Source organism: Canis lupus, chromosome 12 (genome assembly GCF_011100685.1).
Source record: "Canis lupus familiaris isolate Mischka breed German Shepherd chromosome 12, alternate assembly UU_Cfam_GSD_1.0, whole genome shotgun sequence".
Taxonomy (NCBI): Eukaryota; Metazoa; Chordata; class Mammalia; order Carnivora; family Canidae; genus Canis; species Canis lupus.
In genome coordinates this window covers 6215021-6330953 of record NC_049233.1, presented here as the reverse complement: position 1 = coordinate 6330953, position 115933 = coordinate 6215021, and the positions used below count along the sequence as shown (strand labels likewise).

Below are 115933 nucleotides of genomic sequence, written 5' to 3'. Positions count from 1 at the left end.
CAGGTCATGATCCCAGAGTCCCGGGATTGAGCCCTGTGTTGGGCTCCCTGCTCAGTGGGGAGTCTACTTCTCCCTCTCCCCTTGTGCTCTCTCTCTCGCTTTTGTTCTTCCAAGTAAATAAATAAAATATTATTTGAGAGAAAGAGAGAGAGCAAGAGAGGGAAAGAGCAAAGGGAGAGGGAGAGCGAATCCTCAAGCAGACTCCCTGCAGAGCTTGGAGACAGATGCGGGACTTAATCCCACGACTCTGAGATCACAACCTGAGCCGGAATCAAGAGTCAGACGCTAACCTGACTGAGCCACCCAGGCCCCTCTTTTTCAACTTTAAAAAAAATATATTTTATTTATTTATTTGAGAGAGAGAGAACAAGTAGGAAGGGCAGAGAGAGAATCTCAAGCAGACTCCATGCTGAGCAGGGAGCTGGAGCTTGTCTCAGGGCTCGTTCCCAGGACCCTGAGATCATCACCTGATCTGAAAACTAGAAGTCAGATGCTTACCTGATTGCACCACCCAGGTGCCCCGAGAAGCTAATTTTATAGATACATCACTATTTCTTGTCACCACATTTTAAAATCTTTGTTCTGTGTATGCCAAACCTCTTATCTTATAATATGCTCTCTATATTTGTATTTTTTTTCTTAAATTTTCATTTATTTATGATAGTCACAGAGGGGGGCCGGGCAGAGGGAGAAGCAGGCTCCATGCACCGGGAGCCCGACGTGGGATTCGATCCCGGGTCTCCAGGATCGCGCCCTGGGCCAAAGGCAGGTGCCAAACCGCTGCGCCACCCAGGGATCCCTGCTCTCTGTATTTGATTAGAAGACTTCCACACTTTTATTGGAATTTTTTATTTTTACTTTTTTGGATTTTTTTAAAGATTTTATTTATTTATTCATGAGAGACACACACACACACACACACACAGAGGCAGAGACACAGGCAGAGGGAGAAGCAGGCTCCATGCGGGGAGCCTGATGTGGGACTTGATCCCAGGTCTCCAGGATCATGCCCTGAGCCGAAAGGAGGCGCTCAACCACTGAGCCACCCAGGCATCCCTTTTTGGGATTTTTTAAAAAAAGATTTTATTTATTTGAGCGAGAGAGAGAAAGAGATGGGATGCCTGGGTGGCTCAGTAGTTGAGCATCTGCCTCCAATTCAGGTCATGATTCTGGCTTCCCAGGATCGAGTCCCATGTCGGGCTCCCTGCGTGGAGCCTGCTTCTCCCTCTGCCTGTGTCTCTGTCTCTCTCTGTGTCTCTCATGAATAAACAAAATAAAATCTTTAAAAAGAGAGGGAGAGAGAGAGAGAGCATGCAGAGGGAGGGGCAGAGGGAGAGAGAAAAACAGACTCCCTGATGCGAAGGGAACAGGATACAGGACTCGATGCCAGGACCCCGTGATCATGACATGGGTGGAAGGCAGACAGACACTCAACCGACTGAGCTAGTCAGGTGCCCCTGGAATTTTAAAAAAGTTTTATTTATTTAAGTAATCTCTACACCGAACTTGGGGCTCAAACTCACGACCCTGAGATCAAGAGTCATACACTCTTCTGACTGAGCCAGCCAAGCACCCTGGAATTTCTAATATAAATGCTGAAATGAGCCAAGTCAAAATCAACCCCATGGCACACCACCACTGAGTTTCCTCTACATTGATCTGCATTCCTTGGGTTGAAAGCAATGAGGTTAGCCCTCCATTTTTTTTTTTTAAGATTTTATTTATTTATTCATGATAGACACAGAGAGAGAGGCAGAGACACAGGCAGAGGGAGAAGCAGGCTCCATGCAGGGAGTCTGACGTGGGACTCGATCCTGGGACTCCAGGATCACGCCCTGGGCCAAAGGCAGGTGCTTAAACCTCAGGGCCACCCAGGCTGCCCAGCCCTCCATTTTTTAGTGTGACAGCTAATATGCTGGCTAATGTAGAAACTGTCAGAGGAGTGAAGGTTGAGAGTAAAAGTAGAGCACCAGCTGTGGAAAATAGAATGGCAATTCCTCAAAAATTAGACATAGAATTACCATATGATCCAACAATCCCACTCCTGAGTATGTATCCAATAAATTGAAAGCAGGGAATCAAACAGAATTGCACACCCATGCTCATAGTGACATTTTCACAATAGCCAAAAGGTGGGAGCAGCCCAAGTGTCTATTGATGGATGAATGGATAATGAAAATGTGGTCTATATATACGATGAAATATTATTCATCATTAAAAATGAAGTTCTGACACTTGCTACAACATGGACGAGCCCTGAAGACATTATGTTGAATGACATAAGCCTGACACAAAAGGACAAATATTATACAATTCCACCTGTATGAGGTATGTGGAGTAGACAAATGGATGGGTGGTGGTGATGGTTGCACAGCACTGTGAGTGTACTTTATGCCACAGAACCATATACTTGAAAATGGTTAAAATGGTCAAATTTGTGTTGTGTGTATTTTACCACAAGTAACAAACAAATGGAGCAGCAGGCTGTTGAGTGGTGGGAAAGGCCTGGCCCATAGGCCAGATGGACAGCTGAGTCAGGATGAGCTGGAGAGTAGGTTGGCCCTGTCAGAACCAAGAGGAGATGGAAGAGGAGACTCAGCCTGCCCTGGTGAGCCTTAAAATCCAGGCTGAGAAGCTAGGATTTGAGATCCTCACTGAGTCACTCCTTGGGGTTTAGCCCTTGTCTCTTTGGAATGAACAATTTCCTGGGAGTGGGGTAGCTCAGGAGCTTGATAGCTAGCTTATTATGTTAGTGAGGATAGGTTTGCTAGTTGGCCATTAGTCGTGGGCTTATGGTCAGAATGAGGACAGGTGGCACAGCACACTGCCTGGCAAAGTCTGGAGGAGGAAGGTTAGAAAGACCCCTCATTGTCCCAGGAGCCTCATAACTCTGGACTCATGATTTCTCCATTCACTGTCTACATGCCTGTAAGTGTTCTATGCCTCAGTTTCCTCATCTATAAACTGGGGATAATAGTGACCTTGTATAACGGGGATAAAATAAAAAATGTACATGCTAAGTGTTTGTCACTTTTCTATTCCACTCTCCCTGCCAAGGCGGAAGCCTGACCTACTAGGATGCTGTTTCAGGTGAAGTAGGCAGAGCAAAGCCCAGGGTAGGTGAAATTTCTTTTCTTTCTTTCTTTCTTTCTTTCTTTCTTTCTTTCTTTCTTTCTTTCTTTCTTTCTTTCTTTCTTCTTTCTTTCTTTCTTTCTTTCTTTTTTAAATCTGAGGAAAACTACAGATTTTTTTTTGTTAAGATTTTATTTATTTATTAGAGACACACAGAGAGACAGGGAGACAGGCAGAGGGAGAAGCAGGCTCCATGCAGGGCTCCTGATGCGGGACTCCATCCCGGGTTTCCAGGATCACGCCCCGTGCTGAAGGCGGCGCTAAACCGCTGAGCCACCTGGGCTGCCCTGAAATTTCTTTAAATAAAAAGGGGGTGGAGGTGCCTGGCTGGCTCAGTCAGTAAAGCATGCAACTCTTGCTCTTGGCATTGTGAGTTCAAGCCCTACCTTGGGCTTAGAGCTAAGAAAGAAAGAGGAAGGGAGGGAGGGAGGGAGGGAGGGAGGGAAAAAGGAAGAGAGGAAGGAAGGAAGGAGGGAAGGAAGGAAGGAAGGAAGGAAGGAAGGAAGGAAGGAAGGAAGGAAGGAAGGGAGGGAGGGAGCGGGACACTACAGGGGAGAGGAGGAGGGCAAGGGAGGGGAAGAGGGGAGGTGGGGAGAGGGGAGGACAGGGGAGAGGAGAGGAGGCATGTGGGTGGCTCAGTCAATTAAGCATCTGCTTTCAGCTCGGGTCATGATCCCAGGGTCCTTGGATCCAGTCCCACGTTGGGCTCCCTGCTCAGCAGGGAGTCTGCTTCTCCCTCTGCCCCTCCCACTGCTCGTGCTCTCTCTCTCTCTCTCTCCCTGTCAAATAAATAAAATCTTAAAAAAAAAGAAGGAAGGAAGAGAAAGATGACGTGGGAGGGAGGTAGACAAGGCCAGCAGAACCATAACCTCCTGTGTAGGTGTTGGAGGAGAGGGAGAGCAGAGGGGCTGGAGACGTTCAGTCCCTCTGTTGATATATTTTCCCCTTTGTACTCCCTTAGGAGGTTTTCAGAGAACACCTATTGTGTTACTTTCCAAGCTGCATTAGAATCCTGAGCTGAATGCTGTCATAGACTTTGAGGTGACCCAATACATCTGGATTCCATTTGCAAAATGTCAATCTCATTTAGGGGCTCAACAAATACTCCCAGTGATTATTCTGGAAGAAGACAGACCCAGCAGCTGGGTATCTCTGAGAAGTAGACAGAACACTTTCCTGAGATACCAGGATGCTAGGCTAGGTTATAGGAGTGTCAGGCTCCCAAGCTGTCTCTCTCCAGAGAGCTGCACTGTCCACTACAGTAGCCACGAATCACATATAATATTTACATTTTAAATTTTTATTTATTTATTTAATCTAAAAAATTTTTTTTTATTACAAGAGACAGCTGGGTGGGGAGCAGCAGAGGAAGAGGGAGAGAGAGAGAGAATCTTAAGTCTTAAGCAGACTCTTAAGTCTGAGCACTGAACATGGAGCCCCATGGGGGGCTCAATCTTATGACCTAAGACCATGACCTGAGTAAAACCAAGAGTCGGTTGCTTAACTGACCTGTGCACCCAGGTGCCCCTAAAAAAATTCTTTTTAGGCACCTGAGTGGTTCAGTTGTTTAAGTGGCCAACTCTTGGGTTCAGCTCAGATCATGATCTCAGGTTGTGGGATTGAGACCCAAGTTGGGTTCCTTGCTGGGCATGGAGTCTGCTTAAGATTCTCTTTCTCTTCCTCTGCCCCTCTCCCCGCTTGTGTTCTCTCTCTCTCTCTTCCTGAAATAAATAAATTTTTAAAAAGATTTTATTTATTTATTAGAGAGAGAGAGAGAGAGAGACAGGCAGAGGGAGAAGCAGGCTGAAACAATTTTTTAAAAAAATTCAGTTCCTGGGCAGCCCAGGTGGCTCAGCGGTTTAGTGCTGCCTTCAGCCCAGGGCCTGATCCTGGAGACCAGGAATCGAGTCCCATGTCAGGCTCCCTGTGTGGAGCCTGCTTCTCTCTCTGCCTGTGTCTCTGCCTCTCTCTCTCTCTCTCTCTCTCTCTGTGTGTGTCTCTCATGAATAAATAAATAAAATCTTTAAAAAAAAATTCAGTTCCTAAGTTGTATTTAGCCACACATTGAGTGCTGTTTCAATAGCCACATGTAGCTGGTGGCTATCAAATTGGACAACGGAGATACAGAATATATCTGTCAGCAGACTCTTCTATTGGACAGCGGTGCTCCAGGAAGATGAGGGGAAAGCCCAAGTAGGTCAGTTTGTTTATACCCTGACTCGTTCCTGAAAGGATCAGAGGCTGCTGAGGACAGCCCTAGGCCATCAGACTGAGGCCAACAGACCAGTGCCCTCTGGACAGAGATGGGAGGGTTGGCGTATGGGCTGAACTCTGTCCTGAGTGGAGCTTGAGCTGCAGCCTCCTGGGGCCCAGATAGGAAGTGGGAGGGAAGGTGGAGGTGGGCATGCAGTGGGAGTGAGTGTCAAAGGTCAAGGCCGTGAGCACTCAGATATTGAGCAATGAGCCAGCTACGGGAAAGGAGCTACAGGAAAGAAGCTCATTCCTCTCAGCAATACATGCTTATCAGACCTGTTTAATCAAGGAGTCCCCTGTGCCCTTCTGTTCTTAAATACAAATTCCAAATTCCAGCTAATCAGATGCAATTAAAGGATATTGTTGGTTGGGTGCGAGTTCTGACTTGCCGCACTGTGGGTAGGATGCCAGGCCTGGATCTGTGCTCACATCCCCCCCCCCCCCCCCGCCGCCCCCCCACTCCACCCCCCACCCCCACCCCCTACCCCACCCCCAGTGTTTGAGCAGCTATGCTGGAGGGAGCAGGGCTGGGAGATGTCCTCCCAGTGGGTGATGTAAGTGGAGAGGATCTCACCCAAGCGAGCCAGGCCCTGAGTGCTTGCCTGTGGTACTTTAAAAAAAAAAATTTTTTTTTTAAAGATTTTATTTATTTACTCATGAGAGACACAGTCAGAGGGAGAAGCAGGCTCCATGCAGGGAGCCTGATGTGGGACTCAATCCCAGGACTCCAGGATCATACCCTGGGTTGAAGGCGGCGCTTCAGCTAAACCGCTGAGCCACCTGGGCTGCCCCAAAAGATTTTATTTACTTATTCATGAGAGCCACAGAGAGGGAGGCAAAGACAAAGGCAAAGGGAGAAGCAGGCTTCTTGCAGGGGGCCCAATGCGGAACTCCATCCCTGGACCTGGGATCAGGCCCTGAGCCTAAGGCAGACGCTTTAACTGCTGAGCTACCCAGGCGTTCGCCTGCAGTACTTTGAAAGCCAAGACACGCTCTGGGGATGAGTTCTTTTTGAGAGGACATCAGAGTTTTTTTTTAAACTGTTTACTAAATTTGACTTTTGTGTTAAATTCGTTTCTTGGGATTAAAGACAAGCCAAACATAAATTAAGATATTTTGGGGCTCCTGGATGGCTCACTCAGTTGAGCGTCTGCCTTTGGCTCAGGTCATGGTCCCGGGGTCCTGGGATCAAGCCCTGCATCGGGCTCCCTGCTCAGCAGGGAGTCTACTTCTCCCTCTCCCACTCCCCCTCCTTGTACTCTCTTTCTCTCTCAAATAAATAAAATATGTAAAAAAAAAAAATGACTTGAAGTTTTGCTAGGAATTCAAAAACATCATAGGATGGGGTGTTGTGCCAAGGGTAGCAGTTTATTGCTTAATTTGAGATAATCCCATCATCTTTATTTTTACTTTTATTTTGAGGTATAATAGTACAGTAGAGTGCAATAAACTTTACTGTTTAATGTACAGCTTGGTGAGGGTTTTTTTTTAAGATTTTATTTATTTATTCATGAGAGACACATAGAGAGAGTCAGAGACACAGGCAGAGGGAGAAGCAGGCTCCCTGTGGGAAGCCCAATGCAGGACTCGATCTCAGGACCCTGGGATCACGACCTGAGCCTAAGGCAGACTCTCAACCACTGAGCCACTCAGGTGCCCTAGCTTGGTGAATTTTTACATATGCATATACCTGTGTAATCCCCGCCCAGATCAGGGTACAGAACATTTCCAGCATGCTTGAAGGTTCCCTCATGCTCCCGCCTGGTCCATTTTCCTCCCCAGAGATAATTGCTGTTCTGATGTCTACCACTGTCAGTTTGCTTTGCCTGTTCTTGAACTTTATATAAATGGGATCATACCCTATCTGTGCTCTGTGACTGGCTCCTTTTACTCGTAAGCCCATGAAGTGTTTCAGGGAAAGCTTTGTAAAACCAGACCCATAATCCTTTACCTGAAACATTTGGAGTCAGAAAGGTTTCAGGATTCAGAATCTGTCATAGTTTATGGAATCCTGGGTGACTCAGCAGTTGAGCGTCTGCCTTCGGTCCAGGGCGGGATCCTGGGGTCCCAGGATCGAGTCCCGCATGGGGCTCCCTATATGGAGCTTGCTTCTCCCTCTGCCTTTGTCTCTGCCTCTCTCTCTCTCTGTGTGTCTCTCATGAATAAATAAAACCTTAAAAAAAAAAAAAAAGAATCTGTCATAGTTTAGAAAGGGGCCACCGTGGGTTCGCTTACCCTGTGTGCTGTGAAATAGCCCTGGCAGGGTGTGGGGCGGCACCTGGTAAGCACAGAAACAGTGCTGAGCAAAGTCCACGAATGTTCACACACTAAGTGGTGAGAATCAAGGCTGCTGTAAATAGCCTCACATTAATTGAGGTTCATTTTGCTGCCAAATGAGTTCATGTCAGGTCAGGCTTTGTAGTAAAATGCCTTATGACAAAAATGGCTTTATCATACACCTTTCAGCGGTTTGGGGATTTTGAAACAGAGAGTCAGGGATAGCGGACCTGGTAGTTCACGACAAGCCATCAGCCCGTGGGAGGCAAACTTACTGGGTAGCATGAGGTTCTAGTCCTGGTAGAGGGTTTCAGAAAGCAGCCACCTCCACTGGAAAGAGTCCAACCTCGGTCTGCCAGGACCGGCTCTCTCAGCCAGGCCTCTGAGGCAATCCACGCATGAGCTGCTGACACTGGAGGGAGAATCTTTGCCATGTGCCTGGGCCTTTGGGTATCTTCCTGGGATACTCATCTTTGCTTAGATTTTCAAAAGAAATCTGCTATTCACGTAAGGTTAATTGCCGGTTGGAGAGTGCCCTTGAGGATCCCAGCCGAGCTTGGAGCCTCTCAGCTTCGACCCTGGATTTCCAAGGGACAAGAGTCTGATGACAGATTCTCCGCGACTGTCAGGGCAGGGAGGGCAGGGACAAACAGGGCAGAGGTTTAGGTGTGGAGGACAAGCAGGAAGGGGGAAAGTTGCAGTTAAGATTAGGATGATGGGGGGCAGCCCGGGTGGTTCAGTGGTTTAGCGCCGCCCCAGCCCAGGGTGATCCTGGAGATCGGGGACCGAGTCCCATGACAGGCTCCCTGCATTGAGCCTGCTTCTCCCTCTGCCTGTCTCTGCCTCTCCCTCTCTCTCTCTCTCTCTCTCATGAATAAATAAAGAAAATCTTAAAAGAAAAAAAAAAGATTAGGATGATGGTGGGGGGATTGGGCATGGACAGGAAGACAATACACACAGACCCCTGTGCCGGGTTGAGCCCAGGACAGACTCTCCTAGGGGCTGGGGATTATGTCTTCCCTTCAGGAGCCTGTGCAGGGCACCTATTTTATTTTGTGCCTAGTGCCAGGGACACAAAGATGCATAAGACCTGTTCCACACTGTGGGGCCTGTGGGGGGCCATAGCCATCCTCTCTGATGAGTTCCCCGTTCACGTCTGCCCCCTTCCTCCTCTCCACCAAAGAAACACACACCAGGAGTGACCTTACCTTGCTGGCCGCAGGCTCCAGTCCTTTCAGAGTCTATCCCCCACCTCCCATCAAAACACCCAAGTCCTGTGTCCCATGTCAATAAAGCCCGATGTAAAGGAAGGAAGGCCTTCTTTGCTGACAGCAGCTTGCTGGTGTGAAGGTGATGTGTTGATCGGAGGCGTGGAGTGGGGTCGCTGGGGCCTGGTTCTGCTCCACCACATAGCTATGTGACCTGGTCGCCTGCCCAGAGTCTTAGTCTCCTCATCTGTGGAATAAACTTACAGAGTAGTAGACTTCTCCCTACCTCACAGAGTGTTGTGAGGACCAAGTGAAATAATAGGGAGGAAGATGTCAATGGCAACGCTTGCACACATCTGGACTGTGCTTCCATCATGCCTACTGTATGCCTACTGTATGCCCAAACAAGGAGCCTGCATCCAACACTGTAAGTAACCACTTCATTCCACCTGTTAGGCACCCAGGGATGCACCAGGGCTACATAGCCCTATGGGTGACCCAGTAAAAGGTTCTCTGCACCCCAAATATGGCTTTACTCTGTGGTTGCAACAGTTCTTTGGAAAATAGTAGTTGCTGACAGATGTTTGTTACAGTGTTACTTATAATAGTCCAATAAAAGTTATTTTTCACTGTAATCTCCAAGGCCCAGTGAGTGCTCAAGAAATACATAAGTTAAAGACTTGCAGACCCCACTCCTCACATTCTCCAATGCTCCCTTTTGTGGTAGAGGGGTAAGCCCCTTTGCTGTCCTGAACGAGCTGGGTAAGGATTTGGAACAAGAGCCACAGGGACCCTGGAACCTGAGAGTTAAAAATGATCTCTTACGTGGGCAACAGTCCTATTTCTTGGAATGTTCCTGTGTGATGAAGGGGGAGCACGAGGATGGCCACTGCAGAATTATTTGGAATAGCATAAATTGAAAACAACCTTAAAGCCCACCCACTGAGGGATGCTGTGGACACATGCAATTGGCTTCCATGCAGCCAGATGAAGAATGTTACAGAACAGCATTTCCTACATGATGTTCCACAGACCCAAGCCTCAAGAGGATCCCTGAAGGGATTTCATAGTGAAATCTTCTTAGGAAATGCCAGTCTCCTCTTGATGATTCAGAATGCACATTACTAAATTAAAGACTAAGAAATCTTCCAGGAAGGAAGCCCATTTAAGTTGGCGTAAGTCAGTATAGCCCAAACAGGTGGGGAAGGAGTCTCCTATTAACAGCAAAATCGTTCTGGGGTTCTGCGGGACGAGTTTGGGAAACGCTGGGATAGTAGCCTCGCCTGCAAAGAGCTGAGTGAAAAATACAGGTTCTGAGAGTCTCCTGCGGCATGATTGAGACTAACAAACCTAGGTACCTATTAGTATTTGAAAAAAGTCCAGCAGGACGCTCCTCAGAACTTTAATGGTAGTTGGAGTGGTGGAAGACAGGTGATTTTTATCTTTTTGTTGTTGCTGTTGTTTTCATCTTTTAGCTTATTTGGGGTTTACAAACTGCCTTTCATTACTGTGCATAACTTTCATAATTAGAAAAGAGAGAGAGAGAGAGAGAGAAAAGAAAAAAAGAAAAAGAAAAAGAAAGAAAAAGAAAAAGAAAAAGAAAAAGAAAAAGAAAAAAAAGAAGGCGCCTGGTGGGGCTCAGTGGTTGAGCATCTGCCTTTGGCTCAGGGCGTGATCCCGGGGTCCTGGGATCGAGTCCCGCATCGGGCTCCTGCAGGGAGTCTCCTTCTCCCTCTGCCTGTGTCTCTGCCTCTCCCTCTGTGACTTTCATTAATAAATAAATAAAATCTTAGAAAGAAAGAAAAGGAAGAAAGAAGAGAGAAAAGCCAGCCGGGGATCCTGGGCGCGGCCGGCGCGTCGCGGGCCCGCAGCTCCCAGCTGCCCGAGGCCAGGCCTGCTCAGGCGGGGGCCACCCCGGCTCGCGCTCCAGCGGGAATCCTTCCCGGCGCATTCCTCCCGCCGCGGCCGCTGCAGCCCGACCCACCCCCCCGCCCCCGGGGGCCGCCCTCTCCTCGGGTAGCCGCCACCCGCCCGGCCGCACATCTGGACCTCGTTAGGGGCCGCCGCACCAAAGCCGGCACATCTGGCCGCCCGCAGGCGAGGCTCGCGGCGGGGCAGCGGAGGGGAAGGGGCACGTCAGGACAGGGCCGCCCGGCGCGCTCCCGGGCATCTGGAAGCCCCGGGCGGTGCCCCGCCAGCCAGGCCGGCCCGGGCCTCCGCCAGCCGCCAGAGGGGCGCCCTCCCTGGCCGCGGGGACCCCCAGAGCAGAGGCGGGGCCTCCGGGCCCCCTGCGCGGTGGGCTCGCGCGCGCGCCCAGGGAGGCCTGCCGGGTGGGGAGCAGAGGGGAGCGCGCGGCCCGCTGCCGGAGGAGGGATGCGCAGGAGCGCTCCGGGGCCGAGCCTTGGGGGGCGGGTTGGGAGGCAGGGTCTTCCACGTTAGGACGGAGAAAAATTCCCGTTTGAAAAGAGCAAAGAAGGAGACGCAATGAGGCCTGTTGGAAACTGCGTCCCCACTGCCTTTTCCTTGCGCTGGGACAGGACCAGGTCCCTGGCTCTACCCTGAGGTGCCATCATTTGTCCTCTTTGGCCTGCTAATCTTTTTTTTTTTTTAAGATTTTATTTTATTTATTCATGAAAGACACAGAGAGAGAGAAGAGAGGCAGAGACACAGGCAGAGGGAGAAGCAGGCTCCATGCAGGGAGCCCAATGTGGGACTCGATCCCAGGACCCCGGGATCACGCCCTGAACCCAAGGCAGCCGCTCAATCACTGAGCCACCCAGCCTGTTAATGTAAGGCTTTAGCAGCCCTGCCGCTTCTTGCCCTGAGACAGCAGCAGATGCTTTCCAGATCTTTTACAAAGTAAGGCCAAGATAAAACAGCCAGTCAGTGAAAGGGAAAGCCCATCAGCTCAGCCCCTGTGCCTCCTCCCCTTTCTCCGGGCCTTAGAGAAAGTTCTGGCTCCCACCTGGATGGTCCCTGTTATCACTGGGACGTCTGGGTTCCCCTGCCTCTGCTCCTCATCTCCCCACCTCCTCTCCACCCACCGGCCCCTCCCCATCACAGTAAGTGGCTTACCAGTGGTCCACCCACACTAGTGTCCTTGGGAAAACTCTCAGGGAGATCTAATGGTGCCGGTTGTTCACGCAGAAGCCAAGGAGTACAGCAGGAACCTCAGAGGCTTCTAACCGAGCAGACAGGGCTCCAAATCCCACTGCTTAGCCCCCTGAACACGGGTTTCCTCATCTATGAGGACAATATCTCTTAGAGAACTCTTTTCAGCTCTGCAATAGAAATACAATAGTAGGGACACCTGGGTGGCTCAGCGGTTTGGTGCCTGCCTTCCGCCCAGGGCGCGATCCTGGGGTCCCGGGATCGGGTCCCACATCGGGCTCCCTGCATGGAGCCTGCTTCTCCCTCTGCCTGTGTCTCTGCCTCCCTCCCTCTCTGTGTCTCTCACAAATAAATTAAAAAAAAAATCTTAAAAAAAAAAGAAATACAATAATATTGGGGCAACTGGGTGGCTCAGTCGGTTAAGCATCTGCCTTTGGCTCAGGTCATGGTCTCAGGGTCCTGGGATCGAGCCCCATGTTGGCAGGCTCCCTGCTCATTGAGGAATCTGCTTCTCCTTCTGCCCTTCCACCTATGTTTCCCTACCCTGTTCATGCTTTCTCCTCTCTCTTTCAAATAAATAAATAAAAAATTTTAAAAGAAATACAATAATATTATATATTTCTCCAAGAGTAATTACATATTTAATTGGGGGAGTATTTTACACTTTTCATTTTGGAATCATTTTAGATTTGTCGAAAAGTTGCCAAGATTGTACAGAGTTTCAGTAAACCCTTCACCCAGCTTCTCCTAAGTTTAACATCTTGCATAACCAAAGGTACAATTGCCAAAACTAAGAAATTAACATTGGCACAATACTATCAATTAAACAACAAACTTTATTCAGATTTTGCTGTTTTTTTTCCAAAACATATGTAATTTAAAATGCTCTACTAGACACATTTTTTTTTTAAAGGTAAGCTCTACACCCAAAGTGGGGCTTCAACTCATGAGAGCAAGATCAAGAGTCTGGCTCTACCGACTGAGCCAGCCATGTGCCCCAACTGGCCACATTTTAAGAGTAAAATGAAAACAGGTAAAATGAATTTAATATCTTTTATTTACCCAATATACCCCAATATTGTCATATAAGCATTCTTCAATATAAAAAATATTATTGAGGCATTCAACAAAATTTTTATATTCAATTTTTGAAATCTGTGGATTTTACATCCACTAGCACATCTCAATTTGGACACTATATTTTCATTGGAAATATTTGATCTAGGGGTGCCTGGTGGCTCAGTCAGCTGAGCGTCAGGCTCTTGTTTCAGCTCAGTTCAGGATCTTAGGGTTGTGAGATTGAGCACCACATCAGGCTCTGTGCTCAGTGGGGAGTCCACTTGGGGTTCTCTCTCCTTCTGTCCCTTCCCCCTACTCTTTCTCTCTCAAATTATTAATCTTAAAAAAAAAAGGAAACATTTGGGGCACCTGGGTGGCTCAGCAGTTGAGTGTCTGCCTTTGGCTCAGGTTGTGATCCTGGGCTCCTAGGATCTAGTCCCACATCAGACTCCCCAGAGGGAGCCTGCTTCTCCCTCTGCCTATGTCTCTGCCTCTCTCTGTGTGTCTCTCACAAATAAATAAATAAAATCTTTAAAAAAATATTTTCCTGAGGGCACCTGGTAGCTCAATCAGTTAAGCATCCTACTCTTTATCTCAGCTCAGGTCTTGATCTCAGGGTCGTGAGTTCAAGCCCCGTGTTGGGTTCCATGCTAGGCGTGGAGCCTACTTTAAAAATGTAGTTCTTCTGTTGCTCTAGCCACTTTTCAAGTGCTCAGTAGCCATGTATGGCTAGTGGCTATGATATCAGCTCAGATTTAAAGGATTAAATGCGGTACTGAGTGAAGAACGGTGCCTAGCACATAGTGTGCATGCATTAAGTGGCAACTATTATTAAAGCCTAGAGTTGCTGCTGGTAAAATGCAATCTCTAATCATGTTATCAAGACTTTTGTGCCCATTGACTGCCACATGTTATAGAAAGAAGAGAAGGAAGATATTGTTGTGGAAAGAGAAAATGAGGAGGAGGGACTAGACAAGGGGACCCCATGTTCTTTAGCTTCTCCACATGCCGTGCATGTGGGTGGGCCCCTTCACCTTCTCTTGCCTTCAGTGTCCGGGCAGTCATCAGAGCAGGAACTGGTACCTCTGTTCACAGGCGAGACAACCAAGAGTCTGAGAGTTGAAGCAAGGGGGCGGCAAGAACCTTGAGTTCCCATTCAGCCACTGTTTGCCATATTCTCTGATCTAGGGGCTTGTTTTCCTCCCTGGGGCTCAGTTTCCCCAAGTGGGTTAGGGGAAATTGGTTTGGTTACTAGGTCTATCAGAACATTTTAGAATTATTCAAATCAGGGTCATTTGGCCGGCCCTCACTTCTCAGAAACGTCTGCGATGCTGATTTGGAAATAAGCAAAATAGATAAGAGAGAAAGAGGACTTACTTTTTAATTCACATGTAGTTTGTAATATTTGTGTCCACAGGTTGGGACACCCTCTCCCAGTCTCGGGGTGCCTAGGAAACCTAATTAATTATGGAATTATGGAGCGCCGCTTGTGCTAATATAGAATCAGGGCTGAGGGAGTTAGGTGTCTCAGGGGATATTTATAACGAGCTGTGGCAGTCTGGTGAGTCACTGCTCTGCTCTCCAAGAGGACACACCTGCCTCCCAGGAGGGGAGGGTATTGCTCACTGGTCAGGTCCCCTTCCCTGGGGAAGGGCCCGAGACACGCACACACACTGTTGGGGGAACACTCCCCTTTCCCTGGGCTCCCCTGGAACACTGATCAATACAATCCATCCCCTTCCTGCATTTTAGCAGAATTTCCCAACAGCCTCCCACTTCCCAGACTGGGGCGGTGATGTCCGTCATCGATGATGCTACAGACCCACTGTCCCCTGGGAACATCTCACTGCAGAGGGACTCCTTCTGGGAAGGGTTTCTATGGTCAAGCCCAGCTGTGCAGCCAGACTCTTGAGCAGCTTCGATCCAGGGCTAGTTCTTCCGGGATGCAGAGAAACAAAGGCCAGAGAAGGGAACATCAAGCCTCTTCTCTGTGCCAAGTCCTGGGCAGCACACTTGGCATCCCTTAGCTCACTATAGTGTCACAATAAGCTCTGTGACATTTTACACACTTTACAGCCAGAGAAACTGAGACTCAGGGAAAAGCAGCTAGGAGGGAGCACAGAAATAGAAAGTGCTAGAGCCAGGATTCCAGCACAGGCCTGTCTAACTCCAAAGGTCTTATTTTTACAAGATCATCTCAAGCTATCCTACTGAGGTACAAAACACTTTCATATCCATCTCTCTCTCTCTCTCTCCATCTCTCTCTCTCTCTATCTATCTTACATAATCCTCAAAATATTGAGGGCAGGGCCAAATAGAGAAAGAGGAATAACTTCCAAAATGATTTTTTTATGGCAAAAAAAATCATAAATCCAGAAGAAGGAGAAAAATAAAACAGGGGGTAAAAAACACCATAGAACAGATGGAACCAATAGAAAGTACAGAGTAGATATAATCCCAAATACATTTATCTTACATTAAGTATAAATGGACTAATGTTCCCCCAAAAAGATAAAGATCATCAGAATGGAGAGAGAACAAACTGTCTGGGGCTTACAAGAGATACACTCAAAACATCATAAAGATTCAGTAAAGTTGAGGGAACCAAAGTCTGAAGTCCCTGAGGCTGCATGTAGGAGATGATCCCTCTCTTAGATCTCAGCCCTCTGACTTGTCCCTTTCTTTGCCTTGGTGACCATGGTCCTGTGAGCATGTGATTAAATGGCAGACATTCAGGCATCAGCATTAGATGAACAAACCATGTGACTCTGGGCTTTCTTAGGTGATCTGAGCCTCAGTGTCCTCCTCTGAAAAATGGAACAATAATTCATACCTAATAAGGCTGCTGTAAGAGCCAGAGACAACTTATTCTGGCACCGGGCACACAGTGGAACTCTTACTATGTTTATTTTTTGTTTATATTATAATTTTGTGTATCTATGTAATTGATAAGACTCTATGGGCTGTCCCTGACAGTCTGATAGAATATCAAAATCTTTTCTCTGTGTGTTTTTGGTAGGGGCGGAGCATGGTGGGATCTTCCTTCTAGGCTGGGAAATTTGAGTGAGGTCAAGAGGTAATTCCAGGATGCCCTCTTCCTGTTTGTTTGCAAGTCTGACTAATCTGTTGCTCTGTCTTCGATTAGGTCACACTCTTGCTCAGATCCTAACCTTGACAATTTCCTACAGTCCATGTGTCAGGGTCCCTTCTGTCTCCAAAGCACCTGATGGGTTGCTTTCTGCCCTCTCCTCCCCCCTGCAGGCAGACAACTGCTTGGTCTTCCCTGCACCCTGCTTTAAGACTGGCAGGCTCTCTCTACGGTCCCTACCAGGGCCTCCCCTCCTCCTTTATCATCCAGGTTCACACTCCCTTTTCTGCAGTTCTGAAATCTGAAAGCTTTAAAAACCATACTTAAAAAAAATAAGCCTGATATAAACTGATTTGGCTGCAAATCTGGTCTGCCTGCCATGAGGTTATTTAAAGTCTTTATTATGTCTCTTACTGCTCATACATTTCACCACAGCAACTTTGCTGTGTTTAATTGAGGGTGCTGCCCCGGACCCTGCTGGGGTGTTATGTAGCGTCAGCATACGCACCACGTGACCCTTCTGAAATCTGGAAAGCTCTGAAAACCCACACGTGCCTGAACCCAGGGCTTCAGATGGAGGGCTATGAATAATGACAGCCTGAGTGCCACCCCCTCCCGCCCCCCGCCCCCGCCGTGTGGGTGCTTTAGGTACTTACCACTCATCCTGGTCACAACCTTAAAGTGAGCAGTTGCCCTCCATTTCACAAATGAAGATACTGAGGTCCAAGGTTACAGAGCAGCCAAAGTGGCCAGACCAAGTCCTTCGGAGTGCCCAGCCTCCCCCACTTTCTCCTTATCTAGTTCCTCTTCTTTCCCGGGGAGTGCCCCGCCCCCACCCCCATCGCTCCCTCTTCTCTGTCCTTTGGATGCTTCTGGGACTTCTGTATACAATAGTGCCAAATTTTGTTTGTTCACTTGGCAGTATTCATCGAGAGCTTCTCACACCCTCATGTGCACACAAAATCTTAAGATGCTGGTTGGTTCTGGTTCTGATTTAACAGGTCTGGGTGTGGTATTGTGCATTTCTCACAAGCTCCCAGTTGCTGTTGGACCCCACTTTGAGGAGTAAGGGGCTAGGGGACAGGTGAGGATACAGAGCTGAGTAAGACTCCATCCCTGCTCTCATTGCGTTCATGTACGAGAGCTCTATATGAACCCGATAGGGACATCAGATGGGTGGATACTATTATTATCCTCATTTGACAGATGAGGAAATGAGCACAGAAGGGTTAAGTAATTTGTCCAAGGTTACACAGCTTAGGAGGGACAGAGCCAGGCTTTGAACCTGGTGAATCTGGCTCCAGACTTCACGCTGTTAACTACTACACATGACACACGTTGGAGAGATGGACCCTCTCAGTGCACGGTGATGAGTCAATCATTGAGGGCAGGACTGGCAATGCCAGAGCTCCGAGCGAGGACTGGGTTCCTTCTTGGCACATGGTGAACTTTCAGGGTAACTGGGACTCTTCCCTTTAAAAAATATTTTTAAAAGATTTTATTTTTCAGCAATCTCTTTTTTTTTTTTTTCAGCAATCTCTATACCCAATGTGGGGCTTGAACTCACAACCCTGAGACCAAGAGTCATGTGCTTCACTGACTGAGCCAGCCAGGCACCCTCAAACCATTCTCTTTAGAAGCTCTTTCTGGGGCACCTGCATGGCTCAGTTGGTGAAGCATCTGTCTTATACTCAAGTCATGATCTCAGGGTCCTGGGATCAAGCCCTGCATCAGGCTCCCTGCTCAGCAGGGAATCTTCTTCTCCCTCTCCCTCTGTCTGCAGCTTCCTCTGCTTGCACTTTCTCTCTCTGTCAAATAAATAAAATCTTAAAAAAAAAAGGCTCTTACTGAAATGGATTGTGCATCTTCCTGCTGTCATAATTTAACCTTGTCTCGAATAACTAAAGGCCATGATTATGATTACTGATGTGACTATTCTAAAACCTCCATTCTCAAACCATTAGCTTTTAGTTTCTCATTGCTGTTCCTACGCTTGTTTCCAATAAACTTGGGCGGAGAATCCAAGTGACCAGTCTTGTTAGAATTCTGTGTAAAGTAAGGGTATATAGGCCTGGAGTGAGACATAAGCAGTTATTTTGGGTTTTTTAAAAGGCAAACATGCTTTAGCTTTTGTGCATGGAATTTTATGAGATTCCGTTTGGTTACTGATTTACATATTTTTGCTTATTTCCTGGTTCCTAGATGTGTTTTTTTTTTAATATTTATTTATTCATGAGAGATACAGAGAGAGAGGTAGAGACATAGGCAGAGGGAGAAGCAGGCTCCACGCCGGGAGCCCGATGCGGGACTTGATCCCAGGACTCCAGGATCATGTCCTGAGCCCAAGGCAGACGCTCAACCACTGAGCCACCCAAGCGTCCCTCCTAGATGTGTTTTTGAGAGTCAAGGGGACTGGATAAGCATCCTGTATATCTGATTTTCAAATTGGAATGTAATCAGACTCCCAGGGGAATTTTTCAAAGCTGCCTGGAGGCCCATTTTGTACTCTCAGGTGACTGTGGACTCTATGTTTTGAAAAATTGCGTTTGGAACCATTGGCACTTATCAAGCACTTAGTGTATCCTCCGTGCACTGGGCACTATGGATGAGAAAACCTGTGAGCCCAGTCCTCATGCCATACAACATCGAGATGAGTAGACACGTTGAAACATGTGAAGTCAACTGAGGCTTGTTCACTTTCCAGCAGAGAGGGATAGTGACAGTGGTACAGCAGCATCTGAGGACGTGGGTGGGGAGGGGAGGAGATGCCCCTTGATGTGGTGTGAACGGCTTGATTGTGGAGTCAGCAAACCTGGCTGTGAGCTGCCAGCAGGTTCGTATCCCCTCTGAAGGTCAGTGTCCACATCTGTGAAATGGGGATAAGCTGCTCTGGCTCCCAGGGTGGTTGTGACGACAGGATGTCTGGGAAGGCACCATGCCAAGGGTGTGCAGTGAGACGCTTGCAGGCTGCAGAGAACTCAGACCCGCTGTGCTCGCTTCCAGGAGGAGGCTGCACGGTGAAGCTGTGCGGGAAGGTAGGAAGCCCAGACCGCGGGCTCCTCACACAGAGTAGCCCTCTGGAGCCCGGGGTGCTCCTTCTGGAGTCCTTGGATGCTCATACCCAGTATGGTGATGGCCTCCCTCCACCTCATGTCTTCTGCTGCCTCCTGGCTCCCACCCCCTGGCTCCTGTCCCCCGCCCTCTCCTGGAGTCGCCCTCAGCTCCTGCCCACCTACTGGTCCTCTGGTTTGCGAGCAGCCCCGTGAGGGCCCGCGTGGAAGCCACCGTGCAGGTGCAGTCCGGGAGGGCTCCCCGGGCCTGTGAACCTGCTCGGCGCCAGCCAGACGCGGCCGGGGTGTGGGCGCCGCGCTGTGGGGCTGCGCGCTGTCCTCGGGGACCCGAGCCTTTGTAGAAGGAGGCCAGCGCGAAGGCATTCAGCCGGCCGGCGACCGGCGACCGGCGGGGCCAGCCCAGGGGCGCTGCGCGTCGAGCGATCTGGGGGAGGCTGTGATGCCCTCGGCCTCCGCGTGCTGCAGGGTTGGGGGCGGGGGTGACACTCTTCGTCTGCCCCAGACGCTGGCTTTGCCGCGTGTGCTCCCTGAGCCCGTGACTGAGACCTGCTCGCACTTCTCCGCGAGGACGTTCACTGCAGCACTGGCCATAGTAAAGTTCCAACCAGCTTGTAGGTCCGGCGTGGGAGGACGAGCGACCTGAACCGTGTTTGGGTACATTTATGTGACAGCACGCACGTATACAGCGAGAGTTGTAGGATCAAAGAATATTTAATGGCATGAAAAAATAGTTATTTTGTTAAAAAGGTTTTTTAAAAATTTATTTATTCATGAGAGACACCCAGAGAGAGGTAGAGACACAGGCCGAGGGAGAAGCAGGCTCCCTGCAGGGAGCCCGATGTGGGCCCAGGACCAAGACCGAGGCCAAAGGCAGCCGCTCAACCACTGGGTCATCCAGGTGCCCTAAAATATATTTTTTTAAATGCCAATTTGGTCTTATTTGTATGTGTGTATGCAAATGTGTTTGTGTCCATCTATCTATATATACATAATCTACGTAGAAAAAAACTAAATTGTTATAGGAAAAATGTTAGTAGTGCTTATTTTTGGAGTGATATGGCACATTCTGTTTTGTTTTCTTAGTTATGCTCTTCTCTTTTTTCTACATTTTCCACAACAAATGTGTTATTTTATAATCAGGAAAAGAAAACTATCATTTAAAAAAAAACAAAACCCTAAACTGTGTCTTCAAAGGGGAAGAAAAAACTTACAATGCATTGTCTATTCCACACTTTTAAAAGATTCATAGTTTCCCTGAGGGAGTTGTATTTTCAAGGAAAATGCAGTTTTCCATTAAAGTTACAATATTCTGATGGTGGAATTTCCAGTGTCAGTGACCTAAAAGGTGTTTGGAGGACAGCAAAGCCTCCTGGTTGCCTTGAAGTCAAATCCCAGAGGCCTCCTCTTCTGGATTTCCTCCCAGGGAAGTTGTAAGGGTGGCTGGAGGTCAGGGAGGTAGAGGCATCCAGAGTGGACAGAGCCAGGACACTTCCTAGGCAGGGCACCTTGTGACCAACATTAGAATAAAATGGACGTTTATGTCATCATTGACAACAGTGACCGTGTCTTTGCTTCCCTTCCTGGGAAAATCCCTCTCTCCAAAGGGAAGAGAAGAGGAGAGAGAGGGAGCCTCAACAAAGTCTATCAAGCTGCCACCACTGATGACCTCAGGTATGTGGGGGAGGGGACAGTAGGAGGAAGAAGAGGGCATTTTTGAGGGGGGAGGGGCAGAGGGAGAGAAAGAATCTCAAGCAGACTCCCCACTGAGCTCAGAGACCTCCACCGGGGCTTGATCTCACCACCCTGAGATCATGACTTGAGCCGATACCAAGAGTCAGACACTCAACCGACTGCCCCACCCAGGTGCCTTGAGGGCATTTGCTTTTTAACTTTTGTCCTTTATAACAGTTTTAAAAAAAATTAAAAAATAAAAAAAATAAAAAGAGCATTGCAGGTAATTTTTATTTTGTTCATATGTGGTGGGTTTTTTTGGTAGTCCCCCAATTTTTTTTTTTTAATCATGAACACAAGATACTTTTGTAAGGGTGGGGGGAAATTGTCATAATGAAAGGACCAAACAGATGTGGTTGGCCACAGGGAGGCCATCCTGCTGCCCCCACCTGCAGGCTGCTGACTGCCCTCACTGGAGGGCTGGAATCCTTGGGCTGGCAGCTGCTCACACTTGGCAAGAGGGTGCAAAATAGAGCAGAGAACAAGCAGTGTTGGTCCTCTGCTCCCTCCAGCCCCTCTGAGCAAATCTCTGACCTCTGGGTGGTAGGCCCGGTAGTCTCCTATCAATATGATAGCCTTAGCTACCTCCCCAGGCTTGACCTCCTTTGTGCCTCCCTGCCCCGTGCCAGCTGCCTGGCCTCCCTGCTTAGCTGGACTCTGGCCTGACCCCTTCTGACCGGCCCTTTCCTGGGGCTGGGAATGCCCCGGCCTTTCACTCACTGGCACATGGTACTTGGCTGAGCACTGATGTTACAACTGCAATCTCAAGAAAGGCACATCCAGCCTTCACATGGGCCGTCCAGAGTTTATTTGGCCTTGGAAGTCAAGGCCCACTCTGGCTTAGCAGGTGAGGGTAGCACAAGATAAACAGAGAACCCCGAGTGAGATGGGGTGCCTGGCCCTAACTTTACGAGGCCGCCTGCAAAAGCATCATGGATTTGGAGGTCCTAAGACACCTGTCAAGTCATTGCCTCCCATAATTGCAATCCCAGCTGTGGGACCTCGAACATGCCCCTCTGAGCTGTGCTTCCCTCCTCTGTAAAAAAGAGATGATAAGGATCTCTTTAACCCCAGATACTGTCAGGAGCAAAGAGGTTAACGTTTGTGAAAATGCTTTGTGAGCTAAAGGGCTTACATCGTATTTTCTATGACGACCCATTCTGGCACTTTGAGAAGTTTAAAAAACTCAGCTATTTCTCAAGTGTTTGTTACCCACTAACTGTGCGTGCCCAGTACTTGACTCACTCCCCCTAACCGGTCAAGAAACAGGAGAAGATCCATGCTGCTTGTCAACAAGGCACTTCTTATCAACTTGGGGAAATGGAATACTCACGTTAAAGGTCTGTTTTCTTTCAGTGACTGGCAGCTTGAATCCGTGGTAGTGAGCATGGGGCAGCGGAACCTCAATTTGGAGGTAGACAAACCTGAGTAAATGGGGCTCTTTGCCTCAGTAAATTCCAAGAGACTGTGGATAAGTCTGTTTCTTTCACTGGGCCACAACTTTCCAGGTGATGAAAAAGAAATAGCAATGCCTGCCACATGAAGTCGTGGTGAGGACTAAAATAATGCATAGAAAAGTGCCTAGCGGGGTCAGTATTATAAATATCTGCAGAGTGAGGAAATTAACAAGGTTCCCCTTGCTTTTAATTTATTTTTATAAACATTACTTATTTTTAAAGATTTATTTATTTATTTGAGGGAGACAGAGTGTGTTCAGGGTGGGGGGAAGGGCAGAGGGGGAGAGAGAGAGAGAGACAGAGAGAGAGAGAGAAGCTCAAGCAGAATCCCTGCTGAGTGCAGAGCCCAACCCGGGGCTCAATCTCACGACCTTGAGACCACAACCTGAGTGGAAGCCAATAGTCAGGTGCTCAACGGACTGAGCCACCCAGGCAACCCTAACTTATTTTTATTTAGGGTAAAAATAAATATGTATTTAGCATCTTCACAATTTTTAAGTATCCAGTTCAGGAGTGTTAAGTATATTCACATTATTGTGCAATAAATCTCTAGAACTTTTTTATCTTGCAAAACTGAAACTCTATGTCCATTAAACAACGATTCCCCATTTCCCCTCCTCCCCCCAGCCCCTGCTAACCACCATTCTACTTTCTGTTTCTCTGAACATGACCACTTTAGATCCCTTCTGTAAGCAGAATCATGTAATATTTGTCTCTTCATGTCTGGCTTATTTCACTTAGCATAATGTCCTCAAGGTTGTAGCAGGTGACAGGATTTCCTTCCTTTGGAGGGCTAGGTAATATTCCATTGTATGGATGGACCACCTTTGGTTTATCCATTCATCCTTGATGGACGTTTGGGTTACCTCAACCTCTTGGTGGAACTGTGGATAACACTGCAATGAACATGGGTATGCAAATATCTCTTTGAGACCCTGCTTTCAATTCCTTTAAATAGATATCTAGAAGTAGGATTGCTGGATCAAATGGTACTTCCGTCTTTTTATTGTCTGAGGACCCTCCAGACTGTTGTCCCTAGTGGTTGTACCATTTCACAATCCCACCAACGGTGCACGCTGGTTCCAGTCTCCACATCCTTGCCAATGCTTGTTACTTTCTCTTTTCTTTTTTTTAAGAGTGGCCATCCTAATGGGTGAGAGTAAACAGGCTCTTTTTTTGTAAAACTATTATAATTTCTTCTCACTGCTCCAGCAGTGAGACTATTGAGTCTGGTTACATGACTGACCCAGTATTTGGCCAAGGGAGTGTGCTTTCTTTGCAATCGTTGGAGTACCAAGCAAAGTTAGGTAGCCACACCGGTGCTTTTGACCTGCTGAGAATTGTCAGCTGTGGCCTGTGGCTGGAGAAATGCACACATGAGCTGTTAAGGCAGGCCAAGTCTGCCACTATCTTTGCTTTGATTCAAAAGATGCCCCAGAGGAAACAAGGTCCTCTCAATGGGGCCAGATCCCCTCATGCAGCCCCGTCACCCTTTTCAGTGGCCTGTCGTTGATGTTATCTTACTCCTGACATCTGTCCCAAGGTTACCTTTGGTGAAGGAATTGTTGTTGACAAATTCAAAGCCAGGACAGTTTGGCCCTGTTGAAGGAGCTTTGTAGAGCCTCGAGGCATGACTGAGGGCCAAAGAGGCGGCCTGTATTGGGGTGCTGCATAGCTCGAGGAGGACTCCATGCTTGGGAAGCTGGATGGAAAGCTCAGGTGCTGCCCAGAAGAGACAAGAGAAAATTCCAGATTGGGGGGCGAGGCCTGCAAAAAGAGAACATAAGCTGGATGTGCAATTGAGTGGAGCCAGTGGTATCTCCTAAAAAGAGATGGTGTGCGCAGTGGTCAGTGCATGGCTTGTAAAGTGAGTTAAGATTTGGGTTCAGGGATCCCTGGGTGGTGCAGCGGTTTGGTGCCTGCCTTTGGCCCAGGACGCGATCCTGGAGACCCGGGATCGAATCCCATGTTGGGCTCCCGGTGCATGGAGCCTGCTTCTCCCTCTCCCTCTCTCTGCCTCTGCCTCTCTCTCTCTCTCTCTCTCTCTGTGTGTGACTATCATAAATAAAAAATAAATAAATAAAATAAAAAAAAAGCAAAAACAAAATAAAACAATAACAACAAAAAACTTAAAAAAAAAAAAAAGATTTGGGTTCAAACGCGACCAGCTCCACCAGTTACTCAACGTGTGGTCCCAGGCAAATTATAGAACTTCTTTGAGTCTGTTTCCTTATCTTCAAAATGGGATTATTTTTTAAAAAGCAGTGGCGGCATGTAGGGGTTGGGGTGTGCCTGGCCGGCTCAGTAGGTAGAGCGTGTGACTCTTGAACTCGGGGTTGGGTGCAAGGGATTACTTTTTTTAAAAAGGGAAACAAAAGTGCAACCTCAATGAGATGTTGTGAGACCAGTATTGTTTATCAAATGGCTACTATTTATCAAGCACCCTTTGGGTTCTAGTGGCTTTGTCAAGCACCTTCTAAACACACAGTATGAGACAGTGGTCAAGAGTGTAGGTTCTGGGGTTTGACAGGTTTTGGCCAAAAGCCCAGATCTGCTATTAACTGTGGGACCAGAGATGAGACTGTTTACTTCTCTGGGCCTCAGTCTACTCATCTTTAAAACGGGGATGATAAGTGGCAATGATAATGCCTGTCTCTCCAGGTTAACATAGGCATCGGGGAGGTATCACCCAGAGCTGGGTACCCAGTGCAGGTGCTTTCATTCAACATGTTCATGACATGCCTACTGTGTGCTGGCGCTGTGCTGGGGACAGGTGATCAAGGACGGATTAGACACAACTCTGCCTTCAGGAAGTTATACTTCAATGGACAAGACAGACAAGAAAACAGCTCATTTCAACACTGATCTGGAGTGGGCAGGATCGGACGAGTGCTCTCCACTAAGGCAGTCTTGAAGCGGCCTTTGCAAGGAGCTTTTACATACAGTAAAGACGTTTCTGATCAAAGCTTGGCAGAGCTGATGGAGAGGGGACATTGCTTCCAGCCCCCTCTTGATGCCTCCTGTTTTTCCGGACTCCTGTTGGAGTTTTGGGCGTGGGAGGAGCCCTTCATTCTTTTTTGTCAGTTGTATCTTTCCAGTATAAATGGGAGGAGTGTGATGGAGCATCCCGAGGCTTTTTTGAAAATCATCCTGGTGTCTATTCCAAGCTGGAGAAGAGGTTCACTAGAACTTGCTGGAGAGTTAGCATTCTGGAATGAAGATGCCATCAGAGTGAGAGCAGCAGGAGTGGGCTGTGGTGCTGGAAAACTGTTGGCCCAGTGTCTGGGGGTCAGGAGAGAGGGCAGTCGTCTTGCCCAAAGGGCCTCCCAAGAGACCCACCACTGATTGCTTGGTACCCTTGTTTTCCCTGGAAGAGTATCCTGCCTCCCGACTGGCTGAGAGCTGGCTCATCAGCTCGTGGCTACAGAGCACCTTTCACCCACCTCCTGGCTTCCAGCACATGCACCCTGCCTGTGGGGCACCAGGTTCATGTGTTTTCAAGTTGACAGCCTCCTGACCCCAGATGCAAACCAGAGGATTTGGACACATGAGCCTGATACGGTGTCAGTGGCGAGACAGTCTCTTGTCAACCTAGACAGAGGAAGAGAGAAGAGGAGCTGGGATGCCCCCCCACCCCCGCCCCACCAGGCCCAGCTGAGCCCAAAGGGGCCGGAGACTGGCCTGGGAGTGTCACTAACCCCAGCAGCCAGGCCAACCCTTCTCCCCCTCGTTGAGAGGGAGGCTCCAGGAATCAGCCAGCCTGGTTTCTCCTCCTCCACCAGGCCTGTCACCGTTTCCACACACAGCAGTGTCTGTGGGGGTGGAGGCTTTTTCCAGACATGTATTTAAGTGAGGAGAGAAAACAAGGCGAGTCACCCAGGATTTGCCAAGTCAGTAGGCAGGAACGCAACCCGAGAAGCCAAAAATAAGACACCGGTGAGGGTCACCCTGCTGTCCCGAGCTGCAGACGGTTCACGGCCCGTGCCGAACAGTCTATAATCACACTTTTGTTTGAGGCCCCTGATCCCAAGGCATCGGTCTCCTGGTTGGAAGGTAGTAGAGCCCTGATTGTGGGCAGTGAGTAATGGTGACTCAGGAAAATTCACAAGGACACAGGGAACATCCCCGAAGTCATCTGGGGACATGCCCTGGTTCCCCCTGCCGGTCAGGGAGCCAGGAGTACTGGTCCCCATTGTAAAGGAGGAATTTCTAAAGTTTTCTCTGGAACTTTGGCAGAATTCTATGGGATCTTTCAGAGGAAGTATCAGACTTTGGGTGTTTTTCTGGGGGAAATTACTAAAAAATTTTCATCTTTACATCTATTTGTGAATTCTCTTTACTCTGATGGAGCATTTGTTACTGCTACAAACAGTACTCCAGAAAGCAAATTATGGCAGTAATAATAATAGCTAACATTTATTTAGCTCTTATGACATGCCAGGCCCTGGTCTCTCCATGTTTTTTTGCATTCTATCATACCTAAGGCTTCATCAGTCTTCTGATAAACCCTTATGGATGTACTACTAAATAATGCTGCCAATTAGGGGCAGCTGGCTGGCTTGGTTGGTGGAGCGTGTAATTCTTGGTCTCTGGGTTGTGAGTTTGGGCGTCACACTGGATGTAGAGATTACTTTTAAAAAAGTCTTTTTTTTTTTTTAAAGGTTTTTTTAAATTTATTTAATCGAGAGAGAGAGAGAGACAGAGATAGAGGCAGAGACACAGGCAGAGGAAGAAGCAGGCTCCATGCAGGGAGCCTGACGGGGGACTCGATCCCGAGCCTCCAGGATCACGCCCTGGGCTGTAGGCGGCGCTAAACCGCTGAGCCACCTGGGCTGCCCTAAAATAAAGTCTTAAAAAAAAAAAAAAAAAAAAAAAAAAAGAATGCTGGCAATTAATCCATGGCATGTCATTGATTTTAAAATTCACCCTGATTCCAGAAATGTTATAACAGGAATCTTAGGATCAATGAAATCCAATAACTAATTCTCAGTTGCCTTCCTTGCTTTACAGATGGGTTAACTGAGGAACAGAGAGGTTGAGTCAACTTGCTCCAATGTCACATAGCAAGTATATGGTGGAAATGAGATTTCCAGAGTCAGGTTCATAACCCCTGTGATATATTGCATCTGCGGAAGTAATATCTGTCCATGGGCCGATAGAGGGAAGGACACAAAAAGAGAGGGGAAAAAGAGGACCCTGCCCTCTACTCCTTCCTCATCACTGCCCGGGTCAGTGCTGATGTCTCCTTTAAAAACTTCTTCTAGATCTTGCTCCTCCTCTCATTCTCCACAGCTAGCATCCTGGCTTTGTCCTTCCTCACCTCTCTCTTGCTCCTGCTTGGACTATTGCAGTAGCCTGTAAGCTGCCATCCTCCTCCAACTCCTCCCACCCCCAACACAAACTGAGTCAGTGTCATCTTCCAAAAATGTGAATCTGTTCTTGTCACTCTATTCCAAAACGTCTAAGGGATCCAGATCCTGGTTTGCATTTGTTCATTCACTCTTCTGTTTCATCACCTACTCTGTTGGGCTCAGAGGATATAAAGGTGAGCAAACCCCAGTATGGTCCACGGCCTTGGAGAAGCAAGATCTCTCAGTGGTCAGATATGACCCAGTGTGAAAATGTGCTGGGCCCATGGGAGGCACATCTACTCTGGGTCTCAGGGACCAGTTGGTGGAGGATGAGTGGGAGTTCACCAGGCAAAGGATGGCAAGGATTCCCAGGGAGAGAGAACAGCATGTGCAAAGGCCCAGAGGTGAGAGAGAGGTTGTAGCAGAGTGTCAGATGGGCTATGTTCCAGATTAATCTAGAAAGACAGGTTTTTGAGGTGGACAGCTGGGCAAGGCTGGCCTCCCCTTTCTTTTTTGGCCTCTACTCCCTTTTCTTCCTTTCCCCACAATATCCCTCTGCAGGGATAAATGCCTATTTATTTCCCAAACAGACATCTCCCTCTTCACACATCCTCCACAGGCAGCAACCCTCAGCTCAGCAAACTCATCCTTCTAGACCTTTCCCAGTGAAAATACTTCTGACCTTTCACTTAGCTCTCTGAGCTCAGAGTTCTGAGCCAGGCAGGAGAAGCCTGGGGAGTTGGTCTTGGGTTCGACTGGCAGGGGGGTGAGGGTGGGGGGTTGGAGCATTTTTACAGCATTCAGTTGAGTAAAAGCTGAAGTTCTTATAAAGGCCTACAAAACCCTGCACAGTCTAAACCAGTGCTTCCCTCTGACCTCATCTTCCACTGCTCTCCCCTTGGCCAACTGCTTCAGCAACACTGGTCTCTCTGCTGTTCTTTCAGTAGGCCCCCCACCCCCACATTCCTACCACAGGTCCTTTGCACTTGCTGTTCTGGTATACCTTTCTTATCTTCACCTTCATCTGATTTTGCTAGAATATCATCACCTTCTCAGAGAAGTCCCCCAGGACCCCTTATGTAAAACTGCAACCTCTATTTCACACTCTTCCTTGCTTCTTCTTCTCCCTAGAACTCACCATCTTCAAGAGCTTGTGTGATTCACTTATTTATTTGTTTACTGTCTGTCTTTCCCCACAAGACTGTGGATTCCAGGAGGGTCAAGGATTTGGGTCTGTCTGGTTCACTCCATATCCCCAGCACCCAGCACCCTGTCTGGCATACAGTAGGTGCTCAATTAATGTCTGACGGTTGAATGAGTAAATTCTGAGCTCTGTGTGACAGGCAGGCTCTGCCCCAGGTGCCATGGAGGACAGCGGCCGGAAGGAACAAGGTCTCTGCCCTTGCGAGGACGCTGGCCGAGCTGGTTCTGGCGGGCAGTGGGACAGGTCCCTGACAGCCAGGTGAGTCCTAGGTGAATCACCGCTAATGAGATGGTGAGGGCCACGCCAAGCTGCTTCCCACACGGGCGGCCGACAGGTCACTGCCTGTCGCCAGGAAACTCCTCAGTAAGGATTGAACAGGACCCTGGGCTGGGGCTGGAGGAAGTGCCCGCCTCCCCTTGAGACCCCACCCATTCCTGAGGACTGAGTCGGCTCACCTGGGCTCCCCCGCCCCTAGGCCTTGGCCAGACGCTAGTTTGTTAAACTCGGCTCCAAGATTTCCTTCCTAAAAGGAGTTTCGGTCCTTGCGTCCCACACTCCTCCTGGGCAGGGCCTGTTGGTCGGCTAGCCCTGTCTGGGTCACTGCGCCTGCCGAGGGAAGGCAGCTGGGCCTGGCTGGATCCCCCTGGGCAGCCAGGAAGAGTCAACCGACCAACTGCCCAGAATTTATCATGGGTGTAGACGGGATCCATGGGGCTTGACTGGAGTGTGTGAAGTGAAGTGGTCTTCATGGCCATATCCCACCCGCCCCACAGCAGGGCATCGGTTTCCATGAGCCTCCATCTCCTCATCTGCAAAGTGGGCAAAGCCTCCTGCCCCGTGGGCAGCTGCAGGGCCAGGATGAGATCATGGGTAGACAGAGCGAGGAATGCAGGTGTGTAGCCAGGCCTCCGCCCCGCAGCCCAGAAGATGTGGCTGGTGTGGCAGATGTCTGCGGCCAGAGCTGGCCAGGCCGCGTCGCAGAATGAAACGGCCTGTCCATGAGTCCCTCCCTCCCTTCCTCTCAGGTCAGGGTCCTGGGGCCCCTGCAGGCCCTCCTGCCCCAGAACCCAAGAGCCTCACCCCAGCCTTCTGTCCAGGTCTGAAATCCCCACCCTTGTTCATTCACTTCACAGTAACGCATCCAGAGATTTCAACAAAAGCATTTGTCGCTCAGTTATCAGATGTCCAGGGGGCACGGCTCAGCTGCTAGGCACGGTGCCTGGTGGGTGGGTGCAAAGAAGGGGGCACACAGTGAGGGGTCGGGCTGGTCCATACCATACACCGTGTGTGCAAACGCCAGCAGGGCTCTCATACACGCACGTCTCCACGGAGGGGTCCGCGGGTGCTCAGAGAAGGGAGGGTGCTGAGGGTGGGTGTTGGCAGCCCCTCGGAGGAGGGGCAGGGCCGCCTTATGCTTTGCTGACTGCATTTGTCATTTATCCTTACCACAGCCCTGTGATGCTGGCAGCACGGGCACCATCCTGCCCATTTCACGGATGACAAAACCCAGGTCCAAAGAGGGGAAGTGACTTGCCCAAGGCCTCAGTGATGGTGAGTGGCAAGGGCTCATCTGGAATTCCAGTCTCCCAAGTCATGTACAGAGGTCTCTCACGCCCCGTCTTCAATTTCTTCCTCTTCTCACGTATTCGTTTGTGCCATACACACTACACAGGTACTTACCATGTGCTGGGCACTGTCCACAAGCTGGCGACGGAGAGGCAGCAAGAAACAGTCTAGAGGAGAAAACACTCACGTACACACATAGTGAAGGCTTTCATTGAGTCCTCCATTCAGCATGTTTACTGAGTACCCGTGATGCACGCCTGCATTACTCCAGGAGCTGGGGATGTAGAGTGAACAAAATAGGCAAGGAATACTGCCCTCGTGGAAGTTTCCTTCCCATAGGAAAGCAGATAATAAGCAAGTGAGAGGATACTCCTGAAGGAATATGACACAGGGTCAGGGGACAAAGGGTGGCCAGAGCACTATTTGAGACTGCATGGTCAGGAAGGCCTTTTGAAAATAGGTCAGATTTGCTTGTGGTTGTTTTTTGAGATGACATTTGAGCAGAGGAACCCTGAGGTTATCTGAGAAAATACTCCAGGCAGAGAGAACAGCAAGTGCAAAGGTCCTGAGGCAGGAGTGTGCATGGGGGTGTTCTGAGAAGCATCAGGAAGCCAAGTAGATAAGGGAGGGAGTGATAGGAAGTAAGGTCAGGGAGGTCGTGGGAGCGAGGGGGGCATAGATCTTTAAAAGGCCTTTATAGGTCATAGTGAAGTCTTTGCTTTTATGCCCAGTGAGACAGGAGCCACTGGGGGTTTTGAGCTGAGGATTGACGTGGTCTGGGCTAGGTTTTATTTTGTTATTTTGTTATTTTTTACAGATTTTACTTATTTACTCATGAGAGACACAGAGAGAGAGGCAGAGACTCAGGCAGAGGGAAAAGCAGGCTCCCCAAGGGGAGCCTGATATGGGACTCCATCCCAGGATCCCAGGATCACGACCTGAGCCAAAGGCAGTCACTCAACCACTGAGCCACCCAGATGTCCCTTGGGCTGGGTTTTAAAAAGATCTCTTTGGCTGCTGTGGAAAAGAGACTCTAATGAGGCAAGAGGTAGGGGTGGGCAGGGAGACTGTGACGGGCTACTGAGATCATCCAGGCAGAGATGGACCAGGTTGGTAGCAGTGGAGCAAGGAGAAACAGTCACATTCAGAATGTTCTAAAAGTAGTTCTAACAGGGATGCCTGGGTGGCTCAGCTGGTTAATCCTCCAACTCTTGATTTCAACTCAGGTCATGATCTCAGGATCCTGAGGTGGGCCATTGGGCTCTGCACTCAGCTGGGAGTAGGCCTGATATTCTCTCTTCCTCTCCCTTTGCCCCTCCTCCGTTCCTGCTCCCCCGTTCCTGCACCTGTCCTCGCTCTATAACAAATAAATCTTAAAAAAATTAAAAAGTAAAAGTGGTCCCAACAGCCCCTGCAGGCAGACTGGACGTGAGGTACAAAAGCAAGGACTCAGCAGCAACCTTGGCTCTAAGAGCAGGAGGGCAGCTCTGCCCAGGCTCTGCTTCCCTGCTCTGTCGTTTGAAATGTAAGTCGAAGCTGCCATCATCTTCCCGTCTAATGTGGGACTGTCAACCTGCACAAGAGGCCTTTTTTGTTTGTTCGTTTTTAAAGATTTTATTGATTTATTTGACAGAGAGAGAGAGCACAAGCAGGGCGGGGGGGGGGGGTGGGTACAGGAGGGGGAGAAGCAGGCTCCCTGCTGAGCAGAGAGCCCTGGGCGGCTCCATCCCAGGACCCGGGATCATGACCTGAGCCCAAGGCAGACCCTTAACCCACTGAGCCACCCAGGCGCCCCTGCACAATCATTTAGGAAGCACTTTATCCATAAGTGTCAAGAGCCTTAAAACTTTTCATGCTCAAAATAAACAAATAGAGTTCTAAAAATGAAACTTTTCATGCTCTTTGACCCCAGCAAGTCCCTTTCTAAGAAATGCCCCCTGGCGAAGTTGACCTGAAACACAGGCAGCATTTGATGCCTCAAGACCTCTACTTAGACTGTTCCACTGTCCTTAAATTCATGTTTCCTGAGCGTTTCAATGGCAAAGGACAAGACGTCTGCTACAATGTCAAGTGGATGCCGTATTGCGCATGAGACTCGAGGAAGCGGAGAAGAAATCAGAAATCGGTTGACAGTGATTATCTCTGAGTTGAGTGGATCTTGGATTGCTGTTTACATTTCTTCTTTACACTTTTCTGCATTGTGTTGATGCTCTAAGATGGACGTGCGTCGCCTTTGTGATAATTTGATTTAAAAAGCAGTATTAAAAAAAGAGCAAGGAGATGTGGATTCTCAGAAACTGAGGAAGCACAGCAGCGGCCAAGCCAGGAACAGAGAACCAACCGACCGACCCATCCCTTCCAGGGAGAAGAGACAGCAGCCACGTGGAGCTGGCCGACCTGGTGTCCGGCAGCCTTCCCCCCTTCCCCCCTCACCTCCTCCAGGGCGGTTGTTCAGACCTGGAGGAAGGAACAGAACCAGGTCCAGAGCCCCCCACCCCAATGTCAGTGTTACCTGCCCCCCTACCTCCTCCCTCAGGCCCCTGCAGCCCTCAGATTTTGCTGCTGCTCCTCTGCTTCCATTACATCTCACCAGAGGCCTGATGCTTCCATCCTTGGTGTGTCTCCCCTGACTGCCTCTGAGCATCCTGTATCCAGCAGTTCTCAAAGTGTGGTCCCCAGATGGCAGCAGACCATTAGCCATTGAAATTCACGGGACCCACCCTAGACCCACTGAATCTGAGCCTCTGGAAGAAGCACCCAAGCAATCTGTGTTTTAACAGCTTCCCAGGGTTAGTTTGAGAACTGTGTGGCCTTATGGTACAATCTCGCCGTGGCCCATGTTTGACACTGATTATGTCACTTTACAAATTGGCATGATTCCCACCTAGCAAAGAAATGAATTAGGAGAGGGTCGGGGACATGCTCAGGGTCACACAGCCAGCCAGAGGCTGAGCAGGAACTTTGAGCCCGTGCTTTTGTTTTAACCTTTATGCTTTGCCATTGGCTGGGACTTCAGGCTCTCCTGTGAGGTCCAGCTTGGCACTGGGTGGACCGAGTGCCAGGGACCTGGGTTGAACTGGAGTTTGGGCACTATGGTGTCAGGGCCCTGGCTGCTCAGCGGAAGACCAGACTGGCTCCCCACGCCACCCAGGCCGCCCTGGGCCCCCTAAGGGAGGCTGCTGGGCTTGCCTGCTGAGGCCCCTGGGCCGCGACAGCCAGAGCCGGTCAGGGGTGGACCGACGCCGCAGAGGAAGGACGCAGCGCCACCTGCTGGCCCGGGGCACGTCATCGGTGACGCTGGCATGTAAACACGGGGACCCAGACACACATCTCAGGGACACCATGACGGATGTGCACGTGCCTCCTCCCACTGCACGTGGGCATCCACATCCACACGTGGATGTCTGGGCCTGTGGGCACGTGGGTCTCTCAGCCACCCGGCCTAGCAGATAGCACTAAATCCACTCATTTATTCATTTATTTCCTCACGAAATGTTCGCTGAGACACGCCAAGCCCACAGTCGCTGTCGCTCAGGATCCCACAGCCTGGGTGATGGTTAAGAGACCAGAAATCATGAGGTGACGTGGATGAGGGTCCTGAGAGTGGTGCGCCCGGTGAGGTCATGAGGGCAGCCTGCAGCCCACCTGAGCTGGACTGGGGGCAGAGAAGACTTCCCTAGGAAATCCCTGCCCTGCTAGGTCTCGTGTGAATGGGAGATGGCTGGGTGAAGGAGGCAGAGGCTCATCAGATCAACGCTCAGAGGAGAAGCTGCAGAGGAGAGCTGGGCCCCTTGGCAAAGGGTCTGATGCACGGGCCACGGAGCCTGGACTCTGTCCTCCAAACAATGGGAAGCCACGCAAGGATTTCAGCACGGGTACTAGGCCACATTCTGGGGCCATATCATTCTGACACATTCCTACGAAAGCCTGGGACCTGGAGGTGTCTTGGCTTCTTCTGGGGCAGGGCCCAGGATGTGATCGATGCCTGTGTACTGTTTCTTGTTGCTACAGCAGCTGCCCTTGGTAGGTCAGAGAGGGGGAGAGGCACCCCAGTCCCCAGAGAGAAGCCTGCGTCCCATCTAGAAATGAATGAAGCAAACAGAAGCCACTGTTAACTCAATGTCGGGTAGATGCCCTTTCTTCACTCACTAGGCCGTCGGAGATAGCACAATGGGTGTGGCCTATTCCAGAATGTGGCTCCCTGTGCCCACTGGGTACCCCCAGTGTCCTTCCTGGAGAGTCAGTCTGAGGAGTGGGGACTAGATGGATGAGTTTTGACAGGTGGTGAATGTAGTGGGGGATCTAGAGCACAGACCCAAGGGTGATTTGGCTAAAAGACTGGGGAAGGGGCAGGCAGAGGGAAGGGAACCTGGCAGCTGAGAGGGAGGGGAGCAAGAAGACCCCTAGGAGGAGGTGGCAGGTGGTGCTGGGAGCAAATGCTGGCAGCTCCTCAACTCTGCTCAAGAGCCCAGCTAAAGGGCACGACTTTGTCAATGGCCGGTTCTTCACCAGCCTGGCCCCCGGCCTGGCCTCCGGCCTGTGGTTTTCCTCAGTAGAGAAACAGTGGCAGCTTCCGAGAAACCCCACCAAGACTTTCCTGTCAGGGCAACTCCAAGTTCCTCTTACTGAGGAAGGGGAAGTGGTGGAGTTTCTCCTCAGGCCTTTCAGTTTCTTTCTAAGAAGCCGGAGTGTCCCAACCCTAAGGCCCTTGGCAGAGCCACATGTTAAAGGGGGAGACCTTTTGACTTCAGGGGCTTTCCCACCTCAGTTCCAACCAAAGCATGTTTTGTTGGGGCCCGGTGTCAGAAGTTCCAGAAGAGGAAAGCGAGGACGTGTGTTTTGCGAGCCCTTTCCCATGGCCCCTCCTTTCTTCCTCTCCAGGGACACAACCCCAAGCCCAACTCCCCACTCCCCACTGACAGGCACAAAAATGTGACCTGCCTTCCCTCAGCAACACCAGGCTAGGAAACTTATTTCTTCAAGCCTCAAAGCCAACCTCTTCTGAGTCTTGCTTCCTCAGGGCTCTGCTGGGCAACTGAAAACGTCACCTGAATGAAGAACCAACAGGTGTCTTCAGCTCAATGCCCATTCTGGTCCAAGGGGGACGTGCCCATTTAGTAGGCCCAAAGCTTCCTGAGGACAAAGCGTGGGAGCCCAGAGAACTGAGAGCAGCCTTCTGAGGAAGACCCACTGGCTTGGGGGTAAAGTAAAAAGCCCTGACATTATTCAGACAATAGCCACCATTGATGGTGAGCGCTCACTGTGTGCCAAGCATTTTGCATTAATTTCCTCCTGTATAACTCACAGTGACCTCCCCCATGAAGATACAATCGTGATCCCTGAAGTCAAGCCACCCGCCCAGCTCACAGCCCACAAGCCCATCTTCCCAGAAGACCTGTTCTCAGAAGGGTGGGAAGGAAGACCATCAGACCCTCAGAGGAGCTGGCTGGGAACGTCTGACTGCGGTATCCCGAAGATTCTCACAGCAACGTGTGCCTCTCTGAGAGGCGAAGAGCAAGCAATGAGGTTGACGCTGCCTTCCCAGAGCCGGCAGGGCCGGGGCTGTCCCCAGGGTGGTAGGAACTCCTGTGGCCCTCTCATTTTCCTCTCATGGGTATCGTTCTTTGCCAGCACATATGTTATGGGGACAGTGGGGGGACTCCCCCAAACTGTGATGCTGTTCGTTCCAAAACATTTGCCTGGAGGCCTGCTGCTGCATGACTCACAGGCTGTTGAGGTGGCAAGAAAATCCACAGCTGCTGGTCGGAAGGGCCTGACCCAAATGAAAACGGAGGCTCAGAGGGTGGCCAGGTGTAGTAAATAAAAACACAGGATGCCCAGTTAAATTTGATTCTCAGATAAACAACAGTGTTTGGGATATCTTTATACTAAAAAAAATTGTTGTTGTTGTTTATTTAGCTAGGCATCCTGTTTTGTATCTGGCAGTCCTAGATACTCAGCACCTGGGGCACCCCAACCCCCACCTTCCCCAAGGTTCCAGTGGGGCTCTGCTGAGAGAGAGAGACAGAGACAGAGACAGAGACAGCTGGGAGAAAACCACTGGCCTGGGATGAAAGCAAACCAGGGATTTGTAAAGGTTACAGAAAGGTAGACACACTCAGCTTCTAGGGTTCCTCCTGAGTAATCTTCAAGATCTCAGTCTCAACCTAGGGCAGAGCTCTGTGTTCAAATTCCACAAAAATGCAAGGGTGGTCCCGAAGAAGTCTCTCCTTTCTCTGGGCACCAGTTTTCCCATCTCTAATAGGGGGAGATTTGAGTCTATGGTGGCTGAGGACTTCCTAGCCCTTGGCTTTTCCAGTCCAGGGGGAAATCTGGAAGCAAGGGAAGGTGCGAGCTCACCAAGAAACAAGTTTTAGGAGGAGGAAGAGGCCAGCTCTGTTCAGAAAATGGTGCATCCCTCTAACTCTACAGCTTCAAAAGAGGATCAAGGCATTGCAACCGAACATTGGGTGCTCAGGGGGCTCCTCTTGGATCAGGCACACCCAATGCATGCTGGACCTTCTTGGAAAGGGCCCTAGGACACACCACAGCTGTGTCCATTGCTGTGGCTCCCCAGGACCAGCCAACTTTCCAAGCATCCACGGAAATACTTGAGCCACAGTGGGGATTGCTACTAGCTCCAAAATTAGGAAAGCATATTATAAAGATGAAATGATTAAATGCCTACAAAATGTTAACTAGACAATTGCAACTTGGCTTCTATAGTTTATGCAAATTATTGGTGATGTGGCACGTGGGTGTATTTGAATACATTTGAGGGACGTGGCCTTTGAAAGTAAGAATGCCCAAGACCTTCACTATTTTTTTTTTTTTTAAGATTTATTTATCTATTTTAGAGAGAGAGAGAGAGAGCAAGTGAGCAGCAGAAGGATCAGAGAGAGAGGGAAAGAAGCAGACAGGAGTCTTGAGTGCAGAGCCCAACGTGGGGCTGTATCTCATGACCCTGAGATCATGAGCTGAGCTGAAATCAAGAGTCAGATGCTTAGCCCCACTGAGCCACCCAGGAGGCCTAAGAACACCCAGGGCTTTAAGGCCCACAGAGGGCAGTTCCTGGAATGTGGTGACAGCAAGTTCCCTCCAGACCAGCAACAGTATTCCAGGATCTGACGGTGATGTGGGGTGAACGTTAGCAGCCAGCCTCTCTGGGGTTAGGGAAGTGGGCAGGTCCAGGAAGGCTCCCTCTGGGAGGACGGTCAGGGTCCCAAAATGGTCCCTGGAGGGGGGACTGGCAAGATTGTGCAGGGGCCTCAGGGCTGCAGCCTTGGCAGGCAACTGGAGGCCATATCCCGAGCCCTCAGGCTGGATGGATGCCAGGATTATTTCTCAGCCTCCACCTGCTGGAAAGGCCAGCGATGCTAATGCACAGCCCGCAGTGGTGGCCCCTAAGTGGTTAGGAGTGCCCCAATAACCACCACCAGCTCCATACCTCAGAGCTACTAGCAGGTGATCATAGCCTTCACTATGGACAATGGGCATTTTCTCAATCTTAAGTAAAAGTGTGTATCTAGGATACTTGGTGTATTAGTTTGCTAGAGCCGCCATAACAAAGTACTGCCACCAGGGTGGTTTAAACAACAGAAATTAATTTTCTTACTGTCCCGGAGGCTAGAAGTCATGGATCAAGGTGTTAGCAGAGCTGGTTTCTTCTGAGGCCTCTCTTCTCTTCCTGGATCTTCATACAGTCCTCCCTGTGTGTCCGTCTATGTCATCTCCTCTTCTTCTAAGTATACCTGTCATATTGGATTGGGGCCCACCCATATGGCCTCATTTTACCTTAATTACCTCCTTATTTATTTATTTTTAAAATATTTTATTTATTTTAATTTTTGTAGATTTTTTGTTTATTTATTTAGAGCATGTGAGCAGATGAGAGGCAGAGGGAGACAGAGAGAGAATCTCTAGCAGACTCCTCGTTGAGTGCAGAGCCTGACTCCAAGCTGGACCTCATGACACTGAGATCAGGACCTGAGCCAAAATCAGACATTTAACCGACAGAGCCACCCAAGCACCTTTAAGATTTTATTGTATTTAAAGTATTTTATTTATTTATTCATGAGAGACACACAGAGAGGGGCAGAGACACAGGCAGAGGGAGAAGCAGGCTCCATGCAGGGAGCCCGATGTGGGACTCAATCCCGAGACCTTGGGATCATGACCTGAGCTGAAGGAAGACTTTCAACCACTGACCACCCAGGTGCCCCTAAGATTTTAAGTAATCTCTCTACCTAACATGGGGCTCAAACTCACAACCCCAAGATCAAGAGTCACACGCTTCACTGACTGAGCCAGCCAGGCACCCCCTTAATTCCCTCTTTAGAGATCTATTTTCAGGGATCCCTGGGTGGTGCAGCGGTTTGGCGTCTGCCTTTGGCCCAGGGCGTGATCCTGGAGACCTGGGATCGAATCCCACATCAGGCTCCCAGTGCATGGAGCCTGCTTCTCCCTCTGCCTGAGTCTCTGCCTCTCTCTCTCTGTGACTATCATAAATAAAAATTAAAATAAAATTCATTAGTTTAAAAAAAATAGAGATCTATTTTCAAATATAGTCATATTTTGAGGCACTGAGGGGTTAGAACTTCAAATATTTCAAATAATTCAAATATTTGGGGGGGGGGGGAGAGACACAATTCAGTCCATAACACTCGATTTTTAACCTACAGATGGAAAACAGTATGTTGACTTTGGAAATGGAAGTTGGACACTCATCCCAAGATCCCTCCTCAATGATGACCACCACCATTCTCTAGAAATTCTTGAGGCTCCCCTGCCTACCAGTGTTGATCAGGGGTATTCTGGGGACATAGCTCCCACCGGCCAGTGGACGAGGAGGACGTCAATGTTGTGACCAAAATGCTAGGACTTCTTAGCAGAGTGGGCTTCTCTCTCTACTCAGTGATGGTCTAGTGATCTTTGCTCTTTAAGAACTGTCCTTGGGATCCCTGGGTGGCGCAGCGGTTTAGCGCCTGCCTTTGGCCCAGGGCGCGATCCTGGAGACCCAGGATCAAATCCCACGTCGGGCTCCCGGTGCATGGAGCCTGCTTCTCCCTCTGCCTGTGTCTCTGCCTCTCTCTCTCTCTGTGACTATCATAAATAAATAAAAATTTATAAAAAAAAAAAAAAAAAAAAAAAAAAAGAACTGTCCTTAAAAAAAAAAAAAAAAAGAACTGTCCTTGTTAGGGGCACCTAGAGTGGTTCATCAGTTAAGCATCTGCCTTTGGCTCAGGTCATAATCCCAGGGTCCTAGGATGGAGCCCTACATTGGGCTCCCTGCTGAGCAGGGAGTCTGCTTCTCCCTCTCCCTGTGCTTTCTCCCTATCTTGCTCTTTCTCAAATAAATAAATAAAGTCTTAAAAAAAAAAAAGAATAGTCTTCTTTAAAAACAAAGTTTCTAATTCTCTACCCAGAGCTGCTATTTATAGAATCATCCATGAATCTTAAAAAAAAAGAAAAGAAAAAGAGAGAGACACATATAAACTTTTAGCCTTTGTGCTTTTACAAATGTGGCACATGTTTATTGTTGAAAACACAGATGAAACATGAGAAAACAAAATTAACAAGATTCAGACCTCCCAGAGATAATCATTGTTAACATTTTGTTTTATCTCTCTGCACCTATTCATGTGTCTTGATCTCATCTCCATCTACCTTCATATAGTTAAATTTAAAGATAAGATTAAAAAAAAAAGATGAAGCCATATTATTTCATAACTTCTTGACAATTAGTATATCATGATCCCTTCATTGGGCACTGAGTTGTACTCTCTGGCACCGTTTTTTGTTTTTTTTGTTTTTGTTTGTTGTTGTTGTTGTTGTTGCTTGTTTTTTAAGATTTTATTTATTTATTCATGAGAGACACAGAGAGAGAGAGAGAGAGGCAGAGACACAGGCAGAGGGAGAAGCAGGGCCCATGCAGGGAGCCCGATGTGGGACTCGATTCGGGGGTTCCAGGACCACGCCCTGGGCGGAAGGCAGGTGCTAAACCGCTGAGCCCCCCAGGGATCCCCATCTGGCACCGTTTTTGATGGTAGCAGATTATGAGAGTGGCATAAGCTCTTCAGCAAACTTCTTACTTATTGCTGAATACTTGGGTGGTTTACCATTGAAGTTTATTTATTTATTCAAGCAACCTCAACACCCTACATGGAGCTGGAACTCATGACCTCAAGATCAAGAGCCACATGCTCCTCTGGTTGAGCCAGCCAGGTGACCCACCATTTTCACAATATTAAATGAAGTGGTGAGAACATCATTGTAGCTACATCTTTGCCATAATTTAAATTCCTAGAAGTGAAATTTCTGAGTCGAGACAGCCCGGGTGGCTCACTGGTTTAGCGCCGCCTTCAGCCCAGGGTGTGAACCTGGAGTCTCAGGATCGAATCCCCGTCGGGCTCCCTGCATGGAGCCTGCTTTTCCCTCTGCCTGTGTCTCTGCCTCTCTCTGTGTGTGTCTCTCATGAATAAATAAATAAAATCTTAAAAAAAAATAAATTAAAAAAAATAAAAAAATAAATTTCTGAGTCAAAGAGAAAGGATGATTTAAAATTTTTAAACTGGGATCCCTGGGTGGCGCAGCGGTTTGGCGCCTGCCTTTGGCCCAGGGCGTGATCCTGGAGACCCGGGATCGAATCCCACGTCAGGCTCCCGGTGCATGGAGCCTGCTTCTCCCTCTGCCTGTGTCTCTGCCTCTCTCTCTCTCTCTCTGTATGACTATCATAAATAAATTTAAAAAAAAAAAATTTAAAATTTTTAAACTTTATTTTTGAATATATTCACAAGGTTCAAAATGTCAAAGGCATCTCCCTGCCTCCTTTCTCAAGTCACCCAGCTCCTCTCCAACCCAAGACAATCACTATTATCAAGGTCTTATGTTCTCCCCAGAGATATTTTGCATGTATATACATTTTACATATATATTTATATATACACACACCTATATATATAATATGTATATGTATATATACACACACAAGTGTAAAATACAGGTGTATTTTCGGGGCGCTTAGGTGGCTCAGGTGGCTAAGCATCTCCTTTTGGCTTAGGTCATAATCCCACAGTCCTGGAATCCAGTCCTGTGTGGGGCTCCCTGCTCAGTGGGGAGCCTGCTTCTCCCTTTCCCTCTGCCTCTCACCACCCCCGCTTGTGCTCTCTCTTGCTCACTCTCAAATAAATAAATAAAATCTTTTAAAAAACACAGATGGGACAGATGGGGATCCCTGGGTAGCGCAGTGGTTTGGCGCCTGCCTTTGGCCCAGGGCGCGATCCTGGGGACCCGGGATGGAATCCCACATCGGGCTCCCGGTGCGTGGAGACTGCTTCTCCCTCTGCCTGTGTCTCTGCCTCTTTCTCTCTCTCTCTCTCTCTGTGACTATCATAAATAAATAAAAATTTAAAAAATTAAAAAAAAACAGATGTATTTTCCATAAATATGCTACATACCTATCTATACATATATCTAGATACATAATTTTTTTCACAAATGGTAACATTTTCTATATATTATATTGCACTTTGCATTTTTCACCTAATGAATCATCTTGGAGAACTTTCCATGTCAGTACATACAGAGCTTCCTCATTTTTTCAGCAGCATTTCATTATAGGCATGTACTATACTATATTTAAATAGTCCCTTATAGATGGACATGTAGGATGTGTATTAATTATATATGGCTCTATGCCAAATTACTCCAAAACACAGTGACAAAAAAAAAAAAAAAAACCAATAAAAATTTATTTTTTTTTAGGTTTTCTGTTGATTAGGAATTTGAGAAGGAATGAGCTGGATGATTCTCACACGGGGTCTCTCATGAGGCTGCAGTCAGATGCTGGGGCTGCTGTCATCTGAAGACTCAACTGGGATGGGAGGATCTACTGCTAAGGTTACTCACTCAGGTAACTGGCAAGGTGGTGCTGGATGAAGGCTAGCAGCTTCAGTTCCTCTCTACATGGACCTTTGTAAGGAGCTGCATGTGTGTCCTCCTGACAAGGAGGCTGACTTTTCAATGTGAGTTTATCTAAGAAGCCTAGATGGAAGCTACAATGCCTTTTATAACCTAGCCTTGGAAGTCACACACCTTCATTTCCACTAGATTCTACTGGTCGTAGCAACTATGTAGATTTGTATTCAAGGGGAGGGAGTAGACCCTGCCCTTCAGTAGAGGAGTGCTAACATCACATTGTAAAAAGAGCATGAAAAAAAAATAAAAATAAATAAAAATAAAAAGAGCATGAGAGATGGGATATATCAGTGCTCCATCTTTATTTATTTTTAAAAGATTTTATTTATTCATTTATTTGAGAGAGAGCAGGGAGGAGGAGCAGAGGGACAGGGAGAGCATCTCCAGCAGACTTTACATTGAGCTGGAGCCTGATGCAGGGCCTGATCCCACAACCCTGAGATCATGACCTGAGCCAAAACCAAGAGTCCAATGCTTAACTGACTGAGCCACCCAGGCACTGCTAAAGATTTTATTTACTCATTAGAGAGAGAGAGAGAGAGAGCAAGAGCACGAGCCAGGGGAGGAGGGGAGAGGTAGAGGGAGAGGGAGAGGGAGAAGCAGGCTCCCCACTGAGCAGGGAGCCCAACATGGGGCTTGATTCCAGAACCCCAATATCATGACCTGAGCCAAAGGCAGATGCTTAACCACCTGAGCCACCCAGGCACTCCTGTGCTTCCACCTTTAGAAAATGTAAGCTACCACATACCATTTCCAATATTTAGCTATTATGTAAAAATGATGGTAACTACATTTTAAAGACCTTAATATGTATTAAAGACTTCCTTGTAGAAAGGTGTGCCAATTTAGACTCCTGCCAGCCAGTGGTGTTTGAGAAAGTCCATTTCTCTACATCCTTACTACAACTAAATTTATCTTTTAAAAAGCTTTGCTGGGAAAAAAAAATAAAAATAAATAAAAATAAAATAAAAAAATAAAAAAAAAATAAAATAAAAAAATAAAAAGCTTTGCTGGGCAGCCCGGGTGGCTCAGAGGTTTAGTGCCACCTTTGGCCCAGGGCGTGGTCCAGGAGACCCAGGATCGAGTCCCACATCGGGCTCCCTGCGTGGAGCCTGCTTCTCTCTCTGCCTGTGTCTCTGTGTGTGTCTCTCTCTCTCCTTGTGTGTCTCTCATGAATAAATAAATTAAATCTTAAAAAAAATAAAATATAAAAAAATAAAAGGCTTGGCCAACCTGATACACAAGAAATGGTATCCCATTGTTATAAAAAAATTCCTACCAAGAAAGTGGAAGACCTAAATTTGAGTATCACTGTTTGTTGGGGCTGCCAGAACAAAATACCACAAACTGGGTTGCTTAAACAACATAAATTTATTTTCTCCTATTTCTGGAGCCTGGGATTCCATGATCAAAGTGACAGCAGGGCTGGATTTCTCTTGAGGCCTCCCTCCTTGACTTGCAGACAGTCACCTTCTCGCTATGTCCTCCATGGCCTATTGTGTGCGTGTGTGTATCCCTGGTGTCTCTTCCTCTTTTTATAAGTTCTATGAGATTGGGGCTCACTCTTATGACCTCATTTAATTTTAATTACCTCTTTTAGAGGCCCTGTCTCCAATTATAGTTACATGCGGGGGTGGCTAGGATTTCAACCTATGAATTTGGGTCCATAATAATATCTCTACTGACTTGCTGAATAATCCTGGGACAGTCATATAATCTGCCTGTGCCTCAGTTTCTTCATGTGTTTAATGAAGATATGCCACATCCCCTCTCTCTCTTCTTCACTGGATTGTCATGACATTGAATTACATGTGAAAGCGTTCGGAGAATATAATTATTAACACATAGGATATTTGTAATTCTAGGTCTCACCATTCTGAGTTTGTCTAACATGAGAGATCCCTGGTAGACTTACGTAGTGAACATATGGGGTAAAGGGATGTGTAAGTTATCTGTTGCTGTGTAACAAACCATCCCCAAACATAATGACTTAAAACAATGATCTATTATTTCTTGCAGGTCTGTGAGTTGGCTAGGTGGTTCCTCTGCTGGTCTTATTCACGTAGCTTCAGTCTGCTGACTGCTCAGCTCACGTGGGTGGTTAGAACAGCTGGGATGCCTAGCCTTTCTCTCCATGGGGTCGTCTATTATTATTATTATTATTATTATTACTATTATTTAGATTTTATTTATTTATTCATGAGATAAACACACACAGAGAAAGAGACAGAGACACAGGCAGAAGGAGAAGTAGGCTCCCTGCAGGGAGCCTGATGTGGGACTCGATCCCAGGATCCCAGGATCATGCCCTGAGCCAAAGGCAGACACTCAACCATTGAGCCACCCAGGTGTCTCCATAGGGTCTTTTATGCTGGGCTTCTTCACATGGTGATAGAAACATTTGGCAAGAGAGAAAGCAAGACACTCGCCTCAGAGGCTGTACAATGTCACTCCTGCCACATCCTATTGGTCAAAGCAAAGTCGCAAGGCCAACCCTGATTCAAGGGTAGGTGAAGTGGATTCCACCAGTGGAAGCAGAAGCAGTAAAGTCCAGTGGCAAAGGGGCATGGGCACGGGGTGGGGCTAATTCTGTTGGGGGCTGCTACTGTAACAATGCTCTACAAAGCCCATGTGCTGGGTGGGCACACTCCACACATGCACTTAGAGACCAACAAACTTTGTCCTCACTCTTGGCAACAAGCTGGTGCCTGCCAACTTGTTCCTAACTCAGCCACGCCAGCTCTGAAGCTCTGCCTATTGGCTGAGTCTTTGGCTTGGGGCCCTATTTATGCTCTTTGGCCTCACTGATGCATCTGAAGACTTTGATTTGGATTATCTTCTAGACTTCCCGCTCCTGACTGCGCCCTACTCTGCTTCCTGGAACTCACAGCCCAGCCCATTCCCTCAGCTGCCCTCTGGCAGGGCTGACCTGCCCTCCCCTCTAGGGAGGTTCGCACACCACCAGTGGATCCTCTTGACCAATTTCCCAGGAAAACTATTTAATGCATCTAAAAGCACAAAATATTTCTTTTCCCTTTAATTCAACCCAACCTAATAAGCTCCAGTAATTCAGACCTTTGAGAAATTCCACAGTTTACACTCCAAACTTTAGTCACTTTTTTGGGGGGCGGGAGAGGGTCTCTCACAACGTATCCTTTAGAACTCATAAGTTACTGAGAATCTAAACTCATGATATTGTTATTGAAAAGGGCTATGAAGGAAAAGCTGATACCAATAAGATAGAACCTCCCAGGATGGTTTATAGGGTGGGCTATGAAAAGTGACATGAATTGCATTTGCCTAATTGAATCGTATTTTTTGATGTAGTGGCAGGACTTGCTGCCTAAGGACCCTCAGAGGGTTGTAAGACAGAGCAAAGAAATATTTGGTAATAAAAATTTGGATTTTTATATAAACCCAATTTTTGTAAGGGGCAGTCTTTTTGTAAAGATATTAATTTGCTAATTATTAAAATGATTCTAATGTTTTAAGATATTAAGTAAGGAAACAAACGTGCACAACAATTGTATAGTCAAGTACTTTTTGTATAAAAAGGAGAGAATATATATACAATATAACACAGTATAACATAACTTTATGTATTTTTGTGTGGGTGCACCTGTCTCTTTTCTTTGGAAGTATCCTTAAGAAACCAGCTATATTGACTCTCTGGAGAAAAAAAAAAGGATGTCTGACAACAGGATGGGAGGGAGATTTTTCATCTTATCCTTTGTCCCTTTTGAATTTTGTGCCAAAAATAAGTCAATACTGTGGGAGCAGGTATTGCCTGGGGTTGGGGGGGCATGAGGGAGCCCTCCAGGGTGCTGGAAGTGTTCTGGCTCTTGGTCTGAGTGGTAGTGATGTAGGTGAACACATGTAGAAACTCATCAATCTGTACACTTAAGATTGGTGCACTTTGTTGTAAGTTATATTTCCAAGAAAGTGATGTCTTTTCACAAAAAATATTAAATATATTTAAAAAAATTTTAAAAGACAAATACAATCAGACCAGGATTTATTGCCTTGTTCCATAAAAGTAGATGTATTTCTGGAAAGCTTCCATACACCAATTTCTAGAAAATGAAACATCATTTCCAATTGGTTCCTCCTATGATGTCTAAGATGTGTTTGTGGACTTAATTCCAGTGCTGGTCTTGCTCTGAGCATTAGAAGCCTGCTAGGGTGGGGTGCCTCGGTGGCTCAGTCAATTGAGCATCTGCCTTGGGCTCAGGTCACGGTCTCAGGGTCCTGGGATCGAGCCCCACATTGGGCTCCCTGCTCAGCAGGGAGTCTGCTTCTCCCTCTCCCTCCATCCCTTCCCCTGCTCGTGCTCTTTATCTTTCTCTCAAATAAATAAATAAAATATATTTTTTAAAAAAGCCCATTAGCGTGAACCCTTCACCTGTTGAGTCTGTGTTCCATGGCAGTGGGAGAAAGGGACATGTGGTGAGTCTCCCTGAAAAGCTTGGGAAATAAGAACCCAATAGAGAAGAGAGGAAGAGAAGTCACGCTTCCCAAGGCCTCCATGTCTTGGAAGGAGCCTCTTGGGCACCACACAGCTGAGGCAGGGGACCCTCCTGAAAGGCCAGAGAAAATGAAAATTGGGAAACAGAACTATATGCTAATCATCCACTCATGTACTCAGCACTTTTTTCTTTTGAAGCCCTTTAACACCCACTATATCCTTTGACCCCAAAATAAGCCTATGAATGGATGGGGCACGTGCTGGTCATCCTGCTTGATGAATGAGGAAGGAAGCTGGGGCCTCTAGACTGAAGTCACAAGGGAGTAACAGAACCCAGACTCCACACCATGGTTTTTGTTTTTTGTTTTTTGTTTTTAAGATTTTATTGGTTTATTTGAAGGAGAAAGAGAGATAGTGTGCACTGTGGGGAGGGTGCAGAGGCAGAGGGCGAATCAGACTCCCCACTGAGGGTGCAGAGGCAGAGGGCGAATCAGACTCCCCACTGAGCCCCTACATGGGGCTCCATCCCAGGACCCCAGGAACATGATCTGAGCCACCCAGGTGCCCCCTCAACACCATGTTTTAAAATTCTCAGTCTGATGTGCTTACTTCTGCTTCCCAGTGAGGTCACAGAGTGTGGACGGGCAGCTCTGATTCTCAACTGTGCAACGTGGGGCAAGTTGCTGAATCTCTGTGCCTCCTTCTTCTCATCTTTATGATGGAGCTGGTGTGAGGATTACATGAGTTGATACATGGAAAGCACATAGTAAGTGCTCTTTACAAGGTAGTTCTCTTGGGGTGCCTGGGTGGCTCAGCCAGTTAAGTGTCTGACTTTAGCTCAGGTCCTGATCTCAGGGTCCTGGGTTCGAGCCCTGGTGTGGGGCTCCCAGCTCAGTGGGGAGCCTGCTTCTCCCTCTGCTTCTGCCCCTCCCCCTGTTGTGTGCATTCTCTCTCTTAAATAAATAAAATCTTAAAAAAAAAAAAGTTAGCTCTCTTGGGCTCCTGGGTGGCTCAGTCAATTGAGCTTCTGGCTTTTGGTTTCAGGTCAGGTCATGATCTCAGGGTCATGGGATCGAGCCCCATGTGGGGCTCCTCACTCAGTAAGAAGTCTACCCGGCCCATTCCGCTCTGTCTCTCCCCCACTGCTTGTGCTTGCTCTCTCTTTATCATAAACAAACAAACGAACGAACAAATAAAATCTTCCCAAAAAGGTTAGCTCTTATTTTTATTCTCAAAGAGGGTCATGAGGAGAATGACAAAGGTGAGAAAGAAGAGAATCATGGAAGGAAGAGAGTGAGGGAAAAAACTCAGAGGTAGAATGGCACCAGCACGCCAGTGCACAGTTCACATAGTGAGAGCGGGAAAGAGGGTGGCCAGGAAGAGGCCAGGGTCAGGCCAGGAGCGCCATTAGGAAAGTGCCTTCACCCCCACCTTGGCCTTCAACCTGCAGAAGTTCACAGTTTGCATAGGCCCAAGGCCAGCTGGCAGCTGGCCCAGGACAGAGTGTGAGGCCAGGCAGGGGAGAAAACAGGGATTGGACATCTGGGCCACCCTTGAGTGTTGTGAGCTCAAGACATGGAAACGTGGGCTGGGGGTGGCTTCAGTAAATCTTCTCTGGATGCCGGACAGGGTGTCCAATGGTAAAAAGGAACCACCAGCTCTTTGTTGGGGGCTGAGGGGGAAGAGGGACTGATCTGCCAATTTCCATGGTGCCAATACGCCCACCGTGACCAGTTTCAAAAACAACCAGGGTCCTGAGGTCCAGCCATGGGAGAGGGAGGCAGCAGTAAGGAAGAGCCCATAATCAGAGTTAGGGGCCCCTCATCCTGGTCCCTGAGAGAGTCCACAGAAGTGCGACATGACCTGGCACATGCCATTTCACCTCTTTGACCTCCAGTCACCCCAATGGAAGAAAAATAGCACCCGCATGTTGGTGGCCTGACAGTGCTAGTGTGAATCCAGGCCAGAGGCTATTTTTTGAGCACTTGGTATGTGCCAAGTTCTGGGTGAATAAAAGAAGGTCAGCACTGGGGAAGGGCAAGCCTGAAGGTTCTAGGACCGAAGCAGTGTGGCCACAGCCAGGATAAGTAAGGACAGTGACTGCCTTGCCATATCTGAGCCATACAATTCATTCCAATAGTCCCTAGAACTTTACCAAGGATGGACTATGTGTGGGCCGGAGGCTGGGAAACATGCATGATGAACAGGAGGCCAAGTCCCTGCCCTCCAGGAACTTATATTTTTAGCCGTGGAGATAGATACTAGTCTCACTGCAAACTAGATAAAGCAGTAGAGTGGTGGTATGATGGTGAGAGTGAAGCAGCGTCAAGGGACAAAGTGGCAAGGGGCTCTGGGCACAGCAGGTGGACAGGGAGCTGTCTTTAGGGCAGGCATCTGAGTGAAGTAGGGAGCTGTGCCAGGCAGATATCTGGGGGAAGGGCATCCAGGACAGGAGATTTCTCCTGGTAGACTGTGGGAGGGAGGCATCAGATGGACTTCAAATCGTGATGCCACTGGAGGCTTGGGACCAGGACCCTGGAGCCTCGGGGGTGGGGGATGGGAATGTTGGGGGATTGGGGTGGGTTCAAATCGCAAAGAACTTCTTTGATGGCTGTTTGGAGTAGGACCACCGGGGGACACGTGTGGGAGGAGGGAGCTCAGGTTTTGTAATCCCCCCAGAGAGGTGGTGGCTTGGACTAGAGTGGTGGTGTGTGACGGGTATGACATGTGAGGAGGGGCTCCATTGAGAGTAGGAAGGTAGAAGCAACCAGACTTGCTGCTGGACTTTCCAGGTATTTAGCTACATAAAGAACAAAGCTTGCAACAACTCCCAGCTGTTGAGCTTTTCCTGTGAGCCAGGAGTTTCCCTGCTCTATCTCCTTCGGTTTTCACACCAAATCTCCAAGAGGGCATTACTCAATTTAATTGCCATAAATAAAGGGAAGCTCATTTATTTAGAGAGTTGAGTGATGTGCCTTAAATTCCACAGCAAGCCCACAGCAGAGCTGGAATTTGAGCCTTTCAGGTCCTCATGCATCCCCTTCCCATTGTATCAGCTGCTCCTGGGACTTAGGAAGAATTAGGATACTTCCTGGCAAGTAGTAGGTACTCAAATGATTATGAGTTTGCCAAATATTTACTATTAATGGCTCTTAGTTTTTTACATTCATAAATTCACCCCCAGATTTATTGAGGTATAATTGACAAATAAAAATTATATAGATGAAAGGTGTACAATACGGGGCACCTGGCTGGCTCAGTCAGTGGAGCATGAGACTCTTGATCATGGGGTCGTGAGTTCAAGCCCCACATTGAAGAAGAGCTTACTTAAAAAAATATAAATGTGTAAAACATATTTTTGATACTTTCATTAACTTTAAAAAGATTATAAGCACTACACCCCCCCCAGAATGGCTGAAATTAAAAACAAAACAACCCCCCGAGGGTGCCAAATGCTAGGAAGAGTGCGAGCAAGGGGAGCCCTCATCATTGGTGACGGGAATGAGAAATGGTCCAGCCACCCTGGAAGACAGGTTGGCAGTTTCTGAGAAAGTTAATCATATGCTTACCATGTGGCCCAGTGATCCAATTATAGATATTTACCCTAGAGAAATGAAAATATATGCTCACACAAACACCTGAGCATGAATGTATATAGCTTCTAGCAGCGTTATTCCTAATTGCTGGAACAACTGGAAATAACCCAAATGTCCTGCAGCTGGTAAACAGATAAAGTGTAAGGTGAGTACGAGTCAGCAATGAAAAGGAATGAACTGCTGATCCATGCTGCAACAGGAATGGGTCTCAGATATATAGTTCTGAAAAGAAGCCAGACTCAAAAGGTTGCATACCACTTGGTGTGGTCTATGTGTCCTCCTGAAAAAGACAAAACTATAGGTCAGTGGTTGCCAGGGACTGGGGGCAGGCGGAGGGGTGACTCCAAAGGACAACTTGGGGGGTTGGAGCTGTTCTGTGTTCATTGTGGTGGTGGTTACGTGACTGTACTTTTGTTAAAACTCATAAAACTGTACGATGAAGGGCAGCCCCGGTGGCGCAGCGGTTTAGCACCGCCTGCAGCCCAGGGCGTAATCCTGGAGACCCCGGATCGAGTCCCACGTCAGGCTCTCTGTGTGGTGCCTGCTTCTCCCTCTGCCTGTGTCTCTGCCTCTCTCTCTCTCTGTCTCTATGAATAAATAAAATAAAATATTTAAAAAAAACTGTACGATGAAGGGTGGATTTTACTGTATGTAAATTATACCTCAATAAACTTAACTCATTCAGCGCCCACAGTAAGGCCACTTCCCACACCTTCACTCAGCCTAACCGGCACCCCGCACCAGCCCGACCTTCCTCCCCCACCATCCCTTAGGGATCAGAGTCAGAGCTCACAGGCTCAAGAGCTGGTCCTGCCTTTTCTGAGTGGGCTGTCCATCAGAATCACCAGCAAGCGTTAAAATTCTGATGCTCAGCCCTAGCCAAACTCAGGGGTTCTTATTTGGGCTTGGGGTGCAGCCTGGGCACTGGTGGTGTTTTGAAAGTTTCCCAAGTGATTTTAATTACCTAGACACTGAGCTCTCTTAGAGCAGGGACTATGATTTTTTTCACCTTTATATCCCTGGATCCTCCATAAATACATACATTGTAGTGCAAGGAGGCAGACAGCGCAGTGACAAAGAGCTGATGGCTGTGAATGTCTCTAATAATCACATGTAACCGCCACCGGGCTGAGTGCGGGACATGTATTCATTCAGTTGACACCCCAGTCCCTAGAGAGGTAAGGCCACAGTTACCCTCCTTTGACAGGTGAGGAAACCTCTTTACAGAGTAGTGAAGTCTTGCCCAAGACCACGTAGCCCGTAAGTGGAGGCGACCGCGACCTACTAACCTTTGGGAGATACTGCCCCCTAGTGCCAGCTGGGGCCAGACTTTGGAATCAGATGGGCCTGGGTTTGAATGTGAATTCATTCGCGATTTACAGGCCCAGGTGTGTGTGTGTGTGGGGGGGGGGGGGGGGGGGGGCGGCGGGGCACGACGACATGGATAAGTTTTTTAGTCTTGCCCGGTTTCACCTTCCTCCTCTACAAAACGTGGTCACTTGAAATGATGTCAAAAGGCTGTTGTGGAATGAAATGAGATGATGGGCGCCAAGTGCTCACAGCATAATACAGTAATAACACTAGCGCTGATGAATACAGCAAGAAATGAATGAATGAGGGGTGCCTGGGTGGCTCAGTCAGTTAAGCATCTGGCTTCAGCTCAGGTCACGATCTCAGGGTCCTGGGATCGAGCCCGTGTTGGGATTCCCGATCAGTGAGGAGTCTGTTTCTCCCTCTTTCTCTGCCCCTCCACCCCCTGCTCATGCCCACCCCCCACTGCCCAGCTTGTGCTTTCTCTCCCACTCGTGCCCTCTCTCTCTGTCAAATAAATAAACAAAATCTTAAAAAGAAAAGAGATGACTGAAGGTATGTGTGCATGCCTGCACGCCACTGTCAGAGCCCTGGGGTGCTGGCAGCAGGGCCAGCTCCCTGTGTCTGTGGAGGGGAGAGCGAGGCGAGGCCATCCAGCTGACTCAAGGTCCACTCGGCCATCCAGGGATGCCCCCACCCTGGCATCTGCCCGCCTCCCCTCCTCCCTCTGAGCTCCTCCTCCAGGGTGGGGTGCATGAGCACCAAGCCACCAGACTACTAGGGGAGCCTCCAGCCTTTAGCAGGTAGGGACCTTTAAGAGAAGTTCAAAGCCCTTAGAGTCCTTACTGCTGATGGCCAGAGCCCAGGATGCACAGTGTCAGTGAGCGAGTGAGTCTGGGTTGAAGAACTGCCAGCAGAGGTCAGGGGCTCCCCTAGGTCACACTGGGCCATGTGAGCTCCCAGGAGAAGGTCCTGGAGGATGGTACCCTCTCAGTGTCTGTGGCTTTCCGGTGGGAACCCGAGTTCTGGTAAATGCAGACCCTCCCCTTCCCTCTGGTCGCTACACGTTTCTGTGTCTCCACACCCATCCATGGAATAACAAGTGACCCCAGTCCCACTGGGTGCTTCCAGGGAGTGTGTCCCCACAGCCACTGGGGCTCACAGCCTCTGGGCTCTAGCACTGACGTCTTAGCAACCCTGCTCCATAGAGAAGGGGGTTAGAACAGGTGAGTCTTCCTTTGTTCCTTCCTTTACTTTTCCCCTTAACATGGGAAAGTGCTTTTGTTCTTGGGGTTGTAGAAGTAATATAGGATAATGAAAAAAAAAAAGTCAAATACCACAGAAGCATCTAAAGAAGAAAGCAAACCAATCGCTCCTAAAGTATGTTGGGTAGCCCCGGAGATGGTGCAGATATAACATATCTTCATCCAGGCAGGACTCGAACATTCCACTGCACAGTGGTTTGAAATGCTGCCCCTTCCACCCTGTGTTGTGTGACCACAAACAAGTTACTCAACCAACGATGCCTCGGTTTCCTCATCTGCAGAATGAGAATCCAAATACAGTATCTACTTCTAATATTTTTAAGAATCAAATGATAGGGTGCCTGGGTGGCTCAGTCGGCTAAGTGTCTGCATTTGGTTCAGGTCATGATCTCAGGATCCTGGGATCGAGTCCTGTATCGGGCTCCCTGCTCAGCGGGGAGCCTGCTTCTCCCTCTGCCTCTGCCTCTGCTCCCTGCTTGTGCTCTCTCCCTCTCAAATCAATCAATCAAATCTTAAAAAAGAAAAAAAAGAATCCATTGAAATACTCTCCTCCGAGGCCTTTTACAGTGCTTAACACACAGTGAGTACTTAGAAGTGTTAGCTCCTGGGCACCCGGATGGCTCAGTCAGTTAAATGTCTGACTTGGCTCAGGTCAGGATCTCAGGGTCCTGGGATCAAGTCCTGCATCGGGCTCCCTGCTCAGCGGGGAGTCTGCTTTTCCCTGTCCCCCAGCTCATGCTCTCACCCTCAATCCCTCTAAAATAAATAATATCTTTTTTAAAAAAAATGAAGTGTTAGCTCCTTCTGCAGTTATTCCTCTTTTAAAGCCTTTCGGCCGTCTTCCCAAGGCAGCACGTTAAGATTTAAGCCTTCTTGTCCAACAGCCGCACGGTTCCCCCTGCATAGACGCAGCAGTTTGTCTGTGAGTCCCTCTGGGTGGGTATAAGTTTACAGGTCTAGGTCTCCTCATTTGGATGGATATTTATGTAGTTCTCAACTTGGGGAAACTATTGTAAATGATGTCCAGGAGTCTTGTCACACTGGCTTGTCTGTCTCCTTGGGAGAAATTCTCAGAATGGAAACCATAAGTCAAAAGGTTAGCATGCTGCGTGGGCAAGTTCAGAATTCTGGGGTGTGCACAGTAAAAAATGTTAGGAGGTGCAGGACTTGGTACTTGGGCCTCTTCCTTCCATTTCACGCACACTTTGAACTCCATCTCCGGGATGCCAGCTCCACACTTACATCACCAGCCCAGGTCTGGTGCCTGGGCTCAGATGCCCGACTACTTACTGGATATGGCCATGAGTGGGCGCCTCAGCTATCACTTGTCCACGTCAGAGATCTGATGTGTCGCAGCTCACCGACCTGCCCCTTCCAGAGCTTTCCCATCTCGATCAGCCGCAGCTTCATCCTCCACACTTTCGGGTCAGTGGCCTTGCTCAGTGTCACCTTTGGCTCCTTCTTCCCCTCTCACCACATTCACTCTGTAAGGGAATCTCTGCTCTACCTTCAGAATAAATCCAGAATCCAGTCCCTTCTCGTCGTCTCTCTCACCTGGGTTGCCTCCAACAGCCTCAAAACTGCTTCCACCCTCAGCCCATCCATCTAACACAACAAGCAGCAGAGAGTCTGTCAAAACAAATCAGATGCCCCCGCATCAGGCCCTGCCAGCAACTCTCCATCTCACTTGGCTCTTGCCAGGCCCTTGCATCTGCCTCCTCTGACCCCACCCTTAGTTTAGCGATTATCTGATGTCTTCTCCTCTTATCTCCTTCCTGCCCACTGTGTTCCAGCCACACTGATCTCCTCACAGTTCTCTGCATGTGCCAGGTAGGTTCCTACCTCTGGACCTTTGCACTTGCTGTTTCCTCTGCCCAGAGTGCTCTTTTCTCCCATATCTGTGTAGCTCCCTTCCTTACTTCTTTCCTTAAGGTTGTTTTTCAAACATCAACCTCTCAGTGAGGACTTCCTTAATTTTCCTTTAAAAATAGACACACACACACACACACACCATTCTTCTGTTTCCTTTCTTGTTCTTTCCTTCCTCTAGGGTGACCAAGTATATAGCTATTCTGGTTTTCCTGGAACTGAGGGGTTTCCTGGTATTTGGGAACTTTCAGTGGGTTTTTTAAAGTTTTATTTATTTAAGTGATCTTTACACCCAACATGGGGCTTGAACTCATGACCCTGAGATTAAGAGTAGGATGCTCCACCGACTGAGCCAGCCAAGCACCCCTAAGAACTTTCAGTTTTAAAACTAGGAAAGTCTGGGATGATTTGTCACCTGATTTAAGCATTTATCACATCTGATAGGCTCTACATTTTATGTATTTATGTATTTATTTTTTTTTAATTTAAAGATTTATTTATTTATTCATTCAGAGAGAGCGAAGAGAGAGGCAGAGACACAGGCAGAGGGAGAAGCAGGCTCCCTGCAGGAAGCCCAACATGGGACTCGATCCTGGGTCTCCAAGATCACACCCCGGGCTGCAGGCGGCGCTAAACCGCTGCGCCAAACCCCACCGGGGCTGCCCCATTTTATGTATTTATTTTGCTGTATAAGAATATAAACTCCATGAAGGCAGACATTTTTATTTGTCTCATTCACTGCTGTACATCCCCAGTACAGGAACTGCATTTGGCTCCTAGAAGAAGCTCAACAAATATTTGTTGAAAGTAGGGACGAAGTCCTGGCCAGCCTGGTTCCAGAGAGATGGTGCCACTGAGGTTGGTTTTCTTGGGCTTTTTAAAATACCCTAGAGCAGGGAGGTAGTCTCAGGTTGGGAGCCCGCAAATCACTAGGCCTGGAATGGAGCAAAGATCTATGACTTGTCCAGTTTGTCTTCTTCTTCTTTTTTTTTTTTTTTAAGATTTATTTATTTATTAGAGAGAGAGAGAGTGCACGGGGAGGCGCAGAGGGAGAGAGAAATGTTGGCAGACTCCTTGCTGAGCTCAGAGCCCAACTCGGGCCAATCCCACGGCCCTGAGATCAGGACCTGAGCCTAACACCCAACCGCTCAACCAATGGCACCACCCAGAGCACTCCCTCCCCTACCCTCCTTTTGCCTTCTTTAAGGGCAGAGCCCGGCTGTGGCTGGCTGGCCTGATGGAAAGCCATCCCCCAGTGGGCCCTTAGGGAAAAGCAGCCTCACCCAGGAGCCTAGGGCCAGACCGCCTGTTCCTGCCCTTCCTTCCTCTTCCGACCCCTCCATACTCCTTTTTAAATTTTATCTTATTTATTCATTCACAAGAGACACAGGGAGGCAGAGAGGCAGAGAGGCAGAGGGACAGAGGGAGAAGCAGGTTCCCCGCAAGGCGCCCGATGTGGGACTTGATCCCAGGACCCCGGGATCATGACCTGAGCCAAAGGCAAATGCTCAACCGCTGACCCACCCAGGTGCCCCATACTCCTTTTCCCTCTTTCCCACTCTCCTCCCCTCTTTGCCTGCCCTATTGCACTGCTGCCTGATGAAAACAGCTTTGACGTAGCTCAGCACCCACCAGCTGTAGGACCTTGAGCCAATGACTGACTAAACCCTCTTTAGGATTCAATGTCCTCATCTAGAAAATGGGGATTATAACTCCTGAGGGTGAAATGAGATACTCCATATGACACACCCAGCACAGTACCTGGTTCAGTAGATGTTTGTTATTTATCATTCTGATTACTATCATGCCTGGCACTTGACAGGTACTCAACCATTGCTGGTTTGCTTGCTCTCTTTTTCATCTGGGTAGCCCAAGCTGAACATGAGACTCAGGATGGTACTCCTAAAACATTCCTGTGCCTCCCTCATCCCAGACTAATGAAATCAGACATCTTTGTAATGGATATGGACATTGGTACTTTAAATTTTTTTAAATTTTATTTTAAATTTTATTTTCTAATTTATTCATGAGAGACATACACACAGAGAGAGAGAGAGAGAGAGAGAGAAACAAACACAGGCAGAGGGAGAAGCAGGCTCCCCACAGGAAGCCTGATGTGGGACTCGATCCGAGGACCCCAGGATCACACCCTGAGCCAAAGGCAGATGCTCAACCACTGAGCCACCCAGGTGCTCCTTATTTTTAATTTTTGAAGATTTGTTTATTTGACGAGAGAGAGAGAGAGAGAGTATGCATGCACAAGGAGGGGGAGAAGCAGAGAGAGAGGGAGAAGCAGGTGCCCCACTGAGCAGGGAGCCAGACACAGGGCTCGATCCCAGGATCCCAGGATCATGACCCGAGCTGAAGGCAGAGGCTTAACTGAGCCACCCGGGCACCCTTTAGTTTATTTTTATATTTATTTTTTTTTTTTTAGAGCTCCTCAGGTGATGCTAATGTACAGCTCAGGCAGAGAACCATACTGGTGACCAACAGTCCTGGGTTATCTGGGACATTCCAGATGTTAGTACTATAAGTCCTAAGTCCCAGGAACCCCCTCAGCCCTGGGCAAACAGAGATGCTTGGTCACCCGTCCCCAAAGGAACAAACACGCACTTTCTGAATCCTAGATCAAGACACACAGTCTGGGTGCCAATGACTAGAAATTGGTTGTTTGTTTTAGTTTATTTTTTTAAGTAATCTCTACACTCAACATGGGGCTCAAACTTATGACTCTGGGATCAAAAGTCGCATGCTCTACAGAGTCATCCAGGTGCCCCTGGAAATTGGTTATCTGAGAGCTCAGGCTGGCGTGGTGGATCACAGAGGCTGCAGGTCAGCCCGTGCCAGGAGCCTGGCTCTTAAGGGGAGAGTGGCCGGCTGTGGGTCAGTCAGACAGGTCTCCATCCTTGGGCCCCCTGGGGCTCCAGCCACTGGCCGCCCGCTCCATGGCCTTCACCCAGCGGTCCCTCAGCTCCTCAGTTTCAGCCTTGAAGGTGTAAAGCTGCCCTGACTGTTGCAGCTGGAAGACCCGGGGATCTGCCTGGGTCCCAGCAGTCACCTGGTAGCCCAGCAGGGGGATGGAGGTGTGAGCCCGCATGTCCTGGGGGGGAGGAAAAAGAAAAGGATAAAAGGAAAGCCATGGGCCACTGTCTTTCTGTTCAGCGCCACCACCTCGGACAGCCAATTTGAAGTAAAAGCCATATACCCACTTCTCACTCCCCCAAACACCCACGAAGCAGGGTGGACTGGTAAGAGAGCACCAAGGAAGGGGAGGACTGGTTGCCTGCTGGGTACAGCTGTTGTGACCTGGAGTCCGGGCCCAGCTCTGCAAGCCACTAACCCTCTGCCTTGGAGGGAACCACGGACTCCCTGGGTCTCAGTTTCCTTCTCTGGCATTTGGAGCCAATACTACTCACCCCCATACACACACATATTGCGAGAGGGCCAGGGTCTGGGAGGCAGGTGATGGCATTACCTGAGGGGCAGCGTAGACATAGAGGACCAGGGGGTCATCCCGGGGGATCACACACCAGCCCCGGGGGCTGCTCTTGCCCCATTTGTCCCCAACCAGCTGAAGGAAGCTGCACATCAGGCTCTGCTCAGACCCTGTCATGGACCCTTTCTAAAAACCAGAGAGAGAGAGAGAGAGAGAGAGAGAGACTGTCGGGTAACACAGCACCCAGTGTGCTTCAGACACTACTGGACTGGGGGCTTGACAATCACTATTTCTAATCCTTGTGGCAACCCCACAAGGAGGAGCTAATTGTCCCTGAGTCTCGGAGGGGTCCCATCAGGGACCTGGGGTCACGCAGCTGACCGGTGGCAGAGCCATGGTCAAGCCCCAGCCAGCCTGAGCTTGGGGCAGGTGCTGGGTGGGCCCCAGGAACAGAACGGGGGCCTGAGAAGGGAGCGAGCTGTGTGGCCTCCGGGGCAGGGCAGGCAGGGAATGGGGGAGATGGGGATGTGGTCAGAGGTCCATGAAGGGAACCACCTTGCGACGTGGGAGCCACGTTCGGCTGGGATGCGTGGGGGTGGGGGTGGGGGCTTCTCCCCTCCCGGGGAGGTGCGCAGAGAGAAGGATGGGAAGTGTGACCCCCGCGGGCCTGTTCTTCAGCACCCAGGACAGGGCCAGCTCGCGGAGGGCGCCGCACGCATTTGCTGAGTGGTGGCCCCTGGCCCTCACCTCCAGAATGCCCCGCCTCCTGTCCTCCCTGTCCTCCGGGAGCACGTTTCCGGTGAGGAACGTGTAGCAGTGGAAGCAGACCCGGTTGGGCCGGTTGTCATCGTATTTGAGCTCAGCCCGGTAGTCGGAGCACTTGGCACACACCACCTGGGGGAGGATGGGCAGGAGGTGGGGCGTGAAAGCACCCAGGGACAGGAAGAAGACAGAGCAAGCTTCGGCAGAGGAATGGAGGCAGAGGCAGGTGGTCCCCTGTGCTGGCAGAGGCACAGCGGGAGAGCCCAGGCTCTGAGCTCCGCCAGGTGGAGGCTCAAGAGCTGGCCCCCCCTGCAGGTGCCTCTTGATCCCCTTTTGCAAGGACGGCTGTTAATTCCAGGGGCTTCCATGCACACAGCCCTGCATCTAATCCACTTCTCCAAGCTCTCTCTCCCCTCTGCCATCTCATCTGATTGTCCCAGCCACCCTGCCGGGGCTTTCATCCTCACCCAACAGCAGGCGGGCAGTGACCTGCCCAGGGCCACTTGGCTCACCGGCAGCAGCTGTCCCTCCACAAACAGGACAGGTATTTAAAGTCCCAGGTTTTGCTTTAAGATTCAGGCAAATCTTGCAATCTGCGCAATCCTAGAGTCAAGCGTGTTCTAATAAAAAGTGTTGGGCTGGTCGTTTTTGCCGGGAAGACCTGTCATGTGTACTCGGTGGAATGGGGCCCATCCCCAGCCCAGCATGGAGAAAGCCCTGAGGCAGGCCGACATGGATCGTGCTGGGGAGGCCAGGAGACTCTGACAAGACTCAGAGACAAGCATGGGTGCTGCAGGATGTCACTTCCCGGGAGAACGGGGTGTCACAGTGAGCCCCGGATGTGGAACTGGAAATGGAGAGCATGACACAGAGATCAGGGGCTCATCTGGGTGCCCAGCACAGCACGGTGGCCTGGCAGGGACCCACAGGGGAAGGGCTGGCCTCCTCACCCTCACCAGGATTCCCGTCTGGCAGGTGGGGAGACAGAAACTGGGCATTCAAACCACTGAAAGGATGACTCACAGAATACAAAGGTATGCACAGGCATGAGAAACCCTGAAATTGGGCTCAGAGTATCTCATAGAGCCCCAAAAGAGGGCTTCAACTACCTTGGGAACATTTTACTTTATTGAGATTTAGACTTTTTGTATTGTTGGTGTGTACTTATTTTCTCCTCTACCAGTTGTTGTTGTTGTTTTAAATATTTGGTTTGTTTATTCATGAGAGATACACAGAGAGAGGCAGAGACATAGGCAGAGGGAAAAGCAGACTCCCTGCAGAAAGCCCAACGTGGGACTTGATCCCAGGCCCCCGGGATCATGCCCTGAGCCAAAGGTAGATGCTCAGCCACTGAGCCACCCAGGTGCCCCACCAGTTTTTTATTTTGAAAAATTTCAAACCCATGGACAAGTTGTAAGAGTAAGGCAATGATACTGCCCCCACCAAACTCACTGATTGTTAACATTTTTGCCACATTTGCTTCATCTCTCTCTCTATATATATGTGTGTGTATTTTTTTCTGAATCATTTGAGTATAAATGACAGTCATCATGACCACACCCTCAGCCTGTGTCTCCTAAGAACAGGGGCATTTTCCTGCCTATTCATTATGTCATGATCATATTTGGGAAATTTAACATCGATACAAGATTTCTGTCTATAGGTGACTCATGATCAGATTATCCCCAAAGTTCCCAGTAATGGCCTCTGCAGCTGGTTTTGTTTTTTCCCCATCCATAATCCCATCAAGGATCGTACATTTCATTTAGTTGTCAGAATATTATATTTCTTCCCTGTACCTTGAAGGCAAGTCCATGGGAGTTGTTATTCTGGGTGCGTCTTCATATTTTTAAACTCTTTTAAACAAGTTCTTTAGGAACCAGTTACCCAGTTGGCAAACGTCAGTCGACTCAACCCTTATTTACAGATGTGAATCACCAAGAATAGTAGCGAATCCCCAGATCCTTTCTCTTTGGCTCTGATAGAACTTGTCGCTCACATCGAAACACAGGTGTGTCCCCAGTCCTTGAAATTTACTCTGTGTCCCAACTGCCATGTGATACATTTTGGGGACACCTCCCTGACTGGCCCCAACCTGCCCGGCTGGTTGTCTCTAGCCCCATGGAGCTCATTAAAGACTGAGATCAGAAAGAGCTTCTCTGTTTGCAGAGTAAACGGAAGGGGGTTGTCATGTCAACAGAGAACAGCTCAAGTGCAGCAGGTGCTTCAGAAGCAAAGCAAGATTTGCTCCTGATAACCAGGCCTGAGCTGATAAGAGGAGTGGACAGGTTCCTCAATCAGCTAGTGGGTGCTCCTCTGAGTGAGCCACACCTAAACTGCTGAGGAAGGAAAGGAGGAGCTCACTACCGCCCTGGAGGTACATATTATAATCCCCATTGCACAGGCAAGGAAACTGAGGCACAGCTAGCCACAGAACTGAACAGGTGCTGGAGGCCCGAGGACTTCCTTGGAGAGGAGTGGCCTCTCAAGGTCGCTCAGGAAGACAGGACGATGGGCGTAGGGCTGGTAGGGTGGTGGATGCAAGGTCTGAGGGGGGCTGAGGGGTTTGCAGGCCCCACCTGGAATGGGAGACCATCTCCTGGTGCAGGGTCTGGGGCTCTCAGGAAATGGTGGTAAGAACAGATGAAGGGGGGCATCTGGGTGGCTTAGTGGTTTAGTGTCTGCCTTTGGCTCAGATCTTGATCCCAGGGTCATGGGATCGAGTTCCACATTGGGTTCCCCCCAGGGAGCCTGCTTCTCCCTCTGCCTATGTCTCTGCCTCTCTCTCTGTGTCTCTCGTGAATAAATTTTTTAAATCTTAAAAAAAAGAAAGAAAGAAAGAAGAAAAAGAAAAAAAAGAGATGAAGGAGTAGGGCCAGCTTTGGGGAGCATCCTGAGCACATGGTCTAACCCCTGGCAAGCCTCATTTCCCCAGGTGCAGAACAGGGGTCACAAAAGCCCCTGCATCCCAGGTGGGTACCGTCAGGTCCGAACAAGGCCACTCACGTAGCTGGCGCGGAGTTAGTGCCCAGCGCCTCTGGGTTGCACGGGTTGAAGCCGGCAGAGTCGGCTGGGAGGCCGGGGCGGGAAGGTGGGGCAGAGGAGGGAGCACGTGCCGTCGGGGTGCTGGTGGGACTACTCACGAAGCCGCAGGCTCGGCAGTGGTGGCGGCGGCGCCGCAGGGCGTTGAAGGGCTCCCGGCAGCGCATGCACATGGTCACCATCTTGTCCCGGACCCACTGCGGCGCCCGGAGGCCCAGCTCCTCGGACTGCAGCTGTTGGGCAGTAGGTGGGCACCTCATGACCTCATGACCTCCTTCCGCACAGGCCCCGAGCCCTGGGCCTCTGCCCACCCACCTGCCCACGGCAGGGGTTATGTGTCCCGCGCTTCCCGGGGGCATCCACATGAAGCCAACTGGACTGACAAAGACTATGTGGTAAGTCAGTTACTATTACTCTCCTTTTTTTTTTTAATTTTTATTTATTTATGATAGTCACAGAGAGAGAGAGAGAGAGAGAGAGGCAGAGACACAGGCAGAGGGAGAAGCAGGCTCCATGCACCGGGAGCCCGACGTGGGATTCGATCCCGGGTCTCCAGGACCACGCCCTGGGCCAAAGGCAGGCGCCAAACCGCTGCGCCACCCAGGGATCCCACTCTCCTTTTCGAGGTGAGGAAACTGAGCCCAGAGAGGTCAAGGGACTCAGCAGAGATACCCAGCAAGCCAGAGCTGGAGCTCAGAGTGGAAATCAAGTCCCAGATACTCTCCCTCTCCGCCATACCCACCTTCCACCTCAGTCTCGCTTTCAGCCCGAACCTGCACCGCCCCACAGCCCGAGCCACATGGATGCGGAACCCTTCCTAGGGAGGGTCGCATATGAAGGCTCCCAAAGGAAATTTTTGCTAATGGGAGAACCTTTGGCCCTGAGTTTCTGAGGTTGGGGTGGATGGGCTTTCCCTGGTCTCCTTGAAATCACTCCTGGTGGGTGACACTCCCCTGCCCTCCAGGCTGGGCTGGGCGGAGCAAAGAGAGGGAATAAGCGTGTGTGGCTGGTGGCTCCAGTGAAGGATGCAAAGGTTTCATTTACCTCCTGCTCCTGGGTGTCTCCCTCTGGGCCCTGGACCGCAGCCTTGAAGGTTTCATTCCGCTTCTCGATTTGGTCAATGGCTGCTTGGCAGGCCTAAGGGGGCATGGGAAGTGGTTAGGGGGTGACAGGGAGGGCTCATCTGCCCATCCATCCACACTGTGTCAACAGACATTGCTGAAAGCCTACTGGGTGCCCATCCCAGCTGACTAAAGGAAGGAGAGACTGTGAGCCCTAGACTACAGAGATGAAGACTGAGTCTCAGGGACATTAAGTGACTTGCCCAAGGCCACCCAGCTAGACAGTGAAAGGCAGCAAGATTTGAACGCAGGTCTGATTCCAAACTACCACAGAGCGATTCCAGAGGAAGCAGAGGGAGCATCGGGGCACACACTTTCTCCCTCTCTCTTTCACACACACACACACACACACACACACACACACACACACGCATGCATGCACGAACATGCACATGCACCCCTCCCTGCCCCTCAGCCTGGGTGGGTAGGCTGGGTTCAGAATCCCAGGGGCCCTGGAATGTTCTGATACCTGCATCCAGGAAATCATTTCTTCCTGGGACCTGCTCGGAAAGTGAACACAGGTTGAGGAGAGCAGCCCTTCCCAGGTTTTCCCCACCAAGCTGGGCAGCTCCATGCCTACCGGGCTTGCAGCTCCAGGGTGCGCTGCTTCCCGGACACCAGGAAGGAGTGGGGGAACTCTGCATCCGTCAGCTCCCGCACCTGGTTGAGGATGAGAGGGAGGCGACTGGTTCAGTCACATCCTGACCCCAGGCACTGTCGGATGGATGGAGATGGCTCATGCTCAAGGAACAATTCAGGGATCAGGACTTTCTCCATGGCCTCCCTAAACCTGTGGAGCCGAGCAAATGCACCTGCAACCAGGCTGCACTCTAAGCAAACAGGACATGGAAGCTCCTGGAATTTCAGCAGCAGCAAAGTTGGGTTAGTGTGAGGTAGGAGTGACAGTTCTGACAAAGGAGTCACCAAAAAATGGAAATTGGGTCATAAATTGGGTTTGGGGCACACAGCTATTTCAGGAGCAGACCTAAGGCCTAGAATAAGACCCTCTATCCCATACAGTGAATGAAGAAATTGGTTGCCGGATTCAGAGAGTCAACAGACAATGCCATTTCCCATCTCTCTCTCTGTCCTCTTGTCGCAGAGCCCCACGGCCACTGAGAAGGCTGCCAGTCAGAGAGTGCTTACTATGCACTGGCCACTGAGCTCAGAGCTCTCCATACGTGTTCTCATTTATTTATTTACTTTTTAAAGATTTTAGTTATTTGACAGAGAGAGAAAGAGCGCGCACAAGCAGGGGGAGCAGCAGGTAAGGAGAGAGGGAGAAGCAGGCTCCCCACTGAGCAGGGAGCTCTTATGGGACTCAATCCCAGGACCCTGAGATCATGATCTGAGTCGAAGGTGATGCTTAACCGACAGAGCTACCCAGGTGCCCCAATATATGTTCCTATTTAACTTATACAATTGTTGAACCCACCAATCAATCCTAATGTTTAGCCATGACACGCCACCTGAGGGCAGCGACAGCCAGCAACCGTCTTGCATAGCTGAATCTGGTCAGGCCTCTAGGCTAACTACCAGTTGACGAGAAATATGGGGGACCATGGGACATGTTGTATGACACCACAGGGGTGCAAGCAGCAAAATCCAGACTGTGAGAAACGCTACTGGAGAATGAGATGATTTCTTTAATTAATAAATGAAAAAAAGGAGGAGGGGATGTGTAACAGATGCGAAGGGATGTAAGAAACACATCACAAATGATTCAAACACATCAGCTGTGAGAAGACATTTACAAGTCAAGGAAAACCAAAGGATCCTAATATTATTAAATAATTAGTATTAATTTGCTAGATGTGATAATGGTACTGTTGTCACCTTTTATGGCAAAAAAAGAGTTCTTATCTCTTTTAGACACATACTGAAGTATTTATAGGTGAAATGATTATGGGTCTCGAGATTTGCTCTTAAATAATCCAGTGGAAAGAGGATTAGGAGGGGGAATGCTGGGGGAAAGACTGGCTTTGAGTCGACGATTGTTGAAGCCAGGTGATGAGTGTACAGGGGTTCATTGTACTACTTTCTTGGCTTTAAATTGTCCCTAATAGAAAGATAAAGAAAATCTTCAGAGTAATCTTGGGAGAGAGATGTTACTACCCTCATTTAGGAGATGCGGAGATGGAGGTTCAGAGAGGGCAAGAGACCTGCCTGAGCTCACACAGTATCTAAAGGGAGATTGAGGATTCGAATCAGGTTTTTGGCGCTCCAAGGGGAAGGGCGAGGAATATCTATTTCCACCCCGCCCCCAGAGTCCCGTAAGCACAAACCTCTCTCCCAGGCAGTATGTAGAGTCGCAAAGGGAAACTAAGGCATAGATAAGAGCCTGAGTGTGATGGAACTTTGTTGTTCCACCTGACGCTTGAGCCTCTCCGTTGCTCCCTGCCATGTGGCGACCAGGCGTTTGCCCACTTTCAGGGCAGCCTGCCGTGTCCCCGAGAACACTGACTCTGGGTACATCCTTCTTCACGTTAGGCCTGCTCTGCCCTTCAGGCCTTTGAAATCAGTCTGTTCCCTCTGGAAGGGGCCTGATGTGATTTGGACTGGAATCTGAGGCTCTAGAAGGTTTACGAGTGGAGAGAAGCTCTTGTGGAAAGAGGTGTTTGGGAAAGCCATCCCAGTGGCTGTGTGCAAGGGATGAAGAAGGGCTGGATCCAGGGGAAATGAGCCTGCCTGCACTTGGGAAGAGAGAAGCTTTCTCCCTGGGGGTCGATATCAGGGAATCTGGCAAGACTCCATGACTAACTGGTGAGGGAGAGGGAAAGAGAGGAGAAATCTAAGGTTTGGGCTCCAGAGGTAAAAAGAAATATGATGCAGGACGCCTGGGTGGCTCAGCCGATTAAGCATCTGCCTTCAGCTCAGGTCATGATCCTGGGGGTCCTGGGATCAAGCCCTGCATCGGGCTCCCTGCTCAGCAGGAACCCTATTTCTCTCCCTCTCCCTCTGCCATTCCCCCGTTGGTGCTCTCTGGCTCTATCTCTCTGTCGAGTAAATAAATAAAATCTTAAACAAACAAACAAAAAGAAATATGATGCTTTTAGTAGAGAAAGGGGAGCTTCTGACCAGAGCAGCGGGGACCACCTCTGCAGAGGGGGAGGATGAAAGCTTCTCAAGGACATTTCCCGGATCTGCTGCACCCAGTCTCTACCACTCCCTAGGTCTGGGCTGGTTCAGGTGCCTTTGTGCTAATTAGAAAAAGACACCCTTTCTTCAAAACACTTTACTGACATCTGTTGGCAAACCGGCATAATATTCAGATTTTGTTGGAACAAGACACTTGACTGCCATCTGCCGGACAATGAGAATTGCAAATAAACAATCCATGATGTCTGCTGTGGATGAGGTGTGCTCATCCTGTGGAGTGCCCAACCTACACAGTTGTACATGGAAGCTCTGGGTATCCCTTCCTTCTTCCTAGGCTGGCCTTGTGCAGGATGGCACAGTGTTAGGATCAACACAGACCTTGGGGGAGAGTCAGCTGCTGAGAACTAGGCCTCCCTGCTGTCCAGAAAGGAGGAAGCCAGGGGATCATAGGCCATTAGGAACCATCATGGTGGTCAAAGGCCAGACCTGCCTTCAGACTGCAGACTCAGAAAATGGTTCCTGTGCAGATGGCGGGCAGGTGGATAGCTCTGCACCTGCCCGGCCTGTGCCATTTGGGAGAAGGTGCTGTGCAGCCTCCGGAGCATCAGGTACAGTGTGCAGGAGATGCACTTACTGGGACTGGCAGGTGCCAGGAACCCAGCACGTATTGACGCTCTTGGTCCTGTCTCTATGTATTTTCTCTTTATGACTCTGTCTTGGCCTATTTCTTTGCTTTTCTATCTGTCAATCTCTGCCTCTTTTTCTATGTTTGGGTCTCTGCCAGTCCTAAGACAGGGCTACTTGTCTCCACTTCTATCTGTTACTCTCCATAAACCTGCCCTTCTCAATCTCTCTCACCAAGACTCCCAGAGATACAAGCCTGCACACACCCTGGCCTCTGGGACATTCCAACTACTCAGGAAGGGAAGCTGCTTGCCCCAGGTTGAGGGGCTGCATTCATAAAGACCTCAGTCAGCTCAGGCATGGGGAGTGGGATGGAATCCCCACAGGAACCCAGGTCCCCTCATTGGCCTTCATCACACTCAGGCTGTACCCCATTTCCAGGCCCTTGATTGGGCCCAAATGTCAGTCAGGAGCAAGCCTAAAGCCCTCCTGCTGAGGGCTCTCAGAGGCCCAGAGATTCTTCAGTGGATGGGGGGTCCTGGCTCAACTCCCACCTGCCCCTCCTTCCTGCGGCAGATCGTGGGAGAGGGCTGGAAGGGGGTGATAGGGATACAGGATGGGGGAAATGGAAGGGTACCAAGATAATCTAGACTTGACCTCTGCTTCTCCCAGCCCCAGGCCTCAGGACATACTGGGGCTCAGTAACCAGAGAGGAATTGTCAAGAAAGCTCCTGGCTCCCTGACTTACTCCACTAAGCCTGCAATTCTGCATAAGCTTTGCTCCTCTGCGTTGAAGCCTTAATAGGACACAGTCCAGTATGGTGATTAGGTATAGAGACTCTGGACTCTGCTATACCCGGTTTGATTGCTGAAACCAGGATTTGCTGTGCGCTACCAAGCAAATTATAACCTTTCTGGGCCTTGGTTTCCTTTTAAAAGACTTTTAGGGGGACCCCCTTACTCTGTTGGTGGAGATACAAATATAGCCACTCTGGAAAACACCATGAAGGTTCCTCACAAAGTTAGAAATAGAGCTCCCCTATGATCCAGCAATTACACTACTAGGTGTTTATCCAAAGGATACAAATGTAGTGATCCAAAGGGGCATCTGCACCCCAATGTTTATAGCAGCAATGTCCACAAGAGCCAAACTATGGCAAGAGCCCAGACGTCCATCGACAGATGAATGGATAAAGAAGATATGATATATGTATACATATATACTTGCCGTGGGTTTTTTTTTTTAAGATTTTATTTATTTATTCATGAGAGACACAGAGAGAGAGAGGCAGAGACGCAGGCAGAGGGAGAAGTAGGCTCCACGCAGGGAGCTCGACATGGGACTTGATCCCGGGTCTTCAGGATCAGGCCCTGGGCTGAAGGCAGGAGCTAAACCGCTGAGCCACCCGGGCTGCCCTTTGCCGTGGGTTTGAACAAATGAATCATGACATGTATCACTATAGTACCACATGAAATAGTTTTACTGTTCTTAAAATCCTCTAGGCTTTGCCTATCCATCCCTCCCTCCCTGCTAACCCCTGGAAACCACTGATCTTTTTTCCTCCCTCCATAGATTTGTCTTTTCCAGAATGTCAGATAGCGGGAATCACACTGTGTGCAGCCTTTTCAAATTGGCTCCTTTCACTTAGCAAAATGCATTGGAGTTTCCTGCATGCCTTGCCATGGTTTGATAGCTCATTTCTTTTTATCACCAAATAATAATATCCCGTTGTCTAGATGTGCCACAGTTTATTTCTTTATTTTTTTAAAATAGGATTAACTACAGATACACTTATACACAGGCATGTACATAGTTATTCATTTGGAGTTATTCACTGAGGACGATCTAAATGTCCCTCAGGAGTGGGTTGGCTAAATGACTTATGGTGTCTTCTGCACATGGAGATGCTCAGTAGCTATGCAGAAGGGTGAGGGAGCTCCTAATGTACTGATGTGCACCAATCACCAGAGTTAGTGCTTAGCCGAAAAAGCTAAGTGCGGAACGGTGTCTATGGAAAACTGTTTCACCGTTTATGTGAAACATAAGTAATGAAGCAGTAACAAATAGGGGTACCTGGGTGGCTCAGTTGGTTAAGTGCCTGCCTTTGACTTGGGTCATGATCCCAGGGTCCTGGGATCGAGCCCCAAGTCGGGCTCCTTGCTCAGTGGGGAGTCTGCTTCTCCCTCTACCCTTCTTCCCTGCTCATGTTCTCTATCTCTCTCTGTCTCAAATAAATAATCTTTTTTTAAGGAAGCAATAATAAATATATTATTAGCTTGTGTCTGTAAAAACTACCTCTGGAAGCCTTCATAAGAAGCAAAGCCTGTCTCCAGGAAGGGAACTAGGGGAGAGAGTAGTGAGGAGACTTCTCATATATATTTTTTACATTTGATTTTGGACATGTATTATCTATATTTTTAAATAATAAAAGTGTTATTTTAAAAAAGAAAAAACCCAAAAAATGAAAAGGAAAATAATAGCCCCTCCATTATAGGGGTACCGTGAGAATCTGATGGGATGGTGTAGGGTCCAACCCACGGACACCAGGCAGTCGGTGGGCACTATTATGGGCTGCTGTTCCTGCTCATTTGTGGTCATCTCTGGCTGGGAACACACACGATCCAGCAGCTAAGCTGACAGTGTAGACCCTTACAACTTAAAGTGTGGCCTGTGGACATGCAACAGTAGCATCCTCCCCGCCCCTGCCTGAGCTGGTGAGGAATGCAGAGTCTCAGGCCCCACCCCAGACCTACTGAATCAGGACCTGCATTTTAACAAGACTCCCGGGGGTTTTATGTATATATTAAAGTTGTCAAAGCACTGTGTAGTTAATAAGGAAAGCAGAGAGAGGCCGAGCCGGGGTGGGCATTGCCCCAAAGAGTGGGCCAGGCCTATGGGGGCCCATATGGGAGAACTCCAACCTCAAACTTTTCCACCTCCACATTGGTCCAGGACCTGCCAGATTTGGGTTCCTGGACTGAGAACCCAGCATGGACCCTCCTGCTATTCCTCATCCTCAATCCCACCCTTGGGATGAAGTCTGACCATGTGTGGGCAGTCTCTCACCTTCATTCCAGCCACGTCGATGCGGGTCCTCACCTGGAATTGGGCGCCCACCTGGATGACCTTGGGTATACAGTAGAGCAGCATGTTGTTGAACTGTAGGAGACATGAATTGGTGAGTGGGTGTGGTGAGTGGTTGTGCAGCAGCAGGGCAAGAAGGATGGGGAGCAGGGCTTCCGTGGGAGTGGGTGGAGCACCACTGCATCTCCCTCTCTTGCCACACTCCGGGCCAGCTCACAGGAGTCACAGGTATGATGAGGAAGGGGTTGTCTAGCCTCCAAACCAATGAGGATGGTCACTGAAGGGTTGCCATGGTCTGTGGGCATCAAACTTACAAGGCCTTTCTCATGGGGGTTCAGGGCTGCAGGGGCCTATGGGATGTTACAGTTCCCTGCCCCCGACCTCCAGGCAGGACCAGGTGACTCCCTCCCTAACCCCCACCCCCTACCCCGGCCTTTTTAGTGCAAATCTAACTGTTGCTTCCTAGGGCCTATCTGAGAGACCCCTCAGTTGGAAATCCCTGAAGCCCACAGGCAGCATGTGACTTGTCTAAAGTCACCCCAGCACCAAAGCAGAGAAGGACAGAGAAGCAGGCTCTTCCCTGTTTCTCGTTGCAGGTAGACACCAGGCAGGCAGGACCTGGGCCAGAGTGGTCCATGAACTTCCCTCAGGGCGGGCTGCTTAGCATCCCTGTACCAGGAAAAGGTAGCGTTCCATGGGGTCGCTGCGGCGAAAGGAGATCTTGAGGACAGGGCCTTCGCGGAGCAGGGTGTTGGAGGGGTCCACTATGTCGCCCTCGAGGCCCAGGCGCTGGTACACCTCCCACAGGTCCTGCAGCCGCTCCTGGGACAGGGAGCGAGCCCTCAGCCAAGGCCACGCAGGGCCCACCTGCTCTGGAAGGTTTGCCTTGTGTGAACGAGGATGGGATGTGAAGGGAGAGGGCAGCAGGGGGCCAGGTAGCATGGGGAGAGATCAGGGGATGAATGGATAGAGACCTGGCTGGGCTGGGGGAGGCTGAGAGCTGCGGGGAGGGGGTGCAGGACCCCTGGGGATGCCTGCGGCTCCGCCCTGAGGGCCGGCTACTCACCATCTCACTGATGGCCGCGTTGGAGTGCTGAGCGGCTGAGAAGATCATGTCGAGCGCTTCTGAAGGGAGGCGCAGGGCCAGAATTAACTCCTGAAGACTGAGGGCTGGGGGCTGAGGCAGGAAGTCCTTGAGGCTTAACAAAGTGGCCTTAGGGCCTGCTCTGAGTGATGGTGGGAGTAGCCCGGCCCAGCACATGAGATGACCGGATGATGGGGGCCATTTCCCACCCAGAGTGGAGAGACTGGAAGCCACTGAAAGACAGGACTTAGGCCTTGGGCTTCTGTGACTCCCCCATCCAAGCCAGACCCAGAGGGTGCTGGGGAAAGAGCATGGACTTTGGCATAATAGAGGCATAGCTTCAAATTCCAGCTCTGCCCCTTTCTGGTCGTGTGACATTGGCCAAATCCTTGATCTCTTTGGGTCTGAGTGTCTGTAAAAAATGGCCAATGGTATAGATAATGTCTGTGAAGTGCCAACAATCACTGCGGATAGCTCATAGTTATTCCAACCATTTTAGCAGGTGTTCAGTAAGTAAATGGGAGTGGCTCAGGCCTCCCTAGCCCCGTGGGTTCCTTGGGGGTATCCTCACTCTGAGCATCGGCCCGGTCTGGGGCCTGGGCTGGCAGCTTCTGAACATACTCCTTGAGCAGCAGCTCGTAGCGTGGGATTCTCTGCACGGGTTCCAGCATGTGGTGTTGCAGAGTCAGGCTGCCGGAGGCCTCGCTGCTCTTGGGGAGGGATGGAAGGAGGAAGAGTGTGGGGTGAGGGTGGGGAAGGGCGGATCAGGCTGCCAAGAGGGTCAGGGGAGGGGGCAGGGCAGGGTGGTGCTGGAGCCTGTGCAAGCAGCTGAGCCGGAGTTACCCCAAATCCCTCAGGGAAACCAAGCCAGTACACACTGGGGGTGGCAGTGGAGACTCGGCCCCACCCCCCACCCAACCTCACCTGAATGCGGGTGATCACCTCCTGGAAGGGTGCAGACTTGTCAGTCCAGGTGGCCAGCAGCTCAGCAGCTCGCTCAAAGTTCTTGACATACTCACTGTACATCTTCAGGAATGGGGCCAGTTTCTGGATCACGTCGCCGATGCGGGGGGTGGCTGTCCTGCAAGAGGGCCACCCAGGTACTGCCTTCAGCCTGAGGACCTCCTCTCTTGACTTCAGGCAGGGTCAGGTTAGGCCAGAGCCTCTGAACCACCCCCCAAACTGTCTTTCTGCTGCATTTCTGGGTGCAGGTATGGGGGCATGTCACCCCCACGCACATGTGTATGGTCCAGCCCCCTTAGACTGTGAACCCTGACAGCAGATGCTATTCTCTTTCATCGGAAGACCCAATGCAGTGTCGGGCCCAAAACACAAACCACTTGAGGCTTCTGCCGTAGTGGTAGCGAGGACCACAAGCCAAGCCCTGCCCAAGACACGCTGCATGTCTCATCCCATTTAATTCTCACAACTCTGCAGGGGGTGATCATCGGTCCATCTTAGTAATGAAGAAACAGCCTCGGAGGGGTAAGAACATATCCAGGGTCATACTGTGCGCTGTTTACAGCAAAGTGATGGGGGGCCCTACAGTCACTGAAGCTGGCCTGCCTGAGTTTGATTCCCAACTGTTCCACTTACTCTAGCTGTGTGTTCTTGGACAAGTCACCTAACTTCCCTGTATCTCCATTTTTCCATTGGGAAAAAATAGGAATGATGGTAGGCATAGGATCATCTTTCAAAAAAAAAACAAAACAGGGATGTCTGGGTGGTGCAGTTGGTTAAGCGTCTGACTCTTGGTTTCGGCCCAGGGCTGTGGGATCGAGCCCTGTACCCAGCTCTCAGCTCAGCATGGAGTCTGCTTCAGATTCTCTCTTCCTCCCTCCTGCTCACACACTCTCTTTCTCAAATAAATAAATAAAATCTAAAAAATATATATATCTTGAGGACGCCTGAGTGGTTCAGTGGTTGAGCATCTGCCTTTGGCTCAGGTCATGACCCCGAGGGTCCTGGGATTGAGTCCTGCATCGGGATCCCCGAAGGGAGCCTACTTCTCCCTCTGCCTGTGTCTCTGCTTCTTTCTGTGTCTCTTATGAATAAATAAATAAAATATTATTTTAAAAATCTTTAAAAAATAAAAAATAATAACAAAAACAAACCAACATTTTATTGTGAAGAACTGTAAGCAATCATGATGGGAAAAGAATAAAATAATGAACCCTCTCTATCCATCACCAGATTTAACAATTACGGACATTCCTCTTTGCTGAAGAATTTTAAAGACATCCCAGACATCATGGCATTTCTTTGGCAAAATATATAAAGCAAGTAAGTCCATCACCACATGCTTCAGTGGTCATCTCTGAAAATGAAGACTGTTTCTTGCATCACTGTGATGGCATCATCACAAAGACAGGGCGCCTTTGAAGATTAAGTGCGTTAATAGGTCTGAAGCCCAAGGCTGGGCATGTAGGAAGCCCTCAGTTAGCACCAGCTGGTTCCACTGGCTCCTAAGTTTCCCAGTCTAGTGGGGGCTTGACGCATCCCTTTCCCAGGACACACACATACTCATTGTCTAAGTCCCTTGCTGTGAGGACAGACGGACACCAGAGGAAGAGACAGTCATGGCCAATGGCAAGGGCAGGAACCTAACAGGCCAAACCCAGTGCCCTGGGGATGTCACACCCTGACCGGGCCCGGGCTGCAATCAGGGGACCCCAGGGGCTTGTGGTGTGCCCTCACCAGTCATCCAGTCGCCGCTGCAGCTCCGGGAGGAAGAACTGAGCGTGGAACTGGTAGATGGAGGAGATGTTGGAGAAGATGAGCCTGACCACATCCTCAGGGAAGGCCTTGCTGCTGCGGGCTTCCCTCAGTAGCTCCTGAAAGAACACCTGCAACCGCCACTGCTGGTCACTAGGCCTGTGGCAGAGGAGGGCCCCCCAGCCACATAGCAGCAGCCTAGAGGGACAGGAGCACAGCCTGGGGTCTTAGGGGCCCCTCCCCAGTTTACTGAATGCTTTCACCTCTTCAGTCTCCCATCATACTTGAAACAAGCTCAGGAAGAGAGAGAGCTGTGTTCTGGCCACTTTACAGATGGGCAAATGAAGCCTTAGAGACTCAGGGACTTGGCCAGGGGCTCGCAGCTGGTGAGTGTCAGAAATGGGCCCATCTAGGGTCACTCAAGGTCTTGGACTTCACCAAGCTAAAGATCATGCTCCAGATTTACAAATATTTAACATTCCTGCTTGGGGCTTATTACGAGAGTGTGAAAGGAGGTGGCGCTTGGATGGCTCAGTTGGTTAAACATCTGCCTTCGGTTCAATTCATAATCCCGGCGTCCTGAGATTGAGCCCTGCATTAGGCTCCCTGCTCAACGAGGAGTCTGCTTCTCCCTTTGCTGCCCACTCTGCTCATGCCCTCAATCTCTCTCTCTCGCTCACTCTCTAGTCTCTCTCTCAAATAAATAAAGAAAATATATTTTTTTTAAAGTGTGAAGGGGTAATAACAGTGAGAATGTCAGGTGGTAGGGTGACAGATGAGGATTCTGTGTGGGGCTGGGAAGGACATGTGCACTCTGCTACATGTGAGGCCAGCCCAAGCACTGGGGATGGAATGGCCAAGTGGCATAAATGCACTAAATCCTGATTTTTGCCCCAACTCCAGCCAATGGAGATAAAGGACTAAATTCCTAGAATCATACCCCAGGTCCTAACTCTCAGTGCTGGTGAGGTGTACAGAGGGAGAGCAAAGGTGGGGTGAGGAGACCTGGGTGCTGGGGCTCGGGGCAGCATGGGGCAGTATTCTGGCCACTGACCTGGTCTAGCAGATGAAGGCGTGCCACATAGGCCTTCTCTGTCTCCAGTAGCTCCTGGACGATCCTCTTTTCCTCAGGCTCCTGCAGGTTGGTGGAGGGGGAGAAGGAGAAGGAGAGAGACAGCTTTGGTGTCCTCTGATGGGGACCCCCAGTGCAGTCTCCAAAGATGTCCCAGTGAATGCCCACCAACCGGCACTCATGCCCTCGTACAATGTATCCCGGTTAGTGGTGGGATCGCTTGAACAAAGAATGGGGCAGGAGTAAGGGTATGCCAGTTCTGGGCCTAGGAAGCTTCTTGGAAGCTTATGCTCTCGTGGGAGCCATGAACCACCACATCTGGAGGTCTGGCTTTTCTGATGGAGAGGACACATTGAGAGGAGAGGTCCAAAGACATCATAGAGAGAGAGCCGAGGGTCCAGCCATGCCAGCATCCAAGCAGGACCAAGCTTCTACTGTCCCTGCCCAGGCACCAGGCTTGAGAATTGAGCTACCTTGGGCATTCCAGCCTCAGCCACCCTCTGGAGAGACCCTAGTATGGACTGAATTGTGCCCCCTCCTCCCCAAATCCATACATTGAAGCCCTCAACCCCCAATATGACTGTATTTGGAGATAAGACCTTTGAGGAGATAATTATGGGTAAATGAAGCCATAAGGGTGAGCTCCTAACCCAATAGAACTGATGTCCTTATAAGATGAGGGACAGAAACCAGGAGAGTATGTGCATGGGGACACAGTGAGAAGATAGCCATCTATAAGCCAGGACGAGAGGCTTCACCAGAAAACAACCTTGCCGGTACCTTGATCTAAGACTTCCAGAATTGTAAGGAAACATATTTTTGTTAAGTCACACGGTCTATGGTCTTTTATTATGGCAGCCCTGAGCTGATTAAGACAAGCCCCAAGTGAGACCAATAGAAAAACACCCCAGTAGCATTCCAGTCAACCCACAGAACTGTGAGAAATAATAAAATGCATTCAGCCACTACATGTTGGAGTGATTTGTTATATGGGAACTGGTAACCAGAACCTACTACTATGATCGCCATCCCTATTTTATAAATGAAGAAACAGGCACAAAGATGTTAAAGTGCTTTGCCCAAGGTCACACAGTTAGGAAGCAGAAGAGCTGGGGCATGATCCCTGGCAGTCTGGCTCCGGGGTACATGGTATCACACAGCCTAGCCCTTGAACTCCACAGACAAGCCAATTGACACCCAGACCAGGGAGGTGACCTGTCCAAGGATCAGTCTAAGGGCAGGATTAGCCCTAACCTATATTTCTAGTTGCGATTGTTGCCTCCTTCAGTGAGTAAACTGAGGCCACACCTGGGAAGGGCACCAGGTTCACAAAATGGAGACTATTATAAGTGGTGTGACCTTGGACAAGTTCTTTAAGCTGTCTGAGTTTCATGTCGTTGTCTGAAAGAATCCTACAGTGGCGGGGGGTGTGTGTGTGAAATCATGCCAGCAGTGAGGTACATTGTAGGCATTTAATCAAAGGCCATCAAGAAAGGAGAATCTACTTTCAATGGATCTCTGGTGACATAAGACCCTCGCTTAGGGAAGTGCTGGCTTTGGCTGGGAGAGAATTTGCTAAGAGGAGGTTAGTGAAGTGGTCCCCCCAGCTCCCCACTTCTACTCTAGCCCTCAGGCACCTGTGTCCCTGGCCCAGGGTCGGTCCCAGGCTGGCAAGATTTTCTCCAGGCCCCACTGGACAGCTTGTTCTTCAGGGAGCTCAGGTACCTCCTGCTGACCATCCTGGGCTCAGACCCCTTCAGGGTCTCCCCAAGGTTAGGCTCCTTCAATGGCTCTGCGGGTGGGGGAGACCTGCATCCAGGGTGGTGATGTTCAATCTCCAGCTTGCTGACACTGGATGCTGCTCCTGGAATCCTGGGGTAAACAAAACAGACCTGAGAGTTTCCTGGCTGTAAAATAGAAAGAAGACTAACACTCTCCTGGTGGGGATTTAGAGGCGATTAATGCAAATCACAGTTGTGATGGAGTGGTTCCCGAGTGCCTGACACTCCGGAGAAATTTGCTAAGTAAAACATCCACTTCCTTCCCCAACATCTTCTTGGAGGGAACTCTAGTCTTCAATATGAGTCAGTGTAGAATTGTTTTGTTTCCTGGGGAACTACATACTTCCTTCTTTAAAATGCAATGAGGAACCCCTCCTCTGCATACAGTGCTTTCTAAGTGGTAGCAGATCACCCTCATCTGTCTACCTCACCTCTGTTTTTAGTCTCTGCAGCAGGAAAGGCCCTAAAATCTTAGTAACTTACATATGGAGAGAAGTTGGGAGCCATGGAACACTCTAAAGGGAGAGCAGAGCTGCTAAACCTGGGGCTTATCAATGGGAGCTGTGCCCTCCACACCTCTAGTAGAGGGGAAAGCCAGTCTGGAAGCAGTTTTGCTGTTCCTCCAGGAACAGGTCTTTGAAAGGGAGCTTTGTGAGTGTTTATCTTACCTACAGAGTCTACAGGCCAGTTAAATTCTTTAGATAAAAGAGGACACCCTCACTGAGTATATCCCATGATTGAGGCTGTGCCCATTCCCTTTGGTATGGAAAGACTTGCAATGAGAAGACAGGCTGGTTGATGGAGGACCAGACAGGTACAAAATCTCCAAAATTCTGAGAAAGGTTTTCATTACTCTGGTTTTGTAGCTAAGGAAACTGAGGTACAGTGAGCGTAAGTAACATGCAGCTATGGGTGGCAAAGGTGGGATTCATCAGGCATGCAGGCTCTCGAGCCTTCGCCCTACACTGCCCCTTCCCATTTGAATCAAGGAGAAACATGTCCGCCCCAAGTCACACCAGTGGTTGGTGGTAGAGAGAGGATTGGAAGCCAGTCCTCAGTGGCTCCTCATGGGCTCCTCCATCTCTCTGGCACCCCAGGGCCTGGTTCCTCAGCTCGCAGAAATAGCTGGGCCTCGAGCTTTCTGTTCTACATTTGGTTTCAGCTTCTGCATTTCCCTCCAAGTGCCCCAAGCCAGCTTCTGTTTCCTTTTCACCCCTCAGTTTCAGATTAGCTAAGGTTCTAGAAGATGGCAAAAGAAAGCCAAAGCCAAGGCCACCGGCCCAGGGCCTCTCATCTGATAAGGGGAGACTCTGACCCTGCGGGCAAGATCTCCTCTGACCCCATTCTGGTCTGAGGGCTGCCTCCCCCTGCCCGCTGTTGCCTGGGCACAGCACACAGGTTGAGGGTCTCCACTGGGCATGCCTGGCATGTTGAGTTGGGTGGTACTCTCTCCCCACACCCCAGGGGCGGGTGGTGGCCCGGGGAGGTGGTGCCGAGAGCTGTCCTCGGTGCTGAACTAGAATGGGCTTGGCAAAGAACCCTGGGAGAGGTGGGGTAACGTCACCGGCGCAACAAGCTGCACAGCCCTTCTAGGTCCACATCTATGCCATGTTCACCTTGAAGTCTTTGTCTGCTCTGAGTGCCCTCAGCACCGAATCCAGGCCCCTCTCAGGAAATCTACTGCCTATGACTGGATCACAGTAATTCCATGAGCTTAGTGCCCAAAACAAATCCTCCCAGCAGGGATCATTCTTTCACCTCCTGTGTCCACTACGGTTCCTGTATGGTGCTATGCTGTGCCACCCACACCCCCTTCAGGACTGAGGCTCTCTTCCCCCAGCTGCTGGCAGTATGGTGGCTGACAGCTACTGACAAGGTCTCCCTCTGGGAGTTGCCCTGGTTGAAAGACAGGTGCCTCATCCCAGGTCAAGCCCACATCCAATGACTAGTCCATGTGGGGGTACAAAGACCCCTTGCTTTGCTTCTATTAAAACAAGCTGAGGGGCAGCTCAGCTCCAGAGCTCCTTGGGACAGGTTGAGGCCTCTGTTTCAAGCTCACACAGTTCAACTTCTCCCAGTACTTCTAGCCTCACCCTGACAGCTGTCATTCCCAAAACTATCCCCAGTAAACCTACTGAAACAGATTTCTACCTTACAGTCTATTTCCAGACAATGCCACCGACAACAGTCCCTAACACAGCCCCAGGTTTAAGAAATGTCTGCAGAGTAAATTAACGTTACACACAGGCACGCTCACGCACGCGCGTGCATACACACACACACACCGCCCCTGCCAGGGCCACCAATGACCTCCACACATCTCGCCTAGTTTTTTCCCTTCAGATGGAAGCCTCTACCCATGAATTTAAAGCATTTTGAGCCCCCCTGCCTCTCTCTCTCTCTTTTTAAAGATTTATTTATTCAGGAGAGACACAGAGAGAGATAGAGACATAGACAGAGGGAGAGGCAGGCTCCCTGCAGGGAGCCCGATGTGAGACTCGATCCCAGGCTTGAGATCACACCCTCAGCCAAAGGCAGATGCTCAACTGCTGAGCCACCCAGGTGCTCCCCTGACCCCCTGCCTCTCTGTACATCCATTGTCTCATCAAAAGATGGGAATAGAAATAGACCTGCCCTCAGGAGGCTGTTAGATAATTAAATGAAATAAGTCAGACAAGTCACTTAGAATACTGCCCCAAAGGTAGGCTGATGATACATCCAGATTTGCCCAATACAACCTCAGCTTTTTCTATTGTCCCCTCCCCTCTGCCAAAAATATTTAACGGCGTCCACTTCCAGTCTTAATTGTGCGCAGATTTGAATGACAAACTATACGGCTGTCCTACTTACAATGAGTAAGTGTTTGAGAAGTATTAGCTATTGTTTCTGCTGGAGAGGCAATGGGTGGAGCCCCACAACCCAAACACTATGTTTGGTCCACCCATACTCACTCAGAACTACACACGTCTGGACTCTCCACAACATATCGGTGCATATACGCTCACCATTGCCCAGCTCCGGGGACCTGACCGCACTCCTCTATGCTGGGAGGAACCACCTAGGAGGTGTTCAGGATGGGCGCAGAGAGGGAACTGCTCACTGTGAGGGCCCAAGGTGGCCCCAGCCCTGATCCTCAGCCTGGAGACTGGGAGGGCCTATGCTCTAGGGCCTGGAGGTGGGCAGATGGGGGCCCGGGCCAGGCAGAGGAGCTAGAGGGAGGTTACCAGTTGGCCCTGGTGACCCTTCCCACCCCCACCACTCCATACCTGCTGTTCTCAAACACAGTCACCAGATTGGACACAGATGCCAGCTTCTCCTTACTCTCTCCCTCCATTCTGCAGGTCTCTGGGGTGGTCCTCAGCTACCCCTGAAACAGGGAGGGAGGCCTCCAATTGGCACCCTCGGGCACTCCCACCTGGGGTCACAGACAGGCTAAGGCATCTGGAAGGTGCTCTGGTCTTTCCAAGGAGCTCAGCAGGCCTGCTCCCTCCTTCAGAGTGAGGAAGGAGGAAGTGGTCCTGGAGCCACAGCCCTGAAGGGGAAAGGCCTGTGCTTCCTTGCAGGGGGGAGGAGCCATTGAGGCCCCACTCCTCCCTCACAGGGCCTGACCTTTCACTCCTGTACACCTCATTCCAGAGGCCGCCCCCAGGGGGTAAGGGGGCCCAGACAAATTTTCTGGAGCCAGCCTGTGGCTGATCTTGGCCAGTCACGCTTTCTCTTAAGGCCCAGTGGATTTTACTTGAGGCTTTCTCGGCAACTTATTTTCTGCATCTGACCTGCTCACTGCTGTGAGGAAACCACTTTTTTTTTTTTTTTTTTTTTTAAACTAAAAATAGATCCCAAACCTGTTATGGGGTTAGCAGCCAGGAGTGCAAGGCTGTTCTCATCTCCCCACTGGGGCTCTCATTTTAATGGCTGCTGTCTCCACCTCCTTGCCCCAGGGGAGGACAGCTTCCTCCCTGAAACTCTGATAATAACAGCTAACGCATACTCTTTTTAGTGCTTTACAAGCATTTTCTCATTTAATCCTACAATAGCCTTATGAGGCGGATCCTTTTCCTACCCCCATTTTACAGAAGAGAAAACTGAGGATCAGAGAGATTAAGTAACCTGACCAAAGTCACCCAGTAAGAACACAAAAGAAGTCCGATTTCCAAATCAAACGTAAGTAATGTATAATTTCAGCAAAGATTTGGTTGAAAACCTGGATGACCACGTTCTTGCTGTGTCATCCTCAGGCTTCCCTGCTCTTAACATGCTGGGTTGTCTCTGCAGGAAGCTTCCTTTACCACCTGGTTTCCCAACACTTCCACAACAAATGCCAATTACCTGTATTCCCCTTATTCCAGCCTTACTAGCCCTTCAGGGCTCTCCCACTGGGTTCTGGTCTCACTGGTCCGGAACCAGGGCCCTCCATTGAGACTCATCTTTGTCCTGAACTGAGCCTTAGTCATCTTGTTACCCAAAGTGCCTGGCACAGCTTCACACTCCAGCACCTTTAACCCCCTGGGACCTTACACACCCCCCTGCCTCACTAGCTCAGAGCTTTGCCTGAGCAGTTTCTTCTAGCAGATGCCTGGCTCCTACCCCCAACCCTAAACTTCACTAATCCTCTTCACTTTTCTAAAAAAAGATTTTATTTATTTAATTTTTAAAGATTTATTTATTTAGGTGGCGGGAGGCAGGGGGAGACAGAACAGTGGGAGGAGGGGTGGAGGGAGAGGGAGAGAGAATCCTAGGCAGAGTCCATACCCAGCACCGAGCCTGATTTGGGGCTTGATCCCACCACCCTGACCTGATGATCAGACCCAGTCTGATGCTCAACTGACTGAGCCACTCAGATGTCCCAATCCTCTTTACTTTTTGTTTTTCCCTTTTATTATGGAGAATTTAGAACACATGCAAAAACAGATTGAATAATATAATGTGCTCCCATGAACCCATAGCCCAGACCCAACAACCATCAATTCATGGCCAGTCTTGTCTCCTCTACAGCTACATTCACTCTCCTTTACCATTTTGAAGCAAATCCTGGATGTCCAACAATTGTACCCATAAATACTTTGGTGTGTATCTAAAAGATAAGGAGATATATATATATACTCTCACACAGTATCATTCTACATATGCATACATACATATATATGTTATATACATGTGTATGTATAAAAAACAATATTACCATTATCATACCCCAAGAGATATTTACCAATAATTCCTTAATATAATCAATACCAAGTCAGCGTTCAAAGTGCCAATTTTCTCATAAACATCTGCAGGGCAGCCCAGATGGCTCAGCAGTTTAACGCCCCTCCATAGCGCAGGCTATGGATCCTAGAGACCCGGGATAGAGTCCCACGTTGGGCTCCCTGCATGGACACTGGTTCTCCCTCCTCCTGTGTCTCTGCCTCTCTCTCTCTCTCTCTCTCTCTCTGTCTCTCATGAATAAATAAATAAAAATTTAAAAAATCATCTGCTATAAACTGAGTTGCCTCTCTAAAATGTATCTATTGAGCCCTAGCCCTCAGCGTGTTTATATTGGGAAATAGGGCTCTTAGGAAGTAATTAAGCTTAAATGAGTTCGTAAGAATAAGGTCCTTCTAAAGATTGGTGGCCTTATTAGAAGAAGAGCAATCTTTTCACACCCACCTCTCCTCCAACCCTGCACACCCTCTGAGGGGAGGTCATGTGAGGCTAAGTGACCAGCCGCAAGCCAGGAAGAGAAAGCTCACCAGAAACAGAACCCCGCCAGTGCTTTGAACTGGAACTTCAAGCCTCCAGATTGTGAAAAACAAATTTATGTTCTCTTAAACCTCTCAGGTTGTGGTATTTTGTTATGGCAGGCTTAGCAGACTCAGCCATCATTTTTTAAAAGATTTTATTTACTTATTTGTGAGAAACAGAGAGAGAGAGAGAGAGAGACACAGGCAGAGAGAGAAGCAGGCTCCTCACCTGGAGCCTGATGTGAACTCGATCCCAGGACCCGGGATCATGGCCTGAGCCAAAGGCAGATGCTCAACCACTGAGCCATCCAGGCGTCCCTTTTTTTTTTTTTTTGCCTTTTTAATTAGGAGCCAGGGCACCTGGCTGACTCAGTTGGTAGAGTGTGTGATTCTTGATCTCAGGGGTCGTGAGTTCGAGACCCATGTTGGGGGATAGAGATTACTTAAAAAAATAAAAATCAGGATTCAAATAAGGTCTACATGCTACGATGTCCCATCTATTAACCAACCCTCTTTCCATTCATTGGTTTACTTCATTCTTTTTGTTTTCCCACACAATACAGCTAAGAGGATACTGGGTTGCTGGCCCTACAGGTCCTACAGTCAGGACTTTGCCAGTTGCAAGTTTGACCTCTGGATTTCCTGTCCCTGGTGCTTAGATCTAGGGGCTTGCTCAAATTCAACTTTATTTTATTTTATTTTTAAGTTTTTATTTTATTTTTTTTTAATTTATTTATTTATGATAGTCACAGAGAGAGAGAGAGAGAGAGAGAGGCAGAGACACAGGCAGAGGGAGAAGCAGGCTCCATGCACCAGGAGCCCGATGTGGGATTCGATCCCGGGTCTCCAGGATCACGCCCTGGGCCAAAGGCAGGCGCCAAACCGCTGCGCCACCCAGGGATCCCTCAAATTCAACTTTAAATGCCACTTTTCCTGGACCATCCTTCCAGGTCTGGGGAGGCCTCTCTCTTTGGTACTCCTCTTCCCTCAACTGCCATGCCCAGTTTCTTCCTCTGCCTCCCACTAGACTGTACACTGGCTCCCTGTGGGCAGGGTATGTCCCCAGGCCCTGATCCCCAGCCCAGCCCAGTGTCCAGAATGTAGTAGGGCCTCCGAAGGCATGTGGAATGGACAAATGTTACATCCTGAGCCCAGAGGCTTATCTTAGCCCTCAGCTCCCAGTATCGTGGGCTTCTAGAGCAGAGTCTAGGCCCCAACAGCATGATCAGCCCCTCATGTGGGGCCAGGAGAGTGTACAGGGGCACCTGCAAGAGACCACCTAGGAGCCCAACTCTGAACGTGGCACAGCCGCCATCAGAGCTGCATTGGCCCAGGAAGGAGAACGTGGTGCCCACACCCAGAACAATCTTCTAGAGCTCTGCCTCCCTGGTCCCCCTCTTCCCTGATCTCAGCTTCTCACTGTACTCCCAGCCTTCCTCCCTGACTTCTCATGTGCAGGCACCCCTGAGGCTCTGTCCAGACCTTGGGGCCTCATTTACACATAGCCTCCACAGCCAATTCAGAATCTACCCCAGGGTTCCATAGGCACCCCTTCCTGCCCTCCGACCTCAGCCTCAGTATGCCCATCACTTTCAGGACATCACCAGGGACACATCCACCTTTGCTTCCAGCTCAACACACAGTCTCTAAAACTGGAAGAAATCCCAAATCCCTTGGTATTGCCGTGCAGACCCTCCTGGACTGGCTCTGGTTAACCTTCCCAGCCAATTTCTACCAGGGTGAGATTGTGACCTTGAGGGGTGGCTCTGGGCTGCGTCAACTGCACTAAAGTGGAACCACAATCCCAGAATGCTATCCCCCACAAGCTGACCATGGATAGAGGGGGGGCCATATCAGCCATGCGTGGGCCTGATGCCAGTAGCTCACTCACACTTGTTGAAGTGGGTCTGTGGGTTCTCCACCCACCTCCATCAGCTTGTCCAACTCCTGGGACAGCTAGGTGGTTAGCTCCGGGATAAATGGTGCCGGCCACTTCTACAGGTCACCTGTGTCATCGAGGTTGGTGGCTTGGAGATGGTGACCCATTTGTTCTGCAGAGCCCCAGTTCTTCCTCACTGGTTCAGTTCATTCTTGCTCCCTCCATTTCACAACCATCTTCCCTTCACCGCTGCCTGCCATAATGAGCTTACACTCAGAGGCACAGATTCTTTAAGCAACTTCCCTGGCAGCGCCTGGGTGGCTCAATTGGTTGAGTGTCCCATTCTTGATTTTGGCTCAGGTAATGATCTCAGGGTCATGGGATCAAGTCCCACATCAGGCTCCGGCTCGGCGTGGAGCCTGCCTAGGATTCTCTTTCTCTCTCTCTTCCTCCCTCTGCCCCTCCCCCACCCCACTCATGTGCACTGTCTCTCGGAAAAAAATAAATAAAAATAAAAGACTCTCCTGAAGTAGCTTTCCTGTTGTACAAGGTCGAATCCCATACTCTCGATCAGTTCTGGTTTCTCTGCTTCTTTCATCAAATCTGACCTATTTGTTTTGGGCCAGTAGCTGAGCTTCACTTTTCCTCATGTGGGGATCATTATAGCACCAACCTCCTGCAGTGGTTGTGCAGATTAAAATGGGATAGTAACCTGTGTAAGGGCCCAGAGTGAGGCCTGGTACAGAGTAGACAGACACTCAGGGAGTGCTGGCTGCAACCATTCCTGCTCCTGACCGAAGACCTTTGCTATGGTTATCCCCTGCCTTGACCAATCAGTTCCTTTTGCCTAGAATGTCTCCACTCTGTCTACAGCGTGCTCACTTCCTCCAAAGAGCCCTCCTTGCTACCTACCACAGGAATTCCTTTCCCTCCTGAGAGAGCTGGTGTTCCGTGTTCCTCTCTATTTGTGTGTGTGTGTGTGTGTGTGTGTGTGTGTGTGTATTCCTCTCTGTTTGCTCTGATCTCTCCTGCCCCATTATTAAGTCATGCACACAGTTAACAAGTATTTCTTGAGCACCTACTATGTGTTGACCTTGGGATAGAAGTTATAGATGAAAGACAGTCCCTTGCCCCTTAGCTCATGGTTTAATGAGGAAGATGGGCCCCTGGTCACCAGTAAAATATGATGTGGAGATGCTTTGAACAAGGGATCCAGAGAAGGGGCACCAAAGTCTGCAGAGAATGGTGGATGCTAGCAGAGTGAAGGATGAGTTAACTCTTCGGGTGGACAAGGTAGGAAAAAGCATTCAAAACAGAAGGAACAGCATGTGCAAAGGGGTGTGGGCCTGAGAGACCAAGGCTAGACAGAGGAGAAGAACAGACAGTCCAGCACATCTGGGTGTCCAGGGGCTGCAGACTGGTGGGACATGGGCTGAGGGGAGGCCGGGGGTCTTGTAGGCTCTCCTGGCAGGCTCTGTCTGTTGAGCTGAGCTACTTGTGAGCTAAGGAGAGTGGGTGCAGTTTTAAGCAGAGGAGCCCCTGATCTGATGGGCATGAACACGTCTCCTCTGAGTGAAGGCAACATCAGGGGTCTTGGGGTCCTTGGCATGGGTAAGTCTTATGCTTTCTCTCCTCTGCTTTCAAGCCCTAAGGAGGCTGGAAGAGCTCAGTCCCCTGCAGCCCAGACAGGGGGAAAGAGGGAGGGACAGCTGCAGGGAGGGATGCCCAAGCAGGAACTGCAGGACTGGGCAGTCACGTGGCTGACCCAGAAGAAAGCTCTGCCCTGGGATGCAAAGAGGGCTTTGTGTGCAGACTAGGGACACCCAAAGGGCCTCTCCTTGACAGCCCTGGAGCAGCAGGGGGCATTTGGGTGCTGCCAGGAAAAGAAGTGTCAAAGTTTAGGACCTGGGTGCTGTGTGTGTGTGTGTGTGTGTGTGTGTGTGTGATATGTGTGTGTATGTTGTGTGGTATGAGGGCTGTATACGTGTGTGTATTTGGTGTGTGTGTGATATGTGTATGTGGTATGTGTGTACATATGTGTGTGCACACACAGGAAATTTCCAGGGCTTCATGAGGCATAGCTTCTTCAAGGGGGAATGAAGCCTCCCAATGGGAACATTTATCTCTAGCAAGCCAAGGCCCAGGAGAGGATAGACTGGTGTGTTCCCAAGGTCCCCCCTTGCCCCCAGTCCCGCCCTCAGCCTCAGTCAAGCACAGCACCTGCTGAGAGCTTAATGGCCTGTGACGGACAGGCTGGCAAGCCCGTGGGATGATGTGGCTCCAGGGAAGATGCAAGCAGCCAGCTGAAACAGGTTCCTCTGGCTGGTACAGCCTTGCCACCCCACCCCGTGCCTGCATCTCCCAGCCCCTCTCCCCTCCCCCACTACTGGTCTTTGGGAGGCCCTGTGGGGGGACTGTTGGGGGGGACGGGGGGGGGCGCTCATCATACAGGGGCAGAGGCCACACCACCAGTGCCAATGGGAAAGCTGGGCCTGCGTTGCCTGACCTGACTCAGGGGGGTACGCTGAAAGAGCTAGGGTCCCTTGTAGACTCAGCTTGCCTGCCCTCCCCCAAACAGTCAGAGTTTTTTTTCCACTTGTCCCTCTGCTGGAAATTCCACCAAAGCTTTTTCCTAGGAGGACTGGGTGCTGCCGTGTGCCCCTTTCGTGGGCGTGGGTGCCAGGCCTCAGGCAGCCGTCCCTTCCTTCCCTTCACCCTTCTCATAAAGCCTCCCCTATTTGGCTACTGTAGACCTCTGCCCCTCTGTGGTCTGGGTGGTCCTACATCTTTTCATCCTGAGTCAGTTAGCTCCGTGAGGGACACAGGGAGACCAAAGCAAATTCCCAGTGTGTGCTAGCCGAGGGCTGGCTGCCCAGGTGGAGGGTCTGCTCTCAGGTTGTGAAGGTGGCTGAAGGACAAGACAGCAGATATGTGTCAGCCCTGACGTGGGTGGCCAAGAGGACGTCAGCGAGGAGCATAAACAGCTCTTTCTTCTTCAGCGTGTGAACGATCAAGTTTCAAAGTTGGCATTCTCAGGGATTGGGCAAGGTTTGTGCCAGGCCCTGGCACCCACCCCACTATTCAGGAAAGACTCAAGGTCACCAGAGGCAGGCATCAGTTGGGGCCGAGGGAGGCGTCCTGGGAACCCGGGAATGAAGAGGGAGGGCCAAGTGTGTGAAATCGCAGCGGGGCTGGGCTAGCAGTGATTGTGCAGGAGGCAGGAGATATGCCCCTGGGACGCTGAGACAGGGCAGAGGGAAGGATTGTGTTTCTGAGGGAGGAGAGGCCTCCCCCACCCCGCCCCCTGCTCCCCCTGCAGAGCCAGGGCCCAGCTCCGGGCAGAGAGGCGCCAGAAGGGAGCCAGCCAGGCAAGGCCAGAGCCCAGGAATGGTGCCAGGCCTCGCCTGAGAAGACGCCCAGCATGTGAGCACATGGTCAGCGCGTGGGGCCTCACCCCCAGGTCACCCCTTTTATCTCCAAACAGCTGTGGGCCTTTCTTGAGATCCACTGGGTCCTCCGCAGCAGTGACACATGGAGAAACACAGCAGTTTGGAGAGAATAAAAACAGAACATGTTGCTCCTTAACAGCCAGCTGCCCTGCCCACGGTGACCTTTCTTCCACAACCCACTTCCCAACCTGGGCTACCTCTCCCCATCTTCCCACACAACAGCGGGACTCACGCTCTGCCTGTGAGCCCCCAACTAAATGCACCTGCTCTGTTACTAAGGTCCCCCCTTACACGTTTCCAGGAGCGCTGTTCTATCACCAACCACGTGTGAACCCACTCAAATCCATTTCTCCCATGACGTGCTGCAAGATTCCCTCCTTCCTTCCCACCTGGCTTCTCCCTTCCTCCTTTCAACAGATAGCCCCTGTCCTAGGAACAAGGGCCAAGCCTGAATACTTGGCCGAGGCCTTAGTCCTTACGGAACCCTGAGCAAGCAGGACCACTGTGTCCCGGGAAGTAAGCACAGCACCTGCCATGTGGTGGCCCCCCCCAAATCTCTCCTGAGTTGGCAACAGGATGTTCTGAGCATGGAGGAAGGGATCTTGGGACAGTGCAGAGTTCTCTTTCCTCAATCTTCTGCCCTCTCTGAGCTTGGCTTTTCGTGTCCCCCCAGCACTCCAATGTGGTGAGCCCCCCACCCTCCCCCTCAGTTCCCCACAAGGCAAATCTGAAGGAAAGCTGGCTGAATGTCCACTACTCTAACCTCATTTCCCCACTATTTTCCAAGTCTGCATGAGGAATAGATCCAGCTTACATCTCACCGGGAGTCATAACCAAGTCCACAGCCAATGGCCTACAAAGCCCAATTGCCCGATCTCATTTCCAACACTTCCCTTTCTTGCTCTGCTTGAGCACTCGGCCTCCTCTCTGCCTTCCAACCTGTCAAACACCCACCTCCGGGCCTTTGCACTTGCCATCCCTCCTTCCTAGAACTCTCCTCTGCCAGATAGATGTCTCCGTGGCTAACCTTCTCACCTCCTTCAAATCTTTGCTTTATGTCACCTTCTCACCAAGGCCTTTCCTCTTTCCCATACACTCCCCAAATTGCAACACCTCCACACACTCCCAGGCCTCCCTCCCTGCTTTATTTTCCTCACTTCTCACTTTCTCATATACTGACTTTGTGCTTATGTTTAGTGTCCACCTCCCTCACTAGAATATCAGTGCAGGGGACACGTGGGTGGCTCAGCAGTTGAGCTTCTACCTTCAGCTCAGGGCGTGATCCCGGGGTCCTGGGATCAAGTCCCGCATCGGGCTCCCTGCATGGAGCCTGCTTCTCCCTCTGCCTGTGTCTCTGCCCCTCTCTCTCTCTCTGTGTCTCTCATGAATAAACAAACACAATCCTAAAAATAAAAAAAGAATGTCATTGCAGGAAAGCAGGCTTTTTTTTTTTTTCGTCTCTTTTGCTTACTGCTATATCCCCAGCATCTACAACAGTGCCTGGCACACAGTAGGTGCTCAATAAATGGTTGAAAGCTTCAAGGGGGAATTTATTTTCACAGGGCAAAAGTTCCTGGGCACCGCAGCTGCACTCACTGTGAGCCCAAGCTCATTCTGCCTCTGGTCCCTGCTGGGACCAGTGGTAGTTTCCACTCCATTCCCAGGAGCAGGGGTGGGATTGGGGGTAAGCCACACCTCCTTCACTGCCCCGCCCCTTTATACAGGAAAGGATGGGAGTTACACCCTGAGGATGCAACGCGGGCCATTGCACATGACTTTTCCCTTGGTTCAAGGAACCTGTTCATTGTTCCTAAACAATGCTTCCTGAAAAAAAAGAAAAGAAAAATAAAAAGAATAGGTGCACACTGGAATCACCAATATGGGTTTTTTTTTTTTTTTCTTTTTTTTTTTTTTATTGGTGTTCAATTTACTAACATACAGAATAATACCCAGTGACCAATATGGGTTTTTATAAAACATTTTATTATTTGTTTTAATTTGTTTTTGAGAGAGAGAGAGAGAGAGAGAGTGCAGGCACGTGCTTGCATGAGCAGGGGGAGGGGCAGAGGGAAAGGAGAGAATCTTAAGCAGGCTGTGCACCTAGTGCCCAGAGTCTGAGGCAGGGCTCAATTTCAGGACCCTGAGATCATGATCTGAGCCAAAATCAAGAACCAGACACTTGGAAAGGAGAGAAAATGAGTGGGAAATATCAGTGAGGGAGACAGAACATGAGAGACACCAACTCTGGGAAATGAACAAGGGGTAGTGGAAGGGGAGGTGGGTGGGGGATGGGGTGACTGGGTGACGGGCACTGAGGGGGCACTTGACGGGATGAGCACTGGGTGTTATGCTATATGTTGGCAAATTGAACTCCAATTTAAAATATATATATATATATATATATATATATATATATATATATACAAAAAAAATAAACAGGAAAAAAAAAAGAACCAGACACTTAACCAACTGAGCCACCCAGGCGCCCCAGAACATTTTAATTTCCAGACTCCATCCCCAGAGATTCTTAGTCAATTGTCTGGAATGATGACTGGGTCCTTTCCTTTCCTTTCCTTTCCTTTCCTTTCCTTTCCTTTCCTTTCCTTTTCTTTTCTTTTCTTCTCTTTCTTTCTTTCTTTCTTTCTTTCTTTCTTTCTTTCTTTCTTTCTTTCTTTCTTCTTTCTTTCTTTCTTTTTTCTTTCTTTCATTCCTTTAGTGATTCTCATGTTCAACCAGGGTAGGCAATCAGGGGTCCAGATAATGCCCTGGCTGGGTTTTGGTATCCCTGATATCCCAAGGCTTGCAAAGCACCCAGAGTGAGCACAGGTACCCCAAGATGCCAAATGGCATTAGGTTCCTCCAACTGGGCAAGTTGTGAGCATGCATGGATATTCCTCAGCTCACCTCACAGGTAACTGTTCATGTGGGTGCATGCACACATGAGCACACGTGCATACACACACACACACACACACACACACACACACAAAAGACCAAACTAATTCTCAAAGGAGGCACAATCTCAACTAGGATTCACAAACTCAAATGCCAACTAGAACCACTTTGCAGCAGGTGTGTTGCTGACATGGGGAGAGCTGTTGACTTCTCCTGAGGGCAGCTTTTCCTATGCAATGACCTGTTGTCAAGACGGAATGCAGGTCTCCTGGTGCCAGATTTTGTTTTTCGTTTTCCCCCAAAGAATTTAAATTTGGGAATTTTAAATGCAACAATCCATACTGTCGCTTAAAAATCCCGATGCTGCCAAAGTGTTACCAACCCCAGTTATAAAGTTGCTGACCTGCCGTATTTTGCAAGGCTGACCCCTGTCACAACGTGGTCAGGATTTCACACAATCACTTTGGGGCAGTGTCTACCATCCTTCACATTCAGGATAGTAGGGAATTGCTGCCTCCTGAACCACACAATGCTTAACAGCTGCTTGCTCAGCTCTGCCAGGATTTTCCTGAAGTTTTACAAGAAAGGCTTGTCGCCGCTGTATGCTGGAGTCTGTTCCTACTAGCTTGCACAAGTCACTTGGGCCCATCTCTTCCCAACTCCATGCCCAGTGACATGTCACATTCGCAGCCTGAAAGCAGTCCCAGTGAGAGTATTCCCACCTTGTGAATTGGCAAGTGCTCCAAATTGGGATTTTTTTTCTTACTAGAGAACCAGTTCTCGAACTTACCAGCACACGGCTGCAAACAAGGGCTTGGTAGGGGAGCAGTGGAGAAGGGAGTCGCTTTGTTTTTCTGGTTACATAAGAATTCACATGAATGTGTGCAGTTGACATTTTGACAGCACCTTCCCCCGGATACCCGCTAAGAGGAAACAAAAATCGCAGTCCTGAAATAGGCTTTCCTCAATTAAGGAATCATGGTCATACAATAAAATACCCAGGTTTCATAAGAGTACAGCTTGGTGAGATTTTCCTAGTGCATCCAGGTGTGTAATGACTACCCCAACCAAGATGAATGTGTTCCTACCCCCCCCCCCCCCAGAAAGTTCCTCATGCCTCTTTCCAGTCATTCTTCCCCTCTAGGTAACCACTGTTCTGATTTTTATCTCCACAGGTTAATTTTGCCTGTTTAAGAACTTTATATAAATGGAACCATACAGCAGATGTCTGGATTCTTTCACTCAGAATTACGTTTTTGGGACTCATCTGCCTCTGCCTTTGCCTGTATCAATAGCTCTTTCCTCTGCAGGGCTGAATAGTCTCCCATTGAATGATACCATATATATTTTTTTAAGATTTTATTTATTTATTTGAGAGAGAGAGAACACGGAGCTGGGGGAGGTATAGAGGGAGAAGCAGACTCCCCACTGAGTAGGGAGCCAGATGCCAAGGCTCCACCCAGGACCCCAAGATCATGACCTGAGCCAAAGGCAAATACTTAACAGACTGAGCCACCCAGACATTCCTATATTTGATATTTATGGATTGCAGCAGGAGAAGAAACTTTCTTTCACATTTTAGGACAAACAGGCCATGAGAGATTCAGATAGACATATCTTTCTGTCCGGAGAGGAGAATGGTGGGGCGGAGCACAAAGCAAACAGGCATTTGATCCTTTCCGACACGAGGGCCAGTGCCGTGCACAGTGAGATGCCACATCTCCTCACAGCGCAGAGGCCCTAATTCCCCTCTCCACTCTTGCATGCTTCATCCCAAGGCCTTGGAATCTGTTAGTCCCAAAGCTGTCTCCCATGTTTCTCCCAGAAGGCCTAGTGATGCCTCATGCCAATACATTCCTGGTGACCTGCACAATTCCTGAGATGATCAGTTATAATGTACCTTCTTTTGGCATAGTTAGAACAAGAGGTGTTTCCTAAATGGGTGGCTCTATCTTAGCACAGTTCTCTGCTGCCTTTCAGAGTCCCCTTGGACAGCAACTGCTTGGCTGTTACCAGCTAGTGAGAAGCCTCTTCCTCCTTGGGTGGAAGCAGTCCTACACCAGCAAGGTAACCAACCTGCTTTGCACAGAAATGGGTTGGATTGTACAAATGAAGGCCTACTCACAAAGAAGGGAAGGGTGGGAAGCTGGGAAAATATTCAAAGTAATCCATGGAGGAGATTTTCAAATCCAAAAATGAGATATCTCTCCCCACCCTGGGTGTTGTTTTTCATTTTTTTGTTTTTTAAGATTTTATTTATTTATTGGACAGAGAGAGAGAGAGAGAGAGAGAGAGAGAGAATAAGCAGGAGGCACAGCAGAGGAGAGGGAGAAGCAGGCTTCCTGCTGAGCAGGGAGTTCTATGGGCAACTTGATCCCAGGACCTCAGGATCATGACCTGAGCTGAAGGCAGAGGCTCAACTGAGCCACCCAGGTGTCCCCCCCCCCCCCCCCGGGAATTTTGACACTAATAACAGCCAGGATTTATTGAGTGGTGGCCCTGCCACTTTGTCATATTTCTTATTCCCAGTTCTTTTTTTTTTTTTTTTTAAAGAATTTATTTGTTGGGATGCCTGGGTGGCTTAGCGGTTAAGCGTCTGCCTTCCAGCTCAGGGTGTGATGCTGGAGTCCTGGGGATCGAGTCCCACATCGGGCATTTCCTCCTCCGCCGCCTTCTTCTTCTTTTTCTTCTTCTTCCTCTTCTTCTTCTTCTTTCTTCTTTTTAAGATTTTATTTATTTATTGATGAGAGGCACAGAAGGAGAGGCAGAGACGCAGGCAGAGGGAGAACCAGGCTTCCTGGGGGGAGCCCAATGCGGGACTCAATCCCACGGGATCACGACCTGAACCGAAGGCAGAAGCTCAACCACTGAGCCACCCAAGTGCCCTCACCTGCCCATTTGCTGCTTTTGACCTCTGTTCAAGAACATGGGGTATCAGACTTAGGCAGATCCGGATCTGAATCCTGGCTCTGCCTCTTATTAGCTGTGCAGCCTGGGCAAGTTAACCTCTGTGGGTCTCCGTTTCATCACCTGTGGAAAGAATCCCCTGAGGGTAATCATCATAGCCTTGGCCTCATATTGTAATAATAAATGGAGTTAATACTTGTAAAGCCAGTAACAAGTGTCTGGCAGGACCTGGTAACCTGTGAAGGCATGCCTCACTTCCCTTAGCAGAGGAATCCCTGAATACAGGACAGCTGGTTGAATCTAGCTCTTGAAACTGCTCAATAGAATCCTACATGTTTTGGGGGAGGGTGGGAAGAGGTGGGGTGCCAGGACTTAAAGTTGGCTCCTTTTGTAGCTTGGCCTCTGGGTGGGGTTGATGTCTTGGTATGGAACCCCAGGGCTTAGTGGCAGAAGGAAGGCCCATGCTCCCTACCTCCCACCCAGAGCGAACAGAGACAGTAGTCAGAATGTTCTCACCCAGAACTAGTAATCAGGGAGCCTACATCCAGAACAAGCTCATCTTCTTTACAGCAGGGTAAATTCTCCAATACCCGGTATGGCTTGCCCCGCCTCGTGTGAGGTCTGAACCCTCATGCTGACCTTACCATCACTTCAAGTCCACTCCTAACCTGGTTAGTGTGATGTCAACCTAGTTGCAACAATGAGTACTTACTATTTTGTATTATTCTCTTTTCATTATAATATTCAAGACTCCAGGGATTGGTGGTTTATATACTTGGCAAATCTCAAGGTCTACAACAGTCTTATTTCTTGTGAATTTTCTGCTGTGTGATCCTACTTTGGGGCATACAGGTCTTCCTAAAGTTTTCATTCGAGAAGTGTTGCTACCATAATAACTTTGTACAATTTTTAAAAGTATTTTTGCTTATTCATTCGTTTTCTAGAAAATATGTAGTGGGTTTCTACCATGTGCCAGGCACTGTGCCAGCATGAATAGGACAGTCCTGCTTTCAAGGAATTTATAATCTAACAAGAGAGACAGATAGCAGGCAGCCACAGAACTGTATGGAAAGAAATTGCAGGTGGTAATGACACCACATGGGGCCACTAACCCAGCCCAGAGCTAACTGCTTTATAGCTCTAAGTACTATTAAGTATAAGTACATAAGTATATCTCTAAGTACTATTGCTAGGTTGCACAGTAGAGGAAATCCTGAGCAAGATTTTATTTGATTCAATCATTCCAATAAGTATACTTCTCATTTCTAAACGATCTGTTTGGTTTCTTTTTCAAATATTCCTGTTCTTTTTTCACATTGTCCTTTTTTCTAGTACTTTCGATTCTTTATTTCTAGTCGTTTGAAAATACATTTCCCCCTTAAAGTTTCTTCCAGATTGCCTTACTACGTCAAGTTCCCAGGAGTATTAATCTTCCTGTTTTGCCCATTCACTTTCATGATGGAATGTGTTTCGGAGTGGTCTGTAATTTTTTTACTGTGAGGATTTTTTTCTTCCTCTGGGTGTCCCTACAAGCCCCAGGTTGTGGAAATATAGCTACAGTGCAGTTTGCATTTGCTTCTGCTCAGTTTCCTAGGGATAGCATTGCTTTTAGCCATCTATTTTTACTTGAATTTCTTTCCTTAGGGAAATTGTTCCATCACTTAAAACCAATTTACTGAACATTTGTTATATGTTTATTTCCATATTTGGTGCTGTGGAGGATACAAAATAACATAAGGCAGCTACAGACTCAAAGGACCAAATATCCCCAAAAAGTTAGGTGACCACGTAAGTAAGACAGAGTAAAAGGCCTAGTGGTGAGCACAGTCAAGTTCAAAAGGAAAAGCAAGTAGAGGGCAGCCTGGGTGGCTCAGCGGTTTAGCGCCACCTTGGGCCCATCTCATGACCCTGGGGGTCCCAGGATCAAGTCCTGCATCGGGCTCCCTGCATGGAGCCTGCTTCTCCCTCTGCCTCTCTCTGTGTGTGTCTCTCATGAATAAATAAATAAAATCTTAAAAAAAAAAATAAAAAAGAAAGCAGGTAGACAAAGATGGTGGGGAAAAGCCCAGGAAAGGTGGTTTGCGTGAAGAAGTTTCACAAGTAAGGGAAAGTAAACTACCCCCTACACACCCTGACTTCTAGGTGGAGAGTTTATGTGCTTCTGCAACTTTACATGAGGCGGTGAATGAACTTTTTTTTTTTAAGATTTTATTTATTTATTCATGAGAGACACAGAAAGAAGCAGAGACACAGGCAGAGGGAGAAGCAGGCTCCCGGTGGGGAGCCCAGTGCGGGACTCCATCCCAGGACCTGGGGATCACGACCTGAGCCAAGGGCAGATGCTCAACCACTGAGCCACCTTGGTGCCTCTGAACTCGATTTTAAGGTTTCTGTTGAGAAAGCTAAATCAGAATCCAGGCAAAAGGAAGTCATTTATTTTTTATTTTATTTTTTTTAAAGGAAGTCATTTAAAGTGCTTCTGGGAGCTGGAGGTAGTTTTGATGAAGGTTGTATTTGAAGGGGAAAATGTGTAACTTGAAAGGGCTAGAAAGCTCTGTAGTGATTGAGACCAGAAGAAACCTGGGTTACCGAACCCAACAAGGAGAGGACAGAGGAAGGGAGGGAGGTTGATGGGCAGGACTTGGATGGGGGCAGAGTGTATGGAGTATTCATTGTCAGGAGTAACAAGAGGGGAGGTGGCTCCTTAGAGGGCAAGGCAGGAAGGGAGTCAGAGGAGACTCCAGGAAACCTGGACTAAGTAGTCAAAAGACATACATCTATTGTGGAGAACTTTTTCACAACGAATACAGGATAAGTACAGGCCAAGAGACGAGGTGCTCCACTGCTGTGTCCTTGCGGACTCTGGGATGCTCCATTGTTTTCCGTATAAACATTTATTGAGCACCTTCTCTACCAGCACGGCACTGCTCCAGGTGTCTTGGGGGTGGTCTTGCTGGGGGTGAGGGTGGGCACGGTTACAAACAGGGACAGGGTACTTGCTGTAATTAACACCTTCCTTGCAGGGTTGTCACGGGGATCTCTCTCTTTTTTTTAAGTAGGCTCCACGCCCAGCATGGAGCCCGGCGGGGCTGCAGAGGTAGAGCCGGGCGGAGGCCGAGAACCCCCGCAAGCCCAAGCCCGCAGCCGCCCCGGCGCCGCTCCAGGTCCTTCTGCAGCCAGCGCGCCGCACAGCGCCTCACCGCGTTGGCGCGTAGGAGCGGGACTTAGGGCCGGCTCCAGTGCTCACTTAGATTCGAGGCTCCCGGAGCCTGGCACGGCGCCTGCATATCCTCCCACTTAAAGACGCGTTAAAACCCTTGGCATCGCCTGCGGGAGAGAAGCAAGTACTTTAGGGCAAAACACCTTTCTACCCGTGGCTCTAAGGAACGCCGCGAAGGCTCAACTCCAAGGGCTAAGGGGCTCCTGGGCTCGGTCCAGTGCGGACGGCAAGGGGGGAAGCAGAGCCCCGAGGCCGCGGAGCAGCTCGGGCCCCGCGGGGAGGCCTCGCAGGCCGCAGGGGCTGGCGCGGGGCCGCGAGAACGCCGAGCCGGGGCGGGGGCTTGCAGGCGCGGGCCTCGGACCCTGCCGGGGGCGTCGGGCCGGCGGGGCCGCCCTCCGAGGGCGGGCGCGGGCTGCCGGGGGAGCGCCCGCGCCGGCCGCAGCCTCCACACCCCGGGCAGCCGCGGCCCGCGCCGCCTGCGCCCGCCGGCCCCCGGCCCGCCGCCCACCGCTGGGCCAGGCCCCCAGCCCGCCCGAGGGCCACGTCCCGCGCGCCCCACCCGCCGCGCCGCACGCCCCGGCCCCCCCGCGGCCGCCGGTGGTGCGGCCCGGCCCCGCCCCCCGACGCCTGCTGGGGGCGGGGCGCCTGCCGTCACGTGACGGGGAGTGACCTCGCCGCCCGGCGCCATGGGGGCCTCGGACCCGGAAGTGGCGCCCTGGGCTCGCGGCGGCGCCGCGGGGATGGCGGGAGCCGGAGCAGGAGCGGGAGCTCGCGGCGGAGCGGCGGCCGGGGTCGAGGCTCGGGCTCGCGATCCGCCGCCCGCGCACCGTGCGCACCCGCGCCACCCTCGGCCTGCGGCGCAGCCCTCCGCCCGCAGGATGGACGGCGCGTCCGGGGGCCTGGGCTCCGGGGACAACGCCCCGACCACCGAGGCCCTGTTCGTGGCGCTGGGCGCGGGCGTCACGGCGCTCAGCCACCCGCTGCTCTACGTGAAGCTGCTTATCCAGGTGGGGGGCCGGGGGGCGCTGCGGCAGGCGGGGCTGCTGTGCGGGTGGCAGGCCGGGACCTGGGGGGATGGGGGCAGGGAGGCCGTGGCGACGGAGTTGGGGAGAGGGGCGGGGGCGGCAGGCCTGGGGGGCTGGAGGGGTGGGAGACGAAGGGAGCGTTGAGGGGCTTGGCGGGGACGGCGGCCAGGGGGTCGAGGCGACAGGTTTGGGAGAGGGTGGGGTGGGTGCAGGGGAGGGGCCGAGGGCACGGGGGCTTGGAGGATGAAGGAAGGGCGGCGACGAGCTTGGAGTAGGAGGGAAGGGGCAGCGTTTGGCGGCGAGCCGGGACGCCGCGGAATGGGGGAGGGGCGGGGGCCGGGGGGGCCGAGGCGGAGTATTTCGGTGAAGAGCGCGTATTGAGGGGAGAGGGGAGCGAGAGGTCTGGGTTTGACAGGGATGGGGACAAAGGACTGGAGGCCGGGGCCCAAAATTTAGGAGGGAGGAGAGGGCATCAAGACCCGGGCGGGGGCGGTGGATGTATCGGCGAGGGAATTTGGTGGGAGAGGGCGGAGGCGAGGGATTTAGCGGGGGAGAGCTACGCGCTCGCTGGAGATGGGGGCTCTGGAATTGATGGCGACGACAGGTTTGGTGGGAGGAGGGAACGGGGTGACGCGTTTTGAGGGAGGGGAACCGATAGGGCGACGCGGTGGGGGAGGGGTGTGGTGGAGATTTGCCTGGAGAGGGGACCGAGGAGGAGGAGGAGGTGGAGGCTTTTAGGGGGAAAGGGATGACGCATTTGGAAGAGAAAATGAAAGTCGCAGTTGGAGGGTCGGGAGATGGCACTCGCAGTCCTTGTTTGCGGGGGGACGGGTTATGGAGTGTTGGAATTGGGCAGAAGGGGCGGTTGGGACACACGGTGGCAGGATCGGTCGAGTCTGGCAGAAACCGAGGCCAAGGTCGGGATGACTCTGGAATGGAGCCCGTAGGGGCCCTTGGCCCGTGGTTGTGGCCAGCAAGGCCTTGCAGATGAAGTGGGCTGCTTGAAAAAGAGCGAGATTGAGCTGGAGGGAGGCCAGGTGGAAGGAATGCGTTTGGAATTAGGTGGACAAGACTGAGACCGCTCGGTTTAGATGGGGGTGGCCCAGGCCTGCACTGATAACTGAGGAGTTCGCCTAGAATCTTCCAGTTAGGGTAATCTAAGGGGTGAACACTGACATGGAGACCAACCAGAATTTGAGATTTGAGTGGAGGCAAGTGGGTGCCAGGTTTGCCGTCTTTGCAACTGGACGGAGAGTGTGATATACAGTTGGAATGGGAGCTGTTGAAATCTGGGGTCTGAGGAATGGGGCGGGTGTGACTGTGAATAGGACAAGGGATGAGGAGATCCTGTCTGGGACATCAGGTGCCTGACTAGCATCTGATGGGGACTGATATTTGAAAACGGCTGGTGGGGGAAGATTGAGACTGGCATTTGAGCGAGGGCTGTTTTACAGAGGGAATTAGGATTGGAGTTTCGGCAGTAGAGATTATAGGTTTGGGAGAGAAAGTGGGGGGCTTTGGAACTGATGTTACCTGAGAAGTAAGGGTACGGGAGCTAAGTTTTTCGTCTGAGGGAGTGAGATTGAGTGAGGGCTGGGTTTTTAGAGTGGCAGGTAGGAAGGTCTGTGGGGTAGAGGATGCTGGAGTACACAAGGAATTGGCAGGGTAGGGAGTGCTCGTTCACATGAACGAAATGGCTTCACAGTGGATTTGGCATACGGGTTCGAGAAGAGAGTTGAAAAACGTGTGGCTTGAAGAGGGGACTGGGAACGAGGGAGGCCGAAGGGTTAAAAAGAACTGGGTGAGGTAGTTGGTCTGGTCTGAACCTAGCTGGTGCTCAGGGTAACTTGTTTTAGGGCAAAATCCTAATACAGTTTAGGAATCAGCAACAGTTTGCAAAAAAGGCAGCTCCCAGTGTGTGCGGGCAGGTGGCAGGATTGACAGGGCAGATTTGGGGGTTGGCTAGCTCACGTGGGGCCTCAGATCAGGGTTCATCCAAGTCAGGTTGCAGGAGTTGGAATTTTGAGGGTGATAAACTGGTCCTGCCAGTGCCTGATGCAGAGCCATAGCTCTGGCTGTGGTCAGGACTAGGTTAACACATTTGGGGGGGAAATAGGGTGCATGTGACTTGGGCATAAGTCATGGAAATTTGAGGAGGAGGGGAATGGGGCTGAGATGTGTGCCTTTGATAAACCCAGGTGGAAGTTAAGAAAAAATAGACTTGGGGTGCCTGAGTGGCTCAGTGGTTGAGCGTCTGTCTTCGGCTCAGGTGGTGATCCCGGGGTCCTGGGATGGAGTCCCGCGTCCGGCTCCTTGCATGGAGCCTGCTTCTCCCTCTGCCTGTGTCTCTGCCTCTTTCTCTCTGTGTCTCTCATGAATAAATAAATAAAATCTTTAAAAAAAAAAAGACTCAACAGATTGGGGGGCCCTGGGAGGAAGGGACATAGCAGATTTAAAGGTGCAGATGGAACCATTAGGACTCCCAAATTAACTAGACTGAGTGGGACAGCAACAGAACAGCAGCTCAGACTCAAGAGTTGAAGGTCTATAAAGGGGAATACCACCTATAGAAGGGGACAAGATCAAAACTTAAGTCAGAACCTTGGAGCGTTTATCCAAGAAGGAGAAAGGTCTAGAAGGGGAGGGCTGATTGCTAGGGTCAGCTGGCTCATCCCTTTCCTTCAACTCCCCTGGGCTAGGAATTTTTTTTTTTTTTTTAAAGAAAGTGGCCATCATGGAGGGGATTTCTTAATTTATAGTCAGTGATCTGTCATGTAGCTCAGAACCACATCCACAATGCACAACCTTCAGAACTTTCAAAAACACTTGACTCAGGCAAAGAAGAGAGGGAATTGGACCAGGAAAACACCAGAAGCATACATAGTCCAGTTTTTAAGGCAGAGCTTCCCAACCCTACCATTTCTGCTCTCTCCTGCATCCAAAGGGAGCTGCTCTGGTCTGGGGGCTTGGTTGGCCTCCTGTGAGAGATAGGGCTTGTGTCCTGGCCCTCTGCCTGGGAAGGGGACTTCTCGCACCCCACTTAAGTGCTGATCTCCTAGATCCCTTGCTTCCTGCCTGGCGGCAGAGAGTCTCTCTCCTCATCAGCTGGCAGCATAATAAATGGCCTCACCCCTCAGGAGAGACACCCCTCTCCTCCTAGGGGTGTGGGTGGCTGTGTCCTCCCTCCTCTATAGATTTAAGGGGTACCATAATTATAACTATTCTACGTGAGAATTATGATAGCCCTATGGAAATGAGGGGGTGATTCTGTCTCAGGGATATGAAGTGATCAAGATTAGAACACAGAGGAGGAATTGTTTGAGGAGCATCCAGGATTGGAGGTAACAGTTTGCTCTGGGAGCGAAAGGGACAGGTTTGTTGGCATCTGCCGAGGGTGCAGTAAGGAACTTGAGTGTCAGGTGCATCTGGGGTGGGTCACTTGGAGCTGCGCTCTCTGAAGTTCTGGCCTGAGATGTGGGGGTGGTGTGTTTTGGTGTTGACACATTGGGGATTGAGATCAGACTAAGTTTTAGCCCAGAGGTGGGAATTAACTAAGATTTATTCTGCGGTGAGTGCAGGGTTCGAAGTACGTAACAGTGGGGATCTCTGCACTGGAAATGTCTGGAACTTGAAAGTGCGAATGTTGGGGGACAGGGTGGGATCTGGGGCTAGACATTTCCCTTTGTCGGGAGCTTATACATTGCTGATGGTTCTGGACGCCGATGATGTTTCTGGTGTGTTTTGCTGAGGACACCACCAAGAACGGCATTGGAATTTGTGGGAGAAGAGGCAGGACCTGGGGGCATGAGCGGCAGGGGACTGGATCCGCAGTAACATCTGACCTTCCTTTTGTGTTTGTTGATTCTGAAGGTGGGTCATGAGCCGATGCCCCCCACCATTGGGACCAATGTGCTGGGGAGGAAGGTCCTCTATCTGCCGAGCTTCTTCACCTATGGTGAGTCTGCTTCCCAGGCAGGAGAGCCCACACGGACAAAAACAGGGAGCAGGCCCAGCTGGCCCCAGGGGGAACAGGCTGGGCAGTGTGGCCCCCAGAGTCGGAACTGGCAGGGTGGAGGGTGTGGAAGCCGCCAGGGCGGGAGCAGGTGAACAATACAGCTATGGTCCAGCTCCACTGCCCGCAGCTGCCAGCGGCCAGCCCAGGCAGCCCCAGGGGCCAGCCCGGGACACTGGGCCCTGTCATCCCTGCTGCCCCAAGTCGTGCCTGGAAGTGGGGATCCAGGGAGGTTTCCTTTTGCTTTCTGAGCAGCCTGGTCCCGTTACCAGTTTTTCTGCTTCCCTGTTCTCCAGCAGGAGGCCTTTTTCAGGGACTTCCTGGGTTCTTGTCCTTCCGGCTCCTTCCCCTGCATTCCCCAGGTGGTGGGCCCCGCTTGGGCATCTCCTTGCACGGGGTGCAGAGCACACCGTGCGGTGCATGGCGCTTCACCTCTGGCATGCCCTGGCCAGCTGAAGAGCTCGGGCAGGCCGCTTCCCTCCTCTGGCCCGCGCTCCTCGTCTGCACGGTTGTGCAGCTTCTGCGTGCAGGTCCTTCTTACAGGTACCCCCAGCTCCTCCTGCAGCTCTGCTGGCTAGTGGGGAGGGTGGTCTTTCCCCAGAAGCCCGCCACAGCCACAGCGCCCGATGCCACCTTGCCCACCTGGCTGTCCCTCACTGCTCGTCCCCGGGCCCCCCGTGTGCCAGCTGGCTAAGGCTTCTCTAGCCCACTATCAGGATCTCCCTTCCAGGGCACCCTCACTGAACTTCTTGACATGTGCCCTAGCTCTCCACGTTCACCGCCTGGCTGATTGCCTCAGGCTTCCTGCCCTTGTGCTCTTCATACCTATTTGGTCAGTCTAGAATGTTCTCTGAAAATCTTTCTGCTGAATAACCGGGGGCTTTGCCTCCTATCACTTTTTTTTTTTTTGTATTCCGCACGCTCTTGGCAGAATCTGATATCCTGAGTTTCTTTTCCATTTTTGCTGCTGTGATGTTGAGTCGTCTGAGGCCAAGCAAAACATGTCATTTTGTGGGGAAACGTGTTCATACTTGGTTTTATTTAGAAACTGTCAGTGAAGGGAAGGGGGAAGTCATAGTCGTAGGCAGGCGCCCTGACCATTGCACAGTGAAGCCAGTACACAAAGCTAATGCTGGGGTCATGGGAAGCTGGGGTGGCGGGCTGCCAGCGCCCCACTATGGCTTCTCTGCATGCTCTAGCCTCATGAGGGACCCCAGGTGAGAACCCAGACTGCCTCTACTCGCATCACGCAGTCATTCCCAAAAGGACTCAAGGTGGAGGGTCTTAGCCGCATCTTGCCTCTTGCAAAGATGATGAATGGAGTTCTGAGGTGCTTCTGCTCACCCCGCGTATATAATGTTTAGTCCAGATGCTGTAAACAGATGGCCATTGGGCGGTTTTGGATAACCCTGCCTGCTCTCACGTGAGCGGGGGGCTCAGCTGTCTGTCTACTGTCTGGATGATGTCTACTTCTCTCCAGGCCATGATCAAAAATGCCACAGCCGTCACGGCATTGTTGGGCGCAACAGAATGAACTTCCTGGAGAATTTTCCAGGGAATGCAGAGAAACCATGGAATGACAGGCCCTGGCTGGCCATGGGACTCTTTGGGCCCACTTACGCCCCTGTAGACATTTTTGCGTTAATTTCTCTGTTCTCTCTTATTCATAAATCGTCTCTGAGTTGAGAAGAAATAGGGGTCTTTACTCCTTTTTTACTGGTGGGCAAATTGGATAGAAAGAGGCTAAGTGACTCACTGGATCACACTGAGGCTTTATCCTGCCTGCCTCTCGTTGCTGGCTAGAGCTCCCCTCCCCCAAAATAAACCTTCCTCCTGCCTGTTCACTCTGTGAAGCCTGGCACCCAGCCACGTCACCCAGTGTCCTGTCCCCTCCTCTCTCTCTCTTTCCAGCCCCACCCCCATCTCAGAAAGCCAAATAGGTGGAGAACATGTGCTCCCCGGCCCCAGTCAAGCCTCTTCTAACAGTAACATTGAATTTGCTGGGTTGGCAGACGTGTTGCAGTGGAGAGAAAGACATTTTTGCTGGTTCCTGCCACTGCGTGGTGCTAAGGAGCTGAAATCGGGTCTGGAAGGGGAGTCCAGTGTCTGAGAGAAAGTTCTGCTAGCTTCTAGGTATAGAGAAATATATAAAGTGTTTATAAAAATATATCACCTTTTGAGCTTAGTTTGAAAGTTTATATTAAAAAAGGGGGATCCCTGGGTGGCTCAGCAGTTTGGCCTCTGCCTTCGGCCCAGGGTATGATCCTGGAGTCCCAGGATCGAGTCCTGCAGTGGGCTCCCTGCATGGAGTCTGCTTCTCCCTCTCTCTGTGTCCCCCCCCCCCCCGGCTTTCATGAATAAATAAATAAAATCTTTAAAGTAAATAAATAAAATAAAATAATGGAACATTGGAGCACCTGGCTAGTAGAGCATGTGACTCTTGATCTTGAGCCCCATCTTGGATGTAGAGGTTACTTAAAAATCTTTAGAGGAGGGATCCCTGGGTGGCGCAGCGGTTTAGCGCCTGCCTTTGGCCCAGGGCACGATCCTGGAGACCCGGGATCGAATCCCACGTCGGGCTCCCGGTGCATGGAGCCTGCTTCTCCCTCTGCCTGTGTCTCTGCCTCTCTCTCTGTGACTATCATAAAAAAATTTAAAAAAATAATAATAAAAATCTTTAGAGGCACCTGGGTGGCTTAGTCCGCTAAGTGTCCGACTCGTGGCTTTGGCTTGGGTCATGATCTCAGGGTCCTGGGATCAGCCCCATGTTGGGCTTTGCACTCTGCTGGGGAAGTCTGCTTGTCCCCCTCCCTCTGCTCACCGCCCCCAACAGACATGCTCTGTCTCTCAAAAAAAACAAAAATCTTTAAGAAAAGAAATGAAACATTAAGTATCCTTTTAAAGACCCTAATGAAAAAGTACTGACTATCAGGGTACCTGGGTGACTCAGTTGGTTGAGCTTCCAACTCTTGATTTTGGCTCAAGTCATAATCTCAGTGTCCTGAGATCAAGCTCTGCAGCGTGCTCTGTGCTCATCGAGAGTCTGCTTGAGATTCTTTCCTTCTGCCCTCCCCCTGCTCACACACATGCTCACTCTCTCTTGCTCTTTAAAATAAATAATTTTTTTTAAAATTTTTTTAAAAATTTATTTATGATAGAGAGGCAGAGACATAGGCAGAGGGAGAAGCAGGCTCCATGCACCGGGAGCCCGATGTGGGATTCGATCCCGGGACTCCAGCATCGTGCCCTGGACCAAAGGCAGGAGCCAAACCTCTGCGCCACCCAGGGATCCCTCAAATAAATAAATCTTTAAAAAGGGTGGGGGGGCAACTGTGGGTGGCTCAGTCAGTTAAGTGTCTGCCTTCAACTCAGATCCTGAGTCCTGGGATCAATCCCCGCATTGGGGAGCTGCTTCTCCCTCTCCCTGTCTGCTTGTGCTCTTTTTCGCTCCCGCTCCATGTCAAATAGATAAATATTAAAAAATAAAATTAATACAAAACAAAAGAAAAAGGAAAAAATACTGACTCACACAGGTGGGGTCTAGCTTCCCTGACTGCTTAAGTTTTTTCTGTAGAATAGTTCCTTGGTGCCAATTCTGGTTACTTCTCCACTAATTATGTTGACTGCCTCGCCTATCCCCCCACCTCGTGTCTGATTCATAAATGCTAGTGGATACCAGGTGGGGGCCCCTCTGCAGCACAGAGACAGGATGAGGACAGTGCTCTCCATGGTGTGCTCAGAGGACACTCCTGAGCCTTTCTTCCTTTCCTTTTTTTCCTCCCTTGGGTTGCATACTTCATCATTGCCCGTAGGCACTCTCTGCCTTTTTCTTTTTCTTCCTACTCCAAGAAAACTTTTTTAAAAGTAATCTGTACACCCAGCATGGGACTTGAACATACAACCCGAGATCAAGCGCTGAATGCTTCTCTGACCAAGCTGGCCAGGCACCACAAGGAAAAACATTTCTTGGGCAGCCCCAGTGACTTAGCGGTTTAGAGCCACCTTTAGCCCAGGGCATGATCCTGGAGACCCCGGATGGAGTCCCACATCAGGCTCCCTGCGTGGAGCCTGCTTCTCCCTCTGCCTGTGTCTCTGCCTCTTTCTCTCTCTATCTCACTGATAAATAAATAAATAATCTTTAAAAAAAAAAAAAACATTTTTTTTTTTTGAACATTTCTTATAAACAACAGAATTGGTTTTTGGGTTGTAGCACTGAAGTTGCTGAGTTGAAAGACTAGCTGAGCTTGCCAGATACTTTTTCCAAAGCTAAAATGTGTGAATTTGTTGGTCAAAAATACATTTTGAAGGCTTTGTAAAAAGAAATGGGTTAGAGAAGGTTTTGGGGCTGGAGCCTGATTATGTCTGGAGTTTTGAATAGATAGCTGTCCCCTTCTGTGACTGAAGTCTGCCTGCACCGAGGGACAGGCTGTAGCTGGCCTGGGTGTGAATGTGCCCAGGGTGGGTGTGTCTGGGCTGGGCATGACATGGCCACCTCTGCTTTGTTACAGCCAAGTACATAGTGCAGGTGGATGGGAAGATAGGGCTGTTCCGAGGCCTGAGCCCCCGACTGATGTCCAACGCCCTCTCCACTGTGACCCGGGGCAGTATGAAGAAGGTGAGCCTGGGGTGAAGCTAGGAGCGGTTGCCTGAGGTTTCCCCAAACTCCCTGCTAGCCCCAGGGGCAGCTATGTACACTGGTCCATCTCTCCTTTCCCGGTCTACACCCCAGCACTGTAGCCAGGCTCTGAGCCCTGGGAGTCTGACACTACATCTCCTTGATTGGGAAGGGCCCTGCCCCGTATGCCTGCTGCTGCTTGCCCACAGTGTGACACCAGGTGTCGGGTGTGACACCAAGCAGGGGCTCCCCCTGCCGCACCGAGCTCCAGCCCTGGGGCTCTCCGGGGTGGACCCAGCTACAGGGAAAACGAGCTGGTTTCAGCTGTCCCGGCCCCTTAAGAGTTACATTTAAGAGGCATAACTGTACTTTGGTTTTGGCCCTCCTTTGTTTTGTTTGTTTTTAATTAAGCTTTACCCCAATGTGGGGCTTGAACTCTCCACCCTGAGAAGAATCGCATGCTGTACCGACAGAGCCAGCCAGGCACCCCACTCCTTTGTTTTTTTGTATCTCAGGTTTTCCCTCCGGATGAGATCGAGCAGGTGACCAACAAGGATGACATGAAGACTTCTCTGAAGAAAGTAGTGAAGGAGGTGGGTATCTGGAGTCGGGAGAGGCCCTAGGAGAGGAGCTGATTATTTTTTACCACTGAGTCAGGCAGGTCACTGAAGAGACATAGACTTGGCTCCTCGTGTGTGCATGGGCAGGGTGGGACATGGAAGGAGCCCTGGCACCGGCACTGCAAGGAATAGCAGAAAGCCTCTCAGCCATCACGGGGCCTAGTCCAAGACTCAGCAGCACTCCTGGATGATAGGAATGGAGGATGGGTAACAAGGGGTGATCCAAAGTAGGCCGAGTCCACTGGAGGGTGTGGGATCCCAGTATTCCCCCATCAGAGCTTGTGGTTCCCCTTGCGTGCCAGTTCCAGAGAGAGGCCAGGCCGAGTCCCCACCCTCTGCTCTCTTCCAGACCTCTTACGAGATGATGATGCAGTGTGTGTCCCGCATGCTGGCCCACCCCCTGCATGGTGAGCCACCTCATTGAAGACCTCAGATGTGGGATAACCCCTTGTGAATGGTAGCTGGGTGGTGGTGGATCACTGGGAAGTGGAGTGTTCCACTGAAACCACATTGAGGACAGATTGGTGAGGAGTCCTGTCCGGAGGGAGCTGGGGCCCTTCCCAGGCAGAAGGACTGGGCCTCTGTGGTCATGGGGTGCAATGGGGACTCCCCAAGGCCCTTCTCCCCTCCTGCGCTCTGACACAGGCCATGTGCAGTGGCCACTGCCCTGGGCACCCCACAGCTGGGGGCCATGGGCTTTGGCCACCATGTTACCCTTGTGTGTTTCTTTTTCCTCAGTCATCTCAATGCGCTGCATGGTCCAATTTGTGGGACGGGAGGCCAAATACAGGTGGGTAATTCTTCTAGGACTGGCAGGAGTGGCCCTGTCACCAGTCAGAGTGTGCCAGGACAGGCCGTGCTGGGGTCAGTTGCTGTCCCTTGTCCCTAATGTGCTAACTTCAGAGGAATTTGGTAATGGCTGCCGTAGTCGTGTCCGTTTCGTGTCCAGGGCTGTCCTGGATAATGCTGGCAGCCCTGCAGAGGGGGTGAGTGGGAGTGGAGTTGGTTCGGATTGTGCCATTTGGGACTGAGCTAGGTTCCATCCTGAGCCCCCTAGTCAGGCCCTAACCATTTCTCCAGCTGTCATAGAAGTGACTGGTAGCTCCTTTCATTTTTTGCTAAGAGGTTGTCCACCCTGTGGGTATGAGCCTGTCCCTTCGGTTGTTTACCAAATACCCAGCATCTGCTGTGCCCAGCACTGAGCTGGGTGCTACGGGGGCATGGCTATGGGGACACAACCCTTCCCTGTGGCACCTATGCCCTCCCTGTCCCAGCAAAGCTCAATACAGGACAGGAGGCGGATCCTAGAAGCACGTGGCAGGAGGACAGTCTCTGTGACCTTTCCTTGGGCTCTAACCTGGCTTCTATCGTTTTCTGCAGCTGTCCTGTGGGACCACTGCTCCAGGCATCTCTGCTGCCACAGCCTCATTTTGGGTTCACTAATGGGAAATTAACTCATTCTCCCAAACTGAAACATGAAGTTGATAGGACCAGGAGACTTGGCCCCAGTGGGCCAAGCCACTGTTCCAGAAAGGGCTGTGGGGCCTGGCAGGGCTGGGTGCCTTGGGAGGAGCGCTAGCCAGGGCTTTGGTTCCCTCCATGTCCATATTTCTTCTAAGCTTCCTCTGCCGCCTAGGCTTTGAAGGGCTTCCATGTAGGACGGGCCACTTGGCATCACTAGCCACAAGTCCCAGACATTGCTCTTGAGCCTCCTTTGCATTTCATACCTAAGACCCCAGCCTGTCCTTTGATCTCTGAGCTTCTCCTGGGGAGGGCCAGGTGCTTTTCCCAGGCTGTATCCGTGGGGTCTGGTTCCAGGGCCTCCTGCTGCAGGATCCTGTGTTCCTTCTCTGCCCTCTGGGCAGGAGGTTCCCCTCTTGGCAGCACCCCCCACGCTGTCAGGAATGCAGGCTTCTGTGTTGGAAGGCTGCTTCAGAGATAAGCCCTCAGGCCAGGTAGGAGAAAGACCCATTGCCTTTGCAGTAGCCCAGCCTGGCAGGCTAATTCCCAAATTCCAGATCCCCAGAAAGCAGCAGTAGGGAACCACTGGGCTTCTGTCCTGGGATGAGTGGGTTTTCTGTCTCTATGAACTGTGTAAACACCCCTTACCCCCAGACAGGTGCCCTCTAACCTTCTGCACTTGGCTTCTGCCTGGTAACAGAGAATCTCCCCTCCCCGTCCCAGCCAGGACTGTCCCAGCCAGGACTAGCCACGAGCAGGGATGGTGGGCTCTCCTCCACACCAGGGGGCGGACTTCTCCAGGGTGACCGGGTCACCTCATAGCCCTGTCTTCCCTTCTTCACAGTGGCGTGCTGAGCTCCATTGGGAAGATTTTCAAAGAGGAGGGGCTGCTGGGATTCTTTGTGTACGTGAGTTTACATACCCCCTCGCTGGCCACTTGGCATGGCTCTACTAACATACACGTTCTCAACCTCTCAGGCCGTAGCCGCCAGGCTCAGACTAATCACGGGGCTCTGTCCCTCCTGCGAGCTGCATTCCGGCTCCGTAGAGCTCCATGGCATGTGTGAGCCACGGATCATGGGGACCAAAGCTGCTCAGCCCTTTGCAGATCACGGCTCATGCAGAAATGGTACTGTTTGTCCAACACAGAGGGAACTGGACCAACTGGCTCCTCCCATTGGCCCTGGGAGTGGGAGTGGGCCTGGGCCCAGGGCACTTTGTGTAACATTTCGGGTATTTCACATAGCAATCCACATCTCTGGCTTCTCCTAAAAGATCTGACTCTGTTGGGCCCCCACGGCCTCCCGAGAACCATAGACCCCTGCCACCCTTGGCGTCTCACACCCGCCTTACATTTACCTATAAAACAGAAAGTTTATACCAAAAAACTGCGTCTAGTCAGAACAAACCACAAGCAGACCCCAAAGCCAAGCTCAACAGATGTCTTTTGTTTTGCCTTAAGGTCTTGGCAGTAACAGACATGCTGTTATGTATGGAACATACTAGATAATGTGGTTCTCTGTTAATTCACTGTGGTTTCACAGTTGGTCAGGAGTTTTTATTTAGGATCTCCTGCAACCGAGAAATGGCCGTGCAGGTGGATGTGTGTGTGTGCATATGTAATACATGGTTCTCACCAGGATGTGAATTTTGCCCCCAAGGGACACTCGAAATGTCTGGAGACATCTTTTGCTTGTCACAATTAACATCTAGAGGGTAGAGACCAGGGGTGCTGCTAGGCATCCTATAATGCAGAGGTCAGCCCCCCACAAGGAGGAATTATCCAGCCCTAAGTGACGGTAGTGCCAAGATTGACAAACCTTGATTAATATAGACACACACACACATAATACTCTCACACTCATATATTCACATATACGTGTATGTATATGTGTAAATATACGTGAATATTTGCTCACATGACTAGTACATCAGACATAAAACTACATGTCACCACAGCTGACAGTTTCCATGCTCATTTTACAGAGTCCTCTTCCAGCATGTGAAGAGATTCTGACACAGAACACGCTTACCTGTCAGGTTCTGTTGTTCTTCGCGTATTTGCAGACTGGGTGATACTAGTACGTGTTCCAACACAGAGAAAGCACCAAAGCATGTGGAATGGTTAGTCTGAGCACAGGTGGAGGAGTCAAGATTAGAGATTGCATACACGAAACTTCAGTTTCTTCATATCCCTTATCACGTACATGTGTTGCATATATTCTTTTGACCTCCTCAAATATTTTGAAAATAAGATTTTTAAAGATTCTAAACTCTCTGCCACCCTTCCCAAGAGGTAGGCATCCTTCTCCTGGAGAGTTTTCCAAGTTGCTCTGTATCTAAACAAGCACATAAACACATAAAAAAAAACAAAAACAAAAATAATAGCACATGGGTCCTATTGATCTCATCCTGGCTTTTTGCCCTTAGTGTATTTTAGGGATCTTCCATAGCAGTTTGTAGGGCTGTTTCTTTGGAAGGCCATCCCTTTAACAGCCCTCCTTGCAAAAGCTTGTATGGAATGTTTTCAATGGAACATTCTAGGGGTAAAGACAACATGCATCGAGCAGAGTGTCTTGTGAGAGTTGATTAGGTAAAGAGACCAGGAGAAAACTATAAATGTGTAGGCCCTGTTTCATAATCTACATTTGAAAGATCCCAGATTGAGCAACATTCACATCTTGAGGCGTGGCCTCTGTAGTTTGAAACCACTTGTGAGACCGTAAACCAATTGTGGCCTCATGTGGGGTGTGACAACCATGGAGAAAAGAACGCCGTCTTCCTGGTGTGGTTAGCTGTGGGCCCATGTGGGCCCCTGTAGGCTTTCTTCCTGAGACTGTACTTAGGATATGCTGAAGTTTTGAGCTTGGAACATCCCTGCCTCCTTCCTGGGCATGGAGCCTCCAAGAAATGGTCCCCTCCCTCCCCTGCTCATCTTTGCTCACCTTGTTTTTTAGCGGCTTAATCCCTCATCTCCTGGGCGATGTGGTTTTCTTGTGGGGCTGTAACCTGCTGGCCCACTTCATCAATGCCTACCTGGTGGATGACAGCGTGAGTGACACCCCAGGGGGGCTGGGAAACGACCAGAATCCAGGTTCCCAGGTTGGTTGGAACAAGGACTTGTCGATCTTTCCATGTACTGTTGATACCCAGGGTCTGGGGCAGACTCAGGACCCTGGGATCCTTAGCACAAGGCCCTGAGGGCTAGAGAGGGTCTCTGGGGAGTAGTCTAGGAGGACCTTTTTTATTCCCCCCAAAATCTATTAATTTATTTTAGAGGGAGAGAGTGAGCAAGCACAGCGAGGAGGGGGGGGGCAGAGGGAGAATGAGTCCTAAACAGACTCCTTGCTGAGCATGAAGCCCAATAGGGCTTGATTCCCAGGACCCCGAGATCATGATCTGAAGCTGAAATCAAGAGTCAGACGCTTAACTGACTGAGCCGCCCAGGGACCCCCTATGAGGACCTCTTGTCCTGGGGTCAGCTTTGCCTCTGGGGAGATTGGGCTCAGGAGAGAGGAAAGATTCAAGATCCGTAACCAGACCTGGAGGAGCTCATGGAAAGCCCGTCCTTGGGCAAACTAGAAATAAAACAGATCCCAGCTTATCCAAGGCAGTAGCCCAACTACGAATCAGGAAATCAGGACACAGACTAGCTAATAACCCTTTAACTTTTGCTTAACGTTTTATGCTTTTCAGAACCCTTTTGTGAACACTAGGACACTTGATCCCAACAGCACCCCAGTTATGAAGGGAACAGTACAGGTGTAATGTCCCATTTTACCGGTAAAGAAGTTGAAACCCTGAGATAGGAAGGCTCTCCAGAGGCACTTGGCTAGGAATCAACAGGGTTGGGACTAGGTCTTTCCCTGTGCCAGGCCAAGGGCGTTTCGCCCGCCTTGAGGCTTTTTAGATCACCTAGGAAGTGTACGATGCAGGCGCACCTGGCTGTTTTGTTAGCAGTGGTCTACACAGCCTGGTCTGTACAGACCTCAGCAGGCTGAGTCAGGTGTGAGGAGGCATTAGTCCTTCTGAAAGGATAGGTGGGCTGGGGGCCTGTCTGTCAGAGGCACCTCATGGGGTGGTCTGGGGGTTCATAGGTCTGTGTCTGAGCCCCAGGATGGCAGCTCCGGGGGAGTATATGTCTGGGCATGTGTCTGTGGTGAAGAATGTCTCACCCCAGCTGAGAATTTCTCAGGGGGAAATTGGGTCTGGCCGTTTGATTTGGGTAGGTGAGTCCTATTGGTCTTTCAACATAAACAAATTCAAGTAGTTCCTTGGAGACCAGCTCGCACTCAAACATACAGGAGCGCAAACCCATGGCCCTGCCATGGGTTTCTCGGGGCCTGGTGGACAGGGGAGCTGTTAATGTCATGTACAGAACAAGGCTGGAGTTCTGGGGGTAGTTTAGTGGGGGTGGGGTGTCCCACAGCAGATTGGCTTTCTCCAGCTTTATGGAAAGGGGTTTTGAGTACTCTTCTGCGTGTGGCTCAAAGGCTAAGACGAGGCTACCCGTGACAGAACAAGCCTCCGTCCAAGGTTACAGGGCCTCCAGCTGGTAATATGGCCATGCCACGGGTAGTCCCCCCCCCCCCCCTTCCTAGTTGGGGACTGGGCAAAGTACTACTTCCGGGCAAAGTAGAGTTCAAATGTTGGGGGTCCAAAGGGAGTGAAAGCTTGGTAAGGTAGGGAGTGGCAGGAAATTTCGAGTTTCCCCTTGCCCTTTGCTGCAGGACCAGGATTCCGTGTCTGGGGTGTTTGGGCGGGCGGGCGGGCGTCTGTCTTTTCATTCAGTGAGCACTTAGCCTTGACTGTGTCCCAAGCCTTGGATACTGATCAAGGCAGACACGGGCCAGACCCTGGGAACTCACAGCTTGGTGGGGTCCACAGTGGGCGGCCAGTGGTCCCACTTAGGCTGTCTGTACCTCTGCTCCTCACCATCCTGGCTGGGTCTTGGAAGTCTTCTCAGTCTGCTTACCTCACTTCCGCCTCCCGGGGCTTCTCTTGGCTCTGACTCCAGGGCCACAGAAGCCACTGGCAGGCCCTAAAAGGGAACACAGTATATACAGCAATGTGCAAGGAGCCAAGTCAAGAGGGTGTATGAGACCAGGGTGCAGGGTGGGGCTTGGGGGCCACAGGCCAGGCAGCATGGGGCAAGGGCACTTATCTGAAGGGCAGCCCGAGGTCCCTGTAGCAAACTGGTCTTCCTTTCTGTCTCCAGTTCAGCCAGGCCCTGGCCATCCGGAGCTATACCAAATTTGTAATGGGGGTAAGTCAAGCCAGCAGCTCCACCAGCTGCCCTTTTTACTGCCCTGTGGGCCTGGGTGGGACTTAGGCCAGCTCTAGTGGTGGCTGGAGGCAGGCCTGGGTGTAGGGTATGGGCACAGGATACCCTCGCTCCTTGAGCTGGAGTTGGGACTGGTGGTGGCAGTGGGGTCACTGCCACTCAGGTCTCCCTGGGTTTCAGATTGCAGTGAGCATGCTGACCTACCCCTTCCTGCTGGTTGGTGACCTCATGGCTGTGAACAACTGTGGGTAAGTGTGCACCCCTCCCTCAGGCACCCTGCTAGGGCTGTGGGGGGTGGGGGTCCAGCTCAGCCTGTCCAGTGCTCTGCTTTCTCCTCCCTGGGCTGTGTATAGGCTTGCCACCCCCGCACTGCCCACCAGGTAGCTTAACATCCTCTTTCACCCCTCCACTCTGGGCTGAACCTGTGATTTAGGATGTGGGTGGTGGCAGCTCCACACCATTCCTTGAGATCTCCTTTTTCGTGGCTAGTGCATCTCCCATCATTCAGTGGGTCTAATGTGTTGTCCTCTCTGGGCAGGCTGCAGGCCGGGCTCCCTCCATACTCCCCAGTGTTCAAGTCTTGGATCCATTGCTGGAAATACCTGAGCGTGCAGGTAAGCAAGCTCCCAACAGAGGAGGTTCCCCCCCTCCCGTTCTTCCCCCAGACCAATCAGGTGAAATGGTGTCGGCTTTACATTGCATGGAAGAATGAGGGATTGTCATGGGAACCAATGTTATTGGTAGAGAAGATAAAGAATATAGACTTTTGGTATAAGGCATTTTCATTAAATTTTCACTTTCCTTTTGAAAGGATGTGAGGTTACTAGATCTGAATGTACTTACAGATTTTACCGTGGACATAGTCTACTTTTCTCCTTCAACTCTTAAAGATTCTTAGAAGGGCGGTAAGGGAGCCCATGGAGTAGGTGGTAAAGCTCAAGATCTTAGCCCTTGAGTAATGTGGCTGAAAACATAGGGGCCGAGAGCACTTCTAGGGAGCAGCCACTGGGTCCGAGGCTAACACCTCCCTTCTTCAAGACATCCCTGGTAACCTAGGAGAACCTGAGGCTCGAGTGGGGCCACATGACGAGGGTGCCAGTCTTTCTTGGGATTTCATGTTCTCTGCCCAAGCACCTTCCTGTTTGGCTGGAGCTCTTAGGCGCAGAGGTCAGGGATCCAGGTGTCTGGCCCAGGGCAGATCCTTGCTTCACCTAGCCTTGGTTTGCCTTGAAGTAAAATGGGGCAGTGATCTGGGAAGGAACCGGCACAGCGACAGGCCTCAGGGTTGAGAAGAAGACGGATGGCAGGGAAGCAAGGGGCAAGAGTCAGACTCAGTTCTTCCCAGTGTTTCCAGACAGGTCTACGTGCATCACATCACATGGGCGTTAAGGAGTCAAAGGAATCTCTGAAGCCAGAAGTGCAATGAATCTCCTCTTTGGGGATTTCCTACCGAGTACCCCCAGCGACACCGGACACCCTGTGACATAAGGCCACCCACTCTTGTGCTTCAGTACAGAGCACGTTCTGATCTTGCCCTCTAGGATTGCAAGCCTACGGCCTCCCCTACACACCCCGCCTGTGGGATCTCTGAGCTGCTGGACCTTCCTTTGTCTCATGCTGGCCTTGCTCTGGAGCAGGATGAAAGCACGGCCTCCCCTTTCACTGATCTGATTGTTCCTTCCAATCCAGGGCCAGCTTTTCCGAGGCTCCAGCTTGCTTTTCCGCCGGGTGTCATCAGGATCATGCTTTGCCTTGGAGTAACCTGAATCACCTGAAAAAACGTAGTGTCTCAGCCTGGCCACCGTGGGTGGAGCCCAGTCATCTCGGGCACCTGTCAGATGAGTCCAACCCAGCAACACCTAGATGTGCTCCAGCCAGCTGGGTTTTGGTTTCCATATTCACCGTGTGTCTGTCGAGAAGTGGGGGTTGGGTGGGGGTGAGGCTGCACCCCATGGGTTGGTTGCCTGGTAGGCCTGGGGAAGGTGGGGGTAGAGCTAGGGAATTGGGATAGAATCCCCTTCCTTCACAGATT

The 115933-nt window shown here is 50.1% G+C and overlaps 2 protein-coding genes and 3 long non-coding RNA genes across 7 annotated transcripts in view; 4 read left to right on the top strand and 1 right to left on the bottom strand.

Annotated features, from left to right (window-relative positions):
• Positions 1-15135: 15135 nt before the first annotated feature.
• Positions 15136-22470, top strand: LOC111098149. The gene is made up of 3 exons (XR_005367367.1): positions 15136-15255; positions 20804-20870; positions 22287-22470. It is a non-coding gene; the product is annotated as an uncharacterized LOC111098149 (long non-coding RNA).
• A 4813-nt stretch (positions 22471-27283) lies between these two features.
• Positions 27284-42747, top strand: LOC111098240. The gene is made up of 3 exons (XR_005367623.1): positions 27284-29200; positions 30394-30493; positions 42272-42747. It is a non-coding gene; the product is annotated as an uncharacterized LOC111098240 (long non-coding RNA).
• Positions 42748-57637: 14890 nt separating this feature from the next.
• FGD2 (FYVE, RhoGEF and PH domain containing 2) lies at positions 57638-80358 on the bottom strand. Of its 2 annotated transcripts, none has more exons than XM_038553908.1 (16): positions 80078-80358; positions 76668-76902; positions 75013-75093; positions 73941-74089; positions 72168-72324; positions 71865-71948; positions 71226-71336; positions 70835-70981; positions 70142-70234; positions 63932-64011; positions 63821-63851; positions 63275-63367; positions 62332-62463; positions 59174-59320; positions 58466-58612; positions 57638-58090 (listed from the first exon to the last, which is right to left on the bottom strand). In XM_038553908.1, the coding sequence occupies exons 1-16, from the start codon at positions 80143-80145 to the stop codon at positions 57875-57877; spliced, it is 1971 nt and encodes a 656-aa protein (XP_038409836.1). In that variant the 5' UTR covers positions 80146-80358; the 3' UTR covers positions 57638-57874. The 2 variants fall into 2 exon arrangements, with proteins under 2 accessions (XP_038409836.1, XP_038409835.1); XM_038553907.1 differs by having other exon boundaries at positions 71226-71284; positions 71815-71953; positions 80078-80356.
• On the top strand, positions 61966-74601 carry LOC119874156. The gene is made up of 3 exons (XR_005367622.1): positions 61966-62160; positions 62516-62625; positions 73437-74601. It is a non-coding gene; the product is annotated as an uncharacterized LOC119874156 (long non-coding RNA).
• A 17212-nt stretch (positions 80359-97570) lies between the features above and the next one.
• The window catches only part of MTCH1 (mitochondrial carrier 1), an 18859-nt gene continuing 496 nt past the window's right edge, over positions 97571-115933 (top strand). Inside the window, exons 1-12 of one of the 2 annotated variants that reach the window (XM_038553905.1) lie at positions 97571-97891; positions 101780-101864; positions 106430-106536; positions 107052-107129; positions 107506-107563; positions 107895-107946; positions 109462-109521; positions 111575-111719; positions 113836-113883; positions 114082-114149; positions 114440-114515; positions 115591-115933. The exon at positions 115591-115933 is cut by the window's right edge and continues 496 nt beyond it. In XM_038553905.1, coding sequence (XP_038409833.1) covers positions 97571-97891; positions 101780-101864; positions 106430-106536; positions 107052-107129; positions 107506-107563; positions 107895-107946; positions 109462-109521; positions 111575-111719; positions 113836-113883; positions 114082-114149; positions 114440-114515; positions 115591-115662 — 1170 coding nt within the window. In that variant the 3' untranslated portion in view covers positions 115663-115933. The remainder of the gene's footprint in view (positions 97892-101779; positions 101865-106429; positions 106537-107051; positions 107130-107505; positions 107564-107894; positions 107947-109461; positions 109522-111574; positions 111720-113835; positions 113884-114081; positions 114150-114439; positions 114516-115590) is intronic. The other variant, XM_038553906.1, reaches the window with a different exon arrangement.

Coding starts and splice junctions, on each gene's coding strand:
- FGD2 (XM_038553907.1), bottom strand. CDS start 80,145: ATGGAGGGAGAGAGTAAGGAGAAGCTGGCATCTGTGTCCAATCTGGTG. Junction 71,285..71,814: donor AGACCGGGCCGATGCTCAGA/GTGAGGATACCC, acceptor GCCTCCCTTCAG/AAGCGCTCGACATGATCTTC. Junction 62,464..63,274: donor GAGACACCCAGGAGCAGGAG/GTAAATGAAACC, acceptor ACTGCCCAACAG/CTGCAGTCCGAGGAGCTGGG.